The sequence below is a fragment of the Varroa destructor genome, unplaced genomic scaffold, assembly GCF_002443255.2.
Source record: "Varroa destructor unplaced genomic scaffold, Vdes_3.0 BEIS01000003.1, whole genome shotgun sequence".
Classification (NCBI taxonomy): domain Eukaryota; kingdom Metazoa; phylum Arthropoda; class Arachnida; order Mesostigmata; family Varroidae; genus Varroa; species Varroa destructor.
The window spans coordinates 22,804,424-22,948,602 of NW_019211456.1; the positions used below are offsets into that span (position 1 = coordinate 22,804,424).

Genomic DNA, 144,179 nt, shown 5'->3' on the forward strand with positions numbered 1-144,179 from the left:
ACCTACTATAACACTGTCCGTATTATAGTAGCATTTAAACGCCTTCTAGCTAGGCTTAACGCTATTTATTTTCCACAGTAAATTTTCATTAATTTCAATGCTACGCTTATTCGACTGCGTTCAGTCTTCATTGGCCCAAGCTGGCAGTGCTTGCATTCAAATTACAGGATTCCGCTCAAATTATAATCGAACCATCTCTTAATTAGCGTTATCTCTACAGAGTGCCACATCTTAACATCTGCTCGTACCCCCTTTCTGGCTACCCCTCCGACAGTTACTTATATATAAATCTTCATCATGCTTTGACTTGATCCTACCCTAATTCGTGTAAAGGCCAAGTGTCGTCTTATAGTCAGTTTTATTTTTTCCACAATTCCATTTGCCTCAAAGCCTACATTAATGTATGTGATTCTTAGTATTTGTCTTTCTTGAGCAATCTGCAGGATGGGGTAGATGTCTGGTATGACAATTGCCTTCCAAAAGTAAAACCGTCCTGTCTAATCTTGGCTGAACTACCGACCTTTGTTCTTATTCTCCCTTCAAAGGTCTGCATTGCTGTACACTCTCTTGCCTGAAAGTTTCACGCTGTAAATTTTCTTTTGATAAATTTGTTCCGGTGTATGTCTAGCTTCTTTTTTACATCGTGCTGTTGGTTAGTTTAAGCTTTTTTTTTAATGTCCTTACGTATAACTAGCACTCTATTTACGCATATAAGTGCAGGGATTGTGATATTCTGATGATATTAAGATGGTTATATGCCCAGCTGGTATTACAGCGTATGATCCTTGTTAGTGACTTCATCTTATGTTCAAACCTTTCCTTATGATATGTAAGATAGTTCTCATTACTTGATATAATTAAGCGCTGGCTTCATGCATAGGTATATGTCTGATTCTTTGGTGCCGGCTCCATACTCCGAGGAGTCTTCTCGGTATCGCACCCTAGGTGTTAAAAAAGCCAGCGCTTTTTTCTGACAGTATTTCCTTATTTTTCTTTACAGCATTTGGGACAGCTTAATATAACAATAGGTCAAGTTGTAAAATGGCTTGTGTTGCCTGAAGCTTTTGTAACACCCGTAGCGCCCCGGTACAACGCAAAAGACGATTTGATAGAGGGCGAAGAAGGCTCGATAGATCGTGGGTAGTACTTGTTTTTAGACACATTCGAAGCGTTGGCCAGTTGTTTAGACCCAAAATTAGATATACGTTACAAAAAAAGAGAATATATTGACACCAAAGACTCCGCTCCCCCAATTATATCACTGTAGAAAAACATTTGGTCGAAACATTAAAATTTTTACTAATATAGAATTATAAACATTTAAAGGATTATAAGATACCCTTTTACAATCAGGCGCTATCACCTGCTCAACATTTAAGCATCTAATTTTTTTCGTAAACAATCGATTGCTTTTGTAAACAGGAGCCCAATACAACTATTACTGCGAAATTTGATTTATGAATCGAGCTGAACCTCAAATAGATGGCCTAGACCGCCATAAGGGTCTCACGAGAAACCTCTTGCTTAGGAAATAGGTATTTGCCCATATATGTGAACAATTTATAACATTTTGGAGGGAATACATAGAATGGACAGTCGTTTCCGTGTTGACTCGTGTCGTATTCAGCTACCGCATAAACTTTTAGAATAGCCTAAAAATGATGCCTAGAACTGTACTCTTTCGCTTTTTTAACGCAGTCCTTAATGATAGTGCATCAATGATAAACTCGGCACGCCTTTGCGGAGGCGAGTAAGGACGGTGAGGGTGATTATTTTCCGTAATGGTTCGTAGTTAATAAGCGCTGTTCGGTCAAATGTACCCGTTGGTTCGGCCTAACCCAACACCTAATTTTACCACAAGTAGAATCAGCTAGTTCAAATCTGCCGTGTGCGAAAGATGACTATATATTTGTATAAACATATATGGTCATATAGTTTTACGTGACGTCTCTATTTTTGCCTATGTGTACAATTAAACAGATTATGGTCTCGGAATGGAACGAAATTCGCTCGTAGAGGATTATCGACACATTATTACTGTGCTTATATCGTAATTCCACGTACGGTCAGTTCTCTGAGTGGATGCTGTGCGGCTCTTTAGTGCGTTCCGTATGCTAAATATTCTTTCGCCTCAGATCGACGTAACAAGACAGACAGACGAACACTATGCTACCAGCTATAATCCGTCATGAAACCTATCCTTTTGCAATACGGAAGCGCGCCTTTTATTTCCGTCCGTATCGTAGCCACCACGGTCACGGAATGAAGCTCAGCCTGAATAAGCTGACCAGATAACCACGATATGACGACAACGTAGAACAGAAGCAAGTTAGGCAAAGGATACAACAATTTTTACTTGAAGCGTCAAAAGATTAGCCGCAGAACATTATTTAGTGCTTTTGTTGCTTGAAGACGGGCAAGGCACAGAAGCTTTGCGTTGAAAATTGCCATTGCTTGATAAAAAAATATCCTTAACGCAGTGAGTAGAATCATATGATTTTTAGATGTGGTGATGTTAACAAAGTAATTATACTGGGCACGGTCATTCAGAGGATGACCAAGCCAACGTTTCATCAGACACAATGTCAACTATTTACCGCTAGATTCAACAATAAACCCTATCAGTAACTGTGCTCTCTCATCGTCAAGCTTATATTATATAAACCATTTGACGCTTACTACTGTGGTTTACACGTTTGGCATCAATCAGCACCACTCGCCAATCAGTGCTATTACCTTAGCCATAGACTGCAATAGGGGCGTGCTTTCTTGGTCTAGTCGCATAGGGCAATGGATGGTCGATCGTGTCTATCACTTGTTTCCGTAGAGAGAGTCCTGAGGGCAACAATATACAGGGGATACCTAAAACAATCGCAGTAGATCGTTTCCTCGTTGCAATGATACGAGTATACCAAAATACATGTCTGTCTATCTGTTACGACACCCTCGATCCTCATGGGCGCGTGTGTTTGTGTGATATGGGTCACTATGCGCGCGGTGGGTAAATGAATGCGAAGAGGTTCCGGCTGAGTACGGTTAGGATTTTCCTAGTGGACGGCTTCCGCAATAGTTTCTGTTTGACAAAGCCAAACGGCAAGAAAAAGAGGTAGCTAACAGGGGAATTAGGCGCAGCGTTACGAAAACATGTCATTGATCTTTGTATAGTTAGTCAAAAATGAAGAAAGAAAGGCAGGCCAACAGAAAGGAACAAGTAAATATCCTGATTCTGAAATAGGAATTTCGCTATATCAAAATAAACAAGTTGACTACAGAAAATAGAAAGAATAAGAAAGAAGGAGGGAAATCTATTGGAGTAAATTATTGCTGAGTATCTAAAAGAAAAGCAGTACGGTTTCTAATTTTTTGAGGGCAGTGTTAAATGCTTTATTAATAGAAATCACAGGAAATAACAAGCACCCTTACTGAGGATATCAATTTCCTGCCGACAATACCCTAAAGCAGTACTTAAATCAGATTCTATTATTGTGAAGTCTGAAAGCAACACTTAGCGATAAACATAAATTTCCCAATATATCTAATTGCAAGTACTGCTTTTAGGTCTGTAGAGTTCATAGCTATTAGATTCTCTAACTGAGGCTTCATTCAATTTTTGAGAAAAAAAATTACAACAGTTGCTTGTTTGTTTGTTTGTTTGCTGAACTCGAGCGTATACTAATCATCGCAGAAATGCCCATGAACGGCTGAGCGAAAAACGAAAGGCAACCCAAGTGTAGACTAGTGAAGGTTTTCACTTTGGCCCGTTTCAAAAGTCCACATCGAATTTTGCTGCGAGTGTTTCCTCTGACATTGGTTCCGCTATAGATCGTACCTAAAATACTTTTAGCCGCAAGTTCACAGTTAAATTGAATCGTTCGCCAAGTAAATAAAGCATCTATTAGTTGCAACCTTTTTATAGTTCTGCTGTTTATTCTCAAGGATTTTCGTCAACCTTTGTTGTTAATTCGAGACCGTTTTTTGCGGACATATGACATTTATTACTTTCTGATCGTAAACTAACATCGTATTATATCCCTTTTGCCATATAGGTGGGCCGAGATCGAGCTGTGAAACATTTTTTAGTTTTTACACTTTTTTAAAAAAAATAAAAATCTACGTAATAAAAATATGTTCAGAACTTCAAACGGTCCAAATGTTTTAGTTTCGGTCCTGTTCAGGGTTTCCATAGCTGGGCATAACCTCTGCATCTCTGTCAAGGACCGCACAAGCGAAGTCAATTCCCACTGTCTACCGCTGTAATATCGCAGCTTCATTGAGATGACCACTTGCGAAAAGGCCTCCGGAGACGGATTCGAGAACTTCGAAACTGGTTTACGACAACAGATAACGACTTTCCGCTCTAAAGTTTCCAAAAGACTCACGGTAAGATGAACGGCTGCGTATCAACGCTGCGTTCACTGACTCTTCTCAAAATCAAGTGGAGTCAATAAATAATGTATTCCACAAAGAAAAAGTATTACACGAGAACTAACAGGAACAGAAGATCGCTCTGCAATAAGAATAGTTTGAAGATATCATAGTTTATGCTACGTAGGTCGTTTCCCACAACTGTATAAAGTGAATGTTAGCGAATGAGCCTGAATCGTAGCCAAGGTGGCAGTAATCCCTGGTAGACTGCCACAAACTAGTAAAATCATAAAAAAAAAAAAAAAAAAAAACTTAATTCATAATATAAAAATGTGTATTTAAACTCGAATATCTTAAAAGGGGACGCCTATAACTGGTATATTTAGCGCTAAGGGATTTTTAGCATGCGAAAGAATCGTTTTGAGATACTGCCAGTGGGACTGACTTTAGAACATTTTGCTAGTTTCGCACAGAGGTGTTCAGCCGAAATTTTGTGATTACATGAAATCCTTCAGTCGTCAATGTGCATATGTAGGTGACTGTGTTTTGACTACATACATGTAGCCGTAACTACTAACTTGGAAGGACGCCCTCTAACAGGTTGGCAAAGTACCTTGTGTTATCCAATCGCTATAGGGGTCCAACGAAAATGTCTAAACGAGAACATACGCGTTGCGATCCCGTTTCAATACGGCAACGAATTTTATGGAGGGAACGTGACTCGCTTTACGTCGTTTATAACCAGTGTACTACGCGCTTAAAGATTATAGTGCGTAGCATACAAGCTTTAAACACAATTGTATTTGAGGGAACCTTATTTCAGAACGGATCAAATTGTATTGCAAATCTTCACGAAGGGTGTGCGATAAAATTATCATTAACTGTACAATGAATGTAAAATAGATTCACCTACTTCAACATGTAACGTTCAAACGCATTACAACCAGTGCTGAAGGTCATAACAATGCTGCTCTTTCATATTACCGATTTCCTCTATTTTGAAATTCTTGTGACTCATAGGTTGTGGTTCTATTGTTATCTGCGCCAGTCGTTCAAGGTGGGTTGCTAACAATTCCTGTTGGATGGCTGTATTGGGGTACGATCCACTGAATGAGTGGGTTGAACGTCACTCGGATGTCATCTCTCTCATAGATGGCCGTTCATCGGCAATTCAGCTATGACTCGACGGCCTATTATGACTACCAAATGGATAGCTCTCATTCAGTGTGGTCGCCAGGTCAAACCATAGCATTGCTATCCTGATAGCAAACACTGCGCCTATTCGAACAGTTGAAATGGATTTTCATGTCGCCATAGTAACATCCGAATCGATATCTACTGCGAAGGTCAAATCGACAATGATGGGATTTACTCGGGTCTTCTGCTCGTGCTGATTCTGCGACAGGGAACGAGAACGTTGACGATGTCACTATGGCCATGTGATCATGCAATACCGATGGACCTGTCTATCGGATTTTCGACAACGTGGTCGTAATTATTTCATAGTGTAGTAGTGCTTTAGCGGTTCACTACTACCGCTAAGTAAAAACAACCTTATGCACGTAACAATGCATGGATACGAACAACGACGACGTTAAGCGTCCATAAACTAGCAAGGTAATTGAATGCAATTAGCGGCTTATTGATTTTGTATTATATCGTATTTTGCAATTTTTAGTTAAAACTTGTCAACTTTTTAGTTAAGTGGCCGACTATACAAAAAAGAAGTAAGTATAAATTTGTAAAAAAAAAAAAAAAAAACACTGTGTTCGGTCTCGTTGTCCGTATTCAACATTACACGATGGCGTTTAGTTATACGCACCATTACGAAACTAAAATTCTTATAGTAGCCTAAATGAGAGCCTGTGACCTACTGTACTCTACGGAGAAATTTCAAGAACCTAAAGTAATTTAGGAGCATTGAGTCTGAGCTAAGCGGATAGGTGCGCTACCTGTACTGTAACTGTGAGAAACATAGCTCAAATTTGTATATGCGTGTAGACGTTGTCAAAGCCGCGAGCGGTTAACAGCATAGTCCCGTTTGCCGAGCACGATTCGCATTGAAGCGAGGCGACCAGAGCGTTAGGGGCCATTGTCTTACTTTCAACCAATGCTGAGCGGTAGAACTTCGACGGTCCGTGCAGTCTATACCGCATATTGAAAAAATAACGAACCTCTCGGTGACTCTAACGTAACTACAGTGATCACGAGTTACAATACACAGACGTAGGAAATCTTCTTCTTTTCCCTTTTACAATCCATGGCGCGAGCTTCATCGGGATGTTCTCCGTTCCCCTACTGCATTGATTTGTTGCCAAATAGACGTCTCCCGAAGCGTGTCGTCTTCCGTGACACACAACAAATGGAACCGAAATTGGGGCGAAAAATGAAGAAAGAACTTAGAAATGGAGCTTAGACGACGTGTGCTTTGGTTGAAATTGGACTTGATCTCCTTGCCGCAGTTCTGTCGCTTACCATCGCCCATGCTCCTTCGTCCGAACAAACGTTCCGCTTTCTTGTAATGCTCAGATGGAGAGTATGGCTAGCTCATGCCAAAGGTAAAGCAGCATTCGGCAACAAGTTGGTAGGCAAAAAAAGACGTCTGCTATATTCCCCTTCATATACACTCATAGTGGTGCCTCGATTTCCCTTTAGTTTAGCTTCTCTTATTATTTTTCTCCATATCTGCCTATGCTTTTCTCACTCACTCACTTGAATCTAAAACAGCCATGCAAAAATATGTGCGCTGCTCCGATCTATTGCTTTCGAACCCCAGTCGCAGGCAGAGGTAACCCCGTACCGCAGTCTTGAGGAGGCGGACTAGCAATGTGTACGACCGCCTTGGCAGAGACAGCAGCAAATGGAAGAAGGCAAGGATTAGGCTAGTGTGCGACCGCAGCAGCCGTTATAGCATCAATGGCGGTAGCACTACTGAAAGTGAGACGGAGATTCTCTTCGGCGCTAGGCGTGTTTGTGACCTTTTGTGAGGGTCGTCGGTTAGCTTATGAGGCGCCGCGTCATTTTCATCATGCGGCTACTTACAACGGCAGTTCATCGGTTCGGTTCATACCGATGCCAGTATCAGCTCGATATAGTATGCTATCGAGTATAGCAATTCAGCGCCAGAAAACATCGGCTTACGAAACGCTGGACGTTGGACATTTTCGGAGAGGAAGAGAACGATTCTACAGAGCACCAACCGTACCGGTAGCAGTGGCGGCAGCGAAAATTGGTTCAATTTCAGTCACGCAATTCGGTTACGTTTGTTACTATTTTTCGTCCATATCCCCTCATCACCAGCTCTAACCGTAGGCTTCAACGCCGACTGAGCTATGCCCATCTCTGTCGTCTTTGCTTAGCCGTAAGCACTGACCGGATCTCTATATCATCGCTCTGAAGAGACCTTCTCTAAGACTGAGACCTCATATGCTCTTTCTGAGTGACATGAAGACATTTGGACTCTATGGATACTCCTATATACCTTGGCGACAGTGTATGTTTGGACGGACGCGTGTGTACGCCACTTTACGTCAGTCACTCTCTGCGATCCCTGATAGGAAAGTGGGTGGACTTGTGCCGAGCCAATGAGTCCTCTATGTCACCTTTGACGGATCTTCTTCACTCCAGCCGACACCAGTAACCAATAGCCGTCTACCGTTAATGGATCCACCTCTATAGATCTGTTTACCGTATAGATCCGTTACAGATAGATGTGCGTATGTTGTTCCCTAACTGAGAATTCAGTAGAGAAAAGAGATAGGAAACTAACTTTTCTTGATTTAGAATTTTTATTGCCTGTCGACTACACCGTAAATGTCATTTCGTCAGGCGCACATGGATCATCTACGTTATGTTTCACAGTAGTGTTTTCGTCGACCTAACATTTAGAGACGAGTGTGGTAGCAATATAATAAAGCACATGTCTGTGCATTTCTGCAAAGTGTAGTCATCGTGATTGGCACACAACATTTAATTGAATTCGAAATTTCAGACAGTGACGGTGAAAAACATCAATGTTTTATTAAATTAACATATGGACGATTCTCTATGCATCTTTCACAAGCACGAATATTTCGTTCCTAAAATAGGGTCAGAACAGATAAAATAGTGAGAAAAGCAAAAGATCTACTATTTAGTGACTGCGTTGATGAGACTCGTTGAACGGCAAGAATCGTAATGACTTTCTGTGTTATATCGTTTGTTTCTTTATCTCATCACACTATGTGTTGTAATGAAACTACCAGCAAAAGTCTACAGTAGCATTTTACCAGACTATTTCCTTTTAGCGACCTCAAATTCTGACCAAGCACGGGAAATAGAAACAATGTCATAAGTCGAACTACTGTATGGCATGTCAAACTCAAGCTTAAAATAAACGAACGCTATTTGCCTGGGTAGACAACCCAGGCCGGTCAAGCCCCAGAGTTTTTCTGATTTCCAGTTCACCAATTTAAAATTGTCATTTTAAGCTATCTAAATGTACGACATATTTTTCTGCTGATCGGCAAGCCCACCTAAACGACGGAACGAACCCACAAGCACGTACACATCAACTGTATTGACGCCTTCGAGCTTGGCAGCTTTTTGTCTGAAAGGAAAGTTGAACTTTCCCACAACTTGAGGTAGAACGCAAGACTTATTTTTCCACTTCTGCGTGTGTCCTCGGCCCTTGCACGACAACGGAGCAGAATTCGCGCCAGCAGCGAATTCTGCTCCGTTGTCCGTCATAGAGGTCGGCGCCTCCGTTACCACTCACGAAGCAATTGAAATATACGGCAGCCCCCATGAAAAAAGAAGAAGAAAGGCATGAAATAGGGTCATGACCCGCAGATGGTCCTGTATCGGGAGGGAAACGAATCGGATGCTTAACCAGCACCTTTGGTGCTGCTCGAACGAGGCGTAATTGGATTTTTATTGTTGTCAGAGGCTGAACTCCTTGCAGGCGAGGTGTGGTCCGTCTCGTTGAAGGATGAGTACATCCACCACCAGTTTGCCTGGCCTTTTCGAACGGGACCCCTTTACTCTACCAGTCGACGTGCAAGCTTTTTTCTCAATCTCGAGAAAATCCGGGTGACTTGGTTACCAAGTAGGGAAAAAACCCGTGGTAGTTAGTGGAAAGATGACGAGGTGCGGGAATAACGCTGTGGGGTAGAAGAAATCGGCTGACGGTCTGGTGGCCGGGTGGGGTGGAGCTTGGTAGTTACTTAGATGAGCTAGACACGAGATTGGCAGACGAAGTGGTCTTTCCTGGTTGTAGAATGGAAGGAATCCACTGTGAAGGGGGGGGGGGGGGAATTTCAGTGATACCCTCTGCGCAACCAAGAAAATCGTAGCGACAAAGCTAATAATATAAGACTACACTGGTGCCGGTAAGTGAGCAAGCGGACGGCATAAAAAAGTCAGGGACTTAACGAAGGCGAAAGATAGTGGGTGGTGGTAAAACCATGCGATGAAAATTTGTTACCGATAATATTGAAACTCCATTTTTGAGTTTTTTCTCTGACAGTAAAAGACACAGCAATAGTGGAAGTGGCGTAATTGTACAAAAGTGTCGCAATGTGTATTAATTTATTTTATTGATATGCAGGTCAGTTATCTATGACGCATTCAAAAGGTCGACCTCCCTGTTCAATCGACTTAAATTAACACGCGTTTGTTGCAGACGGCAATGTTTAGACTCATAAAGTTTCCACGATTAGGATTCAATCAGCCTTACATTTGTTTTGGTAGGGAAAAAGGCTTATTTATATTGTAATCTTACAAGGGGTAATAGATGCCAAGGGCTGTGTTTACGACGACAGAGACTGTGACCTCGTATGTGAAGTAAGATTTTCGTAGTAATCGAGTAAAGTAATTGCAATTTTTTTCACGTTCGATGACTATTAAGTTGGATGGAAGCAGTCGTCGCTTCGAGATCACTGGATGTACGTCCATATGTAAATGCAGCTCGAAACAACAAGCTAGAAATTCGTTTTCAAATATGCGATTTATTATGGTTTTATCATGTCAGTCCCTCTCTTCTGTATTCAGGCAAACATAACTATCGTAATTTGTTCGCCTATCAGAGCTGGCAAAACTGCGAGCGTTGCCTATTTGTTTTTCCTGAGTAGAACATTTTCCACTCATACGAATGTGTATTTTCCTTTCAAGTGATTTTTTCATGTTTCAAGGTAACTATGGTTACTACCCGGCTTTTGGCTTTTTTTTTTTTTACTACCGGACCTTATGGAGTGCAGCTTTCAAGAATGCTATAGTGGGCTTAAATAAATACGTCACCCATCAGTTATTAACTATTTTTCTAATTAATGTATTAAGCGCGCAGTTACTTTTTGACCCAGTTTCCTATGTACGAATGACATAAACACATCTATTCAGATGTGCAGCTATATTAAAATTTAATATAACATAGCAAGCAGAGTAAAACGATAGAATGCAATGCTTTGTCATTTCGACATATTATATATAAAACTTTAGCTATATTTTGTTATCTATATCTATTGTTATAGCTAGATCTGTTAAAAGTTGTACCTCTGAGACTACATTATATATTTCTCTTGGTTTGGCAAAAAGATGTCGTTCTTCAGGTGCGATAATTTATATAACCTTTCTTTATAGTGAGATCAAAGAAAATATTCAAACAGTATCACGTTTAAAATAGTTAAAATAAAGCCAAGTTTAATCACGATAGTTTCCATGAATCAGTCTTCAACTTTGGAAAAAACAATCGTCTGCAATTAATTTCCTAATACCTTTTTTGCACGTGTTGAAAGATCACTGCCTTGTGAGGAGAGTATCCTCAGTTCCGTTTGACAAGTCTGTCCAGTTGGCTGTAGTTCCCCAGTTTTCGATAGATGGGTCTTGATGCCGCTGCTGTTGATGGTCTTGGGGCTGTAAGCGATTTCGTTACAAACGGATTAATAAAACGTAACTATTTTACATAGGTCTTTTAGTTGTTCGCGACTTTGTGCTAATTTGCACAGATCTCTTTCGATTCATTACCGCTCTTTCGTCCTTACCAGACGAAGAACTCCGGGGTGACGTAACTATTAGACAAAATAAGTTGTTTCCAGGCAGGCTACGCGAGTTGGCATCAATAAAAGTTTCAAGTCGCTGAATTTAGCTTTGTAAACACAAAAATATCTGTAAAAATCGGTGTCTAGTATTCCGTATTGCAGACACGATGGTACATAGTTCCAAAACAAGTTTTAATGAAACATTTTTGGGAAGGGGGTGTTTTGAGTGAGCATCCATCGCATGTACGTATCTACTTTCACCATCTGCGCGCATGGATCAAAGCAATTAGCGGACATGAAGAGCTTAATTAAGAATGTTCTAGGCATTGTCAAACTTCTCGACTACGAAGTTTTAAGGGAATTCCAGATAGTATGTTAATGTTTTAAACGCGCACCGAATAAATTACTATAAACAAAAAACGTATATGCCCTAACAGTCATTTGAGCGTATACTCTAGCTAGGTAGTGTTTTATCAAAATCATTTTATATATGAATCCTTGACAAGGCTTCCCTGGAATAAGGCTTCTGTGTCAAGAAAAACAATACGAAGGATATCCCTCTAAGTGAAAACGGCCTTGACGTTTCTAGACACGACGAAGGTACGGGAGCCGCGCTTGCTGATTCTGTACCTGATTTCGTTGCTGGTTTTGTTCACTCTGCTGCTGACATCTTTGGCTGGAGTATTTTTTGCTTTGCATTACTGCAGTCACGCTGGTCCGAACGAAGTTTTCGAAGTTCTCCACCAAAATGCTAGTTGATGCATCCATCAAGTTCTGCGAACACATGTACGACGCGAATTACGTCTATTTCGAAGAAGTTGCGTTTCTATAATGTTTCAGTGTTCTCGCCAAGGCATAAATGTACCGAAATCACTTGCAAAATCGACAGTAGCCTTTAAAAACGTGTCCGAATATTTTCGAGAGTATATATAGTTAATTAATTGTACGCTATATAGAAAAGTATATTGAGATGAAGTTTTTTTTCATTATTTGCGTACCTGCACCCTTCGAGCACCAATCCAATTAAACAATGTCGTTGCCCCAGAAAATTCAACGACTTGTGGTGGAATTATGCTTGCCACTCGGAAACCTATTAACTCCAGGCTCGTCAGGTTGGCCAACTGCAGGTTCAGAGTTGTATAAATATCAAATTTTTAAAAATGTTGCCTTATATTTAAACATTTATGAATACAAGCACATACATATACATATGTATACTTTAAAGTTTAGTTTTGTACTATGAGAAGGGGCTGTTATCAGATGTAGCTGTTATATGTGGCAAGCAAGTTCCATTTATTAGCACACATTAGTGCCGTAATTATCGGTCCATATCGAGGGTTTTAACATAAACTTTATAACAAAGATGCTGCACTTCGTTCAAGACAAGACTCGAAACAATTTAACTTTGACCTGTACAATGTGGCTGTGTCAAAAAAGAGACTGCGTTAAAAGCAAAGCGTTGTAGTATATACGTGAAATAGGGAATTAAAATTTTTCTTCTTCACTCATTCGAATTAAGTCATTAAGAATCATATTCAAAAAAAGATAATTCAACTTTTAACCATTGCAAAGCTTTTAGGTTCAATTTTTTTTACTATAAACAACAGTTATAGCTAACCCACTGTAGTGTGTAATTCAAGTTTGAGTTGTGGAAAGTGGAGGCGGATGTGTCCGTTAAGCGTCGTGAACCAGCGGTGATATCGGTAACCAGCCCGAACATAAACATCGCTAAGGTTAAGGGCGCCCCGTAAGTGCATAAGGCCATCGGAGTCAACAAGAAGGTCCCAAGGGCCTTCGCGGTGCAGGTTTAATAAATTAATTACTGATACCTGTAACCAGAAGTCGACGGAGTTGTTTGAATCACAAATATGATACTGATTGCCTATTCTACACTAGTAACAATACAACATTATAGATTCTGGGTGATCTATCAAACAAAGTCCCCAAGGTCAACCATTAAGTCCAATGGCAAATGCGAACTTCTATAATGTGTATTCTAGAAAAATCGTCTCTCACAAAAATACCTTCGTAAATTACTATGCATGCGATACAGTATGGTTTATTGTGACGAAGGAGTAAAGAAGCGGGAATGATACCAAGGGAGCGGCTGAGAGAAACCTCCCCTCGCTGAGTATCTAAGCCTACTCACATTGACAAGCTCGATGCTGTCTTGTACATAAAAGCTGTAAGGGTATGATGTGACGTTGAGAGTTTCAACAAGATAGGGAGTGATTTTCAAGTGGGACACGACTGCCTCTACAAACGCGTCCCCAGATTGTGCCTGCACCGAAAATGGGCCGCAACCAAACAGGCAACCGAGTGCTGTGCAAAGCCACAACGACACCTGATAGAAGATGATCAGAGACACAAATACTCTACCTCTGGAATTATCTTAAGACAAATATATAAGTCCAGTGACTCTAGTGTTAATAGGTTTGTACCTAAAAATTAGCGTATTTGTTTTAAAAGACGTACTATAACAACTTTAATTTTAAGAACAATATCACATATGCACACACACATATGCAAAGAGCGATAGACAAAAGAAGATGCCCTTGTACTTACATTGACTAGTGAAAATCGCGTTCTAGCGGGGGAGGGCATTTCTTCCTATTGAAATAGATTGACTTCCAGAAAAGCAAGTGCAGCACTCGTTTGACGTTCCGCAGTCAGTATATCGCTAGCTTCGGCAGATCTAATGTTTATATAGTGTATTGTGTGGCGCGAATTTCAAGATAACAGAAACGAGAACAGGATGCTGTGCAAGGACCGCATCATGAAGCCGTTAACGGTTCTACGAACAGAATTAACCTGAGGTGAAGGTCACACGCAGCTGATCAGCCAAGCGAGACAAACACATCGACAGTATTCCTCTTGTCAAATAGTAGGCATAAAGCGGAAGGCCCGTTTACACGATGGCATCGAACAGAGGTGGCTAACTAAGGTGAAATCCGTATCCTAGATTCATTTGTTAAAAGTTGCCTAGATGGATCAATATCAGGTAAACAGATTAATCGCCTATCGGTTTGGATGAGAATTGGAAGATGTACGTATTCATGCGACAGAGCTTTAAAAAACCTATCTCCGAAAGGTGCCTAAAGGCATTTAAGGCTTTGGGGCTCGCCAATATATAATACCGTAATAACATCTATATATTCTAAAAAATGCAAAACTAACTTAATGTGTAAATCTACTTTCTTCTTCTGCGTGGCCTATCGGTTTTTGCAAATAGGGTCGCATAAATCGAAAATACGAACTTCCCCAAATGTAGCTGTTTCTATCGAACGCTTCCCATTATAAACAATTACGAATAACCGACAGGACCGTCGATAAACAACCTTGTACCTATAAGCCTACATCGATCTGCAACAACTTCTTCGTCGCATTTTGACATGTGCCATAATCGTGTAGTTAGGGAGCCCGCTATAAGAACTCGATCCCCGATTGAGGTATGATTCGTTTAGCGGCCATAACCTCGGTCGGCACCGTTCGACAATACTGAATTAAATTTTCATACGCAATGTCATACGATTGAGGAGCGGCTTTTGATCGTACCGATATTGCTATACATAGTTAACCGTTCCATCTATACTCTTCTCCGTTTGACAGCTGTTGGTTGCGGCACGAAGTGTTTATGCAGAGAAATATCGATTTAACATTCAACTTCGGTTTTGTGCCTAGTTGCTTCGTTTACTCCACCAGATAATGTACCGACCGATATATCAAACCGATACGCTTCGCGTTACTAAACGAAAGCGTCGTCGCGTAATTGTCGATGCCAGTAAGCTTCGTAAGTTGTACTTCTTCTCAAAATATATTTTGAAAGGGTAATAGATGGTATCAAAGTAACACATCTGTTATGTTTCTAGGATAATCTATATGGTTTGTTGATTGGACCTCATCAAATGACGATCCATGGAAAGTTACACAATTAAATATCGCAGTTGACCTTGTTGCTTACAGAAGGTTTGGATTTTTATGTGATTCTTGGAACAGCAGGCGGTATAAGAATTAGAATGTTTGCGTCAGGTAATTTAAATAGCATTTGGTAACGCAGCTTCACAAAACGGAACTGCATATTTGGGGTTTTATATCAGTACAGATAGCAAGCTATAGGAACACTTGGATGAAGCAGATATTTTGCTATTATGAGTATGCTTTAGGGTTGAGAATCAAAGCGTCGCGCTGCCATTCTGCTTGTTCTAAGCAACAACTGCTTCACTTTACTGCTAAGATTTAATATTGAGCGATTTTTAAATGTTCCAATAAGAGGAGTTTTCGAAATCCTTTAGCATGACTCTTTTCCTTTGTCCTACATAGACACCCATTTTTATAGCACGCAGGTTTATGCTGGTCTTTTGTTCGGCTAACAGCTATTGGTAGTCTCTACTCTGAAAAGGAAAAAAGTTGTGTCTGAATGGCAGACTCTAAAAAGGCATAATTGAGCCTAGGTTGGTATTTAGAGGATAAATTGACGATCTATCCTTCATATGAGATGTTTCCTTGCAAAAAAAACGTAAGTTCAATGTAACTGAAGGTGAAGCAAGACTTGTTTCCTCAGCAGTACTTTTAAACGTGGACTCATAGATCTTAGTTCAAATAATGCGAATGGCTATATCGATACTCCTTTAATTTACCTTACAAAATCGATATTAAGTTATGCGTATTATGTTAGAGTAGCTGTTGTATTGCATCATGTGGTTCACCTTGAGATAATAGACATAAATACAATTCTTAGATAGATCCAGCGAAAAGTGTTAAACAAGATGCAGTATTTGTCGTGGTATATTCCTATGGCATGGCTTCTGGCAGCGGCTTAGGTCGGTAGAGTTTTATCCAGTGCTTAACAGCTAACCCAATACGGCACACAGTTTCCCAATAGGGACGTGAACCTCTCTTTTCTTAACTTTCTGTTGTTCGATTTAGCGGCTTCCAAACGAAGACACGTAGCCTAGGGCTTGCACCAGCCTCGCGACCTTGGAAAGAGCTCTTAAATCTCGGTGTCCCTTTTAGCGAAACTAAAGGCCTGTTGAGGTAACGCACGATCAGCCTCCGGAACTACCGCTTTCCTATTTTTTAAGCAGACCTTCGGATCATGAGTGGAATAAGAAGGAATGCTTCATGAACCCTGGCTTAGACCTGATCGTTTCAGAACAGAGAGGCCTAACCGCGGTAAGCCCTTTCTATTTCCGCACATGTGACGTTGAACTCTAAAAAAAGAGCACACACTTGTCATCTCAAACAATAGTGAAACATACGAGTAGCACATGTAATTAGTTCAATTAAGACCGGCTGTACTTTGTTTCTCGTTAAGCTCTGCTACTGAATACCAAACGTTTCTACAATATGTAGTCAGCAACAACAGCCTTCATTTAAAAATATCGTGACAATAAATTTAACAAATCTAACACAATATAATGCTGTATTATACGATTTAGAAAAAATCTCTTTTCATCAAAATCAACCAGACCGCCACACGTTCAACGTTATTATACCGATGGCCTGTTAGCTTGCCTTCCGGGCTGGTCCTTCACCGTCTGCAGATCGTAGGATGATTAAAGCTCCTTGCAAGCAGTACTATTCTTGTCGTCTTAAATCTCTGTAAGGTTTCATCAAATATTATCGCTGAATATTTCGATTATTTATTTGGAACGTCTGAACCATACTAATAGTATTAGCTTACGCACTATTCATACAATTTTTGGTCTCTTTTCAACGTAATGTTGTTGTCCCAGGATCCCTGTCGCGTCGTGTCGCATGGTCGTGCAGCGACGAGATAGCTACGAAACACTACTAAACGCAACCTATGAAACAACGAAGGTTAGTTGTGTGTCATGATAAGCACTGTTTTCATCTTACCCCTGGTCTCTGGCTTTTTCCTCTCTTTACGCTTTCATTTTCTGTATATCTTTCTCTGTATAACTGGCTCAACTGCTTACAGATTCTTACATCGGGTATAGTAGTACCGATAAGAGCGTGTGCCCGCAGTCGTCCTATACCTTCTGCTTTGCTCAGCATAAAGCCAGTTTAGCTTCACTGACTGTAGTCGCCGAGACAGAAGTAGATAGAACATACAGTGAGTCTAGCGCAGCGAGAGAGAAAAATATAAGCGAAAGCTATACGGAACTGGTTATACGCTTTCTGTACAACCTGCCTGCGAGCAACGCTTTGAACTGCGTAGCACAGAACCAGCCTCAGACCTGTATAACCTCACAACAGCGGTCTCATTGGCCCACAAAAAAGGACCGACTCGCTCCCGCTTGAAACTGGCTGACCAGCGTTAAGCACCTATGCTCACTGCTGCACAACTGCCGCAACCTTGTCATTACTCCTTTGTAGACAGGCCCCTCGCAAAAGTCGCAACTAGTTGACCCGTTAAGTCGGTCGCCATGCCTTATCCAAGCCCTGTATAAACTTAAAACAAGAACGACAATAAGAGCAATGATCTGCCCGCTGTTGATGCCGCCACAGCTATTATGATGCGGTGTTGGACTTCTAATATGCCACTTCAGCAAACTCAAACAAGGGCGTTTGTATGTAATACGAGACGGTGATTGCAAAATATTTAGTCCGCCATTTTGTCGCGAACCTACGACAGGCTTGAAAACGAGCAGTATATGCTTCGTAAACGTCTACTAGAGCCCTTTTTTAACTTTCTTAAACTGTTAGTGGGTGGGAAGGAGCAGAGATCGATGACACTGTAATAAATCTAAAGTAATAAGTGAATATAGTAAGCAGATTTGTTATCTTACTGGCGCGTGTATTAAGAGGCGACACGTTACGAGGTCATAATTCCAACCCACGGATGCACTAATCTGCATGCTCCCAACCAGATTTGCAATCGAGTTCCCGACGCTGCCGCCTACTCCATCCCACGCGCATGAAAATGGCGGTCAATGAGTGCCATTTTCATTGGACCGTGGCGGCGGTGCTTGGCGTAATAATGCATAACCGAATACCGGGTGTGGAATTGGCAAATGGGTGTCACGATATGTGATAGTGCGGAAAAATCAATTGAGCCCTAAAAAACTTCTCTTACGTTTTTCTGTTCGTTTAGAAATATAGAGGAAAGTAGTTCCTCGTTACAGTTCGACCCACGATGACTAACTAAAGCCTAGCCTAAAGGAAACGAAGTAAGTTCTTCATCGTGTATCTATCTACAGAAGTGGAAACATCCGGGCAATCTAACAGGGACCTGTATCCTTACGCGCCTATTGTACTAATAAATGAAATACAACAGTAAGTGTTTTTATAAAGAGTTAAGTTATATTTAGTAAGCAAACATAACGTCTTTGAAAAGGTTCGCGTAGTTAGTGGTGAAAGTTCTAATTGTCTCTTCGTAGAAGCCAACCACGCATCGGGGGGGGGGTAATTATAGTAGGAACTTAGTTGATAACGCTTGAGTATTTAGGCATCTTTTTGGGAACACAGGGCGCACTTTAGCGAAGACCTTGAAGATTAGTCTACATGCATGCGGATGATAGTATACTGTAGAAATAAAGGAATAACGAAACGGGCTCTAGCAGCTGTAATTAGGAACGAGCAGCCATGAGAGAACAATGGGGAGTGGAAGGGCTTGATGCAAGAAAGCTATACAAACTAAACACAGCGAAGCCGCTTGAAAGACTTTGCGTCTTGCCGAGAGTTGTGCCGAACGGCTCACTGCTTACGTCGACAAAGGATATTAAAAGTCAGCAATTGAGGCCTGTACTGAAATGCGCCTCCCAAGGGACGGCGATCTAACAGGAGTGTCTAACGGATAAAAACCCTAATTATTCTCGTGATAATATCCGAATAGTTAGCTCGAGCGTCGGAACTAATATATTTTTTTCTTTCACGTACAGAGCTAGTTATTTGGATTGAGTAGAGGTTATTCAGAGAAAGATCAAGGAAAAAAAGTAGCATTCCGTTAGAGATTTTCAAATTTTACAGGATTTGTCGAGTTAAATTAATAGTCGTTTAATAAATATTTTCACTCTAAGAGCCTTCAATATACGCTATAAAGAGAAAATATATATTATAGGAAGACAAATGTCAAATAGAGTAATATAGTAGGTTACGATGCTGTACTTTTTGGTACGATGAGTTAAGTCTGTCCGTCTATGTTGTTTCCTATTGTACTTTGTGCTCGTAAAATGAAGCTGATCGGTATACAGTTGTTAATGTCAATAAGACCTATTCCCTTCAGGTTGCAGGTTGCTAGATGAACGATGTTCCTGCGGCGACTACTATCATCTGTTTTCTATTTCTAATTTCCTTAGTGATGGCCATGCGCTATACTAGTCAACATCGCGTGTGCTTAAACTGCCCTTCGAGGAACTTAAATACAGAAATCGCGGAACATCAAAACCACTGTGCAATTAAACATTCGATTAAGAACCTATTTGGCAGGCGATTTTTTGTCATTTTTCATTATACATGTGCAGAGTACGGCACCAAAGTTATAGAAAACATTAGCGACCCATTTGTCGTAACGGGCATACGTTCATCTATATGAAGTAAGTGTTCTGATGCAATGCATGGGACAAAAAAACATCAGTGCGAAGGCTTGTTTTTAGCAACTAGAACAACTAAGCCAAATGATGACTTTAAGCATTTTGAGCAGAAGTTAACTATTATACAGTATCTTCGCGTCTAACGAAGCCCAATCAAAAACTTCCTTCATTGCCCGAAATTGGCAGTCTAGCTTATTACTAGATATCACATGGCTTTTGAACAAGTTCCATGTGGCAAACCGGGGAAATATTCGATATGTTTTAGGTTTAAAAGGCTCAAAAATTGATCAAAAAAAGTGATTTTTACTACACCAGGATCTCTAAAATAAAAACTAAGAGGAAATTATCAATTTTCAATGCTCCAATGATTAGTTTTTTGAAATTTTTGCGCCTTACAGTTTTCGAATCTTATGAACTGTTTTGAGGCCTCACATTTTTAAAACTTTCAGCTTAAAATTCTATTCCGCTAAAATTTATTTATTACGAATTAAAATTTATTTACGTTAACGAGTTTCTGTTTACCAATATTGCTTGACGAACGATTCTTATTGAAGATTTATTTCGAATAAACGTGATCGCCAGCAACGCCACTTGTGTTTAAATTATTTTCTTTGTGTAAATACACTTTAGTAGTAAACGGAAAAATTCAGTTTCAGTGCCATATTTTTCTAAATAGCTGTATACCTTTTTTTCATTTATGAAGCAATTGTCTGAAAGCCATTTACGTCATCCCAGTGATGTCTAAACACGAACGCTAAACGTAGTTAGTCGAAAGAACTGTTCTGCCTTATTTTGTTTTCCTCGCCAACAGCAGACCGATTTGCTCGATCTATACAGATACGTCAACTTACATCTTTTTCCCGTTTGGCAAGAAACATACGGAGAAAGCTGTGCGTGAGGACCGCTTCACATAAATGTTCCTGTGTGATGATACGAGAAAAACGTTTGAACAATAAAATAGTTTCTATCATGTTGCTAGATTGTTTCATTTTCCAAAAAGTATGAATTAGCTAGACTATGCGAATATGATTTTAGACCAAAAATCAAATACGCGGCATAGTTCTTAATTGCCGGAATAGTTTACCAAACATTTGAAATTATATAGGCCCATAAAGCAGAGAGCAAGCACACATGCACTGATTTCGTTTGATTAAGGCCGCGCTTCACAATATCTATATAAATGATTTTCCAATGTTATCTCGCCCTGTCTATAGATAATTCTACGGTTAAATAGCAATAAATACAACTTTCCTCTGTTTTACTGCAGTTCGTTTTTAAATATCTTCTCTAACGATAAATACCACTCCTTTCTAATTTTTGCCCCACGCTGCTAGACAACGTGTTTTGCATTTGAAAGAAATCCACAACTGCCTGATAAGTCGTTTACCAGTTCATTTACGGCCCTGGGTCGATCAGGCATGTAAAAGGGAATTTACGTACCTAGCTGAGAACGCGTACCATTCAGGACGCTCTGAATCTGCGCGCACCTCTAATTTTTTTTGCCCTTTACCGCACTGCCTAGTCACGCCAACACTGTCTATCATCATTCCCCTTTCTGAAGTTCTGACAGATTCTAAAGTGAAGCAGTCAAACGGATTTTCTGTACCTCCCATCACGTCTAAGTTCTAGTGTGGAATACGTCTGTGGCTGATTTCGTTCATATATACAATTAAATGCATCGCTTTGTCATCCGACAAAACTAGCAGTACCGTTGTATTGGAGAGGACTAAAAACATATGCCAAATTTTTACGATGAACTCTTTTTTCGCAAATATAACCGAACAGTTAAGGCTGTTTAAGCATTGAATCTACCTGTTTGTGGCTACGGACATAGAGTCAGCTTTTAGGAAGATCACCTCTTCAATTCGATACTTTTATGTCGGGTAGCCTAGTTACAAACTAGGCGGGTGGCTGCCAAATGATGTAAGACCTAAGATGCTTTCTGACAGTTCTGTTACAAATAATTTTCAGTACATTTGTGCCGTTTCGATATAGATAATACATGGTAGACAAGGTGATGCGGACGAGGAGGTTGCTGATTGATGCTGGAGTGAGACAAATATGATTTCTCCGTTTTTAAGCTCCGTCTAAATAATAATAGATATGCGAATAAAATTTTCTGCATGCATCGAGGAAAGTTTTAGTCAATGTAATTACAATGTGCCTTGGTCTATCCGCTTACAAGTCGTGTACACAAATGACTCCAAAAAAAAAGTAAACAAAAAAAACGTTCGACAATCGACATTGGTATACGTAAAGCGATTGGAGTCTTTTTCCCAACATAGCACATAAAAAGTTCAGCGGACTTAAATACAGTGCTAATAGCATGCTAAAAATGCCAAGATTTGAGTGTAAAAAAAAAGGTGAAAAGGTCCGGACAACTCGACAATGTACAAAAAGTCAACAAAAAAAAAAACGACCCATTGTAACTTATATCAATAGCTTTATATATAGTCATCAACCATAGCTCGTAATATGTGCATAAAAATTTCGATACTATCAGACATAGACTGTCGATTTTATAAATCTATACTGTCAATGGAGGGTTCGTTAGGCGTGAAGATATCGGAGAATTGCTGATCTTCACTCTTACTCAGAAGACGAAGCCTTCGCATCCAGTATTGCCGTTAGGCATCCCATCGAACACTGAGCAATGTAGTGTGTCTATGCCCTGATTTCAACATAGACCACACCGTGTCCCTAAGATTAGCCAACTACGTGTCCACTAAGCTATCACGGGGACCTATATGAAATAAATAAACTTTCGCTTAGCATTGGGAGAAGTTGATGCTGCATGCTTGTTCAATTTTGTTGTAGCTCGTTTACTCTAACTTCGCTATAATAACCATGAATCTGTCTTCAATTACGGTGTTTTTATATCTCCTTTGCATAACTGACAGTTTGAAGCTTTTAAGACGCTTTTGTAACGATTCACTAAAAGAGAAAAACTAATAATATTGCATCGGCCGCAACAAAATCCCGTGTAGAAAGTACATCGATTTATGTCCAACGTTTTTATTTATGGTACTGGTATGGTATTGGTAGAATTTAACAGACAGAAAGACATAAGTAAATAGTCGGTCGCTCAGTTGGTTACGATGCGTTTGAAGAAGTTAAATTTATGTATGTATTCTATACAGTCGAAGGGTGCCGTAATATCGCGTAAATGAGAAACGTTTTGTAGATGATATCCTTTGCCCAATTAAAGACACGTCACTTTACTTTGCGACAATAGCTTTTACTTAGTTTTCGTTACAAGCCACGTTTAACTTACTGGTGTCCATATTAAGACGTTTAGTTAAAACTTTTGAAAAGAATCCAGCGTGGATGATGAAGCGCGGAATATCAAGCAGTTTTTAAAAAGAATCAAAGGATATGACGTAACTTAAACCAGCAGTCTGTTTTTTCTAGCCAACCGTCAAAGTCATTGTGTCGACCACGTGAAGTTAAAAAAAACCCTAGTGTGCTATTTCGATAAAAATATCTTAATTTTTTAAGTTCCCATGATGCGTGCATAACCGGCATATCACTGAACAATGCGTATTTTTATGTACCTATATGCATCTATACCACCATACGGCCGCATAGGAATAGTATATATGGAGCGCCGATGCATTTGTCTTTCTTATATCTTTTTCTTGCTAAGTTTGCTAGTTTTTTTGACTTCGAAGTGAATTCCTCACTAAACTAAAACTAAAAGGACTAAAAACAATAGCTGGCATTGCGATGCCTAACAAAACGAGTAAGATTTACGTCTTCGATCCTAAATAAAAGCGTTTAAATCTAAAGCTTTAAAAACAATAAGCTGACATGATTTTTATGTACAGTATAGGAAATATCATCAATAACGCTTCCTAGTACTCGTAAATTCAAATGATTCGAGTTAGATATCAAGTATGCATTAGTAATTAGAGGTACTGCATTGCTTTTTTGGGTTACCTGGGTTTTCGTCCCTTATACATGACACAGTGACAAAATGGGCATCTTCTATGTGGCGCTGTTACTTCCTCAACGTCACTACACAACACAGCGATACTCGAAATACACACCTGCTGACCAAACTTCATTTCAACCAATTCTGTTCCACATAATATATACGCATATGCCGAAACATCAATTAACGTTTCGGGCTAAAAACCGGCGATAAGCATCTCGTACCATATTGTGTATTTCCCTAAAATTTTAAGATATTACTGATTGATTTGTTGCTGAGCCTTGAATATGTGGCCTCGTTCGATTTATGAAATACGCCATACATGTGGGTCGCGTGAAGTTTATAATAGATCGACTATGGCTGCCACAGCCAACTCTAGCCACCACTTGCGCAAACAGAGCACGATTTCGATTTTAGAGCAAACGCTTCCGCTTCTTTTTTGTTCAGTGCCTTTTTTCCAACCTTCAGTTACAGTATTACCGGTGGCAGCACGGGGTTTTTTTTAACTGAATTGCTCTATGCGTTTTGACGCTCATATTGATGCCGGCGTTGTCTGGCCTTAGGGACTGGTCGGCCGATATGCTTAACGTCGTTTTTGGCAATAGTACGTGGGGCTTTTCCAAAACCTAACGAGAATTGTGGGGCACATTTGGCTCTCTAGAGGCAGCGCGGCTCCATCGGCAGTCATCTACGCCGCCGAGAATGGTGCAAATCTGTTGACTTCTAGCCAACCACAGGATGAATGCTGATGGTTTACATTTCCTTTTCGGAATGAAGCTGTTTCCTCTTTTTGCTTTAACCAAATACGAACAGGGTAGCTTCAACGAACTCTAACATAGCATTCTGCCTAGCCACTAATATATATATATATATATATATATATATATATATATATTACTCAAAATGAAAACTCTTAATAACTTTTAAACTATGCATCACTAGGAGACGATGTTTGGTAAATATTTATATCATCGAAAATTAAACGAATAAATAAAGAAAAGGAGATAGACCTTCATCGGTTTTCAACAGCTTTTTTATCGGTTTCAACATGAAACTTCAGCGGTCGAAACCCATAGAATCAGCCAAAAAAATTTCAGACGGAAGGGATGTGTTATCGTTATATGAGAGGCTGCTGAGCAAAACGGAGCTAGACAACGTTTCGATCTCTAAACTGATTGTTCTTTAATGATGTTCAATGGGCTTACAATACTACATAGTAAAGGATTCGATGTAAAGATTTACCGAACTTCGTCTGTTAGTGAGGCATGGTTTGAAGGTTATTCAAGGTTTTAGATTTATTAGATAGCTTCGGGTAACCTTATACATGATCATATCACGAGCTTTGTTGCATATGCGCTTACGCACAATAGTCGAGCTTAGCATTTGTGAGAAATAGCTTTGAACACAACTATCATATCTAACATATGAAACTATTTACTGATCTTTCTCGGCATGAGGGTCTGTTGTAAGTCCAATAATTTGTTCCCGTTTAAGGTAATACTTATCAATGACTCAATCCCATCACCTGCTCTCTCACTTCAGAAGGATGCCCCATCGAATGGAACGAGGCGTAAGTTCACTATTGTTACGGTTTATTCGAAATACCCATATAATGGCTTTAGGAGCAAAATTCCTGCTCTAAGCACAGAAGTCGCATTCCAAGAAAGTTTAGTTTAGGCACCGGAATTAGGATACAACACGCCTCTAGAGTTCGCGTTCAACCCCTCCAACATTGCGACAGTCTTGCCTTTGGACTGCTACATCCATTCCCCTGCCTCCTTTTATTCGTTATGTCGACGTTTCCGGAACCACAGCTCTGCTTCGATCCAGTCACCTGATACCGCTGTTTATTGTAGGAACTACGATAGAAAGAAACCATGCCACAGCATGGTGGCGTAGGGGATACAGTCAGACTTGCGGTCTTAAGGACTTTTGACTCTATCACATAATTGAACAATGGGGCGGACTCTTCGCATGGAATGGGCTCAATGCACTACCTTTAGGTTACCTTTGAATACAGTTGCAGAAACGGCGTTCACGGTAGCCGGCATGTACCGGAGCAAGTTTAAAAATTCCTTTCATACTGGCCATGTGCCCAATTATGATAATGTTTTAATGTATAAGAAGGCATGGTATTATGTTTCTTCAGTGACTTCTCTGTACTTTCTTTATTTTTGCTTGTAGCCTATGATAACGTTATGCCCGCAGTTGAACCAGTTGACTACGGACGAACGGACTCGCGCTTGCCCCCAACTCATTCTTCTACGTGCTTAAGACATTCCTAAATAGTCTAGGCGGAAGCCATTATGACGCAATGCTTCTCATCAATGCGTCTCGCCAATCATAGGAGACTCTGTTCTCCTCATTTTGCAAGTGATTTCCATATCTTCTTCCAAGTTACGTTAGCCTCCAGCTCCCGCTCCATATCCACTTAGCCATCAGTTTGACCGAACTCGCATTTAGCTCGCTGCGAAAGCGCCGGCTACCACGTGCGTGGGGTCCTGTGTAGGCAGCCACTACAGAACTAGTGATTTCTACCCTATACGAATGCATGGCGCAGTCACTGGCCAAATGTGTTTTCGGAATCTTTTACCTTTCATCGTTAGCCACCCTCTTTTGACTGACTTCCTTCAAATCTGACTCTCAATTCGAAACTTTGAGGGACTTTAGATAAATATAACGTCTATCCTGCCTAACGCTCTCTAGTAGGAATTGTGTTATAATTGATACGCATAGTCATCACGTGTATGAATACAGAATCGTAATATTATTTGATGTGATTCTGAAAGCTTGAGGGTGTGAGTATCCAAGCTATGGGGACCTAACCAGAACCTTTCTCTAAATAAGTTCCAGTTGAGCCCGTTCAACCTTACTTTCTTACAGGCGATCCTAATCGGTCAATTTTCGATGATATGCTTTAGGTATTCCGCCTTTCAGCTTTACGTCAGTTGTCAAGAGTGCGCTGGTCTATTAAGTTTTCAGCAATAAATACATTGCTTGACCCACGTTATGTTAAGTTCGCGGGGCGTAATGCCGATAACATCGCTATGAAGTGTACCTTTCTGCATCTACGGTTGGGACTGTGACTTTTATTCAGTCCATTCGAAGCACTTTTATTGAGTTTATGGCTGAGCTATTTATAAACAATATGAGCGTTGTTTATTATTTGATTATTTTAACCGAACTTATTGGTCCTAGCTATATGTTTTTGTCGTAAAACAACGCTCGGCGAAGGTCTGCTGATTATACCTCCACAAGCCGTTTTTCTAGACACACTATTTCACCTATACTACGCCATTTGTAAAAAAAGGATGCGAAATTACGCTAACTATTTGCAACTGAATCCTATGATGTTCTGATGTAATAACAATGGTCAAACAAACGAGAGCACAGGAGTATGATAGAAAACATAGATCGCAAATCTCAAGCTCGTAATATAGTAGACTTAGTTTCTGATGGACTTTTTGTCCGTTGGATTTGAACTTGTCTAGTAGCTTAAATTCTGCCTGGCTTCGTGAGAACTATGGGTCAGGATTAAAGAAATTCACACATGAATCAGAGTATTCCGCACTAACCTTAGCTCTACTGTTCAGGATGCGCAGGAATAGCTAGAGTTACTCATTATTAATGCAAATCCTGATTTGATTAGGTAGAATGTTTATGTTGTGTTATTTTGGCATCTAACTCTAATTGTGTTCGCACGTTAGCTAATGGCCGAGGCGACGCTGGATAAACAGAACATCTACTGTGTATTAGCGGCTTTGCATGCTGTCTCCTTGCTTACAGGACGCAATGATCCATATAAACGTACGCGTTCAAGTGAGAAAAACTTAGCGAAGCTAGTACAACCGCTCATTCCATTGCCACGAAAAAGGCTTACTTGTATAAGTTATGTTTTGCATCTTGTCCAGATACCACGCGAAATATCTACACCCTCCTGCGGTACTGCCAAATTGAAGGAGTTCAAATTAAGGACTTCTCTATGGTCGATAATTAATAATGGTAATGATAGTAGCTTATCGATAACGGATCAATCTTCATAATCCATTTCCGTGTTGCTGGTCCGTCCATATGGCTATTTCACCCCTACGCTAATACGACTAATATCAATAAAATGGAAATTAGAAGTCTGGCTTAAAGAAGCGTGTATGCACAGGAATCACCCACGTAAAATTTTAATTTCCTCAAGATTTTATTTTTGAACAACATCCTTTGTCTGATAACTTTCAGGCTCGTAACAAAGCCTTTTAACCCTTTGGTTGGCTTGTCTGCTTCTAACTATAAATAAATGGACAGGTCTTCATACCAGGCCATCGTTACTCGCCCAAAAAATCAATAAGCTCCCAGGACAACACTGGTGCCATGTTACGTTTTGAATCAGTTAGTTATTATTAGTTCTTAATTATGGATCAGAAATGCAGCTTAAAGGCATTTATGCTTTCCGGTGTAGGAGCACACTGCCTGATGCCTCTACACTCCTGGTGTTGAAGTCATTGTATGCAATAATATATTCACTACCCGTTTCTCGATATTGTTATCATACCCAATAAAGTCTGACAAATCATGGTGGGACGGGTAGGCCTCGATCTTTGCCACCAGAATCAATTAATTTAGGCTGAAATTTAATCAATGTGATTTCAATGTGCATGAACGCGAATTGTACGATGGAGAAACTGAACGACAAAGAAATAGTGATCGCTTTGTCGGCCCTGGTTACTTACTTGCAACCGTTGTCTGCCTATATGTTATACAGTATTTGTAATTACTTTATACGTCATACAAGACTCCTTGCTAGGTCGACCTAGTTAACTATACCTTAGGCCTAGAATTTCTACATGAAGATTGTGTGTCCACTATTTGTCCTTTGTCCACTATTGTCTTGTAATGCCCAAAAATATGTTAGAGTTTCATTATATTACAAGTGTTATCATAACTGACGATGTAACTACTCGTGCAGTATGCTGGCATCGAGATACTGCATGCACGAGAAAACCCCTTACTTTTGTTGAAGCGAGGGGAACAAGTTTGTGGGATTTTGCTCGAAACCAAAAACGAGAGGGGAAGCGAGAAAGGGAACGTATGACGAAAGAGATAGAAACGGACCACGAAATTCGATTTTGATTGCTAACGGTAAAGTCCTGTCTCCACAACTCGACTCGTTATGATCACAAAGGATAAGGTGTTCCTCCAGGTTCGCGGGCCCAGGAGGTAGAACCCGCTGGGAACAAAGGGAGAACTGAGGCTAGATATAACGATGTGTTTAATGAGAGCTAATCTTCGATTTCTTTATAATTGCACGCACTTTAAAGAATAATCTAAGTTAGAATTTGTGGGTACTGTCATTAATTCAGACCGTGAAGCTCAGACACCTTGGAGCTGACATTTATTAGCCAGCGACTTGGATGTATATTACATGGTGGGGCATGTAATTTGGATAGTTCTCTTTGCTATAATATAAGCAAAACACTACCTACGATACAAAGTTAGATTCTTTTTTTTGACGTACATGCATTAAGCGATATGACGAAAGCGGTTTCTTTAGGTAAAAAAAAAGTTTTTACTTCGACGTGAATTTTAAATGCAACGGAAGACCATAGAGACCTGCATGACTGATGTTGGGTTTTTTTTAATGTATTCCCAAGTACTATATATTATTTGGTATTCTACTTGTATATATACCTGCCAAAGGCCTAATTAAACGACGATGATAATGTAAATAAGCAAACCATTGTTTATTTTTCTACTGTTCCATGTCCGAATAAGTGTACAGACAACAGACCACGTAAATACGCTAACATAAATGATGGAAAGGGCGAGAATTGAGCTATGAATGTGGAATATTTTAAAGACCTTCTTGTCTTTAATTATAGAAATAGTTTACGAACTCAATTTTCTAGCTGACTTAGTTACTTCTTCTCATTAACCTAACTATTAAACCTTTAGTTAGTACATTATAGCCATTAGTGTCTTAGGCGCAACGCAACGTCTCTCGTTCAAGGTCTCTGAACAGGTGACCCGTTCTCGTCCACGATATTAGAGAACTGAAAACGGTGAGGTTTGAACGGCTCTACCTATGTAATAGACTCAACTAAACGTAAGTAAATGAGCTATGATGTGTAATTGGAATAGTACGCGCCAACAAAAGAGGTACTCTTATTGACTTCAGTTAAGAATTTCATGTTAATTTTTTTCAGTAGCAAACGCCTCCATTTCCGTTTCGGGAAAATCAATAATTGTTTGAGCATAAATGGTAGACAACGTAATAGTTTCTAGCGTTTAATAGGAAGTCAGCCGACAGAAAAAGTAGTAACCCAGATTAGATAAGTTAATCAATATCGAAGCTGACAAATGAACATCTAAATGTTCTATACTTCACTGTAGCTGATATGTTCTCATCGTTGTGGCCATACATTGCATCAGAGCGCAGCAATATCGACTCCCATTGAAGCACGATGGGGCGCTGCTTTCCGTTAACAAACCAGTACATACCGTACCATTATGTTTTTAGCAGTATCTGCTCTGTGTAAATTCTGATGTAGGTCTTTTTTCATATGATTATTTCGTTCGATAGAAACGTTAGCAAAGCCATGTGCTTTCTATTTGGATTTGTCACTTTATAATAATATCTATATAAATTATATTTGCCTTTAAAACATTAATAGGGTGGAGCCTGAAAAGAGGCCTACATGTGTCATGAAATATATACATAGATATCATCATAAATGTGTATACGATGTAAGCCGGAGTCACTTGCCTTCTGGCAATAGCATATTACAGATAAATAGGAAGACGATATCGCATGATAAGGAATTCTTATACGGATGATAACAGAAATAGTTTTCTCTCATCTCTACACGAAGGCCAATTACTGCAGTGCCACTGAAACGAGTTTAACAACAAAGATAAACTATAAACCGGGTGGCTACGGAGTATATCGACGATAAAGAGAGAAAACTAGAGTGTACTAGAGTAAACGCCAAAAACAAAGTATGGTAATAGACAATGGCGTCTGTAAACAAAGACCAAACAGCCATCGGGTCATTAACGATATCTTATCTATTATAGTGACATTGCTTCTCTATTCTAAATTTTTTTCCTCATGCGAATTCTTCCATATTCTGCTTTTTTAGTTTCTATAATAACTACATCAACAGCCACTCTCCGTTTTCGCTACTGTATCCTGCGGTGTTCTTCTTATCTTCATCCAACATAAAACACGATACCAAAAGTTGTGACAAAGTTAAACAAACGATATATATATATATATATATATATATTAAACTGAAGCGAACGCCAGCGTTCAAAATATTGGAAGGCGATGATACATAAGCCGGAGAAGATAAACAGTCGAAAATAACCAAACTTCACCTCTCTCCGACTCCCAGACACCCAAAATGGTTCCGTTTATTGAACTCTTGTTGCCCTGATCCCGCAGGTTTTTCCAGCTCCAATTGCTTTCTTCACTGGATAACGGAAACACACAAGACTAATACAGTGCGACCGCAGCCCTGCTACGATCGCTGTGCCATCGCTCCAGGGTCGAAACAGGCAGGCTCACCACATCGGTTGGCTGCTCCGAACGAACAGCAAATGACGACGCGAATACGTTAGGAATCAGGAACAGAGTTCGGGTGACTGGTGCTGGATATGGGTCAGACATTCGACCAGAGCGAGGCTGAGCGACAAGTTATCCGCAAGGTAGCAGCGGCACAGGCAAAATATATAAATACCCATTCTCGAACTGTACAGAAAGTGAACGAAGCGAATTAGGTCTGAGCAGATAGATACCGGTTAAGAAACCTTAGAAAGAGCAGAAAAACATGAGGCGGGAGAACACCGAAATGATTAGATGGCCTGCGGTTGCCATGCGTCCCGACGAATGTCCCTTGAATGTAGTTTTCCCCCTTTGAAAGGACATCACTTGATATTGAAGACAAGCTGGTCGTCCTTTTAGTGCCAACAATAGCAGACGTTCTACTTAGGATCATAACCTTCTATTTATGTTGCATTCAACAACAACAACGGTACTCCATAAACGAGCTTACTGATAATAACAGAAATAACATAATTGAAGCAAGTCTAGCAAAAGGTTTATTTTTATTATAGTTTATGCAATCCTTGTATAAGACGTACGTACGTGTGAGTGTAATTCGACTACGATGTTGTTATTTGAGTATGCACAACATATGTATGTACTTAATAACAAAATCTAGAACAGTGAACTTCGTGGAATAGGTATATAGAATAGATTTACAATGCACAGATTAGTTACCATTTTCTTTTTTTTAATTTAAGCCCAGCCCAATTAATCATAATTAAAAAACATACAGAAGCATAGGATTGGTGTCTCTTTCCACTCAAGCGTTTTCTCAGTCAAGGACTCAGGCACATATATATATGTTCTTCTGTACAACACAGAAATTTGCTAGACAGGAATAAATAGCATAAAACCGAAAATTTTTGACGGCCAGCAGAGGAAATTCATTGTTAGGCCATTGTGCCCAATTGATTGTAATATTACTTAGATATATGTTTGTCAGTTCATGTGGTGTAAACGGGACAGTAAATCCATTCATATAGCGGTTTACTTCTACGAGATAGAAACTTTTTGCGTATAATATGAATTAGCGCCCGGTACTATGTAATATACAATCTCAATATTTAGATGAATTCAATTACTTTTGAAACTACCAGTGAAACTCAACGAAGGCTTATCTATCTGCGTAAGCTCTAAGGGACAACTTTATGCGCCGCAAAGCTGGGGAAGTTAATCACTGTCCTCGAGTGTACATAACAACATGTTTTGCGGTAGAACTAGAAAGAAATATCTTAACATACGGCTGTATCGCCATGTTTAAGAAATGGCAAGAAATGAACGAGCCTTCAGAGCGAGGTGTATATCGCTGTAAATTCGAATGGAATGGTCGAGTGTGCGAATCTATCTATGTACACTTACCTAGCTACTCCGACGACCAGATACGCAACAACGTAGTGTTGCAGAGGAAATCGCTTTTTCCACTGTGTATTGATGGTAAGTGCGTTGGGGAAGCTCGAGTATACACACTGCGGGTTTCTGGGTAATGGCACTGACCAGTGATATATCCATTGCATTTTAAACAGGAAAGCTCTTCCTTCCCTTTTAGCAGGAGAAGAGGCAAAAGGTCTCAAATCTCGCCGCGCTACGGGTACTGGTGTAAAATACGATTTTACTCTCAATTTAGCATTTGCGACGGACGTACCCGCATATCGAGTCGGTAGAGTCTTTGCTTGTTTGAGCATGACTTCATCCGGCACCACCATGGCAGGGAGCCCATGGAACTCGCTCTCTTTCTGTACGGGCTGAAGAGGCCTCCTCCTGACTGGCTATGACAGGCTTCAACAGTCAGCTCGTTGGTCTCCCATATAAAATATGGCTGAGAACGGGACTCGTATAGTGAGGAAAGGACGGCTTAGTCTGACTCGCCGAAGCAAGCAGTAGTCGCAGTAACGGCGGGGCTGATTTTGGTAGTGCAGTGACAGTAGTAATGTCGTCCAATAGACTGGCCTAGGGATTCCTGCCCTGAGGACAATCGATGCCTCTTTGTACATACGTACCTATACACTTAGCCTGCCTACTACCTGTTTCCACGACCTGCAACGAACTGCCACTGAAGGTTGTCCGCGTGGAAGATCTCGGATGGCCGCGAGGGTGAGTAGTTTCCTGAAGCAATAACATACATTCGTGGGCTCCGTGGCGACGGCAGCGGCGACATCGGCCGACGTCATGAATGTATTTCGCCATGATGCAACAGATCACCAGATCACTTCTAAAAAAAGTGTGTGTGAAATACGAGATATTGCCTGCTTATTGCCGGTCGGAGGCTGTCTCCGACGAACTGGAAGGGGAAGCAGCGGTTTATAGTATGGCAAAAGAAGAAGGACCTTATCATTACATGAATACATATTTCTATTTGCTAAAAAAGATATCGATCAAAAAAGATTATTCTATTTATTTATTTCCTAAAAATACTTACGGCACCGTGAAGTTCAGAGCCACGTACGTATCGGGGACCAGGAAACCTTCAAATGTAGATTTTCGGCTTGCAGCCCATCAGACGATTCCCGTATATCAGTTTTTATTCAGCAAACTCTCATGTACTATCTCCGATCGCATGGGGGGTAAAGCACATAAATAGCAAAAAAGTGGGAAAGTACATCCAAGCAAACGCTACAACTAATTCAGCCCTAAGCAGCGACAAGTCGCTGCGAAAACGGACCGCACGCAAGGTGTCTATCAGACCAACTGCACAGGGGATGCTATTACCTTCGCGAAAAACGTCTATCGCTGCAAAGTTGTAGTCATTTCTCGCTTCGCGCAGCAGGCCAGTTTCAAAGATCATCCTGCCTTCTAGGCCATTTTTCCTCGTTTGGAATTTGTTCATACAAATATAGTCTCTCAACTCAATATTGTTCAGGGGTTCTAAAGAATCAGGTCTTTTAGAAAGCGGCGGCCAATACCTCCGCACTAGCCCAATCGTAGCGGAGTTCTTCTCGTATACGATCAGGACGCGCACCCTGAAAAATAGCGACCATCTCTACACTCTCATGCTACGCCTTATATTTCGAATTAGTTAACGCTATGTATAAACAATGCCCAGCGAATAGCACAGCACTACTGTCTCTCGGATTGACGTAATCCCAGAGAGCTTGGAAGTGCTCCACGTAATGCTACTATACTCTCAAATGTTGTAAGAAGTAACGTCCTTTTCGCTAAAGGCAGATCTACAGTGCTTGGAGGTCCTAGGAAGGCAAGTTCGTATTCAAAGATCAAGGAGGGACAAAACATAGATTAAGCCGCGAGCTCTACCGGATAGGTCCGAATCGGAAAAAAAGATGTGATGAAGGCGACGAAAAAGCTGCCGTATATTGGGAACGTTTTCATTGCAGTACATCTTGCATTTACCGAATCTTTCAAAGACGACTCCCTAAATTGCTCAGCGTGCCCGTGCATGAACCCGTCTTGACCTCTATACGAATCTTTGAAATGGAATAGGAATTCAGTTTAGTCGCATAGCGTTTTAAAACACCATTTTAACAGTTCGTTTGGGAATAGGCTTGTCTACCTGCCTGCTCCACGAAAGTCGTCTTCCATAATTAGCAACATATCAACATAGCGAACATGATTTCATGAATGGAAAAGTACACAGACTCATAAGATAGGAATAAATCGAAGAGGGGTGACGAGAGAGGGCCAACTGAGATAGTTCTATGTTCTATCAAAAAAGAGGTAGAGACTTTTACATCTTTGTAAGCTCAAGTGCTTAACGAACGACTTCATAAGATATTCTAGAAGCTTTAGCTTGCAAAAAAGCAACCTACTTATTTTTCGTGCAGTTCATTTTGCTTCTTCACAGTGCCACATTAGCAACAAGCCTTCCAGACAATCATATCCACATAGGATGTCGATTCAAGGATCTTCGTTTCCTTCGAATTTAAATAGAAAGTCGTTAGGGAGAGCCACATGTCAAACAAGCGGTTGTCATATTTACGTCAAACTCATCAGAATCGAAGTACTATTGACACCACACAGATAGGCTACAAGCTAATATCAACAAGCGAAACTCTGATTGTTCAAAAGCGGCAGGGGGTGCAGAGCATCGACACGATCGTTGCTGAACGTCACTACCAAGCTTGAGCAGGCGCAACGTTGCAAAATGCACGTTGCAAGGTCCTCGTTACCCGCAGCAGAGTTCTTATCACATTTGAGCCTATTACAGCGGTCTGACCCTACAATACTGGCAGGAAGGTAAAGATTTTAAAAAGCACTGTGTACTCCAAAACAAGCTGAGTTTGATCACTTTCTTGTTAAGTCGATAGCAGCATGGTCTAGAACGAGCTGCGTTAAAAGGCTTGTTTTCTTAGTTCCCGCGCGCTTAATTGCAATATGGAATTTAACAGCTTGCTTGAGCGCCGTACTCGTTTAAAAGCTGTAGAACCTGCTAGTCGTTATGGGCTGCTAACTATAAGCAAGAGCTTCCTAAAGGTTCGCGTGTGTCCCATGTAGGCAGAGGTAAGTTTCGTTTCCTGTCTAGCTAAGCCCGAATTATTTACTTCCATGCAAGCACTCCACTAAAGCGTCAAACAGCTGCATGTACCTTAAGAAAATTCAAACGTTAAGAGAGTGATAGCCAGTCCCCGTCTTCGATCAAATTAAGTGCTTGGCACACACAAAAACGTCATCTACTGGACGGGGAAACTGAACAATGTTTCTATCAGAGACTACATGCCTCGATAAATTTATAGGACAGACAAAAGTACGCTCCGAGCCCTGACACTGGTCCGGATGCTGCAAATCTCACTCTGCTTTCGAAATGAGTACTTTTCTTTACCGCCAAACGTATTGTTTCAAATTGTCCTTAAGGTTTGTCTAGATAGTATTGTCTGGGTAGCTCATCTTGTATGCCTCAAATCGGTGTCTACTAAAGTGATAAATATTGTTGAAGCGGAGCTCGGAGAAGATACGTGCTTCACAACATCTCTCAAGGTACAGTAAAGTCCAGATAATAGTGATAGATGAGCGCAGGATGAACGTATGCAGGTACCGTGTTCTTCTAATAACCATGAGAATTTCCGCCAGTTGTGTAGAGCTTATAAAAACTTAGCTCAACTCGCGCATTTCAGACAGATTTTGCATATCACTACAGCCCTTCTAACTAAATAACCTTTATATGAAGTTAGTGAACTATAAGTTCAGATTTGTTGAAGGCAGATCAGTGAAGGATCGTATTTATTAGATAGATGTGGATGTTCAAGGAGTGAGCTTTTCTGCTTCTTGCGGAACACTATGATATGCGCCATCTTCCTTAATCTCTACCGTTTTGCAGCTTTTGTGAGCCAACTTGGATTCAAGCACCATGTTGTAACAGGTCAATCGACGCTTGTGAACACACCGAACTTACCATATGGTGAAAATCGGCGCAGGGAGTTAGTCCTGCGCCAATACGATGCGTGCCAAAGATATTGCCAAGTTTAGCACTACCGCACCTTTAGGAGCGATGACTCGAAATGACGGACAATTGACTTCTGAAATGAACGCGTGGTTAAATCATATGATAACCACGGCCCCATTAAAGGGACGGCATACCCGCTCAGATGGTGATCGTTTAAAATATCTGCTCGGAAGTACAAGAGGAATCCATATCGTATATGACAGTTTGACAGGGAAGATTTAGTCGGCGATACGTTAATTCGGATTTTTTCCAAGAGGTAATATACGCATCAGCTTATCTTGAATCGATCTACTTGAGTAATACAAAACTAAACTTTTTTTAGAGAGTTTCAGAGACCAGTTGTTTTCTACTTGAATAAGATCGGCAAGAATTTAGATGGTGGTTGCAAGATCGAAGCCTGCAGTAGGCCACTGTCGTCCTAAATGAGTAGAATGACCTTAAGCAGTTTTTGTACCACAGATGCATGCAGGCGACATTCCGCCACTGATGTAAACACACACTACTGATAAGGTCTTGGCCAGGGCTAGCTATAGAACGATACAGACAACGAAATATTTGCTCCTTCACCGATTGTAAAATATCATTTTAGACCACTCTCCTGCGTTGTGGTCTATTACCGACTAGAACATTAGTTTAGACAATATTTGCGTTGACTGTATTGTTACAACTGGCAATACCTATAATATATATATAAATACAAGACCTACAATTCGCAATTTTTCGGGACAAGGTTAGTGTGTTGCTGCTATTTAAATAAACGACATTCGAAAGAAACTACCAGGCATCTCAGCAACCTTTGATGCATTACGAGGTCGTTGTAGAAGAGAAAAAAGGATTGTTAAGAGCTGGTGGATTATACAGTCGAATAATTATAACATGCCGGGCTACACCTAAACTTAGACAATTAATTAATCACAGAGGCACCTATCCAGATAATAATTTTTTTCCTAGGAGACAGTTATTGAATGGCACGCATAGAACTGTTGCCAAAGTAAGCGACTTTTTGTGTACACGTCACAGAAAAAGGTTTTCCCAATGCAAGGTCAGTGTATGCCAGTTACTTCAGTGCGACCAACTACCGATAGTTTAGCTTGGGTGACAACGCAACAGTGCGATCACGTATCGATACGTGTACGTATTACCCTACTGTTGTTGCGGCCGGAAGTGCTCCGGAGAGCTGGCGGATCTTTGCAGAGCATTCGATCCTTACCCAGGGAGCATCTCCTGGTCCTGTCCTAGTATACTCAAATGAGGTCTAAGAAGGGAAACAAAAGGCCAAAAGTAAACTGGCAAAAAGCGACTGCATTCTGCAGCTGTTGGCCATTACTAGCCAACACAAGTTGCCTGACATTCGCACAGGATAAGCGATGAAATAGATACTGACGCGCCTGAGTTTTCCTTATGGTGTCGTGGCACTGGTTTTGCTATAGTAGCAGTCAGTCACCGCAAACAGGAACCGAATGATCGTCTGGTACATAACTTTTGCGACATCACTGGAACGAACCCGGAAGCGAGTTTATGTAGACGGAAGGAAGACACCAGGCACTATCAGCCAATCGGTGATGTCGGTGATCGTGTTAGTGGCTGCAATGTTCAGATGACAGTTTTCGCCATCGTCGTCGTCGTCGTCGTCGTCGTCTTCTGTATGACAGGCCCTCGGTTCACAACTGTCGCAAGGCAGAAGGAAGAGATGGGTAAGAATAAGAAGTGGGTGGCAGAGACCGAGCAAAGGACAGCTGCTCGCAATGAAGAACAAGGAACAAGGCGGATGGGGCAAGTGAGTGCAAATTGAGTTACCCACCTACACCAGTCGACGGCAGCAGTACAGCCGCTGATTGTAAGCAGTTGGCCTGGTGTACAGCAGCAGCAGTGATGGCGGCGGTGCTGCGAGTCGTATGGTAGCCGACGGAGCGTCATATCAGTGTCCTAGCGGTGGCCGCCGTAGCACCGACTGCCTCGTCATCATCAGGAAACCTTCTGCCATGCGAACATTTCCTTTCCCCCAACCCGACCGCTGTAACCCCAAAAAACAGTAGGACTCCTTCATATCGTACAGACGCAAACGTCCGTAAGTACGCGCACTTACTAGACGTGCACACAGCAAGCGTCGAACTCAGCACAATGCCAGCGTTAAAAGAAGAGAGGGCCGGTTGTCCGGAAGAAAACGCCGCCATCCGGGAACGGGGATAGAAGGACTTCAGCTTGAAGGAGCAACCTTGTTGGACTGACGACAGAGAGCTTTATAAGAGATCTCGGAAAGAAAGGGAACTACGACGACTGCTTGGCTAGCATGGCCAACAGCCTGCAAATCAGTAGCATGGTACGGGCTAGCGTCACAGACGCCGTTTCAACACTATTAAGGAGAAGGAACATGTGGGAAAAAAGACAAGGATATAGGAAAGGCGTACCGTCAGCCAAGCAGCATCCAGGAGGGAACAGGCAAGGATCGGACAAAGTGGAAATTGCGGTGCAGATTGCAAAGAGAAAGAGAAAGACTGGGCAAAGTGGAGTGAGAGAGAAAAACGGGTTAGGGATGTGACCCAGTTGGCCAGTTCTAGCCTCAAGAGACGTCCAGATGAGGATGGTGAGAGATGAGTGTCACTGCTTTGGTGCGTAGGCGCGTGTGCTTGTGGTAAAGAGGAAGGGGCGACCAGCAGTGCGAGGTAATAAGTTCTACCTCATTTGAGATCTACTTTTTACCGGTCTAACATAGTCTGCCGCGGTTCAGCCCAGCTCAGCTCTTCGAGTAGAGGAAGTCCTGCGGAAAACTGGTGTGAATGAGCAAGTTGAAGGATGTTCTTTCGATATGGCGGACGTGGCAGGGCGTGCGAGCGAAGAGCATACTGAAACAGAGTGGAAAACTGTGGAGTTGAAAAGAGTGAGGTACTAGCCAATTCCCAACAACGAAGGGGACGGATTGAAGCCACAATCAGCTAGGCGGTAAAAAAACAGGGCAAGCAGGGGAACAACAGACATCCAGCAGAGAACGACGATAAAAATGTTGCTGACGGCTCTTACCATCTCTGCTGAAATGGACGCAGACTCCGGCAGCACATTGACACTACAGAGACTCACTAAGTCTCGGAAAAAGCATAACAACTGCGAGCAACATGCTGATTTAGCAAAAAGAAGCAAGGCTACCTTCTCATTTGTATGTAAAGTGAAACAATGAAAAGCAGGCAAGACGATGATCGGCCTATGATACTTTTAGCGTTTGCTAGCGTCCCGTCAATAGCCAGATCTGCGATCGGAAGAATTGATACTCTCATTAGAAAATTATAAAAAAAAAAAGCATACATGAAACGTTTGTTGCATAACACACTACTCACCCTTGTCTGACACCTTCTGTGAGGGATATTTGGCCTTTCCGTTTTACAAATCAGTGACAGAGTACCTCGATGAGACACTGATCAGTCTTGCTTATAGAAGCACATAGCTATTGCACGTTAACGACTAGATGTTATATGTCTACAGTTAGGCGTATGATTTCATGACGCGGCGACACAGTCGAAGCATCTCTCCGAGTGCTTTGCTATGGTAACCATAAACATGCGACCATCGCTGATGATGATGATTACAATGTCATGCGGTTACCGCCATTTCATAGATTTTTTGGAAAAACCTCAGGGTAAGCCCGGTGAGACCCACTCCCGACTAGACCTCCAATAAGTTAAATAATAATAATATACTTACCTCTTTGAATAAGTCTTTGATGCTCTATAAAAGAGGTAGTTTCGAGCACTTTCTCACACTGTAGAAAAACGGTGGAAAAGGTTATAATCTGCGAAGTAATAACTTAAACGTTGCTTCAGTCCGAATTAGAATAGTTGAAACTTACAAGCAATAAATATTGTGGCGGTCTACAAACACATCTGGGCATATCACGTCGATCATGAGGCATATAATAGTAATTGAAGTTAGAATATTTTACTGACAAGAAGATTGCTTTCAATTAATGTTCGCTTGAATTATTAGTAAGCTTTATATAATTTAATATCTAATTATAAGATAAAAGCCTAAAGATTACAAATTTTTAATTCTGTTGAAACTTGTTGTTATTTCGTATCAGTGCCTATCCATAGCAGTCACGTATCTTTCTATATTATGGGGATTGTTTCTAAAGGCGGCAAATACCGTGCGCCACAGGACGATCTACACGTGTGGATCCGCAGGGAAGCTGAGCGTGGGATGACAAATTATGGTAGTCGTAATTTTACAGCATCCATGCCTGACTTGAATAGTCACAATGAGTTCTCTGGGGAGCATCTGTTGCACGTAATAAAATTTCAATTATAACTCTATTCATGGCTACAAAGGATTTATAGCTGGCTGTTGAGTACGCAACGCAATAGGCTACGCTTTAGAGCAGGAGATGCGAAGTACGAAAGTGTGTGATTTTTTCTGCACAGTTCGCGGAAAAGTCGTGGAAATTGCACAGTTTAGGAGCGGCTGGAACAAAGAAGGATGCTACTCTACACTAAGAACGAAAATAAATAACTTTCGTTTCCTGAGTACCTTTAAACAACGCACTATATAGTGATACCACTGTAAAAATATTGCTGATATTTAATATATATTTTAAAGCAAGAAATAGTTTGTATATACGAGTGTATATCTAAATCATTTTTTAAATAGCCGTCGACTGCTATAAGGCAAGGCGTAAGAGGCGCTTAAAACATTTTAAAAAATATGTTAAAGATCTGTTGATGATCATTTTGAAGAAATTACTGAGCTCTATAAATTAGATTACAAAAAAAAACTGGTATAATCATAATCATCTTCAAAGAGGCCCCTCTATATGTATATAGAGTATAGGTCAGTATATGATAAACTTTGAATTCTTGTAATAGTGGTTCTAACCCTTAAAAATTCGTTTAAGGATGAAAATTATTGTCGGACCTTGTCATACATTTAGGGTACACTATTTTAGAAATCCATATGCTTTATTGGATTGGTTTTTGACCATCTTATGTCAGCTCTTAACTAGCATTCATTTTTTTTTTAAGATTTGTTGATCTTTGTGAAAATAGCCTAAGGTCCGGTCAGTCCTGTATAACAATACAAACCTGTACAACCAAACGAAAAACTTAAACTGAATTAATTTTTAATTCGAGTAGAATAAAGGACACTTTGGGATGTCTTTGAGACCTGTATGTGCATCAGAGCAACAGTTAAATAATCGCTCATAAAATCGTACTTACAATTCAGCGATCCACATCCCTATGAAAGAAAATCATCGCTTATTTAGTAACATCATAATTTTGTTTTAGAATATAGGATATAACTGAAGTCGCTCTTGCCCCCTTCCTGCCTTTGATCTCTACAATGCCGTTCGTATACTAAGTTTAGGTCAGCATAAACATTGCATTGCGGCAACCAATGTTGTATAGTACAATACATTCCGTTGACGTGAACGAAGATATTCGTTCACGTCAACGATGCGTTCTTTTCATTTCCTTTCAATGTGCTCCACCCGCTATGCCCCGTTTTTCAACCTTCGGCCAGACGGAGAAGGATAGGCGTGTTACGGGATCGTTATCCTTCGCTCCGAATCCTCTCGTTTTGGAACTGCCGGACTTCAAGAGGTAGCCCTTGTCCCTCAATCCCAGAGTAAACGCGCAAGCCGACTCGCAGCAGCAGTAGCCTGCCAATTCAGCTGGCGTGCCGGAGGACAGAAAGGACAGACGGCAGCGGCCTTGCGTTAACAGCGGTCTTATAAGTGCAACCCCACCGTCAGCGACGACGACACCGCACTTAGGATCCTGTCAGCCAGCAAGCCACCTCAACCTCATACGCATGTGCAATTCCTGCACATCCTCCATAACCCCGAAAGTAATTCCATACTCGTACCTGGCAGGAGGTCTCCTGTTTTAGCCTCGATAGAGTGACCTGCTCAATAACCATCACGAACATCGCCTTCAGCTTTACTACTATCACTGCTACCGATTTTACCGCCGCTATTGCCAGCAGAGATCTACGATCCATGCTTTAACTGCTACCCCGAACAAGCTTTCCCCGTTACTTCGGTTCCTTGTTCTACCATTCGCCTTCATTTGCTGTTCGAACTCTGCCTCTGATTTTGTCGGTCGCTTGGCTCACGGTCGCGGTATATGTACCTTCAAAGCCGGCATTGGCCTCATAGGCGCCTTCAAGCTGCACCTACCGGGTGACATCTACCAGGCCAGCTAGCGCAGAACTAAACGGCATAATTCTTGCAGTTCTTACCGACTCCAAAGCAATTCCTTACTCTTCCCAGTCGCCTGTTTCTCGTTGTACTTTTACCCGTCCGGGAATGGTTGCTGTTGAAATACGTACTGTAGCCCGCTCGACTTCCACCGCCGTTTCTGTTTGAGTATTGGTTTCGAATAAACTCCTCGTCGAATACTACCACTCCTGCCATTGCAGCTCCATCCACCGTAAGTACTCTTCCTCGTCGTTGAATCTTTTTTTCAGATCAGTCCAATGGGGTCGCCCAACCTACCTCTATTCACTTTACGGACATACTACGTACTCGACTACCGACTATAACAGTCGGTTTGCGTAGTCGGTTTGCCGCTTTACGAACTACTGTTAGTGCACGGAGTCGCATGGTGCTCGACTGAGTTTGGCTCTGTACGAGCCATTTGCCTTACGCGCGTACGTATAGGTACCGAGGGCGCATACACACGAAAGCGAAGTATTTGGTGGAGCAAAAGGTGAAAGTCGATTGGCCTGTGTTACGTTGCCATTGCGGAAATCGAATCAGCAGACGGCCAGAAGCGAAGCTGGCGCCAGCCGCCCAAGGTGACCCACTTGCTCCGATGGCGCTATGACACCATTAATAAGTCTAAGCTAAATGTGTTTTAGGAAAAAGTGATATATATAAACAGAACTATCATGCTTCTGATCCAAGCAAATGGTGTAAATGTAATAGATTCAGTCTTAAATTGATGTCATCTCTTCGATGCAATAATAATGATGCATTTTCAGAAAGAGACTTATGAACGCCTGTGTGTGCGCATCAAGACGACTGGCAGCTTTTAATAAGATGGTGGCATGTCGTTTTCGTGTAAATAGTAAAGAGTATAGCAGACACGGGAGATTATTTTGTAATATAACGTACATTTAAACGTATTTTTAATAATGTACTACCAGTGTACCGGTGGGGGGGAGGGGGGTCTATGTAGAGTGTCGAACTAAAACTTTGAATCGCTAAAATTTGTCATTAAGCATTATATTTTATTCACCATTTCGCTGTTGGGTAAGACATGTTAAGCAACCTCAGCTGTTCAAAGACTTATGTGACCTACCACGGATTTAAATAAAAAAAATAAAATTCTACCCGTTCTAACAAAATAACAGATACCAACATATGCGTATGCAAAAACCAACGACGTTTACAAGTATTTCACTCGATTGCTTAAGCAAATCTATCCATGTTTAGGCAATAAACTCGTTGCCAAATTTTGTATGAGGGGTTTAATGTTTATTACACGAGGCACTGGCCAGCGTTCAGGCGAAGAAACCATTAAAAAAGTACTTAGTTCAAATAAAAAAACAAATCATAGTATTTTGTTGCCGAGATATAACATCACGCCGTACTTCTCTTATAAAAAAAAAAAAGAGAATTTTACGGAAATAAAAACATTTTCTATTTTTCGTCACAGAGTAAGCGGTATCCAACCCGAGAATAGACACCGTTTTTTTGTCCACTTTTTCTATAGATTTTTAATAGACATTTAAGTAACTTATCTGTAAAAAATTTATTTTAAAGGGCTTCTTTGATCTCGACAAGTGAGCGCTAGCGATTCTGCCAGTTTTAACTAACCATACTTCTTGTCACCCTTTAACTTAACTGTGAGAATAATTGGGCTTACTAAGGCAGTCCGAACACTTGATCTGCACAATACAGACGACAGCTCTTCCCAAATCCATTAGGAAAGAAGCGCTGAGCGATTCTGAAGCTTTTCCTTGACAGGCAACTACTCTTGGCCAAGCAAGTAAGTTGTATTACCTTTCGTTGTTTAAGAAATATTTCCGCAGAAATCAAAGTACGCAACGTTTCTTTCAGGGTCTGGCTTTGTTCGAATTTCTATGACTAAACGAGCAGACTATCGAGCCATAGATGATTTTGCGAAGAGGCAACTATAGAAGAAGCGACGCTGGAGTTCCTAGTGCACACATCCAGTATCTCTGTAACACAGCGCCAAATGGCGATCTAGGTTCGTTTAATAGGCATATACACTATTGAAACTCGCGGATCCTGGCTGCCTATAGGAAACAATTGTCAGGAGACTCGCTGTAAAGACGGACTTGAGAACTTAAAGAAACTACTTGGATATTGTCTTATCAGATACTTATATTTGGTTAAACCGAACAAAAATACGACACTGATCTATTATTCTAATATCAAAAGGCAATGTCCACGTGCGGGTACGTAACACGATGTATATCTATTTGGTAGGATCATTCCCGACCAAATCACTTGCTTTTTAAATTTGTCCTTTCTTGTATAGTTCTATATGGTTGTATAAGATTTGTTTCACGATTTTCTTCGATGAAAGTCGCAAGTACTACGCAAGTAGTACAAGCTAAGGACGTATATGAATCCTATCTTCTTTTATGTTGTAATTCTCCACAGCTGTTGTCTTTGGCTGTCGGTGAAAGGCGCTGTAGAAACAATCAGTCACCGCACCCAAAGCCTGTCGAATGCTTAGCTTAGCCTAACAGACCTCTTTGGCCTGCTGCGACCCGGTCTTGACAGATTTGAAGAGACTCACCATCATATATATGGGAGTGACCATGTTTGCATAAATGTGCGAAATTAAACCGGTGCTATGTAGAAAATAAAATTGTAAACACCGCGTAAACGAACCGCTCTTTCTAATGAAGCGATGGGGTGACAATGTTCAGTTTAACGCTAAAAGTTCAAATCATTAAAAATTTACAGATTACATTTTAAGAAATGTGTGATCATATAAAAAAAAATATTGCCTCAGTTGAAAGCTTGAGGGCAAGTGCATATAGACAAGCTGCAGATTTTTCTTCAAAATCGATTTTAGTCCGGATAACTGAAAGCAAACATTATTAATCAACTAATTAATTACGAATTTTTCGGTGAAATTCTCGCTTAAAATTTTCCAGTATGACTAGAAATCATTAAGTATTTACCTAAACGCAAAGTACTGTTTTTTTTTTTATTTGCAATAGTTCAAATGCTAATGATATTAACGAAACCCTGAAATAAGGTTTAGTTGTGGAGAGCCAAAGCGTGACTTTTTTTGTTCTCAATACAGTATCTAGACAGAATACGAAAGTAGCTAACTCTTTACCTAAATTGTTTATTAGTAATACAATAAACGCTTAAAATAACGACTACTAGAAATAGTGAAATGAGGTCATTGATGTTCCCGAACGTTTCTAGCTGGCTATCTCAGCGGAAGCGATTTTTAAGTGATAGAAGTTAGGAAAAAATTCAAGAAATTTTGCAGACAACGTTCTTCATTTGTGCTCGTATAAAAACTTCTTGGAAAGGATTGTCGCAATAGTGAAGGAACGAACCTCTCTTGGCTAATCAAATGATCCCCGGCTCTTATGTTTAAATAAGCACACAGTGGATATCGCAATATGATGAGCCACTTGTTATAGCTTAAGTCCTACTATAATTTTCAGTTGGATCTGATCGTGCGAGTACTTTACCTCATTAACAATACGCATGGCTTCTCCTCGTCTTTCGTCGTTTCCGCTAATGGCTAACGGTCTCTTTCATTTGAGCACCTTTAGGTTTGTCTCAGCGTTTCGTTAACACCGGTGGTATTTGAGCGATATTAAAAAGAATGAATGGAGCCTTATGTTCACACAGATACTCCAAGAAAGATCAAGTACAATTGATACACATTCAATTGACAGTCAACAAAAGAAAATTTAAACGAGACGGCAGCTTTTTCTACTATATATTGAAGCAAGACACTTTTTTTAACACCAAAAATTATTTCCCCAAATCATATCTGCCAGGTCACCTTTTTTTAGAAATTCAGTTGGAATGGTAAAGTGTTAGTTACCCATTTGAGGAAAACGTCGTTGACTGAGGCATATCGCCCTGTTGATCTTAAACGTGTTCATAATTTCAGCACACATTCTTAATAGGGCGCCGGCCCTCACTGAAACATTAAGAACTCAGTCAGGCTACATTATATGATGTTTACGGAGTTATGTTACGCTTAAAACATTATGGCTAAGAGACCATTTAATCATGAGATGCGCGCCACAGACATCATGGCTTTGAACTACAAGCTTCGTATCATCAAACGAGAATTATACCTATGGAAACGCTCCAACCACATATCAACGGATGCGGGACAGAACCCTAGGCGGAGTCTGGAACCATAGAGTATGTTTTCGGTAGTTTGCTTAGACAACATGTGAGTTCTCGTATGGCCGTAACATTATTTTCCCTTGTAGAAAAACTAACTTATTTCCGGGGGAGGCTACAGCTTGTATATATATCGTATCGATATATGAGAAAAACAAGGATGTTATACGCTGTGCGTGAGCGCCCGTTATAAACCACGACTATTATTCCACACGTAATTAGTTTTGTGTAAATCTTTATTTTTTGTTGTGATATGATGTATTAATTTACTTAGAAACAAATTAATTGATTTTTTTCTATTCACCATACAAACAGTGTAAAGCGTAGCCATGAAAACAGTTCATAACCGACCCAGATTTTCGCGTAGGGGCCTCACATCATCATTTCGATTATACAAAACGGTTAAAGCATTTGTATAGTGGACATTGGCAGCAGTCCCTAGCCAGCCGACTCCTTCAAACCCGCCTAAAACTCACCACAATAACAACCGTCTTATTAACTAACACTGTAACAACGTACATGCATATAATGAATGGACTGTAAATCATATACCGACCTACGTGCGCTGCGTTCAGTTTATCAATTTGCTGACGGCAGCGGAAGCGTTATTTCGACTGGCCTCGGCGCGACGCGATGGAAACGTAGAATGGGAACAGAGTTAAAAGCTCCTACTTGACAGGCTACTGCGCGTTTCCTTTACACGGTTCCTGTTTGCTAAGCCCCTGTTGCCGGAGCAAGTGGTTCGTATAAGTGACGCGTTTGCAAAACAGTTTGCCGGTTGGGGGCCGGATTAGAGTCGTTGAGGCGTGCATCGCACGAGTCGCTAATGTTGTCCACTGTTTGTTTATGGGTTTCTGTAAAGATACGAAGTTGTGGAACTGGACGTTACAACGCCCCCACCGCTTGATTTGCTAGGGCCTGCTTTTCTGTTTTCTGTAGTTTTCGTTAACCGGTAAAGAATCCATATAGTGCAACATAACGTAATGCGAACGTTGTTCCCTTGTGTGTACATGTAAAATTTCACCTGATATTTCCTTTAGAAAAATAGAAACACAGGCAGAATAAATTCATTTTCTTTGAAGGCATGACAACCAGGCATTTTATTTGTTGCCGTGCAACAATATTCAAGCGGACTGCGTTGACTATTTCTGAGAAATAAATAGAAGAACGTTTGTAAGAGGATCGCTTGCTCGGATTTCTACGTTTGGCGTAGTGTACATGACGTGAGTCAATGTAGTTGATTGCGCTGCGTTGAAAGCTGTGTTTATCTAAGAAAATAATTGAGAGCGTAGCTCCGACATGTCTTTGTTGAACCCTCTGCTCGATATGCCTTACGAACTAATATCTGATCTTCTAGGTAGCTCAAGAACGTATACACGGCGCTTCGAAACACGAATTTAATCGTTGAGAGTGTTTTTCTAATGAAATCACCAAGTTTTGACAAACCAAACATTGTGTATATGTGCCTCTTTCTTGCTTTTAACAGAGAACACTATTCAAGTATGCTGTTGCTTGACGAAAGTTATTTCGATGGAAAATCTAAAAGCGTTAAAGAGATCGTCGATAATATGTATGAACAAAGAATTCTAAGTTCTGATTTGGGTCAGTCGAGAAAAGAAAGGTAGATTCGGGGATACAGAGCGCGCGTTCATCCTGTCTATTTCTTTTGAGAACTGTCACTTGTAGTCCGCGATTTTACAGAAGCTATGTGAGATACAGATTCGTTTAGACTTGTTTAAGCTAGCAGCATACCGAAACGCGATCACGGTTTTAGTGCAAGGTTTGCAGCATATGGAATTTAAAAAATAGATCGTTTTTTTTAACTCGGATGAGGGCGCAGAGCGAGTGCCCGAAAATACAACTTAAGCATAACACTGGCTCCGTATTGACGAAATACAGGGTTTACCATTTCATTGGTAACGACTGGTGCGAGCACGTCCCTTTTCGAGTGACCAGCAGTTTCATATGCAAAACTCTATACGGCTTCCTTTATACGGCTGTCGAGGGCGGTCACGTGACAGGTCACTTCGGCAAAGTCAGCAATTGTCATAAAATACAGTGTCAAAATAGTCTTTCTGGTTACCGTACTGGTTGCCCATCTCATTAGAACCATAGTTTACCTGAAATTCCTTCAAAAATTCTTGCGAATAATTAAAAAAAAATACAATATCTAGCGCTTATGCTCATTACGAGGAGGTAACTGATAAGGTATTCTGCTAATTGTTTTTCCTCAAAGAAGATGAGGGCTCGGATGTATACTATAAAAATTCGTGTAAGCCCACAAATGCACATTATATGGGTTGGGCTTCTAGCTTTTAAGAAGATGGATTCAGAAAAGCTTAATTTAGTTGCGCTCTGTTCTAAGAGCAAGCGACCGAAATACACTCGCTGCAGATGATCAATCACTCTCACAGACCAAAGTCGCTGTTAACTGTGTAGCTGTAGCGTTTTGCGGTCTACGACAACATGCACTGGGGGCATATCTGCTTCTCTGGCATTCGGAAACGTGCATATTCAATTAAATACGTGACATCTTCAAAGATTTGCCATTCGCTGGAATATGTCAGAATCTAATCAAACAGCATTTCCTAAAAACTACTCCACTTTGATACTCGTCAACATCGATCCCTTGCTGTGGTTGACGGCCGCAGCTTCGGGTGCCTGTTATGTCAATATCCGTGTCACCCGAACCAAGGCCCACCTGCTTTTAGTTTCAACAAGCACCAGCTTCTGTAAAAGACAAGCTGTATTATTATATATTCTAAAACGAGATCTTGTTTAAATATTTTGTTGGCCTAAAAGCACGCTTAACTGGCACCCAGCGAATACGAAAAGTCTTATATTTACGCAGCCGTTATTAGATTCTCGACCAGTTTGGAAAGTAGTTTAATAATCCTATTTTAACGTCAAGGAAAGAAGAGGCAATGAACATAGTTTCCCTATTCTTGGACCTGCTACAACCGTTTTTACTCTGTTGAATTTTAGAAGGGGCCCCGGTTTTTTGCACGCTAACATAATCCTTATTGTCAGGCAAACATATCTATTCCTCGTGGCGTTTGAGGCATCATTTTTACACAAACTTCAAATTTTAACTGTGGGGTCCATATAAGCGCTCATGGTTCAATCGGCGAAAAACTTCGTTTGCCGAATTCTTTACTACATCACTATTACCAGAGAGCATGTAGTATGTTCAAGCAATACTGGTAGCTTACATCAATGACCACGGCGTGTATTAGCTTTGAGTTTTTAAACATCCTGCATATGCGAGTATATCGAAAGGGCTGTTTTTTTTTCTTCGAGAGATGAGGTACACGGCCACATGAAGCGATAACCTGCTCTACGTAGAATGAATATGAAAAATGAACGCATCTCTCCCTGGGAAGGTAAGACAAAAAATGACAGAGCTTCCATATTTGTAAAATTACTTAATGAATAGCTACGTTTTAAATTTACTTAAACAACTAATACATAGATTTGGTATAATGTATGTGAATAGTTGGTTTTAATTAATTGTTTTATGAATTTTTCCATTAGGCAGTTATCCATGGACGCGCGTAAGTTAGCTCTCGAGAAAAATTTAAGGTTATAGTATCATAGAAAGGATCAAGTACGATTTAATGAGAAAACAATATAATCTCAAAGTAAACACACGCTTATATACCATAGGTCACGTATAGATCCGGTTAAGGTTTCTTTCGCTTACAGTATTTTGCATGCAGTAGCCTCCCTTGCTGGGAGATATTGATGATACATTGTACATAGAAATTATGAAATACAGAGATGGCTCGAACTTAACTAATAAACGGTGCTTTTATTTTGTTCACGGCAAATTTCCATCCTTCGTCCATACGAACAAGGTTAATAGGTAGGTTGTACAGTAAGTACTTATATAACGCAAATTGAAGTTTGGCGACGTTGAGTAAAACTCAGAGCTGGTAGCGTACTACCGCCAGAGCAAGATCACTTTATTTAATTCCACTTATGGCAGCCCGTTATTATTTGCCAACGCCGATTACCCTAGGGAAGTTACCAATGAGCCTAATCCACCCTATCCTTTGCTAACATACGACCAAGATCTAAATGTTCATTATGTTCTGTGGAAGGCGGAACCGCGCTACGAATTTAAATATTTAGAAGGACGCTACGATCACCAATAATTCTACAGTGAGCCTTAAAAATTTCAGTTCCGAACTTGTATGACTTTTGCTAGCCCATATAAACATGTTCAATACTATTTGATTAACAATCAATCGATCTTGACAAAAAAAAAAACACTTCATATACCTATGCTCCCCAGCATTCGCTCGGGTGCAAACTCGGGTTCAATGCTTAACGCTCCCTAACTAGACCTTGTGGTAGTAATGATACACCGTAGATTGGTCTACTGTCAACCTTATTATAACATCACATATGTCTACTACGTTCATCCAAGACCCAACAAGTGTAAAATTAAACACACATAGCTATAACACGCGTCAAAAGGTAGACAGCGTACCTCATACTATCAGATATTATTTCATTACTCTAAGCTACAATTATCCTGAATATACTACAAATTATATCGCTTCAATGCCCGCGATGAATTACCTACCCAGGACCTGGACGTGACTGTTGGAAATGTTCCTGAAACTTCCAGATTGAACGGGACGATTAGAAGTGCACTGATATTTATCTGGGCTTATAGCCACTATTTTGTGCAATAATGCAGACCCGTTTGACGCTCGATATATCGATAGACTATAGATTTGCACAGGTCTTACTGGCAAACGTTTTTGTGCCCGTTTCCATCTAGCAGATACGTGTGAAAACATTATTGCTACCATTATTTGTGATACTTCTAGAAGTTTGCATCAGCTGGAAAAATGTGCTATGTATACAAGTCACAGGTGGGAAGGATATTTTAATCTATAATGTTTCGAGTAAATTAACAAACTCCGCCCACAGGAGCGAAACCATGGGTAATCACAATCTCGCTTCGAGCGAAGTTCGGCCATCTTTAATTAACGAAGTATTTCATGCGCTCATTACATACTTTCACTATAATTATAATATTTATGTGTATGTAAGGTAAGAGTGATTGATGCCTACTAAAACTAATAACTTTAAGTTTTAAAAAGGACGAATCTGGTACCCATGGTGTTTACTCTATCTACTCTAATGAACTAGTGGTTGACATAGTTCAGCGATTCGATACCTATTGTCTGTCTAATATGAGATTACAAGAAAATAAATAAGCTGACCTTAATCAAAGGCTCTGACCTTGGCATCACATTATTCCCCATAAGAAGATATTGTTTGTCCCCTCAATCAGATGATAGAACCCACAGACAGCGCGTCTTGTTATCCTGTGTCGATATGTTTTGCTTGTACTTCCCCATTATTACTAGTCCTCGCTGAGATTTTAAAGGAGGATATGCCGAACTCTTTTTCAGTCTACGTCTTTTTGTATTTCCCTATGTGCCTTGGTTAATGAAGGTTCGAACAATCGACGAAAAGTGGTGGGTTGGTCAGAAATGGCCACTACAACCAAATTTGCCGGATTTTCAAATTGAACAACTCTTAAAACAGATGTCAATATCAGATGAAATTTGGCTGATGAATACTCGTTTCTTTCAAACTTGAGTTTCTTTCACGAGAAATAAGTTAGGAAAAAAATACCCTTTATTCTCAACAGTCGACGCTCATTTCCTTGCAGGTCACAGTGCTGCAAGAATATAGCGAAAATTGGTAAAGACATTCGGCAAGGAAGCTTACAGTATGCCAATGGTGAATTTTAAAAATTGGATTGGAATACTGAAAACCAGCGAGTAGGTGACAAAATGTGAAGACCCGAAGAACAAGAACGCCGTGCCGCAATTGAGAAGTTTTTTTTACGAGCTTGAAACCTAAGAGCCCTGTCGGCCAGAACTGGTATTTTATGTGTAATGTGTTGCGAAGTTGTAAGCCAAATACTACAAATGCGAAAACAGAGTAAAAAGTGGATCCCCAGTGAATTGACCATGGGGATACGTAAGGTGCGTTCCGCGTACAATTTGCCGACTTTAAGCAACCTGCCTGGAGCACACGGCCGCCACCGACGAGGCACAGTTCAATCTTTGCCACTAGCCCAATAGAGACCAAGCGAGACGACGGTGTCGCGCTGGAAAGAAATCGAGTTCCGTGACAGTGTTGGAGTTGGTCCCGACGTTTAGTTGACGCTGGTACTTGCAATGGACATCAGGGGTGTTTACTACAATGAGATACTCGTCGAGAATGAAACAATAAATACAGTCCGCTGTTTTGAGTCCCTCAAGAGATTCATCGAATGTGAACTAGGCAATCGGAAGCACATAGTCCAGTTGCTTGATGGTTACGCTGGATCTTATCGATATGCCTGGATTACTTTTCGGATTGGCATACCCAATGTTGACTTCAGCCTGCCTGTTTTTCTAATCTAAGTCCGTATGATTACGAAGCTTTTCATCCCTCTACAGGGCAATACAAGAAAAACAGATTCCGAAAAGCTATAGATAGATAAATTACACAGCAGAAATCGAGTGGTAAGTATATGGGTTCCACAAGCTGGGACAAGCATATAAATAATAGAAAAGAATACTTCTAAGAAATATTAAAGCCATTCTAGCCCAACATGTTCAAAAGCTATTCAGTCTTAAGGTCCGCTGGAATCGCTAGCAGCGTAACAACCGATATCATCGTAGTAGTTTTACTACTTTAGAAAATTCTATTCAATGAATGTCGCTATAATCCCCGCTTTCCGGACTCCTTCTTTGCTGTGCTCTTTGAACTCATGACCACTCTGTTATCGTCAGTCGGATATCAAGATAAGTAAGTGAATTTAAAATTCTTCCAAATTAAAGCCATTTATTTCACTTGCACTAGTCCGGATTTTTATTAATTAGTACTACGAGCTGTTTGACGAAAGTGCCATAAGTCTGTAATTTATCAGGGCTACCCTTTCCCTTTAGCCTGCGAACTCGACCTGTCAGCAACTATCTTTTTTCAGGTTAGGCCTTCAAGAGCCTGTCCTTTTTTCTGCCAGGAGTTCTTTTGACATGCCCCGGCTAGCCCCGCATTCTTTGGATGGACAAAGGTAACGTACAAAACGTCTCTGTCTGCAACGGCCTTGTAAAAGCCGGCGTTCCTGCAGGTTAGCCGGACGCGGGTCAATGCCCTACAGCGAACTAACGAGCGCAGGAAGTCATTTTCTTTTCTGTCCGTGTAGGATCTACAGGCACCGAGGAAGCTTTCCCACTTCCGTATAAAGAGTTCATATCTAGTAAAGAAATTTGAAAGAGCTACTGTCTAGCCTAAAAATATGGTTTCCAGCAGGTTTCTCTGCTGCTTTTCTCTCGCACTTTATTGCCTCTATTTCACTTTAAGTGTAACCTCAGTAATATACTAATTGAACGTAAGGAGAGTTTATGCGAGCGATATCTGTTCACACCAAGGTCATCGGCAAACAGGATAAGGCCTACGTGTCACTAATGTTTTCTGTGCACGGTGGAAGTTTGTTGATAAATAATAAAAGTAACAGGAGATAATCCTTTTCCGGAGTTTGCTGAATATCTCTTTCCGTTAAGCCGCCCCGATAATGTTTTGCAAGATGTCTGTGTGCTGTTTTAAAAACGTCAACGGTACACCCTACCTGGCAATGCTTGTGACAACGACCCTTAATTCGAAGTCAACGAATACCGATATGTGTCATCTACTTCATCCAGCAGTATCTTGTAAACCGTTTTTACGGTGAAGCCCGCGCCGCTCTTCTGGTAACCTTTTATGGTATTCTAGATAAGGAGCTAGTCGGAAAAGCCTTTCTTAGCGATGTCTCTCCACTATTTGAGATCTGTTCGTCCCTTTTCCCTCTTGGGTTGACTAAATACCTCGTTGTCTCAAATACGTTTCAGCAGGGTTGTCTGGCTATGTGCAAGTAAGATACATTTTGTCTTCATTCTAGATTCCATCGGGGCTGCATCCTTCATGTACGTAACATTTAGAAACACCTGACTCGGCTCTAAGAACAGTTACGTCCTTGCTTTTTTGCAGGATGTTTACTTTTTTCCGATACGCTCTTCAGCTCCCGTAGCGCAGCGAAGATGAAATAAGTGAGGGCCGATTTGCTTGACGGTGGTAGGCGCCTCTTTTATCGTTCTTATAATACCTCATCCCGATAATATGATTGTGATTGTTGCTTCTGTTTGCTCGGCTATTTCCTGGATGCCGATGCATCTCCTGCAAGCCTGATTTATGCGTTGGTTATTGATGAGGACTCAGTATAGAATTTTTGGTCTTTAAAGGGGAGCGTACTTTCTCGATCTGGTATTCTCTTTGGCTTTCTAGTTTTGGTTTACATAGTCTCCGACCATTTTGGTTACATTCAGTATCTCAAGAGGTTACCTACAAACCTTCCGCACAAAGCCCTGAGTATTTGTATGAAACTGAGTATTGCGGTTAACCATAGGATGTTCTGCATCATATGATTCACGTTGACATTCAGCTCTCGGTTCCGAGCGATCAATGTGTTACTGGCTTGTCTGCATTTCTTATGAAATGCTATTGCGGGTATCAACTGTCAACAGTGGACAGTTTTATCTAGTCGTTTTTACATTGTCTATAAATTTTGATATCTGTTCTTTCTTGAACAGCAAAGAATCATCGTATTCTGTATAGGATTATGTAAATGGGTAGAATGTTGCCTTTAAATAAATTCGCAGCCGTCATAACGTTCAGAAGGATGGCACATCTGTCTTCGAGTCAAATCAATACTCGATTTCTTCTGGATTTAACATGGGCTGGTTCCTTAAGCTAGGAGATCAAGGTGCTTTGGGTCATGAAATCCCTTAATTCTGTACGTGTCGCTTTGAACAATTATTAACATCCAATTCAGTAACCCCTATTTGAACCTGCGTTGGATTGGCCGATAGTACTTTTGTGTAGCAAAATAACTTCTGGTTGTGTGGTTCAAATCCACAAGCAAAAAAATCTTTCAATAAAACGAAACGGTCTGTTATTTGCTTCCGTCGACGGAAAATTGTCCCATTCACCCTAGTCACTTGTGCCCGGTACTGTGTAATGTTAATTGACTATGTAAGTTAACAATCGGCCCAAGCTACTTGGTCGCTTACTGAAACCAATGTTCTTCGTATTTTACGTCGATACTTAAATCGTTAAGCATTACAAGCCATACAGCTGGCTGTCAGTTCGAGCAATGTTACTACTTCTGGATTCCAATTCAGACTGCCACGTGTTTAGGTAGCAAAGATGTTATTTACTGCGTTCAACTTTACGCCAGGTTTAATTCACCAGCTGCATTAATTTATTGAAACGAATAACCAAAATCCGATTCAAATAGTGAATTGTGTACACTAATATGAAATTACATAAGGAAGGAGCCTACTCAGGGCCTCATAAGGACCGTGAAAACAAGGACGGCAGTGTTCATGATAAAGTCTATCGGCGCTCAGATGAGCTCTCAAGAGACATGATAGAGTGCGTCTGCATTGATGTCATCAACTAACAGGTTATAGTACTCAGACTATTAGTGATAATGCCCAGCGCAGGCAGAGAAACCAGTGAGAAAAATATGGGGTGCTAAAAAATAATCTGTGATACGAAGATCCCCTTTGTGATAGTAGTATATATCTGTCTGGGTCGACTGTGAGAGCCAGAGAGATAAAAATTGCTCTAAGCCAAAGGAGAGGAATCGAATAATGTCTGCTGTATGATCTTTAATAGTTGGATTAAGCAGTGGCTTACTTTAAGCGATCACAAAAATTTAAATCTAATCGGCCTTGAGCTCAATTACATCTACATATTCCGATAACGATACGAAAGGTAACTCATAGTTTTGAGTCGCTGGCATACCGGTTCGACGTTGCAAGAGCTCATAACCTGAGTTGAATTTCTATTTACGCTACCCGACCGCTAAATGGAGCTAGGGGGCAGAATCGTTTATGTTGTTTGAAGTTTGGCATATCTTCTAACACAGAGTATGGCCAACACGCATAGTCAGTGTAAGACCTTCGAATACAGCGAAAACATGTTGAGATCTGGAAGACGATCCGACGAAGTACTAAAGATTCATGAAGATGGCGCAAAGGTGAATTGTAGTAAAATCCGAATATACCTGATTCTAAAGCTTCTCCGTGGGTCATCGAATTGCGCAAAGCTTGAATGAGATAGGGCATCGTTCATCGATTGGCAATCATCATCGGCAAGACAAACTATCGCCTCCTGGGCCTTCAGTAATGTTGCTATATTTTCTATCAACTTCCACAAAAAAAAATGGAATTTTTGAAGTTCATTTCCGTTAGGTGTGACAAGCTTCTAGAATGGGTAAGACTCCTCTTGTTGAAAACAAGCAACGAACATTCTCATACAAGAATACGGAGCCCACCAATCAGGATTATATCCATAGCAAATCGCTTGAAGACTGCAAGCAAAATCCACCTACTAGAATGCTATTAGATTTGCCCGACGTGAATTTAAAGCCTAAATCAAAGGTCATAGCTCATGCGCGAATTTCGGTCCTATAAAGCAATGTGAGTTCGCAAAGTGACATGAAATTATGATATGGATACCAATATTAATACCGAATTAATTGCTGTTTGAATAGAGATATCCAATAATACCTGCTTAAGCTTAAACGAAGGAGCTTCGCTTCGGCATAAACTATCGCCATTGCCAAAGCAGGATATAGAGTTGCGGTCTCTTGTGTTGTCCCGTATTCTAATCCTTCAATTAGCAACGATTTCCTGTTACTGTACCTCTACAACGTTGTCGTCCGCTGCATGCAGCATTTACGCGGGAGGCTCGCTTCAGATAGTCAAAAACAGTTGCATCGTAGTAGCACTCCGAAAATGTTATGATGGAATGGTAGCCACCAGCGTAGAAATGTAATATGGCACACATTTCCTGCATTTTACATGGACGTCAGAAGCACCAGTCTAATGGGCAATTTAGCATTCATAAGCGGTTGCAGAAGCTTCATTATGCAGGAAGCTCAATCATAACCGGATGCGTTTCTTACGCATAATTTCTTACCTCGTATGTATAACTGAGTAACAAAAATAGTTTTGAAACTATCACATCCTGAGTCTTGTTGTATAACTATCAATGCGATCATGTTTAAAAAATTCATTCTAGAACTTGCTTTGACCTTGGTTGTTACGTTACGTTTAGATTCTTCTCCAACTTTATTACCCTTGCCAAAAACGGCCATTGATTCCTTTTTCGGTATGAAAAACGCCGGGGATCATCCACTAAGCTCAACATCCCACTTAGCACCTCGATCGATTTGCCCACCATATGGAAGCATTGGTTGACCTGCGGTATTTGCGACCCTTTTTTTTCAGGTAATTTTAGATAAATTACCGCATTCCTATCACATTCGTAGCTATATCATTATGACATTCTTTCTAGAGAAGTCACGACTAGTGGCACTGAAACCCAGAACTGAAAGTCATTACCGAGATTACTCCACCTGATTGTTGAACTGAAAGCATTATGCTTAACCCTTCTGCCGTAGCGTTCTAGGTTACATCTGGCCGGCCTTAGCCTGCGCATAAGCTAATGCTTGCCAAACCACACGGATCACGTTATGATGTCTTTGAAAACTTGAGTAGTAAGGTGATACTATGGAACAGATTGCGTTGGCCTGTAAGCTGCAGTAAAAAGTGAAGTTCATCGCAGTCTACTCGTTACTGATTAACAACATTGAACAACAGAGCGCTGCGGTCCAACCAACTGAGCACTTTCATTCACTTGGCGTAAAAATGTACGATGCAAGTAAAATTGCTCGTTCGTAACTTAACAAAGTTACCTCAACAACTGAAACTATTCGAAAGCTCGAAACTCCCACCGTTGATGTCTGTACTTGATTATCGCCAACCAATCAAGCCAACTCTTCATTTTAAAAAACATTAATGATCAACAAAGAATGTCCTCACACAATTACAATACTATGAAATATTTTTTTTAGTTTTTTTGTAAATGTATTTTTAAGCATTGAAAAACGTTAATGGAGCAAGCCTAGATTTATGCAGGTGGATTGTATTAAGCGTGCCATTATTCTTATTCATATTAATGAAAGTACGTACTCTATCATTGAACGCAGCAGGCTTCACATAAAAATGCTGCTATCGCGCTCGGTGCGTATAGCTTCGCTGGGGCTTAGAGGCTTGCACTAACTATTCTGAAGTATTGGAAAATAATCTTTTACATTATATATTTACGTTCTTAGTATATTGCATATAAGATCCGTCACCTAGCATGTCTTGAGTATCAATTTTAGCATAATCGACTTCCTAGAAAAATCGTGTTTAGTATTGGTTCCACGTACGAATTTTTCGGCATCCCGTCAAGTGTATTGACGTGTTTTTTCGAAGTAGACGTGCCGTATCTACAAACAATATAGCTACAAATGAACGATTGCAAATTGTCGCATAAAGCCAGCTTTCTTTGCAATGGAATAATACAAAACCAGAGGTTCACGCCTAAATTATTTCATTAATGTATTTGTCAAATTTTAAAACACGACTTTTAATAAACACCAGTGAATTGCCTATAAGTGTTGAGGAGCATTTTAAGGTATATTCAAGGTCGAGTATGGCTTATTTGCATACTGTCTAGAATGCTGAACTTGAAAATAATTTTTTTAAAGTCAACAGTAAATATGCAGAATAAGTAAGTAACAGTTCTCGCAGAATCTTTGTGGCACTCCTGACGGGCGATTGCTCAGCAAATTGAACTTGCCAGTTACGGTTATCTTGATATTCCATTTATTGAGGTAACTGCAGATTCAGGCCAATATTTTTTTTATTAATTTAAAGTTTCTACTTCAACCTCGAAATAGAACAGTGGCAGACTCTGTCGAACGTCTTTGAGAAATTGAAGCAGATGGAGTCAGATATTCAGATACGATATTTAATCATCGAACTAGCTATACAAGAATAGGCTTGCCTTTCATGGAGCCATGCTGGATTCCGTCTGATAGACCCGTTTTAAGAGCGTATTATACAATGTGATAAATCACAAGCTCCTTGACCCCACGATTTAGAGTTTTTCTTATGCACTGGCAGGGTAAATATATTATCGAAATGGTAAAAAGCGATCCGGTTTTTACAGCTACGTAACAGTACGAGTCGAAAAAGCTCGGAGTTTTCTCGCTGTTTATAAATTATTTGGAGAGCACAGCTGTGAGTGAGGCTGCATTTGAAGGCAAATGTTCTTATCTTACGTTCAGTTTGTACAAACGTAATGCAGAGCGAAAAACAGCCAGGCTCAGTATATTCTAGCTCGTATGAGCTAGTTTCGCTTGTGTTATTAGTGACCGAAGCACTAGAGCGGAAAACCTTTCAAAAAATCTCAGACCTCTGACTCGTATGCTCCGTTATGACTTGTCCATTTCCCCTTAACCTTCTCTAACCTTATGTGCCCGTTCATCCGCACACGTAAGAAACTTCTTAGGGTTCGGAAATTAGAGTGCTAATTTTGCACGAATTCTTAATCAACAATACATAACTAACGCTTTGTTTGTAAAACCGCGTTTGAAACTTGGAAGGTCGGTTATTCATTATTGGCCTGTTGAATTTGTCGGAAATTTCTGGAGTTTGAAAGCGCCTCCATGATTGTCCAACAATACAAAGTGTAGCGAAGTAAATAATGCATACATCGACAGTACATTGCACCTAAATAAATCCTAGCAGAATCGAAAGAACGAGTGCCGACTGGCTGAAAACAAACGCACACACGATACTATTTTAGAAGTGAACATGGCCAAGTGTGTTAGGGGTTCAGAGCTGATGAGGAAGGGGAGCTAAACGATTAACGACAGCTGGATTCGATACCAGACCAAGGTCAATGGACGGCCAATAAACGCTTTGCTATCAGAGGCTCGGGTAGTGCTCGGCCGGTCGTGCCAGGCCCGACAGCAACTTGGTACGATTTCAGTGCATTTTTCTGTTAGCGTTTTTTTTTGTTAGTCTGAATTCTTGCACCTCTTGAGTTTCTGTCATGGTTCCGTACGTTATAGTTACTATTTAGGCTACAGTTGACGATCATGAGCTGTGTAAGGCGATTAGGCCTATCATATCACTACGATGTTAACGTAATGTAATAAACAGCAGTTGACAAGAACCTAGTCTGAGGGTAGGACAATATAGAATTCTATTTGGCGCAACGTTCAACGGTGCTACCTGACGTAAAGTCCTTGATTTAGACAATGCTTAATCGAACCTAAAAAGTTGACCACATAGAGCTACAACAAGGCCTCTAAGGTGAATAAACCTGGGTCTAGTAATAGCCAAGAATCGTGAAATCAGCTCAGAAGAAAGTAAACACATATACAATCGATATAACATTAAATGATTTTATCCCGCAGCTTTTATTTGGTGTATGTTGCGAAAAGTGGTACCGGATTGCAACCGCAAATTGGAAGAGACTCTATTAAGACAACATTAGCAGAATGCCAAGGTCTAATCAGAAGCGTCAGTAAACCAGAAGACAGATCGTCTGAACTTTTTTTCCTTTTGTACGACTAAAGAGAGGTAATTCGCAACTTAGGTGATCGTCCTTGCAGAATAGTTCCATTCGAACAGATGCAAGATTGTCATGAGCTGCGTCAAAAAGGACGCTAGTATAGATGCCATTTAAAAATCCGTGTTGACCATAGAATGGCCAAACGCTTCGCGTCAAATTAGACAATACTTTTAGAGGAATTGCACATCTGCGACGGTGTGCTTAGCTTAAGATCGCAGCCTAGGCTCAAATGGCTCGCGTCCCGAGAACGCGATTTAGGGCGTGTACCAATGTGTATAATACATATATTTACAATTTTTTCTATCCACATCGATGGATGGCTAAACCGAGTGTTCAATTGCCGTTCGTATCGATTCATTTATAATAGCGCCGCGATTTCATATCGTTGTGATCGCACGTCAGTTTGTACATAAGGCCGCACAAGGCCCGTTGCCTGCGCGCTGTCACGCCAACAGAGATTTTCATCGGATGACCACACGATCTAATCGAGTAAATTCGTAGCTATCCAAACGTGTATATACGCAAAGAAGTGGAGGCGTAAGAAGCGTCCGTAAACAGTGGAACACGTATAATAATAACTTTGTTCACCGTACACAGTCGTATTCAGCGTTTGGAACATTAGTTTGCTATCTGCCATTAAGTGCGGAGAGCTGCATCCAGCATCAACGATCAGCAGCGAAATGGAGAAAGAAAAAAGGGTTACTGAACTTACGCAAATAAGTAGCTATCATGAAATATATAAGCGTTAGAGCTACGATACAAGTTTTTTAGCCAAGCTAATTGTTGCTTGCGGCTTTCTTTACCTAATTCATACATACATAAGTCCAATGGTTACTTCAATATTAACGTAATTGTACTTTATATATTGACGCTTACTGATACTTCAAGCTATCATCTTCTTTGCCGCTCGCGGTGAGGTGCGAAATTATTACCGTTCATTCGAAAGAGCAACGCGTCTTCATGACGGAATAGAGGTCTATAGTTTTATGATAATAATACGATAGTATGTAATTGCTTTTTAGAATAAAAAGGTTCGTGTGTAATTTCGTCGTCCAACACATTGGTGTTTTGCTCCTTGTATACCGCCAGCGTTTTCCAATTCGAATACCATTTACTAAACTCATACTTCCTGTTCTATAACCCGGCCTCGCTCCTGATCCTAGCGCTGCTTTAATTCCAGGCCATGATTCCATGTAGGTATGAATAGAATTAATAAAAAGGTAAGTCACTCTATCTATCCACTTTCAAAAGCCACGCTACGGCGCACACGTACGGCCAATGTTTATTACTAATTTTATACAAGGTATTAGGAAAAAGTATTGAAAAACTCATTGGTCGAAATTTTCCATGTATCATTTTTTAGCGTGGCGTTTTATTATCAGTTTAGGTTAGTAAAAACACGTCCCCCTAGTAGCACTTGCTGACAAACCATATCGGTGGATTTCAGCAGTATTTGAGTCTGCTGCTATAGAGCCAAAATGTGCTTAATGTACATTAATGGAAGGAACGACGACGACGCCAGAGAACCAATGGAGGATGGACTTACAGCGGCCAACTACGCGGCTAGATAAACCGTGCGCTGGACGTACAATAGAGTGCCCATTACGAGGCGAAACACACCATAAAATAGTTTTCTTTTTACTGGAACGGCAACTTTTTTCTGCTCTCTTTGTAGCCATTAGAGCTAGTGCCTAGACGCTTACAGAATATCCTTTATAAATACGATAATACAAATATGAGTAAAAGTTTGCCGATCTCTGCCAATCTTTTTAATCTTGCGTGGCATGGTTCTAGACGTATATAAACAATACGTAGTGAGCGCTAAATGAAAATGAAGTTATACATTTAGATTAGAATAATCAGACAAGCAAGTATAAATGAGAATTAGCACAAATATCCGAAACCCAGCTGTGCCAATCATATGAAAACAATTTAAAGATTTCTTTTTCCACTATTTCTTATAGTTTGTACGCTTAACTAAGCATTGGGAAATGATCAGTTGTTATGTGTCTAATGTATAATCGTTCTTTGACAGTATCAGGACAAAAGTTTATCCTACTAGGACACTATATCTGTATAATGTTTTGACCTTTACAACGGATATTGCCGTTACAGACAGTTGGCTTCTTTCACCACGGAGCGAAATGTGTCTATGTTCAGTTTCGCTCCTAAACTGTTTCATACGACCCTAAGCTTAGCAGACAAATATCTTGCTTGCCCACCATGACGAGAACACTATTAAATCTCTCTGGCGCAACCTCGCAGGCAGTACTGTTATACTAAACAGAACTTTTACTATAACCTCAGAGGAAAGCTTGTGGGTTTTAGATACGTTTTCTAACCATTCTCTACTATGGTGAGGTAATGGAACAATAAATTGCGTGGAAACCAAAAAGGGTTTACTATATAAATAACAACGGCATTTTGCATAGCTTTGCTTTGAAGCCTGCTATAAAAAATTTCTTAACTATTCCACCTCAAATGTTGGCAAAGGGGGCGGAAGCGGGGCAAAATCGCACGGACTTGCACAGTCGACCTGCACAACCAAGTTAGCACCTACTGCGCTGGACAAAACCAATACATTTCAACTTACTATAATTCTAATCAGCATCACTTATTTTAAAAAGACACAATGTAAGTCTATTCGACAGAGTGCAGGCGATCGTAAACTTCCAAGACTGAATGTCCTGCAACGATGCTGGGTCTAAATCTCATTTAGAAGAGTATGTACTGTTGAACCCGAGACGCCTCTATGAAACGATTAATAGATTCCTGATGTTTGACGTGTTATTTAACAAGTTCTTCAACAAGAGTTGACAACATGCTCAATCTAAATGCTCGCTTATATCCTCCTATAGTTTTCTATACCGTGATTTGCATAAGCAGAAACATGCCCTTGTTCAAGCAACATTCTGTGACTAGCAATGATTATAGCAAATTACTTACAATAAACAATATATAAAAACATACTATATCCATACATTATCGGCGTATATATGACACAGATGAGTCTTGACACGCGATACATATCGTTACATCCAGAGAAATGTTTCGCGATGGCATTTAGGCAAGGCTAATAAAGGGCAATCTATGCAAGTAGCTAGTTTATAGTGTCCCTTGATATCTAGGCTATACATTTGGCACTATGCTAAACGCTGTAACGGTTCAGCGAGCGCACGTTGAGTGATATCGAAGGCCACGACAATTCCGTCAACGAGCCTAGCCAGCGAGCTTGTCACAGAAGAGCCATTGCCAACGCTCAATAATCTTGACGCTTCTAGCACCTAACTATCAGGAAGGCCTAATGGGCTTAATAGGTTAACCCTTAAGATTTGTCCAGCTGGACCCTTAAAACAAATCGCACCACTGTCTGCGACCAAGCTGCACGCATTTGGTAGGCAACGCTATGTTTCGGTCTGGCTCGAGAGCAGAGGCAATAAAGATTGCATAACTTTATTTCTGATTGGCTCTTGGCGCTGAATAGTACTAGTGTGAAATGCGGTTATCACGATATCTGCTAACACGCGTCTATACGAAAATCTGCATTTTTTATTAGTCTGCTTACTTGTATCAAATCATATTCACGTCGTAGAGAGCTTATCAAGACGAGAAGGAATTGGATTGCTTGGCTATTAGGTCTAATGTAGACTAAAATAACCAAACGAAGCGAAACAGCGTGCAAAATATGACCATAGTTAAGGGTCCATCTTCCCTATTGGATATCTATCCTTAGTCCGCCCATATTGACGAGTGAAAATGCTTTCGTACAATTCAGTGAGCAGTTATGTATACGAAGATCTCCTACGCAGAAATCAGGTTCATCTCTAATGTATTGCAATCTGTGTGGCATGCACCCTAAGGCGGATCTATCTGAGCATGTTGATTTGAGAGCTGGGGAATTGAGTAAATGACGGTATCACATACTAACCCACATCGATAAGTTAGCTAAGTCTACTGTGCGTACTGTGATATGGGAAATGTTGCTATTTGAAGCAGAAGTTGAAGAGCAGTAGTGAAATCTTCCAGGCCCATATCACTGCCTATGCCCTTCTTTTCCTTATTTAGCATAATTTTCAACCGATCTGGCGAAGCCTGAGCATTCAAATAGATGTGGACCCGCTTGCAGGAGTTCTCCGGCGTATCTTCATCTTGACAACATTGCCATTTATTACTGAAGTGCTCGTACTTGCGCGTAAACTCCTGCACATTATCACGCGCCGCTTATCATCGCACTAAATTGATATATCTTAAAGAAAGGACATTTCGAGTAAACTACATCCTGTGAGCACGATAAACTTATGCCTTTGCACGATCTGATTAGCAAACGGGTATAATCTCACCTGAAACGTCCGAATCAGATCCGATAATTCTACAATATATGGTCGAGTGAATTGCAATTACGCATTAACTGTCACGTATAAGTAAAATGTTCAAGTTTTTCCAATTGAATTTAACTCAACGCAAGATCATCTAAAAGGATCACGGATAGAGTAAATTTACGTTACAAATAGGTTTCCGTTAGTTTGCCTATTTTTGTTTGGACTAGATCTTGCTGCATTTTATCGTGCATCCCGGCAGGTTGTATCCCGGCAGGGAGCGGAATAGGGGATCGAAGCCAACGGAGTGAACGACCCAAGTCATGGCTCATTTATTAAATCCCCCAAGCCAGCCAGTATGTTAGTCAGCTAACCCGAGGTAAGTGGGGCATCTCAGAGATGTTCTCTGCTACCGTTACCGGTTTCTATATGACAAAGAGGAAAGCCAGCAGTGGGGAGCGCTCAAGCGTGGCCTGATGCCAGGCCCCATTTCTCCCTCGTTCTTTCCCTATAGAGCGGGTATGCAAAGGAATAAGGGTAAATTACATATGTACGCGCAGTGAATAGTGATCATCATATATGCTGATGATATGCCACAGAGAAGATATAAACATATCAAGTTTGACAACGTTTGAGTTTAGGAGAAAGCCGTAAACGCTGTGGCCACATTCCTGGTATGCATGCTATTACCTGTCTCACAGATTCATTGGCGTAACCTGTGTGCGCTTATTCAACAATCCAATAAGCGAGCTAAGGGAAATGCCGTTTGAGGATGAGTTTCAATCCCATGTAAGAACCTATATGGTCACCTAAATATGATCTACTTCTTAAACCGTAGATTCATTTTTCCGGATTCCCCTTTTGGATATCTGTAAGCGAGAAATTTTCAAACATTCATCCTGTAGTCAGCCGTAAATGCTAAAACGAAGGTTTTTTTTTTATTGAAATCAGCTATATTCGAAATAAATCTGCAAATAAGCAGTGCCGCTAGCCAAAAAAAATTATTTGTTTATAACAAATAGTAATTATATAAACAAAAGGGAATAACAATAACGGTAATAATAATTATGCTTTCATAAGCGAATTCGGCGGACTTTGAAATTCTCTAATTAGTAGGCTTAGAATAATAATGTGTAGTATATGTTAGAGGTACCCTCCGTTTTTACACGCTTTTTGCAAGGCTCTGCCAGTTTGTAGACCACCATATAGCTGCCATTGGCGTTCCATATGTAATTTTTTCTGTCTACGCCTTTTCGAAGTAAATCGGCAATAGGAAATACTTATCCACACGAATTGCCTGTTTTAGGGCTGAAAAGCTTTATGATCACACAGACTTAAGTTGAAAGAACGAGCGGGTTGAAGCCAATGTTGGACTTCCCTTTGTTCAACCCAAAAACTTGTTTAAACACGGCGATAAGTTCTGGCATTGCCGTTGCCACCAAGTACATAGACTTCGGTTGCCATGTCAGCAGTCTATGAGTCTTTTCAGGAACCGGACACAGCCAGCTGCATTCATTGTGCCATGTTCGGCAAGTATTTCATAGTAATGGATATTCATGATGTGCATTGCAAGTGCTATCGTCATCCTACGTCTAAACCCACTTGAAACTACCACCGCACTCGATTTCCCTCTGTCGCGACGCTATGGTCCCTTTCCGGCTAACGGTAAGTATTGAGCTGTGCCCCCTCTGTGGTAATCGTATGCTCTGGATGGGTTTCTTGTTGATTAAAGCTCCGCAAATCACACGTGGAATATACCACACGTATCCCAAACTGGCCTGGAGTCAGTTTTCCGGATACTCATTTTTTATTTAGCTTTTTTCCAGTTTCCAATGATTGAGTTATCTGTAACACGTTACATATGAAATGCCAACTTTGTCCTACAAAGCCTTTACAGCTCGTGTTTGTCAAAAGTCATTTTTAAAGTCCGCCGCAGACAATATCAGCATTAGCAATAAAAGTAACGACAATATATGCAAATAATAAAAGTAAGTCTATAGTCGGAAGTGAGCAGTCTAATAGCTAAGAGAAGTACTATAGTTACGAAAAAAGCTAGACTTTTGTAAGGTGGAACACCGATTTACTTTATACCAGCCCCAATAACATGTTTTCATTTCCTTTTTTTTATAGCCAGACTTACTTTAACCTACTGTCTATGCATAGTGTTTGGTCAGTGACAAACATTAGTGCGTAGTCTATCATTCTTACGTATTCACAAAGTATAACTATCGCAAGCTAACTACGATCGATGGAAAAGTCTACAGTTATTTTTTTTCCTGCCGGACGTGAGAGCAAATCCTTATTTGTTCCCTTATATAAGCACAACTGTCGTATAGTACATGTCGTTGGTGAAACTTGAGCCAACAGTTCTCTGGCTTTTTGATAGGTAAATGCTGATACACATCAGCAAGCTGTCCCATATGGCCTATTTGTTCCGGTAGATTTCGTACGGTGCTTTTAGCACTAGTCGTTATGTGTTCAGTTTTCGTCCGCTGTTCGCTCTACAGCTAACGCAAAACCATGACGTGCCTTTATGATATAAAATGTGTTCCGTCAGGAACCGTGTGCAATTCGTCACAATCATTTCCTGCAAACTCGTTGTTATCACCAGTATATAGCTAATTGAAACAGCACCTGTGACAATTTGTATTTTGTGGCTTCTTTGCACCATAGCTTCCGGCTATGGAGTCTCTTGACATAAGTACAAAAGCCAAAACATGCGTTTTGCGTTGTGCGTATGACATGCCGTTGTACAAAGCTGAAAGGCCTGAATGATCTATGTTTTGGTGTAAATTTCTACATACTGACAGCTCACCTTCACTAATCTGTTTTTGCACGAATAAAACGTCTCTGCAAAGTCCAGGCTTTTCTGCCCGCTCTTGCATTTGGTTCTGTTCTTGACGCTTTTATTCACTAACCTGTTTTTTTGCTAGGCCTCGTTCGAGACGACTCGAAATAATTCCCGTATCGTCGTTTCTTTATAGGGCACAGTATCCTGGCCTTTCTAATGGATAGATTTTAATAAATCTCGGAGATTATTCTCAAGAAACATTTAAGTATCCCTCATTCTCAACGTCGTGCAAGCTCTAAACGGTGGGGACGACGGTAGCAGAAGTCGTTTACTTCATGATTCGGTTTAGCTATCGTGTGGAGGTCACACAAATGTACCACAAATAGAATAATCGCAGCGAAGCGAAGTCTGTGGCGTACTCACGAGAAATTCAAAATTTTCGATTTATTACCACATTTGCAGGTAGTAGAAATAATTATCTGTGAATACGATTCGTTCAAACATTCAAACCTGTAGTTTAGAGACACTTCTGTATTCAATGGAAAGTAGATACAACTAACTCGGCAGGGTTGTTTACCACTTTTTTTTAAATTTAAACAATGGAAAATAGTTTTCATAAAACACATACTAAATTAATGACATCTATTACGGCCATTTTCTAGATTATCAATCTGTATATGTATCTAAACCTAGCCTCCTTTGCTTGCCTACACCCTATCACTTTAGCGTGTCTCGCACTAAAGACTGCTGACGCACACTCTTCGTTTAAAACCGAATCGTGTATTCCTGCGCTAGACGGGCCATACTCGCCATTGCAACGCTCCTTGATCCTGGCAATTCCGTATTATCTGCCCGTACACAACGTTAAGCGCACACATAGCAGGTCTCTCAAAAGTTTTATGACGGCCGTTGACTGACGCTGTTACCGTTGCTATTTTGGAGGTTGTCGTTTTTGTCAGCTTACTCTGCCCCCAGCCTCCTCTCTGTCTACTTCATCCACTCCGCGGCGCGCACACACCCTCAAACGTCTTACAATATTCCCTTGTGCCATCTGTTTACGTGTACCGCAAGCCATGCATCGTGGAGCAATGTTACGGCTCGATCGCATTCTTCGTTTCGTTTTCCTGTTTCCTGCAATAATTGTCTTTCCTGAGCAACCCACTAGACTGCGCTGAGGGGCTACGGCGAGCTGCGTTCTTCGGCCCAGGCACTCGACGGATCAACCTGGGCGAAAGTTACTCCTCACAGCCATTGCGCACGAATGAAGTCGTTTTTTGTCCGGGTCCTATTTACTGCCATCCTTAACAGCAAAATTAATACTTTGAGTACCATCATAATTTCTGGCGTACGCTCTCGCAACGCTTTATGAAGCAGTTGACCCATTTTGCCAAAAAGCTGACCAACATTGCCAGATTTTAGTTTTTTGTTACGATTGCTCCTTTAACCTATTGAACTGTTGGTTGGGCTAGACGTTGTTGTGTCAACTATAAAGGACAGATACTTTAGCAGATTTGGAAGATCGCGGGTCAATTCTGATATCGCTAATTTTATGTTATGGTTCAAGTAAGTCTCAGCTTCGCCTATACGAAATGCTACTAAATCGCAAGCAATATTCATGTTGTTTTTTTTTTTTTGTTAGAGGTCTAACGCTCGAGGGTGGTTGTATATAGTTATGTATTTTATCTTATTATTATTATTATTACTACTGTATTGTGTGTTACTGCATAGAAGTTCGAAAGAAGAAGTTTTGTGAGTTCGTCAACAAAGTAGAGTTGGGAAAGGAGTACCTATTAAAACTTCGAGTGGAAAAATCTGTTTAAGAAGGGTCCTAACTCCTTGTATTTCATCACGTTTTCCTTTCTTTGTTTAACACCCAAACTACATCGAAGAGAAAAGCCATATGTAAGCAAATTCTATTATTTATATCATAAACTATTGTATTGTAAACGATGTATACGCTTTCCTGGCCTACTTTCTGCGAAATAAGGCACTCCAATTCAATTCAGTTAACAAAACCTTTGTATCCAAAAACCATGAACGCATATGACACACGAAAAGAGACACATTCGCAGAAGCTTAAGAAAATCACCATATTTCCGACTGTTCTAGCGTAGCGAACCAAATATCGTCCCATATTTCCCCGTAGCATTCAAAGGAATTGTTTCATCCGTCATATTTTCCAGCCCAAGCGGCATGTAGGGGCTCAACGGTATACACGCAGCCATTCGGGAGCCATTCGAATCGAATGGAGTTTGCCGGCTGTTTCGCGGTTTACGAGCCCCCCAAGGTAATGACTTCTTCCGCCTAATTAGTTTATATAATAACTGCTACTGCTACGTATTTATATGTACATTCTCTTGTAGGATGGTGCAGGTATGATAGAAGAAAATATTGAACTTCAGTAATTTATATGCATGTACATATAGGGCTCGCTAAATATACTATGGTCGTTTTATGATGGAACTGTGACGCGATGTAACCCCAGATGAGGGTTACTTCCTAAAATCAAACCACATTAATTGCCGTCAGTGTAAATACGAATTCGCGCATATGATCTCGAAAGCAACTTAGCAAACCATTACGACATTTTCTAGGCTAGTATTGTTCTAGTCATTTACGAGACAAGAGTTATTGTGCCACTGGAGATAAGGCGAAAGGTAGATGAACTTTTCTTCACTACGGTCTGTTCATTTACAGTGGAGAACGACTCCTTTTGCTCCAGCCAGGTCGTTTTCTTACGCTATTTGGCTTTTGGGTCGCTTTCCAGTGTGCTTGGGTTCGCCGGTCTGCGTAATCGTAGGTCGACACATTTTCAGCCTTACATTGTTTGTTGCATATTGGTGATGTGCTTAATATAGCCACTTTGCAAGGTAGCTACGCGATGCATATTCGTCCTCGGTGAATTCTACACGCCCGCTCCGCGTTGTCGTCACTGGCCTCTTGTTCAGTGTACCGCATATAAAATGGCCTGTTTCTTTTTTTAGCTGCTTTGCGCGTCTCCATTAGGATAGCCCGCGTAGTCCAATGAGTAAACGAAAGAGAACGACGTGTCTAGTAGCGAATGCATGGCAAGCGTGGGCACACTTACTGCAAAGAATTGCAGCTGTCTTGGATAGGCTATTTAACTAACTTAGAAATAAAGTTTGCGTACAATATTCACTTGAGATTGAATGCTCTGGAACGCTTGAGCGTGCTATGACGTTGCCTCTGTAGAGCAACGAATTACAAAGGTATGATGAAAGTATTAAATAGCAAAGTCCTATCAGCTTTTTTGTACGCCTATTGATCTATTTAATTAGTACATAGCACATTAAAAACGGTTCAACTCGTCTCAACACTAGACGTCTTGCTTAATTCCTTATTGCAGAAACACTTCTTCAGAGAACGGTGCTATTTGTCAACTAGACTATGACCTCTTTTCGTTGCTACTTGTTCCTCGCTGATCCGTTCTATACGATATATATATTCTATACTATCGATATTTCTAACTAATATAAATGCGGTTCAGATCAGTGCGGTCTATTCAGTCGTTTGTTTAGCGGCGATAAGTTCATTCGAGCGATCCCCTGATGGCTGGCAAAATTGTAAATAATTGTATTAAAACTCTGAGTAAAAAAAAAAAAACATTTGACTTCCATAGCTGGTTAGATATTTCTGGCTCACTGGTGTCCTGCTTTGTCGTATTATGCCTAATGCTGTTTTGTAGTTGTACGTAAATGTGTCGGCATGAACTTTGCGATGTGTAGCAAATGAGCCTTTCGTAATGAACGTTTCGGCTCGACCTAATAATATAAATGAGTACATTTGTCCTTTCGAAGCAGAGAAGGACAAAGCGAGCGGGAAAGAAGTAGATGCAACTAATGGATTTGTGGTGGTAGCGATTAATATCGGCTCTATTGCAGCGAGTAAATTTGACTCAATTCGAAACAGAAATGCTCCGCCATAACCGGCACTTGGGCTTCCTGAGCAAAAAACGCAGATAAATTAGTCGAAAGTCAAAGTGTAACCTACAGAGCACCTTGCAGCAAATTAGTAATGATATAGATTGGATTTTACATGGAAAAATCTACGTTGTTAGAAAACAGCGGTCGACTACTTGACAATATCATATTTATATTTGTCGAAATACAGAAGGTTTCATGCTTGCAATAAGAAGGTACCAGCATAAAACGTACGCAGATTTCACTTTCAAGTTTGCCCCGAAGAAGTTTGAGGTATAGCTCAGAATTTAAAATTTAATTTTCGTGAAAACTCATATGGCGCCTTGACAACTGAGTCTGATATGTACCAAGCCGATCCCTCAATCAGTCAATCCGAAGGTTAAACAGTCTTTTCTGTTCAAGTCGAGGCCAATACATCTTCATGTTTATGAAGTATTTAGAAGGTTTCCTCTTTTTATAAATTAAGCGACCCTTGTTCCATAGCCCTTACCGTTTCGTCACTATTTAGTGGGGTATTAAACTTACTAGCTAAACTAGATTCCACTCGAAATTTCGTTTACTGGATGCAACACGGTAAGCAGACCTAGTACCAACAAGACTATATATAAATCAAGAATATTAGGATTTCGCTTCAAATAATCTCCATTAAAGCTATATGCGATTGTCGCTCTGATGTCATCCATAGGTCACCTTGGTCGAAAGTAGAATTCGCATAGAGCCCCGGCCAACCAGCGTGGCTCTCTACGAACATTGGTTCTCCCGGTCTCCTATAATTGGAAGTGGCTTCTTTTACTTACCCCCATCATGTACGTTCTTCTATTGCCACTGAGTTTGGGCTTTCTAATGGAAAACACGAACTGTGCCGCTTCTCTGTTGTCTGTCTGTAATAAACGGGCTTCTTTCCCATTCTTACGCGCAACTCTAAAGAAGCTCTCCCCTGTTGATGTTTTGTTGGACCTTTAACAGAGCGGTTGTTGCAGGACGTGATTGTGCAATTGCAGCACGGCACAATAATCCTGAGAAGCTTCTAGGTCCGTATGCTGATATACAACAACTTCTTCGTTCGTCGTAAAAGGCCATAGCGGACCTTTGTTAGACGGTGATTTACTACATCTTTTTTTTTTTCGATGTTGTCTTCTACAAAGAAGCAATGGCTTGCTTTTAGTTATTTCTGCCTTTGGTGTGTGTTTCGGAAGACAAAAACACATCAGCTTACTGACTAGTTACCTGTAAATGAAAACATGTTGGAAAAGCAAGAATGTATGACTTTCCAAAGGATCGAATTAGATATCAGACACTATCGAAGATTATAAAAACCTTCACAGGGTGGATTATTCCTATTCTACTCGTCTTGCAGGCACCAAATAACTTTAGAGTGAATAAGTTAAAGATGTACATTTCGTATATAGAAAAGGATTGAAATGGATACACTGTTGCGTCTTGTATGGTATATATAAACTTTATTCGTTCTTTTCATTCGCGACCACTAAACAATGACCACTTCGGAAGTTTCGCTCTGTACAGTGGGTATTACAGATTATAAAATATAGAGTTGTGCTAGTGCGCTACCCATTTTCTAGATGATCCATTCTATTGTTGCTGTTTGTATTAATTGCGTACTTATCATTGTACTGTTTTATCATGAAGATCCTCCGTTCAAGAGAGGTGGTCTGAATCTTCCATAGCACCGACGCACAATTTTGCTTGCCATTCTTTAATCTGTGCATACGAATAATGGTAAAGAATCCTCTTTGTTCACGTGAATTTACTATACCAATATATGATGTTGCTTTTATTTATTCTACAAATGTTACTGGCCGACAAACGTTTTACCTCACCGAGGCATAGAACTCGATATATTGAATTGTTTTAATATCGGAAAAAAATTAGTGTTTTATAGTGTTCAGTGAAAGCTCTCCATCTCATACACAGGTTGCTGTTTTCAACTTTATATTTGCTATGTAAATTCCTATACGTAGCCATTTTTTGAAAGTTCGTATATTTTTAGGTATTTTTTAAAGGTTTATACCTCAGAAACTATAGTTGGGCTAATTCCAAGAAAGTGGTTATTAATGAATTGCTTCAACGCTCACCCGATCACGCCTCTCTTCAAGATGTTTTTAAGAATACTAGAAATTTTTCATTGAATAAATTACTTTAATAATTCAATTAATTTCGTCAAGTAAAAAAAAAATCATTTGCTCAGTGAAGGTACTATTATAACATGCGTGCCATTGCCCGTAGAGATCATTTTTAGTTAGTTAAAATAGCTAACCGCAAGTATTTTAATAGGCGTCGTTTCCGTGGTAATAGGTAATGCACGTGTTTATTTACATAGTACTATATTTCTATGTATGTGTGTTTAAATATTCACCCTAACCCTCGTTGTTTCCAACACGCGGCTGTTGTTCCAGACAACGAAAATGATTTTCAAGAGGTCGTACACCTATCCGCCACACGTACCCAAAGTGCTTTAAGCATAACTGGCCAGATGCACTCGGTTTCCTGGTCGTTAAATTTGCTATTTTGTATTATTTTATTATATAAGCATTGCTCTCCACGACTAGAAGCACGTAAACTCGTCAAGATCGGAGCTTTATATATATTATGTACAATGGATACATTATAAACATTCCAATCTTTTGAGATCCGGAATAGTATACACGTAGTGTAGTTACAGTATGTATCACAATTAACTGGAACGCCGTACAGCGTAGCGGGGTTTCTCTCGCAAGCTATTCTAATAATCAACACGTCTGTTACAAGGTCAGCTTATGCACGTAGGGGGATCAATTTGATAGAAATTAACAAGGTTTTGAAATAGCACGACGAATTTCGGCAGTGTCTTACGCTGGCGAGAAACTACTGAAGAAACATAGACTATGGAGGAGGTCGGCCCTTCCCCTGGGATGCTATCTGTTTATCAAACGCATTTGGTAAATTCTTGAAGGCAAGCTAGAATCTAAGTTACGTAAGATGCATACAAACATAGACATCAGGAACAAAGTAAAGATGCTTAGATTCATATATAACCGATATGCGTATATTGCCAATCAGGTGGGCCAAATAGCGATATTGCTCATTAATCGGATAATAGCCAAAACATAAATTCTAATTGCTGATCAAGCGTTTCTCCCTCAAAACTCTTTATTCACCCTGATTCCTTCGTACGTTCAGGAAGTCTGAAGATCGGCCTATTCAGCCGTACTTTAAACGTGCGTTATATTTCTAGATGGTGCGTTTACGTGAACTCCTGTTGGGGTAACTATGGCCGGAGAGTTGTACGGCGGATAAATGCTGTTAGTCACGCCTACGGGAAGATGCTGCAAACTGCCATTCATCTGATTAGATGTGGCGGAATTAGTTGCTAAAGACGCGCGGCCTCGGAGAGGATCCATTAAGTTACAGAGGGCGTGGCTAGTCGAATGAACGGTCTCGTCGAGGTGTCCTGATTGTAGAGTTAGAACTGAGGGCTGTTCATTGCGTTGTTTGGCCCCCTGCACTTTGTCGTAGTGCTCGAGCAATATATCAGCAGGCCAATGGTTGACTGGTGAGAGACCTGCCTGTTGTTGAGATGTCATAGGATTCATTAAAGCTGGGACACCATTTGAATTACTGACTGCAAAAGAGTGATCAATGCCTACTGTTGTGTTGTTGAAGTCCATGCTTGGGCTGAGCGGCAAACTTCGTGACCCAGATGTCATTGGACTAATATCTTCTTTCACTATGGATGAAGGCGTTAAGAGAGGACTCATGTTATTTCCTTCTGAGTTCTTCGGTATCGTTCCAGTGTTGTATGTGTCAATGTTCACACCGTTACTTTTATCGTCTTTCGTGGCCTTTTTCACCTTGTCCAAAAGTGGATCTCGTCGTCGGCGAGCAAAAACAACCATAATGACGCAGATTCCAAGGACAAGTACGATGAGTGGCACCGTAACTATTAGCGCGAATTGATTTGGGAGGAAACGAGTTCCGTCCCGCTGGCCAAACAGTCCCTGGTCAGATGCAAAGGCAAAACCGCCCTTGGCATCACCATAGCCTCTAGAGCCACCATGATCTTGAGAACCACCAAGACCCCAAATTGAGGGTATGGTAACCGCTGCAGGTGGCATTGCTGAAATCATAGCAACATTCGACACAGCTGAGGTTACTCCATACGTGTTGTTTACTTTCAGAGCAAAGTACTGCGGCAGCAGGATATCATTAGGCAGCTCGAAATAGACTTGTTCGAGGGTGCCCGCCTCTTTTGGCAACAAAAGGCCGTCGTCGAACTCCCAGTAATCGATCTCATGACCGCTCTCAGCGAAGTGTGCTATCGCTTCGTCATGACTGTCGAATCGTTTCAGAATATAGGAAGCTGCCCGTCCATGATCTCGTACGTTGCCAGATGCAGTCCATCGCAGCGAGATTCTTCCAGATCCTCCAGGATTGGACTGAAGGTAAGCGACGTGCAGGTCAGCAACACGAGCGGGCATCGTCCATGAAGCCGAATAAGTTTTGTCATCTTGCTGGTTACCAAGTGCCACACTCGTTACGAAAAACGACCCGAAGTCAACGCGACGAGAGAACCTTCGAGTCGCATTCTGAGCGGTCCGCATCACCATACTGCCGCAGCATGCCGTATGAGGAATGACGTCATCTAAAAGTAGTAATAGTAGACCATCATAAATATATCAAGAAGGTGACTTTATAACATGTTCTTTAATTAATTTTATCGTAAGAATTTTTTGTGCAAAACAACACAACTTGCCCTTGAACGCAGCTTTGCGAACGCTAGATTCAAATATCGCAAGAATCATTTTTATCTTGCTATTCTTGCGAAATGTGTGTTTTAAACCTGGATGTTTGGAGCAGATTTTTCTGTCAAAGGTGATTTTTTTAGCTTGACAGATCTATTTATTATTATTAGAAGTGATATCAGCTGCTTACCTCGGAGAAGAGACAGCAGACCTTATCGAAAATAGAAAATATCAATAAGAGGAAAATTTCCGACCTATAAGTAGCAAAGCTTTATTAAGGCGTTCTAAACCCGGAACCAGGTCGTCCAAGATTGTTGTTAACTAATATCAATTTAGTGCGATTAATTCGTACCTGGTACAGCTGTGCTTCTTAGGACAGTAGCACTTCCTTCACTTTTGGCTTCAACGATCAGGCGATGTCGACCGACTTTCGTGATACCTTCAATGTATCTGGAATAGATTCCATCATCCTTGGTGATATCGGGATCTCCGGCTCCATTATCTTTAAGCTCAACCCGTACTTCTGTTTCGGTTTCGTCCGACACTGGGGTAATTCTGGCCACTACTGTTACATCCACAACGGGTCGGCTTCCTTTGCTAACTTTCGCATAGACGACAAGGCCTTTATCCCAAAGGGTGACCTGTGCACATTATCAATGTACTTATTTTTGTTTTTAAAAGCGTTTGAAAAAATCCAAAAAAAAACAATCCACTATAACATATTTTCTATTTAAGCGATGCATGTATTATTTTTCCGGCAGTTTTTAGTCATTTAAGTATAACTATGTTATACTAACATGTTGATGTTTTTTTTTTGCTAATCATTATTTATTTTTATTGATTTCTCCAACAGAGCAGTGAACGAAAGATAGTAGAAGAAGTCATTAGCAGCGTTTTACTTACGTTGTAGCTTCGTTGTGAAATCCAGACATCGACAATGATGGGCTCATTGTTTTCGTCCGTGGTAGGCTTCGCGGCGGCACTCACTATGATGGGCTGTCTTGTATCCCGGCGGGTTTTGGCCTCGAGTCGCCAACGTCCAACGGCGGGTTCGGGGATCTTAAACTCATAGTACCAAAACTGTGCGTTGGTCGAAACGAACTTATAATCTTTAGGACTGTAGACTTTCTTTCCGTTGGCCGCGTGACCTGCTGGAGCGTACAAAACGATGTCCTTCGGAGACACGGTCCAGGGTCTATCTGATCCGTAATCGTGACCAATCAAACGAACCCGCAGTTCGGCATTGAGAGTGGGATCAATATCGAACTGAAATACCATCTCATTCTGCTCTTTTCCGTAAAACTCTGCCTGTCCAACGCAACTAAAGCTATCGTAATGCGCTGCCGAGGTATCTAAATATGTAAACGCATAAAGCGCGTCGTAAAGTTCCTGCAACGCACTGACGGTAACCGTGTCGTCTATAGGTGTATTGTTTACAGTCTTAATCCGTCCATTTGTTCTAGACACAAATTCGTCGAGTATATTGTTCACAGGCTGTGCGACACTTAAAGTAGACTTGGGCTTTGTTACTGCAGTCGTCATAACGTCAGTCTGAGAAGCAGGGGCAACTGCAAGGGCAGTAGCAGTGGTAGGGGTTTGGCGGTTAGCGTCTGGATCCCTAGACGTTGAGGCGAAGCTCCGTGATGGGAAAATAATCGCATCTACTCGCACTCCCTGGGCATTGTAGCTGTGTCGTAGAAGGCTGCTGAAATTTTCGCTGCAATGGCCATCTCCAATGACCAGAACACGTTTGGTGAAAGTGTTGTGAGCAACACGTTCAGTGATTTCCGATGTATCGTTGAGGGCCATGAGAGCTATGCGCAATCCGTCTTCAAGAGTTGAATTCACATGATTTCCATTTTCCACCTCTGCATTAAGCAGGAGCAACGCGTCAACCGCGTTGCGAACACCTTCATCGCTTGCGGCAGCTCTCCGTAAGGCGATTTCACTTGCGACAGCGCCGTACGTCACTAGAGCGATCTGCATATCGCCTGGAGCCTCACTGCGTAAAAACTGATTCAGTGCTCGAAGGATGTAATTGCGACGGTTCTGACCGGCAGCGAAGGAACGAGAGAAAAAGAGATTAAAATGTGCACGTTTGGCACAAATCTCTGATAGTCAAAAAACGTTACAGGGCTTATAATTTAAAATGAGATGAATAACTAGCTCCCGTGGGATTTCTCTAAAAATGTAGACACTGAGAAGCTCACTGTAAAATCTACATTTTATTAGATATGTTATTTTAGCTCATTTTTTGAATAAACACCATTTAAGTTAATAGTTTAGTTGATAATTGATATAGCTGACTAATCTCTTTAAAAATGGGCACAATCTAGTATGTAGAACCCATAGGTGTCGCCCCGGGTTACGTTGTTTACTAAAATTGTATAGACAACGCGTTTTGCTCAGTGTAATTTAAGTACACCAAAACGACGTAAAATAGTATAGCCCACTTACGTGTTGCATTGTCAACTCGGTTATTTGAACAACAAAAGCGACTACTTGAGCCTGTTCCTGGACAAACACGAACCGCGTACGACCCAGGAGTCCGCTAAAATAAAATTACATAAAACTAAAGTTTCATTTAAGACGAAATACGTAGCAATTTTGATCTTTTCATACATACGCTAGAACCAGCGTTAGTAATATGAGTTATCTACTTTACTACAAAATCTTAAATTACTTGTATGTCCTGCCGAAGAAGTCAAGATGTTGCTCAACGATATCGTTAGTGGATCGTCCCTCACACATAACATTTTGTTTTGTCGGCAGTGCATGATCATGGGGTCGTGGGCCTCCACAAAAATGAGTGGCCGACGGTAGACCGCTCATGATCGACGCTTCGACAATATCCCGTTCAGCAGAAAATACCGGAATACAGTCTGGATCTAAAGGCAGGCCATTCGTCAAATTGATCGTAGCATTGCATGACATTCCCTTGCCGTTCCTGTAATAACAAATATATGAGTCAGTGTGGTAGCGTGCACAACTGAAAGAGTGTCCAGGGTCACAATTTTTGTTGCGAATATAAATGTGTACCTTCATCTTACTAACAATGACGGTCCATTGCATGTAAACAGCAGGAAAGTTACTATATAATTTCATCGTGGGATTATACGGCCTCTAGAACAATAAGAGTAAAAATGATATTAATAGTAATGATTATTATTATTATGACCTGGTAACCACATTCAAAAGAAAGAAAATCTCGAAGCAGAAAATATCGATCAACTCACACATTTCCTGCTTCTTTTACATTCTCACGTGCACATACATACATGGAAACACGTACACAAACACTTGCACACAAAACACATACGAGTGTAGCAATGCACATCCTTCTTTCTGCTGTATCCGCTAAAATAGTGTAGTAAGGGAAGGGAAGAGAAAAAAGAGTTAAAGGGAGAATGGAAAAAACGAAAGTGAAAAAAACGGCCAAGAGTTAGTTCCTTGCTTCACCCTCCCTTCCTCTGCGCCTTAGCCGTCTTCTACCCCATCGAGTCGCAAAAGTCCCCCGGGCCTTGTTGTGTAGTAAGTGATAGTGCACGCCCGGAGGGCTCTACGTGAGCGCCATGCTGATAAGTATAATAACGGCTTAGGCGAGATAAGAAGCAGCAAGTGCTTCTGCAACGGCCGCAGCGGCGGTGCCGGCAGCATCAACGACGGTGTTCGGCTCCAACGCCATCAAGTGGAACAATACCTCTATCTCCGCCCTTCATCGTCGGTGTTGGTTCCTTTTTTTCTTTTTTTTTTTTGCACTCACCATTCCGAGCCACCACTGGTCTCAGAGCAAAAGCGGACCAAGATCCTAGACCTAGCCAGACACAGATATATACACATACACGCAGAGGCTATGCCAAGCGAGAGAGAAAAACAGTGTCGGAGCTAGAGGGTAACCAGGCAGGGGATCGCTTTTGCGCGCGAACGAAAGGAACTCAACGCCGCGCAGAAAACATCCGCAGGCTCTAGTCCTGCAGAAGAAGAGGCCCAATACAAAGGCAAGGGCACGCAGCGGACAGTCTAGACTAGCTGAGGAGCGAGCAAAAGAAAAGCGAAGCCGAAGCGTCGCCGACGCACCGGTGCACAGTCAAGGGAACGCAAACGTTTCTTCGAAGAAAATAGAAGACGAAGAACGAAAGCAAATAATAGCTAGATAAAGTCCCTTGGGGGTCGCCTGCGAAATATAAACACTCGATAGCTATTCTCTCTAGTTTTCACCCGATGCCTATTCCTTCTCTCTGTCTTGTATGAAAGGAGACTATTGCCGCGGCGAGGCTGCTACTATTACAACTACGACTGTCAGGGGCTAACAAGGCGGTGGGACCTAGCCGGCCAAGTTCTGGGGCTTTGTCAGTTCCGAGCTGACAGGACTTGCTGGGTTACAGAGCAGTGCTAGTGGTTGGACTAGAGGAAAGCGGGGAAGTAGCAGTTGTAGGAAGCGGACTTCGAAAAGGTCGGATGGACAGTGAGCAGTGGTAGGGCTACGGTTGAAAAGCTGTAATAATGGGTTAAGCCACAGTTGAAGTTTGAGCCGTTGACTTGACGTCGACCCAGCCACAAGATCCGGCTGGAGACCGAAGCCGTTTGCTTGTCCCTCATCCGAATTCAACCGAAAACAAGAACGGGTTGGCTTTGGAAAAACGAGTTGCGAAAAGAAGAAGGTTCAAGGTTGCAATGGAAGAGCAGGACCACTTTTGTTGTTTTCTCTCTTCTGTTTTACTGTTGCCTTCTAAATCTTTTGTTCCTGTCTCCCACTCTGTAGACGCTCGGTCCACGTCGTATTTCCAGGATAGCACTGTATATATATGTGCATAGTTGGATCCAAGAATCGTTCCCCGAACGCTCGTTGCGTCCATCCCGCCCGTGCTTCCCTTTGCCGAAACCCGCAGGCATACTCTCCTGTGACTCGTTGTGTCATCTAATGCCATTTTCTACTCATTTTGTCTGCTTCTGATTCGTCCTTGCCCTCCCGCAGTTTTTATTTTTTTCGATAATTTACTCCTTCCTTATTTTCGTTGTCTTCTATCTGTGGTTGTCACTTCTTGCTACCGCCGTCATAGTTGTAGTTCTCTCCGCACTTCTCTCATTTCAGTATTTTGTGCCTTGCGCTGTCGCTCGCCGGCTAAAAAGTTACGGACGCGCTTTTGCATCCCCTAAAAAGCTTTGACGGAGCACAGTATTAGCGCTAGCTGTTGCGGTGCCTGATATTATTACCACTGAACCGAGTCTTTCACGTTTCTTTTCACGTCGTTTGTCCTAAAAACGATGAGCACTATAAGAACAGGAGGCTTCTCTCCTCTGAAATTATCGCTAATGTACCTAAACCGCAATTAGCTTAGGGTTTATGTTACAATTAGGTCCGCTATGCAGCCTAACTAACGAAATCAATTTTAATTGGAATTTAGTCGGTGGTCCTAGGTGAATCTGGTTTCGCGGAAGTAGGCAGTCTTTAATCGATCGAAGGTGCAAAATAAGTACCAAAAAAGGACAAGGAGAAAAGGCAGGAGGAATGCAAGAAATAATGGGAGGAGTTGGTAATGGAGTAATTGATAAATTATGGTCGATTTGGACAGGTTTAGTGTGTGTGCGTATGTGTCTTTTTCAAATACAGATGGATATACTGGCGCGGGCTATGCTTTAATAACGAACTAATATCGAATTATTAGATACAAGCTTTGCTAACTGCCCAGACACCGTTGCTAGTCGTTCTGGCTGCTTATAGTTGAAATGAAGGTTTTTTGAGTTCCATGTTTAGCGCTGCTTACACTCTATTTCTAGCTGACAAAATCAAATGAGGCACATACTCAATAGCTGTCTCCTTTTATGCCAAATAAAATGAAAGGGTAGGTCTATCCTTTTATTGCTAGGTACATATGCTTAAATAATGTTTTCGATCAACGCTTCTATTGTAGATTTTGACATGTACGAAGTAGGCCGCAGGCAGACAAACGGCCAAAATACTTGAGCCTGGCGAAACACTAGTCAAATTATAGAACCTAGATTTAAATAGTTTGTTTAACTAAGTGATTGTTTTTAAGCACGCCTGTATAATCCTTGTTTATTTATTATAGTTGGCCGTAGAGAAGACGTTCGTATAAACATATGAAAGGGATTAATATTCGGGAAACGTTATTAGTTATAAACACAAAAAGCTTAGAACGCAGCCTATCTGTGTTGAGCCAATTACTTACATCTTCTTCTATTATATATACAAAAGGCTGTGCTTGGTATGATATGATCGCCTCCGTTAACTGTTTCCCACCTTCTCAATTTGTGGCTATTATTTACACTGAATAAGCGACACGCGGCTTCCGTTGGCATCACCCTTTTTCATCCCTATCCATTTCTACTAAATAGCCCACGTTCTCGTGCCTTCCATCCCTCGACGATCATACTACTGTGCTTCCGTTCCAAGAAGATATCATTAACCGTGGGAGTTGAAGACTTGCGTCTCACGCATCCACCCTCTTGTTACTTTTGTTGTTGCTGCTCGAACTCTGACGCCTAATATAATAGATAATATCGCTTTCTAGAAACTATGTTTCTTCGTACACGATTCAGAGTAGCAGACAGAACACATCCCTATGTTTCGAATTTTGATTCTGGTGTCACCGGTCGGTCGAATACATCTATCGTGTACGAAACCTACGCCACCTACCCGATATCGTTCTCTTTAATATAATGGGTAGATAAACAAACCAAAAGAGATTGACTGACATTAACAGTCGGGCATCTTGATTCGATATGAATGAGGCCAGAAGGCCCGTCTCAATGATCAGTTGTGCAAGGAGAAAGCCATCATTAATTTTTGTGAGAAATAGAGACACAGTACGATTCGTTAATATATGTATATATATATATATATATATGTACATATGAAAGAGTTCTCACGAGTAATCATTGTCGCACTCCTTTCGTCATGGTTTTAACTGGAAATACCAGAGTTATATTATGTTATTATATCAAATCGGTGGGTCAAGCAAACGGTAATTGAATCATCTGCTCGAAATGTATCAATCTAAACGATTTCAAAATGTATTTATTTACGGACAGCTTATGCCGAAATAATTAATTAACGACAAAGTTATCAGCACAAACAGATTTGCGGCGAAAAATAAGAAAGGTCTTAATAGCAGTTACATAAGGATCGCAATGTCGGCCCGATCGGAGACTAAAAGCGTTATTAACAACGTCATTGTAAACTATTTCTGGCGGCCCCATTAACATAAATTTTTCTATCACGAATCAAACTCCTTAGATCTTAAAAAACAGTTTTCCTTTAGCTGTTTGTTTGCACTGGCTGATGTCCTTTAGGTTCATGAAATGCCACATATATGTACTAGCCTTTTTACATAGTTTTCATTTTGTAAAATAACGAATTCTTTTGTAAATTTTCGAATAATCGGCGTATGTACTAGTACTGCGTACAATAGGAAACATGTAAATGGACGCTGAGGCACATTTGAGGTGAAAGATCCAGCTTCGCTGAGCTTATACCGCACTATGACAACAAAGGGTTGGGAGGCCAGGTAGGCATCGCATTAATCTAGACTTTGCAGATCTAGATCCGGTACACTCGCCTCTTAAGTGAGATTGCACGGACGACAGAGACACCAGATTTCTTCAAAAACAGTTGACAAACTTCTATTTTTGCGTCGCTTCTTAGGATCGTTTCGATGCACTATATACAAAATACATAGATGTTGGAAATCTTTCAGCTGTGAATTGTACAAATGGCACCAGCCTGTCCAGCTATTTCATTTACTTAAATTCGCTGCATTAAATAATATTGTGCTTATTATTTTATCATGTAGTTAAACAAAATTAGCTATCTCTCATACCATATTATGCTAATGGGCCGATTCGCGTTGATAAGCAAATTAATAAATCATAGTAATTAAAAAAAATTGTAGCTGAAGAAGAAGGTCCTTTAAATGGGCACTAAGATCTACGGCGTGGGTCGGAAAGTCTACAGATTGTAAACGAACGAATAATTTCCATTTATTCTAAGAAACTTATTTTAGAATAAAAAAAAAGTCGTATCTATCGAGACCAAGAGTTGAATCAAGCCGTCGTACCACTTTTAATTTCAGGCTATCACATTGTATTTTAAAGATATTTCGGTCTATTTCAGTGTCTGTTTAAAAGCAGTTTACGGAACGATAAAACCAAAATTGACCTATCTTGTCTCCATCGATCGGTCAGACAATGTACATACCTATATAATACTGTACTTAAGAAATCATCTCATTTAGAACAGCTTTTCAGACTTGTGACTTTACAAGAGGAATCGTTTAGCTCATAATCGAACATGGGATAAGTTTAGTGCAAGCAATTATCATTTGTAAATAGAACAGTTTACGGGTATGACGAGTGCTGACAGCCACTGGGTCTCTTTTTTATTTGTTCCACTTTAAACCTGTTAGTAAAAAAAAACTCTGTCAAACACTGACCTAACCCACTTGTTGGGTATGCTGTAAGAGCTTTGGATAGCATCACCGTAAACGACAGTCGCATAGCACCACTCAGTAGGGTAGCCAGCACCCTACATAAAGCATTGTACCGCTAAAAGTTGTAATAGTTAGTTCCGATTGCTGGTTTGCAGCATATTTGTTCAATGGCACATGCGATTCCACGATCAACTTAAGTCCAAATGAATAGCATAGCTCGAACTCATAGCACTAAACAGTCATATTTGTGTACTTTGCATTTCAGCTCTAGATTACACCTATATATATCGAATGTATAACATAAACGGTCTTAAATTTAGCGGGTAACGTCTTTGCCTGCTAGGCTTGGTGGTCTAAATTCGAACTTGGGCATAGACAGACTTCGTTTCGTGCTGGGAGCCAGCCGGACGTAAAACTCGAAGCATAAACGTTATGTCAGGTCACGTGCTTAGCTTATTAAATTTTTGTATGCCAATAATAAATAACTTGGGACATCTGTGTCAGTACTGACAGTACATGAAGCGAATGTCCTGGACACGGCTCATCATTACTATATCCGAAAGAAGTTTGTAAAATTATATAATTGGCCTTTGTCGGTGCTGGCACGATTTTAAGGCTCAGTTGTATTAAAAACGAAAAAGGAGCTAGAAAAGAAAACAGAAAAGGCTCTTCAAGATAGAAAATGGCATAAGCCGATAGGCCTATAGAAAATATCTAGTCTAACATATGCCAAATTTCAAAGGTCTGTAAACAAACAAAGCTCTCTCATGTACAATCATATGCAATCTGCAGACGCACACTTCACTGCTTGACAAAAAGGAAAGAAAGCGACGCGCCTTTTCGAACATCTGCTTGTTGGTAGAAAAAAGTGTTGACACATCCATGAGCGCTTTTGTTGACTAATGAACACATTTCATCGAGGGATATTTTTAACTCGATCGAGGCGGCTATTTCTGAAATGCGGCCGACCATAGGGAGTACCCCAAGTAGATAGCTTACAGCGTAAGATAGTTTCCTTATGGCAGCTATACCTTGATTCGAGCCGCGAGGAGCTGAAAGTACGCGACGAGGCGTGAAACTTTAGGCAACAAAGAGCGGCGGAAATGCATGAGCTGATCGATCAAAACGATGAATGTTGCGCTTCCTCGCGAAGCTCGACAAGAAACTGTGGCTAGGAAAAGGCGTCGTCGCATTTCGCGTAAACATCGAACCATATTCGTGGATATTGTTGTTCTGTACCACAGAATAAAGATAGCATTGGGTAATTGGAGAATAATAGATAATGCTTAAAACAAAGTATAATCTAAATGGAAAGCACCGTGCTTTTTTATAGCCGAATGCCATCCCATTTTATTTTTTTTACATTTACTTATTTTTTGTTAGGTGTTATGCAGTTGTTAGAAGAAAATTTCAATCGCCATAACATATATTTCACTCTCCTTTTCATATATGGCATATCTCTTGTTTATTTCAAGTGTAGCCTAAAAAAAATTCAATATAAATAAAGTGTATTATACCGGATACTTGCTGTATAACATCGTACGTTAGAAGATCCGAAGCCCAATCGGTTGGAAGCCCAAAAAAAAGTATTGGCAGATTTCAGTTTACTATGCGTTCATCTAAAACGTAATTGTTATAACTAAAATCACCTGACAACCGACAGGATTAGGTTACAGCACTTGCGTTTTTATAGTGGCCAAAAAACAGAACAAAAAACATTTTTGACACACACTTGACGTTTGTCTATCTAGGCTTACGTCAATGAACAGGTTGAACCTAGCTTTGTGGTGATACGGATCAAGTAACTCTATCTTACTTGCTTTTTCAATATAGAAATAGAAAAAAAAAAAGACGTAAAATGGCCGCGAAAAAAGCGTAAAACAATCTTGCAAAGTGCTGTACTACAACACTTTGCAACACATTGATAATTGTCAAGAAATGGCTGCCTTGATCTTTCGAAAGCACAGTTTCGTCCGTAAGGCCGAGCAAAACTACTCACTTAACCTATCGTCTATAAATAAGGCGTACTGATATGCATAAACATATACGATCTGATTCGTATCGTTCGCAAATGAATAAGCCTTCAGTCGTCACAATGGCATGCATCGTCGTTGTTATTATTACCTTTATAAGGCAAGCATGCGTTGCGTGCACGGATGCACGCGTGCATACGTATTCGTATCCGTATTTTAATCATCCTAAACATATGGCACGCATTTTATGACAATGTGCTGCTATTAGCTATATGTTAAAGTTGAGCATGTGCAAGCAAACATCAGCCGTCGATAGAGATGGTCCTGGTTTTTGATTAGCTTGCTTTACACAATGTGTAACAGTGCAACTGCTTGTTAGGCGACCTTCATATATTATGTACGGAACAACAATTTGCTTTATTATTAAGCGTACTGCGGCGTGCCACCTACGACGCATGATTGTACAAACAGTAGAGGCCTGTTTGGCCACAAGCAATATAATATCTGAGCGGAAAAATGCCACCACAGCATTCCTATGCGTTTTATAATGGAATATTTTACTTTTGTCGGTCACGTTTGTTAGGCTCCACCTTGTACCGACGTTATTTTAAGAGACACCGCAATGGCGTGTTCTCTTTTTAGTCGACGCAGATAAACAATAGACAGGTAAGCAATGTGTCACAAGTCGACATATTGCATCTGAATTCGTAGCTGAAAACGGAAAGTGCCTGTATCGGGAACTGCTGTGACCAGGCCTTGACTCGTTGCTTGCTTGGCCTCGGCTATCACGAAACAAGTCTACCCATCTATATATAGTGGCTTAATAACATCACGAGTCTTTGAGCTCTACCATATACAACTCGCCCGATTAACATCCATTACTATTTATCATCGTTGCAGAAATATAGGTGCCTCTATACCTTTATTCACTTCAAAATAGCCGTAAAAATGTGATCGGTCTGTTTGATTTTGTTCTTGCGTGACACCGTGGTTAACGCGCAGGCCAATCACTATTGCGGCTATCGAGGATCAGCGATTGACCGCAAGTAATCGCGCTTAGCTCAGGCAGACGACCAATTCAATGATATCAACCTTAAGATAGGTTGATACCTATCATTGAATTGGTTGCTTGGGAAAAATTTGCAATCACAAAGATGGTTGTTGCTTCACACGATCATGAGCAAAGCTCACAGGTTCTAGTGCGCTATTTCGAGAACGATCGTGACTTGATCGCCTGGAACACGTTATCCGGTGAGGCACCGCTATCGTGTACGGTTTGCCCGACTGTATAGTGCTATACTATATTATCGATTACTAACCGGATGCCATTGCAGGTAAACCCAAGACTTGTTTTTGTCAATTAATCCAAGCGGACGACTGATTTTTACTTCAGCTCAATTAGAAATATTACAGTGCTAGGAAAGGTGAATCTTTAATATGAAATATGCCTAAGGACCAAGGAGAGACATTCTCAACTGTTCCGTTGCTTCCGTAACTTCATCTGCGATATAGAGTTTGCATCGATGCTAATCTCTTGGCCGCTTGACAGCGACAATTTCTATTGCTGCCTGAAAATAGTTTAGTATCGTGCACTGCTAATTAACTTGCCCAGATTACTATCCCACTAATGGATATCCTCTTGGCATCCTTTCACATCACCCTTATGATACGGTGGCATGTGATTTATTTTCTTATAAGTCATTTATTATTATGACATTACAATACTATTGCGGTTTCTACAAACCTGAACTGTGGCTTTACTGGCCGGTCGGTGCACACGTTGACTTCGACATCTTTGGGATCCTGGCTTCCGGGACGGAGCACATACAGGGGGTAAACAGGATCCCGTGGGAATCCATGTTCCTTGAACACTCCGTAGCGATATGCTGCCCACTCCCGCAGGAACACGTGATCTGCAGTGTTAATGTTTTCATAGTAACAGCAAGAGTCGTTGTAAAAATAGCAGTTTGCTTAATATTAAACCGTCAGAAAGAGGAACGGAGAGCGGTGAAGAACATGACTTCAACCATAGGACTTTGATTGATTCCAAGCTAATCTATAAAAGGGGCTATATTAGAGAGGGTTTACAGATCATGGTGAGCCAGGATCGACCCAAAGAAAGATAACAAATATGGAATGATCACCCATACGTATACTAGGCACGGCGTAATTATCAACATCATATTTAGATAATACTTACAAGGTTTGCCGTACTTGTCGTGACGATCGGGAGCATAGTCACTGCTGGCCGCGTATCCACGCAGGAAGGTGTCAGGAATAACGAGGTGCCTGCCCTGCACGCCACAACCTCCGTACTGAATGGCGAAGGGGTTCTCTCCGAAAACGGAGTCCTCACCGCGTTCAATAAGAATGTCGGCTTGATCCCATTGTTGCCAACTGGGTGCTTCCACTCGGGGAAGCGGCTGACGAGCCCAAGCGCCCTTGGAGGACCAAGACCGAGGAATCATGACCGTCACCTCACCGAGAAACACTCCTCGAACACGGAAAAGTTCGGATGAGGCATTCCTAAGTATCGCCTGAAAATCAGCGAGGCATATATTTATGTTGTAACGAATGGTTCGTGTAAATGGTTCTCTGCATGGCTCTTAATGTATCAGTAGTAACACTTAACCAGACTTAATGTTCTCAATGTGACATTGACAAATCAGTTATATCATCTAGAACGACTTGAAAGTGGCATGTCTAGAATGTTATATATGATTTAGTAATGACAAAACAACATATTAATGACAATTTTAGATGACCTGTTGAATCGACAAGGTCTAACTGTTCTTGGTCTTCTTCTAACTCAACCTTGTCAAAACCGTAAGGTGAACAGTTCAATGACAACTGTCAAAAGTAGTCATAGATTTTCCTACATGTTATTTTTAGCTATACCCTCTATTCCTGAATAAGAGACAGATAAGAATAGAGCGCGCATCGCACATCTGCACGCCTATGTGCATTATCATATCGTATTATATCTTGTAGAACTCATTGTGGCTTTACTCTTTAAAGTAAACATACTGTTTATGGCTTGCCTATAATACGCCAAAGTGGTGATGGCTAAAAGGTTTGCTTGTTAGACAACGCATCCGATCAAATCGGAAATATAGTAAGCTTCTTTGCGTTCTTCCAGCAGCGCCTTCGGTATCTAAAGCCCTATGCAGTCGATCTGTGACGTCTTGCTTGCGCACCAACAGGCCTTTCTTTTACTATAGTCTACCAAACTTTTTCCAGACTTCTTTTGCCAAATCACGATTATATATATATATGTATATGTATATATATATATATATATATATATACATATATATAAGAAAAATAAAGACTTATGTTATGAAAATCTGCTGTTATCTTCTTATATATTCGGTGTAATTTATATTTGAACATATGCATTGGTAAACATACTGACTAGGAGTAGCATCCGGAGAAGGCTCTTTAATAAATCTGCTATCGTCACCTCTATATACAACCCCTGGCTTGGCGTGATTCTACACGGCTACAACAGTAGTATAGATGTATACCACAGATTAGAGTAAAGCGAAGATGGACGGCCCCCTATACAGCAACATGCACACAAAAACCTATTCACCATGCATAAACACTGGACAAACATCTAGAAACAAACTGACTGCCTGTTCATTCCTGTTCTTGCTGCCTTTCTCACGAACGATCGCGTCCTTTGCTGATTTCGAAATTCTGTCAAGGAAAATACCTCTGCCTGGTTTCAGATGGCACCAACATTACTACCGCTGCCATCAGGCTCTATCGTTCTGTCCCTTGTATTTTCGTCTTCCATTCTATCCTATCATGGCTCGTTGTATCCTGCCTTTTCTTGACACATGTCACTCACTTTATGGCCTGCTGGCTGCAGGACAAATAAATAACTCACTTATGCTTCTCAAATTTCCCAGCCTAACGACACAGCTAATGCACAACACAACTGGGTACAGTTGGTCATGCACAGTTGGGGCAAACGATAGTAGTCAAGATGGGACTGGGACCCGACACAATGCTTCGAGAGTATAACTGAAAAGAAATGGGCAAACGGATGCTCATTCGTATACTACAGGTGGATATATGCAGTCAATTTCAATGATTAATATATTTTGCATACGATATTTTCTGACAGCAGGTCGAAATAGATTAGATGACGAATAAAACAACCGAACAAATATCTCAGTATTTGGGCACATATCTCTTGTTGTCAAGTTCGACCCAGTTGGCAAGATTATGGTCTCATAGTATTTTGCTCCAAAATGTCAGCTATTAGTCATGAGGGCAATCTGTGATTAATTCTGCCTGCTACGCTATATGGCTCTAATCATTTTGACTATAACCATCTAAGAATGTATAAAGTAACATGTACATACATATACATATGTACCTGTATGAAGTAGGTAGTTTAAAATTAGCCTGAAATAAGTTTTCACTAAAATTACACCAGATAGATCAAATGAGGGTCGGACAAAAAATCAATTTTTTTTTCAAATCAAAAATGATTTTTGTAGTTCTTATAAAATAAAAATTATGAAGTTCAACAGGTTTTTTACGTGTAAGACGACTACGGTTGCCTAAAGCTTCGGCCCAAACAAATCATGGCTTTTCCACACTGGCAAAAGAGATTTTTTTTTTATCTGTTAGTGTTCGCTCCCAGACTATGGACGGCAAAATAGTGAACGCTCTGAATGGCCCACGGATTCAATTGAACGCCATCTGCGTTCAATAAAAGGACCAAAAGTTTTGTAGATAGACCATGCTACTGCGACATGGACGACAAGAGGCAGTTTTTCTCCCTGTCTTTCAAATCTCCTGCCACATAAGTGGTTGATACGACAGAGTCATTCCTTTCAAAGGCTCAACGACCACCGAAAAATACAGCCAAGGTCGCCGTCTTTCACTTAGCATCTCTGGAGATCGAACGTAGAAAGGCAAAGCGCACTCAGAGGAATCTACGAGAAGATCTTACGATCGCTGCCGTCGACCCTAATCATCATGCCATGTCCGCAGTCTAATGTGAATATCACATTTAGCCTCGATATAGACCTGCTTTCGTTACGAACATTAGCCACAACTGGTATATGGCATTATGAGGAAGATCCGCTGATCGTAATACATAGCGTGGCCTAGAAGTACGTTCGTATCAAAGGATTTGCTAGGCAAATCAGAAGTCTATCTATGCTAGGTTCCAGAAAAATGTAAGCTATAGGTAGATAGTTTTGGTTGCATCTATTGCAATGTGCCCCAATTTTCCATATATAAAAGCGTTGTGAAGTCACCTCTAACTCACCAACTTACTTAATCGAAACGTAGCACCATCAGTAACGTAAAGTTACGTTGATGTGGTTTAGCTCCAAGACAGACGGGATAACCGAAAGTTATGCGTCACCAGCGATTCTCTATACTTGAAAAACAAAAAGTAGTCGACGAAATACGAAAGAGTGTCGTACAAAAAGGGGGCAGGGATCACGCGTTTTGCTCTGCGTTGTATGAATATACAATGTGTAGAGTAGCTCTAGTCTTCCTAACCCTTCAAACCATAGCGGGTTCATCAGCTGTAGCATTGGTCGTTGTGCCAGACAGAATCATCAGTAAGATGAAAGTTAACCAGCGATTGATTACACAGTATCGAACATTCGTTGTTTAGCGTTCTGTTGAAAAACGGTTGTCTGCAGCCGATGAAAGAAAATCAATTTGCAGCCATACACGTCAAGGCTGGACAGAACGTGTGCTTGCTGACGTTGAATCCAAATTTATGTATTCCCTTCTCTTCACAGGTCAACGGATGGATTGTTGGGAAAAATATATCCGAGCTTTACCGTTCGTCGAGGTGCTTCTTTATTCTATACGCAAGAAACAGTCACTACTCGGTAAATTAGGTCAGTGTTTGCAGTATGCAAATGATGATAATATCTCGTTTCGTCCACATAGAATTTATGCTGTTCAGAGTAACAGATTCTATCGTTCATTTGGTGTTAGCAGCTATTTTTGAAACAGGCTTCTAGTGAAGATCTCTATTTGATCTTTCACTATATTGTTTCAGTAAACATTGGAAAATGTATATAATTTAAGCTAATTATTTTAATCTACACCAACACGTGTTGCTTTTACCGAAATTGATCCAATTACTATGATTTGAACACGAAATCGAAAGACAGATCTTTTTCGTGTTGAGCTTTTCAACAGATCCAAATGAAATAGTTGAAGCAAAATTGTTGAGACTTCACGTACGCCCTACAAAAAAATATGATGATGATGATGATTTTCGTAAGAATAAATATATACGAAATGGAATTGGCTTAATAATGGGACATTTTGTAACTTTATAATAACTTGACACACGGTATCGTACTTTTACTTAGAGCATCTTTCACTAAGTGCATCACGGCCTAATAGAATAGAATAGAATAGAATATACAAGAGATCATTTAACGTAATCGCGTTTTTCAACTTCTTCTTTAATAAGTGTTAAGGTATAATTGATTACACACAGGGCATTTCCGCTGCAGACGTGAGATGTGCGGAAAAAGCGTGATGTTTTTCCGATTTTCTTTTCAATTTCTTCTATTTTTTTCGAACGAAACGCTAAACGAAATCGCTAACAAAGATGTAGCATCATTTTTGTCACTTGCTAGATTGGAAAGAACTTATTAGTATTCGGTAGTTAAGTAAATACGTTTCGGCATTTACAGCTCCCTTTATTAGGAATGGCAAAACGAAGAGGTGGCGGCAGCAGCAGTCGAAAGTTGTCGGCTATATGTAGTATCAGTTCAAGGGAAAACACAGAATATTGGTGTTGCAAACGATCAACAACTGACATCGTCCCTCTAACGGAGCTAATACGATATTACATCGAGGGGTAGCTAACTAAGAAGTCGCGATATTCGGTCCTTAAGATGCCCTACAAAATCAACTTGTAGACGATAAATTTAATTATGTTTTTACGGACCCAAAATAATCATCGATTTTTGTATTTCGAAAAAACGAATGATGATAACGATGGAAAAACATGTTTGTAGGCAAATCCTAGGCGATACTAATCAGTGAAACAACTGGCAAGAATCTTTTCATTGAAAAAAATATTCTATAGGAAACGTCGGATTATTTAGCTTCGCGTACATATCTATCTACATTAAGGAATGTTATTAGAATTTACTCTCTAACAACTATGCTAATGGCCACCGTTTTTAGGTACAAGTTATTAACTTTGGTGCACTCTATCGATGCTTCGGGACTCTAAAGAAAACTCGCGGCCGAGTTATATACAGAAAGTCATTGCTGATACCGGGTGCAGGTGTTAGCTTATAGACACATACAATATCGAAACTGGCACCTTTTCTTATACTTTGTTTCTAAGATTTTATATAAATAGAAACAGACATTTCAACGAAATTTTACGCAGGTGCTATTCCATGTAAGCATGTTTGTTCAATATAAATCACAATTTACCGCAAATATAGTTTCAATTCGCGACATAAAGCGCCCGCGAGTCCTTTTCAAAATGCTTCTTCTTTAATTCGCAAGTTATTTTTGGATTGTAAGCGTGTGCCAAGCGATATTGGTGGGCATAGCCACATCGTAATGTACTGCATAGAAAAAAAAAATCCAGTAAACCTCAATTTTGGGCTGATAGCAGGTCGAAGATTGTAAAAATGTGCGGCTTAAACCGGCTAAAAAGGTGCAAAAAGGCACAAACAGCCTTAAATAAACTAAGCGTTGGGCTTTATGTCTTCGCTATCAAAAATAGTTTTTAGAGCAATTCTGATGAATTTTTAAGCCATTTCTAAAACCAATTGAAGCTCTTTCGGCTTGCCTCATGGCGAGCTTCATCTGATTTTTTCAAGGTCGTACGAAAACAGGCAATGACGTAGACTGTTGATTTTAGGCAAAAGTTATTTATCTTGGTGGGGATTTCTTCAGCGCGACGAGATTGGATAATGGGTTATTTTCACTAAAACTGCGAAACGAAAAACTCATCTTTTTTTTTTTTTTACCATGACACGTTTGTTACTTGGTTCTAAAAAGGGCAGGCTTTCTTCCATTACGAAGAATGATAAATGACCGCATGCCCGTTACAACGGAGAGCGCGCCAAAAATTTAACCCAAATTAAGGGCCTATACTATAGACTGTATGTGCATATATAGAAGCTTGAATCAGATATTAGAATTTTTCCTAGACGAGCGGTACTTCGTTGCTCTCCATTGATGAAGGTCATTCGAAAAATTCTGTTTGGAAGCAGCGATTACATTTTTGTATCACATAAATATATACAGTGGTTTTGTCTTCTGCCTGTAAAATGATGCAGGTAATTTGTTATCTCTTCTGAAGGGGAGATGATAAAACTGCCTATCGGCTTGGCTTGTCCCAAAGTAGAATTGCCGTCCTGGTTTTTCGTTGGTGCAGGGACGCACGAAAATAGTGAGAAAATATACGGTGTTATGAAAACCGCACTTATCAACAGCAGTGGTGTGATGCTTTGGGTTACTATGAGAGTCCAGCTAGGCCTAAGCCGTCATTTTCTCCGTGGGCGAAAAATACTCACCTGGTCTGGGTGAAATGCCAGATCATACAGTATACAAACACGTTTTTGTCGAAACCAAAAAGGCAAATGCGTTTAGTACGAGAGGATTAAATTAGGATCTGCGTTACTTTGCGATATTCTAAGGTACAGTACGGTAAAAAGCTACGCTTGAAGGTGTTATGGGCGAAATACACGTTAATAAGGGGAAAAACAGGATGAACTCGCACGAGAATATGGTGAATGATAAAATCTGTTTAGGATTAAAAAATGCAAGAAAAAAAGATGTGACCTTGCACTTATTGAACGATTGACCAACGGATTCATTTGCAGCAAAACGTTGTCAAAACACCGCACTACGTGGACAGCTCTATGACTTGAATTTACTAGGCCCAGCGAATGCCTGGATGCATAGACGACTGAAGGGTTTTCATGAAAGGTGACCCAAATACGATAATCAAAAACGAAAAATCGATACTAATTTATATTTCTATTACTCGTTAACCACGCCTTATCATCGTCCAGTTATACACTTACAGTATCATCTATAACCAAATTCTTCTCATTTATGCATTTCTCAAAGCCACGCGACCATTACGCGTTTGCTTTATCGAGTACGGAGACTCTATAGCAAGGGGCAGCTGTATTACATGAGCTTGAATGGCTGGCAAAGTCCCCATTTCGCTTAACGGTTTTTGTACACGGCACAAGCTGACACTGTCGTAGCAAACATATCGGCTGCCCACAACACACATCATCCATAATCATTACGATCATATATAATTTGTATGCAAGCATAATAATAGGAGAAAATATTAAGGACGGAGTTATTCCTATGAGAAATGTAGCCTTGAAATTGACACATGTGTGGACGTCACTCAAGAGTTATGTAACGCTCAGCTAACGACGCGTTAGCGGAGCTATTGGGACGAGGGAAAGGTAAAAGACGAAGGGAGGAGAAAACAGTTAAGGCTAGGAGACCCGACGGGCCCATAATCATCTGCTCGCTGGTACGATGCTTCGCTAATTTTACATTATTACAATATATCTTGGATCGTCCTGGAGCCGAGGGCACGGTAGAGGGAGATAACAAGATGGCGTGCAAGCAAAAGCAGTTGAATCGGATTAAAGATTACTTCGAGAGGAGGGCACAGAGTAGTAAAAGGATAACATGTTACATAGGACCTTTTTTTTTTTTAATACAAAATGAATACGCCCATAATTTACTACGTGATTTATTAATCACAATTAATTGTATCTATTGAATACCTGGTGGAGCAAGAAAAGAGCTCAAGAGCTAGAAAAGAGAACCGTATCTTTGATTGACTTGAAGCCTATTAAAAGGACATGATAATAACGACAGTACTTTGTTTTATTTCGAATCAGTAGTCTGATGATAGTTTCTAATGACAATTATGCGCAAATATGAACGTACCTTGTGTATTGGAAAAAAACTAGAAATCTTACCAAAGCTTTATTTCATAAAGAGATAAACTGAGGCTTTCAGGGCTTCTTCTTTGTCTTGTGTTTCTCCCTTCGAACTCCTAAGAAGTTCTTGTTTACTTACGAACAACGAAATGACGTATGTGGTTGCTACTCGGGCTATGTAGGGTACTGAAGAATGAAAATAAGATAACGCTAAATTCCATATAAGCGTTACTGAAGATCGCCTTACTAGATGTGCAAAAGAAACGGCTCGATTTATTCTAACTTACCCAGATAACCATATTACATCTAACTGGTGTTATTAGTTGAGTTAACTAAGAGATGAACTGATTCACAGAACACACAAGCCTTACGTACGTTGCACCATCACACGTATATGACAGCCCACCATAATGTGACTGCTTGTTCACGAGAAACGTATCTAGAAGTAACCACACATAATAAAAATGCTAAAAACTAACGGGCCACGGAGATACGTACGTCTTTACTTCAATATGTGTACCGCTGTTTAAGTCAAACGTCTGACTTTTTGCTTCAGATAAAAATCAACGTGGTAATTTTCCCGGTCCGAGCTAGCTGCCCTTCTCCTTACAGTAACTGTTACCTATTGAGACTTCTAGTGGTACCTGTGATTTGTTTTTTTTTTTTAAATTACCTATGCTTTGTAGTATGGATGACCAGCCAAAAAATTGTGGGTGGCTACTTCGATTTCGCGTTGGTACATTCCTATATGATAATCCGCCAGTATTATTGTCATTTCACGTCATCTGCCTTCGTAGCAAATTTTTTCAGGCGACGCATAGCAAGAAAAGCAGGCCTTTGACTGTTATTACCAGCAGCAGAAGTACTTTGTTCCACCAGTATGTTTTCGGTAGTATGCTTCTCGTGGCTACATCCAATGGATCGGTGGTGGCTCTAGCTCTACAACCTCACCTGAAATCGCCACCGCTTCGGTGACGTTGAGACGCTCAGCGGCTGAAGTTGATCAACGTATTATCGATGCACAGGTCCAAAGTGTTCGTTTTGTGCCATACAATTCACTACAAAAAAGGCGACATTACCTACAAAACATTCAACGTGCTATAGTATAATATATTTATACATATCGCCTTTTTGCAGTACTTCGATGACAAGGTAGAAACCCTGTCTCCGAGAAGTCGACCGATCAATGATATTCAGAAGCACCCATAATAAGCGAGTCGCCGATGGCGGCCTGAGCACCGAGGTCTTTGCTGAAGCAGATTAGCGATTCTAGCTGTGACGAGTAACGGCAGCGGTAGCAGGCACGAGCTAAGATATGGCCTAAGCGTGTGGAGAATTTTTGCAGTTGAATGAAGCCGGTTGTTCGTATCTTGCAGAATTTCGTTCGTCTTCGTTAAATCACACTACCCTTATACATCATGTAGTAACCATTATCGAAGATCATAATCATATAAGTAGTCACAGACGTGCATGAGCATGCATGCGTATACATTTTCTTGCGTCATCAATACTGTACCTGTTTCGTATCTATTAAGGAGCAAGTATATCGTGCATACGTGATGGTAAGTTGTAATTTGCGTCAGTTAATGATTGGTCCTGATAAGTCAAGTATATATGCGTGTCGTTAACTGTTTAATGCTTAGCAAATTGATGCATGGCTAAAGATTTTCGCCAACTTCGAACTATACAGATTTTTGTAACGTCGTGCTTTATCTACCTTTTAATAAATAGCCTATTGTTGTCACAATAGAGCAGGGTGACTTCTCAGAGCCGATTTAAATCTGTACGACTAAAAACAGAGACGATCTAGACCCGCGCACGCAGGGTAAAACTGTAGTTGACCATTCTGTGTCATGGAAAATCAGTTAATGCTAACTAATGATGAAGCTGTCTGTTTCTTTTCATCCTGCAATCCACCAATCTTCGTTAACACTCGAAAGGTCATGCCCAACGATCTAATACGTTTCCATACCGTAAGACACAATCCCTGCTGTTAAAAGAAGGCTACCTACAGAACATATTTTACTGTGCTTACGGGAAAAAGTTCAGTGATGAAACTTCTCTCGTAACAGAATACTAGCTTGGTGTAACATACAAATTGAAGCTTCACTGTGTCCTAAAAAAGTAATGGAAGGAGTGTCTGTGCTCGAAAAGTGGGTAATGAATAGGGTAGATGAATAGGTTGTAGCATCGATAGTGTAGGTTGTAGTTAGGTGACCTCCCTAGTAATATTCTGTGGTTCTACCATGACACAATAATATTGCTTTTAAACTAAAAGGACAACAGGGCCCATTATACAGTAGCTGTTAAGAAATAACCTACCGCTATATTTTTGCATTTATGGCGACTGCGCCATATTGCAAAACCTGGACTATCCGGTCAGCGGAAAAGTCATTTTGACGAAATCTACGTTTCAAACGGTACCGCTGCAGCTGTTACTGAGTGCGTTTTTCTTGTTTAGGAAAACTACGGCGAACGAAACGAACATTTGCTATATCAAAAAAAAAAAAAAAATTAGAGAGACGCAGCGAATTCCCTAAGCGCTCACGTGACTAATATAATGAAAAAACTACTGAAAAGAAAATTTTATTCGGCAAGTAGGCAATGACTTGCAGATGCAACAATTGTTATTTTTTTACTAGCTCCTTAAGTTTTATTTATAAACTGCTAGGGTGTGCTTTTAGATAAACAGAACAATGGCTTTTCTCTGTAAACACTGGAAATTACTCTGCCAGTTAAGTACAATATGCTATGGTATAGTGGAAAATTGAAAAGTATCATTTTAAACTTACGTCCCTGGCATCTTTTCAAAAATCTCTTTGCTCGTTTTACTTCGCATGGGGCGCTTCAGCTTCAACGTTAGGCATATGACTTTGATAAAAAAAAATCAAGCTCTACTTGGGGCTTCTCAGCCAGTTTCATCCTAGTCGTATGACCAGTACTTTTTATTATTACCACTTTGCAATAAATAGCACCATTTTCAGTATAACACCAAATACTAAATCGTTACTACTCTTCCTTTCGGTTTAATATCTTTACTAATTATCTTCTATCGTTGACTGCCCTTCAAAGGTGTTTCTAATTTTATTTGTCAATAAAACAACAAAGGCAGAAATCGTGATCTTTTTTTAATAGCAGTCACAATAAGCTGTCAGTATCATAGCGAAATATTTTTGCCCGACATTGCTGAACGAAGCTACTCCTATTTTGTTCAATAAAATGCATGGATTGAAACCGCAGTGTCTCTGTTTTTCTTGTAATCGGTGGTCTTGTATCCCTTGTTCATGCCATCCTAAAATCAGCCATTGTAAAAGTTGGCTCTACCTTTTCATATGCAGATGCCGCGTGATTCCGTAAGTGTTCCGGTGGAATTGGTTTTTTTCATAATCTTTGTCCGGCCACTGGCCTGTGTGGGGTTCGACGGCTAACAATTGGGGACAACAGTCGCCACTGTCGCAACAGCAGCGCCAACGACGGCGATACCGAAAGCGATAGAACTACGAGCGGTAGCAATTTGATCCTTCAAATTCAAATCTCGCAGTTGCCTAGTCATGATTATCGTGGACGTTGTTTCCACCGCCAGAGTCGTCACTAGCCCATGCCTTGGCGCTGGCTGCGGCGGTCGTGTCACTTGCGTGACACTGGACGTTCACAGTAGACATCATTTACAACGTCATGGACGAGCGAGTCCACGGATTGCGATTGATATTCGATGTAACATAGCACAATAGGACAACAGTTTGATAGAACGGAACTGCATGGACATGGTTAAGAGTGGCAGAGGCTCAAAGGGAGCAGGAGAGCGGGAATTGGCGAAGATGTGGGTGACAACGACCAACTCGCTGGCATAACCGTATCAGGCATTGAATATGACCCACGGTGCAGCCGCAGCAGCACGGTACAAGAGAAAGGAGACAGAGAGAGACTGAAGAAGTCACTGTTATACCCTACAAGCAGACAGAGAGATTTTGCCGCTAGACAAAATAGTAAACGAATATTGTCCGAGATCGCGAAATCACGTTCGCGTGATCCTTTGCTTGACCAGTAAACTGTAGTGTATTAGGTTTCTATACCAGGTGCAGGCATAGCCCGTCGTACTTCCTTCAGGACAACTGTAATTTTAGATAGTGTACGTGATGGTGAGGTATTGCGACACACCGAGGATTAAAGCCGCAGGAATACGGAGAACTACAATATATCGTTGACAGGCTCCACACATGCCATGACTAGTATGATACTCTTGATGCTGCGTCAAACTGTAGTGAGCGTCTTCCTTAGAAGCATACGTCGATATTTCCCTATATCCTTTTTAAGTCAAGAATCAAACTCTATCGGTTGTCGGTGTCCGTAGTGTATCTAAAGGTATAACCTCGAGACATATACGGGCGTATGGGAATTCACGGCCTCTAGCTAGGAGAGAAAGCCAAATCCCTGCCGTGGGCGTCCCTGTTCAGCTCATGCTCGATTTAGCTTTTTTTTTTTTAAGTGCATTCTGCTAGCAATATTATTTTTTAAAAAGTAACACTGCTAGCAGAATTTTAAAGCTTTGGGTTCTGAGTTCCTGCAACGCCGTAATCGAAGAGTAAATGGCGTGAAGTTACAGATTGGGGTTATACAAAGTTCGATCGCAAGAAAAAATTCGACCGTTTCTCTTCCAACTCCTGTTTTATACCTGCGGTAACCGAAGCCGGAACTGACAGAGCGGAATGCTGAATGACCCTAACACATTCAGAGAGTAACCCTGATGGATCAATGGAACAGTCAAAGTAGGCATAACGTCTGTACGAGAGATGGTTCCTGACCCGCGCAAATACATGTATTTTCTGGACACCGTCCGAGCACATCAGAATTTTCACCTAGCAGTAATAGAATGCCAAAATCAAATGTGAAATTCGCTGCCTGCCATAACGATGCACATCGTTGACAAAAAGCTTTGGCTCAAACACCGATAACCGACAAGACTATAATCTGTCTTAATCGATATTAGATGTTTGTTTCTCATTACGCAGTAGCTTTTTAATGACAAAACACTACCTTAGTTGATAAAAGCTCGTCAACAAGATGCCTCTGCGCGGTAAGCTTTACATTTAACATTCTGCCTTACGAAGTTATATAGAACTGTTGATGAGGAATAACACTGAAAAGAGGTATGGCGACATGTCGAGAATAAAGGAACGTGAATCTGCTTCTCTGGAAAGGTCTACGCGTCCCTTTTCAAATTTGCCCTGGACGTTCCATAGACTACACTAGGATGCCGTTCCTTGGAAAAGCTGTTTAATCAACAATTTAGCCAAGTTGTTATGCTATAGAGGGGACGTCTATTGTTTTCATGCGTCAACATCAAAAAAGCGCACCACTCACAGTTATACGCGATTTTGGCCATCACTATAGCATAGGCAGCATGATATAGGTACATGACCTATTCTCGAATGACGTTCTTGACTGGCCATACAATTATGCCATCTGATCGTCGCTGCTGACTCAGCCGACGCTTTTTAGGTGAGTAAATCATGCGTTGACCTTGCTGAGTTGTCGTTATGAACTATATAGCTAGCGGAAACCAACTGAGGTGGCCGCCCCATAAAATTTAGCAGTGCAACAAGCCTATCAACCTTTTCGTGCTTGTTTATATCATTGGTAAGGATACTACACTACGTCTGCAGAAAATCGGAGAGTTTCATAAAATATCAACCACAGGGACTCGGAGCACACATATATATATATATATATCTTACAAGTGACTATGGAGCATATATATGTATATTACATTTTTACTTACTTAATATTACACTTGATAAATTCTGTTTAATAAATTAGTTGCCACGTCTGCCTACGACACCTCAGGTATGCCGATCTTATAGATTTTACATTTTTTTTTACAATTTGTACTTCCAAACGCGTAAACGACCACGTACACAGATAATAAGCAAGAAATGAAATAAGCCTCTTTCAGGGTTCATTAAATGGCATTCTGTAGTTTTGCTGTTAGACTTACTTCCCATCGTAAAATGCGTTACCCTAATGCCCTTAGAAAAAGCAGCGAATTCCTTATATTAGGATCAAGGTGCAGTTGGAAAGGACATCAACGTCAGAGACAGGGCAAACACGGGCGAAAGCTGGCCCATATATTGGCCAATCTGCGTGCCTGAAAAGCGGTAAAATCTCGAAGGGGCACTTAAAGCCCGTTTCCTACCACCCCTCTGCGAACAATGTAACCGAAAATTACTGCACTCGTTTTATATACAACTAGATCGCGTTCCCCAGCCGCTTCTCCTTGTGCGCATTTCTTTCGAAGATTTTCATGTTTCTGATTAACCTTTACTTCAAAAATCGATTCGTCAGGATAGAGGGAAGCAAGGCTATTGATGGAGATTTCGGTGTATCAGAATTGCAGTATGAAGAAAATTTTAAGAGCATGCACAATGCATCTGCCAGTTAAGGATGGTTTATGCGTCTTCTGTAAGGCGTGCGCCTGAAGGCTGAACTGGGCTTTAATTTACGTACTTTCCAGGGCTTCGAGGATGAATAGTGGCAGTCATAAATGAGATAAACATCTCCGTCTAGGACAAGTTTCATGAGATACGAAGCAGTTTTATAGCACGATATAGGCTATAATTTCAACGAATAGATTTAACTTTTGCTTCGTAAGGCCTGGATTAAATGTGCGCCCGTGTTATACTCTATAAGGCAGAATGTATCTAAGATAACTTAAGTGTTACGGTGATTTGGTAAACGAACAAATAGATGGCTGTACGTTGAAGAAACATTGTCAAAAGAAAGAGTTTGATGAATGCTCAGTTGACGCGCTATTTAAAATGTACAAATTACCCTCTTGGAACGTTGTGTGACGCATCGAAATACTAGGCCTATTTTTCCGATGTCGTATCCTTGTTTCGAATATTTTGTTACATGAGTTCGTTTGTCATTTTACAAGCCATACATTGGGTTGTTACCCACGAACGTTGCATGTGAATCCAAAAACCTTGTAATTGCACAAGAAATAGTATTTACTAGCTTTCCAGAAGCTGCGAATGTAGTGAGGACTTGGGGTTTTTCAAAAAAAATAAGCAATAGTACACGAGGCTCAGGATTTCTGTTTCCTAAAAATCTACGACATCGGGTTACATTGTGCTGCCTGGAAACTTCTGATTTAATCAATGCGATTTGAATTTAGCGGTCCTGTTGTTGTCTTTTCCATTCTTTAGGACTTTTAAAAATTTGATTGCTTTCTTTTCTTTTTTTTTTTTATTAATTAAGAGTTACACGTTCTAATGTATCGACACGCTATAATTATCATGCTAGAATAACTAAGAGTCAATTGTAAAATAGAATTAAAATACGCATTGAATGTCTAGTTACGTTTATTAATAGATAAAAAAAAAAAACATTAGGTTTTTTTCGAAAAATTAGAAGCAAATGTTGCGAAATAAAGGGGCGATTGTTAAAAAAAGATGACAAAAAAAACTTAAAATTGCTCTGTTATTGAAATGCGACTTCTGTAACGTCTCTTTTTAAAGTAATTGCTAATGTATACCTTTAAATAGGGTTGTCATACATCGTAGATATGTTTAGTTCTTGTTTGCTTTTGGCACAATAGACCCACCTCGAGGTTCGGTATGATGGTTTTCCCGTGATGTTGTTTGATCTTCGGTGAAATAGTTACCACAATGCCTCGGTAGGCCTTGTCCCTGGGATCGATATGTACTCTCGAGGCACTTGTTCCTGCCCCAAGTAATAAAAGCGCAGCTATCAAGCATAAAACCCACAGAATAAATCGTCCCATCATGGGCCAAATGATGAAGTGTTCGCCTGTGAACAACAGTGTTTCTGAGTTGATTAAAACTGCGACTCCCGATTAAGTTTGTTGGCGACAATCCAATATTGCATTGGCTTTTGAGGAGTGTGTCACTTGTTAGTCCGATGAGCACACAGATAGCATACGATTGCCTAAATTGCTGGATAGATCACTTAACACTCCGAAGATCCTCTAGGACACTCGGTGTTTCTATGATGAGCGCACTTTAGGGTATTCTTTCTCATGAAACATGTGGTCCTATTAGATAGTATTCAGTTGGGTATATGAACTTTCATACACTTGCGATTCACCGAAGCCAGTCGAAATCTAATCACGATCGCGTCCTACGAAGTTCATTATCGGGGTGGACGAGTTTTGATAAGTTCACTGCTGTGCTCAGGAGACGAAGCTGCTTTTTATGCTTAGACTAATCTACACGAGATTCTTCAAGATTAGTGATCGTCAAGAGATTGTTGAACTACGTTTTAATTAAATGCGAAATACGTCAAGTTGAAATGCTAAGCGTTGCTTTTTTTTAGACTATTTTCGGTTTACGATAAATCCCAGCTTAGAGCAGCTTTTTTCGATGGGACAAATTTGTTTTGCTTAAAAAAAAAGACGAAGAAAAGGCTTGTGAATGCATGCATGATGTTTCTTAAGCCGACCGTAACAGCGCAGTTATCCATGCGGTTTCAGAGGCTACCAGTGGCAATCTGTTGATTAGAAGATACCCGGTAGTCGGGAGGCTCAGGGTGGAGAGGATGTAGTTTGTTGGGGAGAGGGCAGTCCGGGGGAGGGCTTGTCAAGCAGAATGGGTAATGGGAAAATTGCTTGTTAGTTCGACGAGTTCTTCGTTCGGGTGTGGGATTCTGCTATTACCGCAGATGTTGCGCATAACATGCCCTATTCCTCATACAATATGATCGAAAATCTGGGTCTGTTTGTATTATACGTCGTCGTTGTTGTCGTCGTCGTCGTCGTCGTCGTCGTCGTCGTCGCTTTCACGTATGGCCTAACCTAAAACGATTAAGGGCAGACAAATAAACTTTGAGCAAAATCCTTTTGATGGGAAGGCGGCGAGAACCTGACTTCTCATTAGTAGTCTTAAACAATGCCGTATGCGCGTAATGCTCTTACGGATATAATTGATAGTTTCTACGGATATCTTTACGCTGTTGTTTCTAGTAAACGTCGCTATTTTCTATAGGTTGCTTGCAAGCCAACTTTTTACCGGTTTAACAAAATAATATATCGTCTATTGGCCTGAGGATCATATAAACTTTTTAAAGACTTGAGCAACGAAAAGGATCGGCGCACAGAAATAGCAGTCCACTTGCATGGACTTAAATGCATCGGATCTGCTATAATTAGTAGGCACGATTAATAGCACAGTTTAACATGATTACGTTAATGTTCTCCGCCATTTTTGTAGATACGACTCACAATGAGGCGCTAAATCATAAGAACTACTACTTTTTGTATGTATTTGTACGTCTCATGGAGGCTACGTTTGATGCTATAGTGTCTGGATTTAAATACACTTTTTAGAAAATTTCAAATAATTAAAGTGATTTGTTGTAAGAGCTTTTTTATTGCCTCTTTTATTTGACTTTTTTTTTTTAATGTTATTTCTTCATTATTGCTTATATTATATTTTAGTTTTTATTATCCTAGTTTAGCATTTGATAAGACTTTCCACTGCTACTATTTCGATTTGGTGTTCTTCATTTCCACTTCTTAAACGACCCTCGCTAAGCAGTTGGTCATACACGAGGGATATTTGCCGCCGACAGTGCAACCTGGGTCTGTGGAGTAAGGTTGAACATGAGAGTACGACAACTTCACCCCGTACAAGCTTCTATAAACTAACTAACTAACTAACTAACTATCTATAAATTTAAATGGTAAACTTCCCAGGGAAAAAAAACATTGCGAAAATATGTATATATATATATATATATATATATATATATATATATATATATAAGAGATTTGCCCATTGCTCCCAAATTTAGTTAGCAGTTCTAGAAAAATTGATGCTTGTTATAATTATTATTATTATTATTATTAAACTGCAGTTTAACTTTACAATTGCTCGTTCCGTAAAACAGCACAATATTTACTAAGTAATTCTTATTATTGTATCTATTATTACGAAGTATGAGTAACCTGCTTAATACAATTCCTTTGAAAAAGATTAGACGTTCTTGTCGGTAAGCTATGTGAAGGGACGGATAGAAATCGTGGGGTCTCTTGTGCCACTACGCTAGGCAAGAAATTGGCACCGGTAGACCAAATGTGAAAGACTCGTGCAGAAACTATTTCTGCTTTTTGACAAAAATTATAGCCACTAAATCGGCGCTACCCGCGCGACCACAGCAACTGAGAAGGTGCCTAGGTTAAGTAAGCACAGGTACAAACTCGGTTATAGACAAGTCTCCATGACCGTCAGTTTGTTATTAACGATGTTATTACAAAGCTTTACGGATCACGGTCTGTGTACCATAGCTGCGGGTAAGAACTCAGTCACCATTGTCATTGTCAATGTAAGCCCTATTACAGTCACCTTACTTCTACCGTATGTGTAGCGGAATATGTTGTTTCGAGCCAGTGCCATCATTTCATCAGAAAATTGTGCCTTGGATACTTGTTTTTTTACGTTAATACGTTATTATTTTCTATTTAATACGTCATATTAATGTAAGTTTGCGTTACCATATTGACGGGTTTGCCTAGCTACGGTGTATTCTCTTTTAAGTTGATGCATGCTGGTATTGTAGGTTTCGTCTCAGATTCTCATAACGGTTGATTTATGGTGAACGTATGTTTAAGTTCAAAAAAGCGCCTATTAGGTTACTTACGAAACGTACATAAAATGCATCTCGTCTGGTCAAAGGCTGGTAGTAGGGCTATCAAAAGCCGAATGTTCATACATCTATTTATGTGTCGTGTCCATGTCTGTCTGTGTATATAAAGGGCATATAAGAAGTGTGTGTCTGAAACAAGGCTAAGATTTAGAAACGAACGTAGATGCTCGACAAGTTCTAGCGCCAGTTCGGGCTGTAGCGGAAGATTTCTCAAGATTAAATTTAATCTTGGTCTGTTTAGCAGCCGCAAGAAGCGGGTAACAAAAAGGAAAGAAGCGAGATTTAAGTATAAAATGGAGAAGACGAACAAAACTAGACTGGGCACCTGGGTTGGAGTTCATCTAAACGGGGCTGAGCATTTATTCATGTTCTGGTAACCCCTTTTGAATGCAATCAGATAACGTGAAAAAAATGCGAAAGATGACTTGGTCAAGCGATCACTGCGACATCAGTTTTTATGTATGACCCATTTTTGAAAAACCACTCATCAGGAAAACAGCCATCCTAGCGGAAATACTAATTGAACAGTAAGACAAACGTACAGCCATTTAAGAGAAGAACTTGTCAGGTGATAGTGATTCACTATACATCTTGATCTTCGCTGGTAATACAGACGCTCCGTCGAACTGACACTAACGACTTTTCAGAGATTAAAGGGTAGAAAAAGAGAGAGGACATTGTTTAAAAATCGCATCGCATTGAATGGAAAGGCAATGATGAAAGGTGCTATTGAATTAGACAGAAGTGAGCCTTTAGACGCTCTTCCAGATATATATATATATATACATATATAGTGAAGTTCAAGCTCGTACGTACAGGGAAAACTGTTCATTCCTTTAAAACAGGAGATGTCATAGCAGGATTATCATACGATTAACCTATGGCGACAGCGCTATGCACAAAAGCCGCTTTGAGGCTTTGTATGCTATCACGTGTACGCACGCACGCACGCACGCACGCACGCCTTCCAAATCCTGGCTTCCTCTAGGAGTTTCATATGCTATTTGCCCTGTATGACTACATGATATTAAATAACAACATGTCAAAGCTACCCCGCGGAGCAGTGTGGTTTCGCATCAATTTCTAGTCACCGCTACTTTATTCGGATTGAATCACTAATTGGTAAACGAATGCTTTTCGTGTCGCTTTGGGCCTGTACGAGATGAGACTGTTCATATTACTAGAGACTTGTTTATCATCGATAGTGTTCTACTTTAGGTTAAGTGATCTATCACTTTGATAGCTAGAAGCTATGTTGTTCTGCACAGAACGAAGCGAAACAGCTTCCAGCCAATGGAAATTGTTGTTGAAAGACAGCCTGCTTTATGCGGTCCATTTCAACAAGCGTTTGCTTTCAAGCCAGTACAAGATAACGACCGGCGCGGATGCTAGGACTGTGGCTACGATCATGCTATATCGTTATTGCCACTGTCAAATTGAAGGATGAGGTCATTAAGGGCTGCTTTAGATAAGTAATGAACACTTGGAATTGAAATAATTTTTATAGATCTGAATAGGCTTTGTTAGTATTTTTTTTTCACCAATAATTACCTCTCCCTAGTACTAATGCAGCTGATTTGTACAGCTGATAAACAGGATAACTAGCTCACAAAAGCAATAAGCCGACGTTTCTAGTCAAACAGATACAAACAGTTAGGGCAAGTGCAATAACTGCAATACTATCTAGCGTCCGTGTAAATCCAAAGCTAATCCCAGACACAAACTCTCTCTGGATTTGCGCAAGGTACCTGCTTCCAGTACGTGGGCTTGCAACGAACCACGGAAACGATGTATTTCGAAAAATTATCACACAACTACACCATGTTTATCAAGGCATGCAAACCGAATATCAATAGACCAGTCGTTTACTGGTGTATATAAAGGCGTTCCACTTCAAACACCGTCCGATCACCAGCGAACAAATTCCTATGTTTGTTACGTAAATTAATTATATAAGAATAAAGCTAGTAACATAGCACAGCATCTATAGAAAGCCTATAAAAATAGAACTTTTTAGCGATGATAAATTACTCGAGGGTGTCACATTGTATTTTCTGCGTTATCACTTAGCTTGCGAACATCCATCCTTGGAATCAAGATAAACAAACTCTATTCAGTTTCAGCGATATGCGATATGGATCATCTATTAGGAATCAATTTTGAGACGCCCGATACTATTCGGCTAGATACATTACGTCTATATGACTATTACAAACCTCCTGTGGGATTACCTCGATTACGGTAACGCCCATTTGTTTATAACAAATGGCAACACTGCGACCTCTATACATTGAGATTTGAATAAGACGAATCCGTTCGATATTGCTGATATTCGATGGTTAGTATAGTCTATGGCACTGACGCAGGCCATTAGGACAATACTGGAGTCGATTTATACGAAACGTTTTGCATAGATTAAACTGTATTAAGCGGACAAGTGTATATCACGTAACTTTGAAATTTTGGATTCAGCTACCGTGTAGAACCTCATATCTATAGGCCATATCCTGTTACAACTAGCAGTAGACATGCTTGGAATATCTATACAGATGATCCATAAATAGGCAACTTTCTCGATTGGCGAGTGTGTGATGTATGTTTCAACGAGCAATTACTATTATGAAAAGTCAAGCCTAAAACCGACGATCTTCGTATTTACGTTGTACCGTCTCATACTGGTTGACGTCGATTGAACATTCTATTACTTGATCCCCCAGCCACTGGTTGTCTGCATTTGATGCACAGAACATGGATACGATCGATGTTCCCCTGTCTGCATAATGTGTCACGACCAAATCGTTTTGCGGACGGAAGAGGAACGGTGGCACATTTGAGCGAGACCACTGGCGTACAAAGGGACGCTTCACAGACTCTTCTGGCCTCGGGCGTCAGTTATCCGATAATGGTTGGACTTGGCCGAAAACCAAGCGGAGTAGTAAAATAGAAACCAAGGCAGATCAAAGTGAATGGATAGGAGGACGCTTGTGGAAACTTTTATTTATCTAAAGCCAGAGCAGGGAGAATTTACCATGCTATCAACTAGAAAGAAGGATATCAACATGTTTAGAAGAGCAATATAAAACAGCTATGCTCGCTTTCCGCATTTAATGCTTGAGGGAATTCAGCTGGCGTGGATGGCAGGTAAAGTAGAAAAGTTAGAGGGGTGCCTCGTTCCACTAACCTTCCTTTTACTCCAGACTTCGGTTTGCTCAAAGCTCAAATAACTTGTTCTCTACGACCAGAGAGACGAAGAGCTGACCAAGAGAGTTATGCAATAGAATAAACCTGATTGGACTCGCCAGTTAGCTGAATTGGTAAGGTGGAATGGTATACGAAAAGTAATCGACGGTGTTGATCTTCGTTTGGTACTCGACGCGTTTAAAGATCGTTCGAAAGTTATTCTGTTCACGCTGTATATTTAGCGTAATGTTACACATGGGTAATTCGGCCATTTCTAATACCCCTAAACTCTCCAGGGGTGAAGCTCGAATTCGACGGTATGCTCCTTTTGTGAACATGCACACAAAGCGGAACGTTCACAAAAGCAGCTACTAGGCGTGCAACAAGAAAATCATTCAATATCATATCCTGACCGCGCCTACTATTCATAACACTATTACTATCTGTTTGGTGGGCACTTGTTAAGTACTGCCTGGGGGTGGTAGAGCACGCCATAGATGTCAATGTGGTTTACGTGTGCATCACACAGTGTTGCCTATTTTGGAGAACCTAAACTCTTCACTGTATAAAATCTAGCAAAAAATATAAATTGCCGCTATGGATGATTCTTAAGAAAAAGAATAATGCCAAAGAAGAGAACCAGTTTGTCAAAAAAAATCAGTACGGTTCTATATGTTATAAAACAATTGCTTTGAAGCGATTCTTGCAAAGCTCATCTTGGCTACATGGCTGAATATCTTTTCAGAGCCTTAATGCTTAATTGACAATTACGAATAGATACAAAGAGGACTTTTTAGCAATAGAGCTTCGTGTATAAGAGAGACTACACGTTTAGACTTAAAGAGACAGAAATCTTTTTAACTTGAAACTTAAATTATTCATAACTGGAAAGCACGTCAACGTAAGCAGAAGACATCCCCTCGGTAAAGACCACCGTCTAATACTGAGTAGATCTGGCGACTTGTTATTCAACGTATAATAGAAGCTTATCATATTTGGCTCGCATCTGACATTCTAAGCCAAGATAAAAACTTAGAATTGCCGGACATCTACAAACCCCTTTCCGTACGATCACGGCGACTGAATTTCAAAATGGGCACACCTACCCGTATCTATTGCAATCGTATTTCAAAATAGTGAACTTTTACTATCGTCAGACCCTTTATTAATCCTCCTTAATCAAGAGACATTGAAAACACATAGAATCTAGGTGTTTGTTGAGTTTTGAACGAATCGCACGCTGTCATACGATGCGTACAACGATGTACTCAAAAACTCTATTTTCCGTTTTTGGCAAGGTTAGTTTTAAGTTGATCATGTGCTCGATTTTTTTCTATAAATAACTTGTCATAGTTTTTTTCCTTTACTCTACCACGTTACTTCATTGCAAGTTTTGTTATCCTTTGTATTACTGCATTTAAACAATTGTAATATGGGGAACATTATTTATATCTAGGTGTGCCCATTACTAGATGGTAATTTGTCGGCATTATTCGGGAGCTAGATGCTACAATTCGGTAAAGAACTGTGTTGTCGATTTTTGTTAAGAACGAATACAGAAATTCTCTGTTTTGCAATACTGTTAAGTTTGATTCCTTAAGTTGTCAATTGCGCTTTTGAATCACTATTTTTAGAGAATGTCTCTCGTATGCATCTCTCGGAAGTACTACTTCCTCTTTCTTTTGTTTCCTTTAAATTCTTTCTTTCATCTTCTAAATTAAAGTTCTGATGAATCAAATTTGCAACTATGAGGGATTGTGTATTTATTTCATTAAGCATTTATGTCTGAACCGGATTTCGTAAGAAGGCTGGTTAAGGCTGCGCAATAGCCATGGCATGCTGACGCCGCAGAGGGCTTCGCGAATCGTTTAGGACCCACCTGTGGCTGCCAATAGGAAAGGTTTCTTGGCTAGAGCTTACAGCTTGTCACAACCCGTTTCGAAAGAAACAAAGCAAAATCGTGTTGAGACTTTCAATTTTGGTACTTGTCACTCCCTGCTGCTGATTGACAATATTTGAGGCGTCCGATTTACGGCTGCTAGGCTACCTTCCATCAAATCTGATATTAAATTTCGAACGAATCTATTAAAGCTTAATAAGACGGCATTCTTGTTTTTGAATGAAGTGGTTTCGGAGCTGTTTAGGCGTGAACATTTCTCTGGACTTGAATGAAAAGACTTATACTGAAACTCTACATTAACAGAAAAAAAAACAATAAAATGGATTCGACAGTATCTAAATATACGGTGAGGAAAGATCTTTTTGTCTGCTTGCAAGGGAAGAGCTTAAGATTCGATATGCATAGTATTTGTCGTCGACCGACAGGCATGAAAAGGTTCAGAATGCTACTGCAAGTTTATATGGTTTTAGAGAACTCGAACGACTATATGCTTGATTCAACAGAGTTCCTTCAACGATTTCAATGGGTAACCAGTCTAATCTGAGGCTAACTGAAGAAGCGGTGGTTCATGAATATAAATCATTTTTTTTTTATAAAAAAAATGAACGAAAGAAAAAACAATATGCTAAATTAGATCGTATGACGTGATCGGTTCTCCCAAATTTCTCTCAGTGCAATAGAATGCAACACGTCACGTAATTTAGTTATAGCAAACAAGGGACACACTTTAGCTTATCTATTCTACACGGTTCATTTGCTATGGAATCATTGACCTCCGAAGTAAATTTTCACTCATCTCTTTGCTAGCCGTTATGCCCAAGAGTAAAGATTCATAGCTATAGGGCGTGGTGCTAATGTTGTCGTCGAAGGATGCCTTTGACGAGAAGTTCTTTCGAAGAACAAAAATCAGCATGAAGACATGACAACGTAACTACTATACCGTCGGATGACAGTCGTATTGCGCATGACGATAATCGTTACCACAATGACAGCTCCAACGACAATCCAGTAAATCCAAGAAGCAGATGAAGCACGACGTAACAAGCAGAAGTAGAAGAGACAACGGATGGGGTGACGCATTCTTTACCTGGTATAATAGTATTTCCGTAGAATTTAAGACACCCAACGCAAAGCTCAGTAGCTCTTTGGTAGATTTTCTCTAGACATGCTTAGCCATCATTCTACAAGCGTGTGTAGAACCGCAGATCGACGTGCGCGTCTTTGATTATTGACGATTTGCTCGGCGGGAGAAACATCGTTGGTTGACGAGCTCACACGGAATGAATAGCGGCAGTATCTTATTAACAGGTGACCATAGATACATCATAAACGTGTCAAGAAGCACGAGCACATATTTTTTAGCCAACGTACTTACGTGTTGGTCATCAAAATGGTCGATATATGTATTGGTTAGAGCTCGCAAATTGAAGTGGAACACATTCACCACCCTTTACACGTCTGCCTTATTAAAACCTAAGTCTACCAAGTGAACACTAGAAACCGTTTAGATTCGGTATAATACCTCAATCAGTTCCAGCGAGCGAATGGGGAAACGTTATAGTTTCTGCTGGACCTTTAACATGTCAGTAAACAAATATGGCAGCTATGAAACGCGCTACAGCGGTTGTGGGCTTTGCCATTTCCACGACTGGAATATCGTTTAACTCGGGTAATCTTTTGCGTTTCCTTTGAATATTTACACACTTGAACTTGAATCAAACATCGCTCAAACTAGGCGGTGAACTATGACTCAAGTAAGTGATAGATATTACGAAACTGGATGGTGTCTACTGAGATATCATCTGATGCGTCATCGTCTCATACGCAATAAGTATTCATAGCATGGTTAGTAATCGATGATATTAAATTCAGTAACGAAATTACTTCTTTAAGGGTAAACAATGAGTATTTGTTGGTTTTTGTAACTGAAGTTCTCGAAATGAACGTCTTCAGTGTGACGCTGTCGATCGTATAGTATCGGTGCGGTAATAGCCAGCGTATTGGGCCACTCGATCGCTCAATCACTGCCTATCTACGCAGTCCGTCCCGGCGAACATCAGAGGGTCACAAAGTACCGAGACGTATATGGCAGTGCCTTAGCATATTCTCATAACGAAGATACTCTAGCTCGTAAAGGATTGAGCCTCGGAAAGGGCTCGCCTTGTTCTCCAAGCGTTGCCACAAGCAAACGGCTATGTACCTTGTTATGGACACGAATGGGGTCAAATAAATATGCCAGTATCAAGATAGTGAAAGTAAATACGTAGCCGTGCTAATAGCTGCGGAGCCAAGGTTTAGTTCGAAGCGGGCCAGTACGTCAAAGCGCGATTAAATTTGCCTTATCACGAGCACTCATTGTAGATGTATCAACAAAGCAAAGATATTTATGCGTATTTATACTTATATTTGAGAAAGCGAGATGAAATTATTACCTATTGGATTCACCAACAAGTGGGTTCTTATTCGATACACCAAAATGCGCCCATTCAGAGTCGCAACGTTGCTAGGAGGGGGCGTTAGGAGGGGGCTGGGGCGCTGCGAAGACAAATGATTTCGTTGATTCTATCAACGAGCCGGGCAAAGCGATCATGCGTCTTCTAGTCAGAGTCATTTCAATAAAACAATTAAATTTGCTTCGTGCCAGCCTTCTGTTATTCTTACTTGAAAGCATGCTAGTATTTCGCCATGGTAGAAAATAGCTAGTGTCGATGCACTTGCAGAAGGCTCGTTTTCATCACTTTATCGAATGCTGCTACCTTTAGACGCTCAGATATAGCAAAGTTTGCTCACCTCGACTCTTTTCTTTCGGGCTAGCAATATATGTTTCGGGGATTCGAAGCCCCGAAACGGCGGTTGAGAATTGCTAAATAGCTACATTTTGTCCTATTCGCGCTAGTTCCTTTAAGGTCGCACTAACTATGAACGGTTGGCGAAACGGAAACCACCGTATTCTATTCGATTTTACTGTGCTCTCGGCATCATAGATAAGAACTTTGGTAAGTTGCAGGACTTCTGCTGGAGAACACTTATCCAGCATGTAAGCGGCGCTAGCTTAGAACGAATTGAAATGAATTCTCCTAGGCAGCCGAGGGAATAATCACTGCTGTCAATAGTTGTAGACTGAGACCAATGGTCGCCTAGAAATCCTATTAAAGCTATCTAGTTTTACCATTGTGCGCCCCTACATCGAAGTGGTTTTCCAAGACAGTAACCACCAACCAGGGATCAACATGGAGTTCGAAGACGGCAACGACGGTCTCCTGATATAGAAACTGGGTTAGAAAATAAGCAGTTCAGTGTCAGTTTCACCGTGCCGGCCGTAAACACCGAAGCCAAACGCCTACATTGCTCTAAGGCTTTCGCAAATTACTGGAGTGGTTAATTTTGAATGCTCGACTGCTAAATGGGAGCGACTATGAGTTTCGTTTGTATATCGCGTTTACCTATCACTGAACTACATGGTTGTCGCAGTGGCTTGGCCGGCTAAGGCTGTGGCCGTAAAGAGCCAGGGCTCGGTAGTTCAAGTCGTGGTGGCGACGTATATGGTTGTACAAAGAAGCGTCAGTAAAGTACAAATTGCATATATCGTTCGTGCGTTACGCTTTGCATTCTATATGCTGAAACCATTTGCACAGTGGTCCTTTGAGAAGCTGAGTCGTTCGATTGGCGACCTGTTGTCCACCTCAGTCAACAGCAGTCGCTGAAGTGATCAGAAGTTGACATTTTGATCAAAAACATCCCCTTTTTATTCTAGTCAAAATCGTGCTATACATTACTCGTTGCTATCATTCGTTCCCGTCCGTCCTGACCGAATAGAATACCGAATAATGCCGCTTTGGTCGGCTTCAGCGTCTGCCATTTACGCGTCGCTTGTCCTGACAAACAAACCCTTTCGCAGCTTTCCATGACGAGCGGCTACTGCTGTTGTCGATTTTTGCGTCGTCAAAACTGAGCGTTTGTTCCGATGTTTCTTTTACTTTAGTTTCATTGCGTAAAGGAGATATTATAGTGTGCATTTACTCACCCAGTCGCACATGTCCGCCGCATCATTGCCCATGTCGCTGACGCTGAAGACGCTTCGATTTTGCATTTAAGTCGGAAGCTTAACTGCTAGCTTGCGGACGTACGTGGCCGGTACGTGGCATTAGCTTGCATGCCGTGCTAAACAAAGGTGGACATGGACAGAAATCTAGTTGAAGGAAACGTATCCGAGAAATAGAAGATGGCTGGAACATTCTACTAGTTCATAGTACTAGTGTATCTGGTATCGTGAAAACCAAATTTGATCATTTTAACATTGTGGTATTTGTTCGCAATTGATTTGTAAGGATCCAGACACATCGGACGCGCATACTAAGACCTATTGAGAATCGTCTTTTGAGTATCGGCCTTTATTGGGGAACAAAATTAATAGTATAGTTCCAACGTTCAATGCAAGTAAAAGTGATCATCACGTGCAATCATAACCGGAAGGGTGATTTGTATAGTAAAGCTGGAATCGAAGAAATCAGTTCAATATAGTTATAACTCGTATGCTATGTACAAAAAAAATGAAGATGTGTTAAAGCGTTTCGTTATCAAAAGCTTCTGAAGAAGCTCAAGTCTAATCACTTGGGTTAATGATTTTCTGAATTAACGAACTGTCAAAGAATCGATTCGATCGCTTCCACCCCTTGGCTATGTTCACCGTATCACTGCGTAGGTACCTCGCCATTCTAATTTCTATCCTTACATTCACCTATTTGATCAATAGGGCTTACAGAACATTTCTATATATTACGTAGGGTCAACTGTTTATTCGAGCGATTTCCATAGTGAAAATTTTACTTAGTTTATTCATATTAATTCATACATTAATGCGATGCGACATCGTTACACGGAAGGCCCAAATGGTTGGTTTAATCCAGTAGATAACATAAGCCGCGTGGCAACAAGCGGCAGATGGCCAACATTAAAAAACTCGGGTTGTTACCAGACCGATATTTAGGAAAGGTAAGCAAGGTTACGTTTCACATCAACGCTTCAGCATTCACAAAACAATTCTCGTCCAACGCTAAAGTAACATTTTCGTATAGCTAAGTGCCGATAAATCTGCATTCCTTTTCTATGTAAGAAAAATTAATCTTTCAAAATACCAGCCAGCTATTGGACGTGTTGCAGTGTACTTACCTTTAAAGCGCAAAACGTCCCATTCTTTGGTAGTTCTTCACCCTATCTTCAAGCATTACTCAGAAGCGAGATTAACGAAGTTCATGTCTTAATGTGTGTTCTGAAAGCAGAAATCTATCTCACTCTCGATGCTTGACCATCGTTCACATTTGGGTCATTGTACATTTGCAGTGTCACCAGACGATAGTGGTCTGACACCTGTCGATTCGGATGCATCCCCAATGATACATAGCATAGTTTAACGTACGTCAATGTAACGGCGTTGTCGTCTCCTCAATGCCCCACACACCTAAAGTCTCCGACAGCGTTAAACAATAGGAGGCGTAAATCAGCTTAGTTTCGCGTTACACATTCGCAGTAAAACGTCAGATTCAATGGTAAAAGTAATGTTCGTCTATGTGTTTGGTAGAAAAATTTGGCAGTCTGCGTTTGGGGAGTAGCTGAGTCAACGCGATGGCGATCCTATACGCCTAACATGTGCCGCATCTAGCAAATAGTGAAGCGTCTTGAAAACAGAGTAATTTTACATAAAAACAACATCGGATATGGGCAACTTTACCTGACCAACCACGGTATGGGCGTCACAAACATCGTTACTCTACGCACAACCCTGAGGAACTACAAAGGTCGATTATACTGATTAACTGCCATTATCAAGAAGTGCCTATGCTATAGCTTGCGCATGCTTCTTTGCAGATCAACGCGAGCTGACCGTAGCTTTCTGACGCTTCAACGTGCCAGATGTCTAAGGCATAGGCAACGTGTCTTTTGTCGCACTAAGCTTTGCAGTGACCGAAGAGCCTGATAAATCATTCAAATGCCAAATAGTAGAAGGTTATAGAGGCTGGTTTGCTACGATTGTATCTTGGTTACACGTTGACGCCGATCGGGGCTTCAATGTTTCACTATCTAATTTCTAGATCGGTACTCGACTGGGTGTTGGTGTTCAATTTCGCTCTTGTCTATCGTATAATTCGGCATGCGTTATAATCATGAAGTGACTTCGACAATCGATATACTACGAAGCAGCAGGGCTGCTTCATGCTATAACGGCCCTAGCCAGCTTCGCTGTTGAATACACATAGGTCCGAGCGAAGCCATCATAAAAAAAAAATAATTGTAAATCGCCTTCAAGGCGTAATAATAATAAAAATGCATTTGTTTGGCTCGCGCAGTGAATGGAGATGGCTGGTAACTTATCATACAATGTAATCAGGTTTTTGTGCGGTGCATTGCATTGCATTGCAAGCTAAATTGTCTCTGGTCCAGCTATTAATACTTCATTAAGATTTCATTTACAGCCGATCAGTACTACTTCGTTCAAGACTTGCCCGTATCAGAGATATGTTACGTAAACATATAGCGTCTCACAATCATTACGAATAGATTTCAGTTTGCAGGACTCCTAAGATTTATGACCGGTGACATCACCAGATCGCATTTCCGCTGTCACTAAAGTTACTAGTCTTGGCGTAACTTTTTTAGAAAATTAGTTTTACAAACTCGGTATTTTTCAAAGTTCGATAAATTCGATCTGCTATCTGAACCGAAGCTCCTATTTGTTTGAAGGACACAGAAAGTTTTTACTCAGGTCTTTGCTTACAGCCGAAACTGGCTCCTCGAATCGTTTTTAGTAGTCGTTGAATGACTCTACAGAGCTGAGGTACCGTGGATTTATAGTAATTGGAGAAGTCTTTAATATCTACTAACACAATACACAGTTACGTGTACTTGTTCTACGCCGAGACAGCTTTCTACAAGGCGTAAACTTGATAGAAATTAATTTATCATGAGAGTAAGAGCGTACTTGATAATTTATTAATCTAATGCTTGAAAAAACGCTTGCTGAATTGATGCTTCTGCCTGAACCTCCTCTGTGAAAACTTTGCTCAACCGAGGTCTCTATTTCATGCAAATGCATTGCAGGAAGATTAGAACCGCTTGCTATAGCGCTGGCGGAAAGCTCGAAGCGTCGTATCATGAGTGCAGCATCGACGCTTGCAATAAGCTGGTCCACTTTTAGTTTAATATTTTTTCGCCGTTTAAGAAGATATTTTATTTTCTTTATTTGATAATAAACACAACCGATATAGGAAGTAAATTAATGCTAGCTTGAGCGTAGCGTTATTTGACCTTTGGCTACGAACTGGATATACTTAACAAACATCGATCGCGTTTCGTTGACGTTTGGCTTACAATGGCGTACATCTCGCTCTTCGTGATACACTTCCATGGTATTGGCCTTTGCTCTTTTCACCAACTGAGACAGCAGAACAGCTGTAGTATTTTTTTTTTTTGAGTAGATTCTCACCTTCCCTTTACCATAAAAATGAGCAGTGTATATTGTGTCACGCTATAACATAACAAACATTTAGGTCTTGCCCGAGAATATCTTGTCCATAACTTATTTAGAGATAAATTGTATAGCATATCTATTAACATCGGAAGCACGCTCCATTGAAGCTCGTGGTACCCTATTCATCACTGTAGTAGGGAACTTCGCTGTCGGAAGTTGTTGAATAGTTACGCTGACGGAACCACAAACCTGAATCGATGCGGATACAAGCATATAGTAGCAAATGCCAGTGCTTTCTTAAGGTTTCAATTCTGTGAAAAGCAGTTGTAGCAATTATTCAAAGGTAATGTCTCGATAAATTTTGAAAAAATGAAAACATAACGCAAGCAACGCGTATACTCAAACTTGGCCAATGTCATGACGGTACAGATGAAAGATACGTTTATCTAGAATAATACATCTATATTTTATCGAGATGCTTACGTGGTGCAAATGACCAGGGGCATTAGGACATTTACGAAATGCTTTTTTGTGTAAAATGCTTGTTGCGGTGCATTTGTTAGGAAGTCATTTAAGTTTCATCATTGATCTACTACATGTCTAAATGAAAATCATAGCTGAAAAGTTTCAGTTTATTTCCTATATGTCTTTCAACAAAGCTACGTTAACGCCATGCACGTGAGGGGCATCCTTCTGAAGATAAGATCTGCCGTGTCATCTGACTTGCATCGAAAGTAAAGTCAACATTTATTATTTTTTTTTATGTTATTTTCATATTGAGCTTTGGCACCATGCTGTCGGTGTGCTTAGTGCTGACATTGATTGATATTGGCAGATACGGATCTATATGGGTAAACCAATTTGCTCGAGAGTTCCGGAGCTGTAATGTGTCATGCACCGCTGATTCGACTAGTCTATATTGTCTTCTTTGAGCACTGTATAATTACGACATTTATGCCATCGGAGGACTGGCTACGATTGTGTTGCCGTTTGCCAGTTTTGGCCTGCTTCCTTTCGCTTGGTAACGGAGGTGCCCATTTTTACGTATGTCATTGTTAGTAGGAATAGCGTGATTTCTTATCCAGATTTCACTTGAAAAACGGATTTTCTAACCATACGCCTGTTAAAGTTGTCGGCTTATCCATTAAGCTCTGTGCAGCAATACATTTTTAGTAGCGATTCGAGGTTTTTTTGCTTAAGATGTCTAGGACGACGTTACCCAAAAAAGTGGGAACCATGCCTGACAGTAGATGTGCGAAGTATTCTGAAAGGATAACTAAAGACGTTTAATAAAAAAAATAAGAATGACAATGATGACTAGAGGCTAGTTTGGTTCTAGAAGCAGAATCCTTAGAGCGATGTGCGGCTACCAATGGAACCGACGTATTTATGGGATGTCTGTGAGGATATGAAACATGTTTTGCTTTCGGATGACGCAGATGATCCTTTGTGCAGCAATAACAAAAAAGCGTGATCAAAAAGCACTTTTGTCTAGAGAGGCTCATGGCGAGAAGATGAAGTCGTTTCCGCTAATTTATTTTTTATTGTGTTACTTTTTCGCATACGCTCGAAGGGTTTCCGTACAAAAAAGGCTCAAGTCCAGTTTTTATTTATTATGAGTAGTATATAATTTTTGAATACTTATGCTTCCCCCGACAATCTGACAATGCGTATTGCAAGCTTCAAAATATAGCCACTCCGAATATCACATAAAGCGAATAATGAATCTAGACAACCTTTAAAAGCCCTCCGTTCAAAAAGGCCAACGTCCATTTTAACACGTAGCTGTAATTTCAGAAATTATATAGAGAATTTTGCCAAATTCAGCCCAAAAATGTAACACAGGCATACTGTAAATGTTCTAGTGCAAGTACTTTTCTAATAGGAAAATTGGATTTTTCGAGTTTAGCCATATTGGACTCAAGTCCTTTTCTATGAAAGCACTTTATATGCTTTTTGAAATGGTTTGTAGGACATCGATATATTGTATTATGGACGTGTGGAACGTGCCGAGGAACTGCTGACGTTGACTTATTTACCCTACTATGAATTTTAGAACCAACCATGACAAAAAAAATTCAGAATACACAGTCTCGTCACCTCGCCAGAGACTATCTAGATTGACGTAAGCGTGCACGTGTAAATCATCAGGTGGTAGAGGTGTGTGTATTCAAAGCTAACTTAATAACCAATGTCATTATGGGATGCAAAACGATGCGCGAAACGAAGTTCCTTTATGTTCGCAAGTGTTAACGTGTTGATGACACCTTTAATATACTTTGCGTTGAAGAACAGTGCAGGCTGCGTTCATTAAGTAGAACGGCCTACCCTGGACACGCTCGCCATCTAGCTGTACCTAAAAAGCTGTTTTGTGGACGAATTTATGTAATATGACGTACTATATTTTGGAGACTGTGATGTAATATTGCTACGCTAAACTTTCGACATTTTCACTGCAACAGTAGGTCCTAGGACTGAGCACTTACCGATTGTCCAAGGCTTTGCAAGTGCAATTATTGCCTCTGGGTGATGCCCTGAAAATCACGGGCGCTGTGTGAATTTAGAAATGAGTCATTTGCATTTGAACTGTTTGAACATTCTCCCCATACTCGTCACCCAAGCGAACCTGTCCCTATGACATCTAGAGGCACCTGACGGATAGGCTTCTTCTATAGTCATGGTCACTTTAAGCTATTAAGTACAACGGTCAGTACGTATAGATTTAACTGAATATGTCCTGGCCTAGATTTACAGTGAAAACGCATATGAAAGCTTTCTGTACAACCATACAGACGTGCTAAGCAATCAACAAGGTTAGCAGCCTTTCATTAAACATATCAACTTTTTCTACACTCAAATAAAAATCAGCTTGGATTATGACATCTTATTTCTACCATTTACGCCAGACAAGGTATTATTCCATCGCATAGAGTGCCTATGATCGCTAAAAGAAAGGAAAGCCTTTGATTCTTCGTTCATACTATATCTCACACAGTCATCTAAACATGTAGACTATTATTTGCCCTATTATCCGCAATTAACTTTCATGATTATCCAACTACTGCTGGATGTGCTGTGCTAATCCCACCAGGACGTTTTGGCCTGACAAGAAAGCTCTAGGTGCATTGGTTTTGATTATTCAGAGTGTTCTTGGGAGGATTCTTCGCGTTCTCAACCGGCTGGTTGCCGGGATGTTCACGTGTGCCTATGCTAGTGTGTATGTGTGTCCGTATCGCATGGTAATGGTTCCGCCCGGAGCATCAAGATGTCTGGGTAACCTGTCCCTCTATCTCGTAGCTCTTCTTCCTTTTTCGGGCATAGAGGGAGCAGGAACCTTCTCGCTCCCGTCTGAGTTACTCTATTCCCTCTTTCGCGTTTGATGACTACTAGAAAGGGAAGAAGGGAGCAGTAGACTTATGATGAGCATCTCGATCCTGTGTCCACTCGCTCGATGGCTAAAGGCCCCGGCTTGCGCGAATGTTTCTACCGTCTTGTCTGCGCACGGATACAAGAAATGGAGAGGACGGGCGATAGGGAGGGAGCGCATGGAGCTTCATTCCCTCCATCCTACCGCTCATGGACGGTGCGGTGAAGTGGTTGATACGACAAGACTATACGAATTCTATGAGCTATAGGTATGTAGGGTAGGTATTGGTCCTTCCTTTTACTCTGCTATAGAACTACCGGAACATTTGGATAGCGATGGAAAAAGGGAGGCGAGTAGTAGGAGCTTTGCGGGATACTGGGGAATATGGCCATGTTTCTCTCTTGCGCTCGGAAGCGGGCGTACTGTTGCCGAATACGATGTGAAGCCAAACCCTCTTCATCTCAACATCGTTCACTTTCTTGTTGGGTCGCTTCAAGCAGAAAAGTCTGCAGTGGGCCAGCGGTGTCAGCGATGAGATAGACGGACGTTGCCGCCAACTGACTAAGGGTAAGCGAGTAACGGGGACGCGTGTGCTGGCGGCTCAAGTATGCTACTGCCACTGTTGTTGTAGCTATGCTCAGGCGTCCTCGTTGTATTACGCTGGAGCAAAGCGCAAGACCAACGACGAGTCACCGACGGGTAGGTCCTGTCCCACACTTCGGCATTGTGCTGTCCCGAGAAGCCTGAAGGGTGTCCGACTCTGCGTAAATCCCCTCGGGCTATTATGTAATATCGGACACCACAGAAGCGCTACTCGGCGCTACGCCCCCCAGTAGCCATCCCTTTAGGTCTCACTCTGGTCCAATAGGATCTGTAGTGTGTACGAGCAGTGCAAACCGCCAACCAGCCCCTATCGTCTTTTACTAAAAAGGGAGCGAGCACTCGGACCCATGCGCGGATACTCAACGAAAAGCAACTCTGCAACACTCTTTCCTTTAGCCCTATTCCTCGATTCGTTTCTCTTTCTTCTAAGTTACGCTTCTTTCCTTTCGTCCAAGTTACTTCGTTCTTTTTCTATCCATTCGTACCGAAGTTCGCTCCGAGTCGCTCTGCCAGTTGAGGCGGCATCGATGGCAGCAGCCGCCGAGACTGTAGCAACAGGACTATGATCGTTCTTTTCACTGTTGCTTCTCTCGCTTCTAACGGCACTGTTCGCGGTAGATGGCGTGGACCAAGTTTTTTTGGATGATGAATCATGAAAGGAGAGACAACGGGGAACGATTGGAGTGTGTAGATGTGTAGAGATTCGCACCGGTAAATACTTCCTGCAATCTAGCACAATGTGAGAGGATCATTCGTACTATAGGCGCAAGAGTGAGGATGCCCTAGGCTGCCAGATGGACAAGGCAAACTGAACATGTGCTACAGTAACGACTTGTAAAAAAAAACGTTGTTTATAAGGAATGATATCGCCGCCGAGAATCTTTTGTAGTTTTCCTTGTAGTTCTTATTGGCCTTTTTATAGAAGCAAAGAAACGCCCCGTCTGAATGCACGCCGAATGCATCGATCTGTATACGTACCACTAGGAAGTATTACTGTGTGACATGAAAAATGAAGTAAGGGATGCAAAAATGCTATGTGACGAAGTTCGAAGAATACAAAATCGCTGGCAGGCGAAAAAACGGCCGCTCGCTACAAGGACGGATAACTGAAAGCGGGCGAAAATTGCCTGAAGGTACCCAAAAATAATGAAGTAGCTAAAAACACATCCAGGGAGGTTCGCCTTTTTACCTCAGCTGAATGGTGCGCATTAAAGCAATATGGGGTGGTAAATCGGAAAACACAGGAGATCGAAGGATGTCTAGAAGGTGTAAAAATGCAAATCTGATAGGGTGTTTCGTTAATACAGCACGAAAAAAATCAGGATCATCCCAATAAAGTCTTTTGGCTAAATTAACGAATCTGAAGGTCTTTGGCAGAATTAGAAGTGACATCCTCATATATTTTCTGGTATTCTGTAAGTTGACCGTTAATGAAACTCGATAGTTGAGAAAAACCCTGTTCTACGGCGAGTTATCTTACGTCGTCCAAGTAGAATGATGTCCGAACGGGATAAAGCAGCTTAGCTGTTTAAAAAAAATATTAACAAAGATATAAACGTGCTGTTTAGAGAGTTTGTAACACTTATCGCCTGAGCGAAAATAATTAGGACGAGATGTTCGCATAAACTCAAGCTTAATACGGCACACGAAAAAAAAATGATATGCACCTATTACTGTTCCGTCGCGCTCGTAGAGATAACAAAAAATAACTTTCCCAAATACTAGAGCTTGTCCCTGGCTAGCGGTATTACAGAAGCTTTTCTTCGTATTATTATGGTTTTTTTTCTACAGAATTCTGCTCACATATTAGGTTAATTTAATATTTGTTGGACCCCAAGGCTGGCTTTGTTGTTTCTCTGGACATTGCACAAGGAAGGACTCTTAAGAACAAGACTAATTGAATAACGAAAAAAAAATCAGAAAATCAACTATTACTGCAATTTATTGGTAAAGACATTCGGATCTTAACCTATGGAATATATAATACCCAACTATTTACTTCGGAAAGTGTGTAATTGCATTGCAAAAGGCCTTCAAATATAAAAATACATCAATATCTGATCATGTTATTTAAAAATCGCTATCATAACGTCGGAGGAGAGCTTTATGGGAAATAAAAACATTTCAAGTAGATAACTCTCGATACATAAACCTGTTGCTCTAAGGCCAAAGCTTTCAGTTTAAGATATCGCCTTACGTGACGTACTTACGGTGAACAAGAGAATCTGTTCGAGACGTTTTTATATTGTGTTATTCGAAGCAAGCCATCTGTTTTGGAATTAATTAAATAGTTAGATTTACCGTAAAATAATTAAACAGTTTTACGCCAAAGAAGATTTTTACATATTTTTAGAAATGGCAAGTATAGTGTAATGTGCTATATATAATAAGTTATACTTCGATAAACATCGTGGTTGTTTCGAAATTGTTGCCGATAATTTCGAAAGACTACATGCATTTTGACCACCCTTGAAAGGGTCCTCATCCTTCCGGTGATACGACGAATAATGTTTCCCACGGCAACGCCTCGAACGTTGCGAAAAGTAACGTAAGGACACGTTCGCTATCATGCGTATACATTCTACTACAACAAGCAAAACAGGCGTTTGACAGAACAAAGTTCTTTTCAACATTAATATTTTCGAATCTGCCTTCCGTTTTGCCAATCTCATGGCGCCTATATAGCATAGAGGCTGGCCATTGCAGTTACTGTTCGACCCAAGTCAAGATATGACGTGATTGATGTCACTGGGTACTGTTGCCAGTGTTTGAAATCGATAGCGCTCGACAACTCTGCAGACCGAATGTTCATCGCGGTCGCGCTTACCTCGGAACAAATTTTAAGGACAACTAACTGTGAATCAAACGTGCTACTACCCTAGATGTACGCGCTGGTAGTCTTTCGTCCGTGCCCACCAATATTTATTTACTTCCTCATGCGTATCTTTGATATATGTGCATATTGTGTCTAGCTAGGCATATTGGACCTGTCTCGCTACACCAACCTACAACTCCAAACGCCGAATGGTACGAGCTCTCGCGAATCACACACAAGCAGACCTTTTTTTATTCATGGGCTGGGCATTTCTTCGTCCTGCTGGTACAGGTTTGCGTTTCAAGGCCTTCACTGCTGTTACCATCGTCTTGTGTTGTTCTAGCGGATCAGGGATCGTTCCGGAGGCTATCATGTGTTCGTCCTTGATAGGAGGATACCAGGGTAAGACAGACACCAGCGATACACATTGCTATAGCATGCGTGAATAGTCGACAGCACATCTTGTTTTACCCACATAACATTTCTGTTTCCTATCATAACTATATTTATATATAAAACAACACTGGCGAGCACAGTTCGGTATATGCCAACCTTTTTAGCCAATTCTAATCCTTAAGCATTCTGTTTGCATAAATTGATATCGCTGATTACTCTCACCATACTATCAGAACATCACATCCTCATTCTAATCGCTCAGCCGTGTGAGGATTTTCTCGATTAGCTTTTTGTGACCTAATGTTACTGCACGTGCGACTGATATCATTTTAGCTCTGATTTTGATTCTGAACAAAAGGAACCTGAAGCTAAAGAAAACAATATAAACACTGAATAGAGGCAGCAAATAAAAGTCAGTGGCAAAACATTTCTCCTGTCAGACGACCTCGAAGCTTCGTGGAGATACGTCATGCAATTTTGGTAATGTGATAGCTGCATGTGAGCGATAAGCAGTTTAAAACAGTTAATAATTGATAGATAAATCCTACTAGGGCTAAAAGAAGCGGTTAATAAGTAAATTGAAAAGTTTGAAACCTAATGATCTTAATTTTTGGGTTTAAATAGACTTTACTTAAGGGGAAAACATCTCACACAGTAGAGCCATTGCTTGAACTTTATGCAGTGACTTAATCGGACGGCAGGTCACAATGGCTCTTAAAATTAAACGACAATTTATGTGCAAAATTGACATTTATGTACTAAGAAACTCTTGCAAGAAAAACACACAAATATATATTTTGTTAGTACTTTGATTAATGCTCAGCCGTATTTTTATCATACAACATGCTTTAAGAAAGCGAAAAACCAAGCAAACATAAACAACCAACAGACATTATATATATGGATATCACTCTCAAACATGACGTGAAACGATTCATACCTGCAACAGCTGTCTCGTATTTTGACCTAAAAAGAGCGCTAAGTATCTCCCATTATTAGGACTTGGCCTAATGCTGTGCTTTTTATCTAATAGACATAGTACGCATCCGTGGTTCAGCGCATGAACGACAAGCCGCTGTGATCCATGGTGGACACATGATTAAAATGGACAAGAGCCTATAATGCGCTTATTTTTCTCCTCTTCCGCTTCTAGTGGCACCTTAGTGCTACCGGTAAGCTTTCTTTAGCTTGTTTTAAACGACGTTTTATTTTTGCACGGTGACCAACAGACGTTTCTGAATCGTTTGACGGTATTTCCTAAAATACTAGAAAGTGCAAATAGAATACAAAGTAACGCAAAGAGAGTAATCTTTTAATGATATTCATGCTGGAAAGGTAACTTCATGCAGTGTCTCTGCAAATTCTTCCACATTTCCCTTATTCGTTGCGATGAGCTCTTTACCTATAACGGTCGTACGTTGTACAATTGTATATGATGCCTCCGCCCACACTGAATTGTCAGCTGTAAAAAAGGACTAGTACCCACGGTTTGAAACAAGTATCGCTCTTGCATCCGACATACCAAGCTACTTCAGAACTGTAGTTTATCAAGTTAATAGTGTCGATAGAAAGTGTTTCTTCTACTTCGATTCCTACGTGTATGATTACCGTTTAGGGTAACTTGCTTGTCGGACCACTACCAACAAGGGTTAACATGAATTTTTGCCTTCACAGCACTGTATAATAAACGTGTAACAATCTACATCTTTATATTACAATTTATTATATTTACATTATATCTATATATGGTGTGAATCTATATAGATATTCCGCGGTGTTAAATATCTGTTGCCAACAAAGTTGCCAACCGGTGTCAGTTTCTCTTAAGAAACACCGTCGGATGACCCCATAAAGCCAGTCGCATATTTGCAAAAATGATGGTGTCATATGTGTTTAGCGGTATACGAAAGAAGTGCTCTACTTTACGCTTAGAAGACTTTGTGAAATTGCCAATGCAAGCATTACGAACCTCGATTGATTACTTTCAACAGTATAATCAAAGACGGAAGGTTTTTTTACCGTTCAAGGAACTTTCTGAGCGGTACTGTTAACAACGCTTTGAGTTTTGTAGAAACGATGTTCTAGCTGGGTGAAAAATTTTCTATTACATGATTGATTTGCTTCTTTTAACCTAGCGCTTACTTAAATTGATGCCAAATACATTGACCGGAAGGTAGTTCTCGGAAGCTGAAACTGTTATGAATGGACCTTTGATTATTTGGACTAAATACGGGATACCTTGCCCCATCCTATCGAGTAGCGGAGACAGGTTTTTCTCTCCTACGAGAACTGCACGGGCATCCCTTATTCCGTAAGTGATTTGGTCTCGCTTTAAGCAGCGTCGATACTAACAACGTGAGTTGTTTCACTTGTCTACAGAATGTCCCGTTTCCGACATTTTGCATTCGACGCAGCCCAGGCGAAAAAAAGTCTCGAGGAAATTAAAACCTTAAGTATAATAAATAAATAAAAAAAAGGTGATGCCTTCACTGCGTGTGTAACCATAAGGTCTAAGCCATGCGAAAGGAAAAAGGCTTGTGTTCCTCAAACGACATGCTGGGTACTCGGGCCCGGGGTCAAGGCCAAGGAGACCTCGACTTCCACCGCACATGGTGCGGTGGAAGTCGAGGTAGTGCTTTTGTTATTTCTGGCCGATTGTTATCTTGTTGTTTGAAATGTAAGGCCTCGAACTATACTACACGTAATCAAGCTATACATACAGCATTTATGCAATGCAGGAAGTGCGGCCTATCAAGGACAAGTGCACAAATAAGGCAGCAATAATGAAAAGTGGTTCAAAAGCTGGCCAAAAATTAGTATAATTTCCACAATCGAACTGAAAGACGAAACAAATTTACTTCCAGAGCCGCAACTAAAGAAAAGCACCCTATTCCAAGAACTGTTACTCAGCTGACTGTCGAAGATGAAGGAGCATCTCGCGGTTCAACCAGCGCTGAAGATTATACTATATACATTTAGCATACGACGCTGATGCTTCTAATGCTCCTCGCTATATCAGAACGCATCAATAAGCGTATCATCGAATGATTTCTTCACATTTCGCATACGAGTAGAGTCTTATATTTATCATTCGCCGTCCCAGTGGCTACTATATGATATGGGGATATGCGAGTGGTCGAAGCACATTATCATGAATATATAGACTTCCGTTTCATTTGGCTCTCTTCCCCAACCAACTACCACCCACTCCCCCTTGAGGTCCCAAGGGACAAATTTACCTCCTCTATCAGCGACCTTCGTTGCCTCTGTTCGCTTTAGCAAGTCGAGTAATAGAGGAGAAATCTCCGAGGTTTGGTGGGGTGTGATGCACCGTGACGCGCGGAGTCTAGAAAATAAAAGCGCCGACAGTCGACAGCCTGATGCCTGGGCAACTAGCTCCGGTCTCAGACCGCACTGGACTGCCAGCTATTGCCAGTAGTTGTTTTTCGGACTACTTTTTTGTTTCGGGGGGAGTCGCACTGGGAATTGAATGAACAAACGCAGCTGACGCTTTTCTTTGCTGTGGTTCTGCCAGATGAGTTTGAGCTCGAAATGTCCGGCAGAACTGGCAGCATGACAACGAAATGAGGAAGAAGTACTCGGTGCTTATCGATCATAGTTTGCTGCTAGAGTTCCCAGATAGGGTCTAAAAATGGTTGAAATGCGACTCACCTAGTGCTGCTGCCATCATGAAGTTACTCGCCACTGCCGACCGCTGATTGCTTTGAAATGCGGTGAAGAAGAAAATTGATGAAAAGCCAACTTCGCCTCGGCAAGGATCAAATAACGTTGTACGTGGTAATAGAAGAGGCGAAGAAGAGGAGGAGCATAGACATTGTGAAGTCTATCAATAATTGTTACGCATTTTTGTGCGATAAGATGGTGGTGAGGTTGGAAATAAGTGGACGGGATATGTTGTTGCAACTTTTCTAATGGGGGGCGCGATCGTTCAAACACCGAGTAAGTCCTAATACTTGATTACGTTGGAAGTATCCGCGTCTTTCCCAAAGGAATCCGGTTTGTCTCAAGGATAGTGTACTGAGACGAGCTTGATACAGCCTTACGAACAGCTTCTAAACGGTAGTTTATTAGCTACAAAAAAAAGCCTCCTATTATCGTAGTCTCTAATATTTGTACTTACGTATAGTACATTAATGATAGATCGTCCCACAAGGGTTATAACTGAAAAGAATATGCATCGGTGCAATATACAATTTACGTTCGCGAAAGGTTCAAGCGCAATATATAAGCGGCCATTCTTTAGATGGATGATTAATGAAAATGCATGGTTGGGTTGTTCTTTACACGATGTCTTTTCAAATAAACATCACCTCTTAGATAGTTCAACTGAATTTCGTATATAACGATCATTTTTTCAATGGAAACCTATTATTTATTCACTTTTAACCTATTTTACAACTACTGAAGTGAATTTTCACTTGTGAATTCTCAACCTCTATTTTACTGAGCTTTTTTTTCCACATGTTGCTTCGCATTTTGTAGAGAAACATACGAGGGTGCGCACTCTGTCCCACGCGCTGAGCACAAATTAACCATGAGAAGAAAAAGCCGCATTCTTAGCTTCGCTACGTGTCATTACAAAAAGGGCATCATATATGATATATACCCTTCAAAGAAAAATCGCTGGAGCTAAAGTGTCGATTAACCAAAACACAAAAGACGCATAAAGGAAGAATAGCAACGAAGTGTTTCGCTTGACTACCAATTCTCTCTGTGAAGAGGCGGAAGCCGGTTACATGAAACAATCTAGGAGTACCCAATCTCACCTACATCGTTTGTATCGGACCGACTTCGAGGGGGTAAATTAGGCAATGGAAGATCTGTACTCTAGTGTGTATTGTCAATTCGATATCGATTGGCGGAAAAAAATACAGCGGGTAAACTTAGTTAAGTCCAGCTATCAATTTATATTACTTTGGCTACTCCGTCTATATATATATCTGTATACATGTGTTGTATTGTCGTTGTACATTTTTCTCGTAGACTAGTGACTGTTGTTAAAATGCCTCAGTTATGAATACTAACTAGTGGAAAGATAAACGAAACCCTCTAGTTAATACAATGATGTTAAATCTTGCGGAAAAGCTCCTCCGAGACGGAGCTGACTTGACAAGCAAAACAAATCGTCCAACCGCAGAGCGGTGAATGAGAACTTTCGCCATTACAACTAAATAAAGTTGTTTTTGGGTTGCTCTCTGGTGAGTGGAACTTGCTAAGTGTCTAGTCCCTAACCCCTTTGATACTAAATCCACTGATTTGAACTTCGGAACTTTGTTCAAATATATACGACACAGTGGAATGATTGTGATGGAGTTCTTCTAATCTGAATTAAATTATATTGGAGCTGATAAAACTTGTTAGATATTCTTACTACAGTATCTGGAAAACCAAAATCTAGTTAGCAGAAGCGAGGTTTTTCAAAACACTCTGATATGATTTTACTACCCCCAAGAAACTGAGGAAAGCATCCATATTTCGGTTTATTTTTCAACCCGAAGAAATAGTCACAAGTGGCAGTGTGCCTGCCCGTGTGCCAAACGACAAAATGCAATTTTTTTGTTCTTTTAATGTATGTAGTATATCGTATTATTACAATACGAATGTATAACATGTGTAGATTAGTTCAGTAGAAATAGATAAGGCATATAGCTCTTGAACTTCGTATCATTTTAGTTAACGTTGTTTATTGCTACAGAAGAACATAGTAAAATAGCTTCATGAAGTGACTGTAATCGATGACTTAGGGCAAATCTAAGCAAGCAATGCCGCACTCATTAATCCCGGTCTTAACGATCACCAAGATCAGTCCAACTGATCTCCAGAAAACATATCCCTAGCTATGCTTCCGCTCCTCTAGATACGTTTGCCTACCCGATTTATTTCAGCACAGTTGTAGATACTCTTGAGGAAGAATGCATGAGTTCGATCGAACTGAGGATTAGGGTTCTTTTACAAGTCATTCGAGACGGAAAGCATCAGCGGGTCGCTCAAGTTCTTCGTTGTCGGAATGCCAACGTTGGCGATGGAGATGGCGGCTTTTCTTTTACCTCTTGAAATTGGTAAAAAAGACATTCCTTACAGCTTTCTTCTTGTGTTTGAAAACCTAATATTTTTCTCTGAATAACGCAACTATGTGTGGATCAATTCCCACAAAGGTCTTTGCCTTTACTCATGGAAACTTCACTGATATTCATGGAAAGCCGTGATCGTTTGTCTGCGAATAGAAGCACACAATTAGTTGCCTTTCGAACTTCCGTTCTCTTGCAGTCACTTCCCTGGTTAAAAAAGAGATTTATTATTACATTATTTTATCAGGCACATTATTTTATACATTTCTAATTTAAAATAGTTTTAACTTTAGGTGGACGAAGTTATTTTTCTAAAGCTTTGTTGTACATTAACGTAAATAACTGAAAAATATCTATAGATTTTAAAAGCATTTATCCCTTCTCTATCGCGTGTCTTCTAGTGTCAAATATTACGCCTCCTAGATTGAGTAACAATTTAGTTGCCTATATAGGAATTCATAGTCTAGTGTCTTATGGCCCGTAATTAGCTATCGTTCATACGCTTAGCGGTCGCTTGAGACAAGGCTAATGTAGCTCAGCGTTTCTGAGATAAAACTCGTCTCTCTTGTATCTATCCATAGATGAGGAGAAAAAACAGCGCATTTAACATACAAGCAACGAAACAGTGGATTTGTCATCGTATTTGGTTAATTCTGAGCACGTGTTTGGCTTCATTCTACTGATAGAAATATGCGACTGGATGTTCGACAACCGTATCCTAAATCTCGATTTAGGAGAAGTTCCTGTACAATCTCATCCTTCTATCGAATGCGTACACACTTAATGGTGTTACATTAATGCAGAAAGACGCCTGAGTAGATGAAAATGGAGGCGAAAAGTCACGTTAATGAGAAAAAACAATGACGCTTACAAGGCATTGTATGCCCTTTGTAGAAGCTTGTGTAGTATAGAAAAAGAGGTTTACAAACAGAGATGAACATCCGTCGACAACTAGCTTTACCTATAACCAAATTTAGTAGTACCTACAACCAAATTTTCTTCAAAGTAGAAGTTATTTTTTTTTACTAAACCTTGAGATAGTTTTGTTTGACACTTTCCTCTAGTCTTACGGTGTAAACGAGTCCTGAAAGCCACCTTTTAGGTATAACATTTTAGGCGCCCCCACTAGAAAATTTCGGGTTGTGCTTAATTTATCTCTCTAACAAACCTATGAAACCGTATGGTAAGTACATGCCACGCAACCATTTGTCGATGTTGAACCAATAATGGGTACGTGTCCATGGTTACCATGGCAATGCATTCAAAGGGGTGCATATTAGCCATTTCAAGCAAATCGTCTCTTAACAGCATGTAACATTTTTTTTACATGTTTTTAAATGACGTAAATCCTAGAACGAAATGCTATCGCGCTTTCCCTACACACATCTTTTCCGAAAAGGCCAAAAAGAAAAGATGCATAGACTGTTGTCACTAAGCTGATATGTTTTTACCCTAGATAAAATATATAGATCTGCAAATCTACTTGCAGCATTGGCTCATCGGAAAAAATGTATCTGTTTAGGCTTATTAGCTGAAAATTACAGACATTATTCAGTGTAATTTGATTGTGATGTTTAGGTGAGGTATGTGTATAAAGGGGGCGGTGAACATACAGTTGACGTTAACAGCTACGGATAGTGAAGTCGACGTCTACGCTTATGAACGTATATTATTCTGCATATAAGAAATGCTGTGTCCATAACGTGTTTGATGTCCGAAACGACTCTTCTGCGGTTGTGAGTACATACTATGATGTAGGAGAAGTTAAAGCAGCACAAATAAATGTATGTAGCACATAATTCAATAAATAAATGTGTATGGTCGTACGCGTTATGAGAGATCTCGGTTATAATAAAGTAAAATAATATACCCTATCTGCGGTTGTATTACCTGTGTCTAAAAACATTTCTTATATAACAAATTAGAAGATATATACTTAATCGATGGTAAAAAAAATTATCTTTACAGCCGGGAGTGAGTTGCCAGCCTCGATCCACATATCCGCTATATATCAGAGGCGAAGTTCACAGTAGAGCTGGTTGACCTTAATTTAACTACTTAACTTTGGCTTTAACTAAACCGTTTTGCATGAAAAGGTTGTGGCTACTTTTTGATGCACCCTGTGGGGGTGACTAGGCGCTAACGAACCTAGTTGTTGGTCTTTGTCGACGATGCCGATCTTTGCGTACTGAATATAACAGCTGTCTGAAGGAGGTTGATTTGAAGTCCAATTTTTTCAGCAAAAAGTCTAGTAGTACTCTACACCGACGAATTATTTATGTAACTCTTAGCTGACTGCTGACCGGTATGATCGTGTGTGGGTTTACTCCTTGGTCTATGTGCCTCTTTAAGAAATCACACCAAGCCTCCCTAGGCTTGCTAGGTACCTATTGAACTGTCTTTGTTTTGTGCACCCCAAGAAATAGAAAATGCCCGGTATTTGCAGAGGCTTATGAGCAAACGAGTGTATTGCGATTTGCGTCCTGTTGATCAAGCGCGATCAGTTTACGGACACGTACTGGAACCGGCTAGACCTAATGCGACGAGATGGCGGGATTCACGTCAACCCAGGCGCGATATCGACAAGCAATGCAGAGTTTAAACGCGCGAAATGCAATGAGTATGGATCCAGCTGGCGAATGGCGTTATAGGGTATGCTCAGCGCCAACATAAGAGGTAAGACCATGTAGGTGCTGAAGAGTGAATCAATGGGTCCCGTGATGCTCCTGTGGGAAGGGAAAATGTCAAGCTCAAAAACGAAACAGAATCCTGTGGCACAAGTGGTAATGGCTGACCGCGCGAGACGCCTTCGAAAGACTCTCGGGCGGCCCGACCCACGATCTCTGCCACGAAGAATAGCGCTAGTGGGCAAGGCGATGGCATTGTCGACTTCTCAACCCATTGCTGAACAACATTCCTTTTAGGAAAGCGTTAGTGAAAACTTACGCGGCGCCGAAAAAGGACATTATCGGTATCGTATGAGAAGGGAAGAATTATATTAACAGTACGGAAAATGACTCGCGGCGTTTGCCTAGGCTATTTATCATGAATGTATGGAATTCGAGAATTACAGATATATCAAGAGTGTGAAAAGTTTTCTGAAAAATTAATGATCTTGCGACTCGAACCAACAGCACATGTGCTCTCTGTGCCCTTCTCCAATCAAAATTGCAAAGCAGCAAATAATATTATTGCGAAAAAAGCAGGTCAAGAAAATACGTTTTTCCGTCTTCACAGGACCCAGTCGTCGAAAGTGAAGCGATCAAAAATGTTGCCTATAACGTTAAAAGTATAAAGCCATTTTTAGGCACAAAATCCAGACAACCGAGAAAGGCAAAAGCCAGAAGATATCCATCCAAAGGCCATCTATAAATACAACACAATGGGGCTTGTATAACACACCCAGCCACCCCAACAGGACTCGCAGAGTCGAATGTTCCAACAGCCAGGTTAGCTTTAAAAAACAGTCCCATCCATCGAAACGGTCAAGGATCTTGTGAAATAGGTTTTTGCAGCATTGATGATTGAAGGGCCGATTCGAGTAGGCGACACTTCAAATTATCACAGCCGTTCGCGACTACAGTCACGAAACTTGCAGCAAGACCGGACCTTAAGGAGATATTACACAGTGCCCTCTTGGTAGTCGAGATTCTCAGGCCGAAAAAGGCTTTAACCTTCTGGTAGATTCCTACAGTTATAAGAAAGGCGACTTCACGCCATGTCTAGTAGAGGATAGCGTCTTTGCTTTACGTGGCCAACGACTAAGTTTCATAGTAGCCAGCTGATTCGGAATCAACGTACGTAGTGGTAAAGAAATTTATCAGTGAACTGGAAGCTCTATCTCCTTATTCTGCCTCTTTTCTGGTCAATGTAGGCGACCGCAACGCCTACCTCGATCTGCCCCACCATGGCCCCTCAAGGCATGCTCTTGAACTTTGGTTTTTAAGTAGCCAATCTTAGCTCCACCCCAACTTCCCTAGGACATGCAGGACATTTTGCTACACACATAACTTAGAATAAAGTGTCAAGGTAAAAATTCTCAGTTAAAAGTGCAAGCATTCGCGCTCACATACCAGCAACTATATACCTAACTGCTCAAATCAAATGCTAAGCTATGTCGAAACGCGTAGATGTAGACAAACTCTTCAGGCACACGCGAAGTTTTCCCTGTACCTGACGTGGTGATTGCCGAAACTTTCTCCAGTCTACAATCAACCTTTCGTCAACGGTAGTAAATTCTATGATTCAACAATAGTTGCAGCCTACACCTACGGTGGCTAAGGTGGGTGCTTGCACGAATGTGCTTAACCTTTTCACTGCGATTCTATAGAGGAATAGGATAACGATCGACGACGAAGTGGCCAAACTTTTGCAACTTACACAGGTGACTGGTTGGCTTAGGCCACCGAAGCTTTTATTTTTTATTTTGCTTAAGAGCTTTTCTGATTAATTGGAAATCAATCAGCCATCTCATTTGTAGACGACTCTATGACGTGTGTGTCAAACAGATTTTAAGTGCAAGCTCTAGCCTGGTGTGGCGGCCACGGATTTGGGCCCGGCCATAAATTTGATAAAGACAGAGGCGATGACTTTAAGTAGGGGAGGTTGAACAGCGGTTACTTGTGTAAGTAGACTATGGACTCGATGAACCAGTTCCGTGCTAAGGTTGCTTTTCTCCGCGAATGGCATAAGTTGGACTGCATAAAACACAAAGGCAGTGTTGGCCGCATGGGCGTGGAAGTCGTCTCATAGCCTGTCCCTTGCAACCATTGTCAGCTGGTTTGATCTCAAAGTAGTTCTAATCGTAGCGTACGGGATACGTGTCATTTGGGAAGACCTTACAATGGGGCACCTTAAACAACTAGATCGCGTCAATGCCTTCTTCCTCAAAAGAGCACTGGGATGACTTATAACGACCCGAAATCGCCTTGCATATCTCCTATGCGATTCATTGCTGTTGACCGAGCACCTGCGTCATCGCTTCAAACTTTCAGTAACGGAAGTCTTGAAGGCAAATTTTGGGACTTAAGGGCAGAAACTGATGCGAATTGCTTTGCTCCGGGTGCGATAAGGAACAACTGATGGAAAGGTACGAAACGACCAGTAACGTACGTTGTCAATTGCTTTGCCGTGTATGGGTTCAAGCATAGACTTGTAGGAAACCAGGTTTCCATAAGCCGTACGATGCATATCGGTGTTCCAGACGCGGGGGAAATTATGTTAAATATCATGCTACCTATTGCTCCTGCTACTATCTTCAGGACACCTGGCAGATCTCTTAAATTTAAGTTCAACAAGATTCGTATAACCCATCTTAGGCAAAGTGATGTTCAACTTACTCTTTTGTTATTGCGGTGTTATGCTGCTGACCTGCGTCTCTCAAGTTTTTGACTACTACGAACAAAGGTGAATAAATGAAATTTGGTTAATTGAGTAGGTTTTGAAAGCCCACACTTATTACTTGGTTATTCTCGAGAGCATTTCTACTAAAAAATAGGATACTTCTCTGTAGTTTACTGTTAGTAATCCAATCTAACACAGCTTACAGGATTCTACAATGTCCAACTAACATTTAGCTACATTATTTTCCAGTGAGCTAAAATCTAAGTATTTCAAGTTATTTTTATGAATAAACATGCACCTAATTTAATACGGAGTTCGTAAAGCGGTTATTAGATAAGAATGTACTGTTTAACAGGATTCATCTTATTTTGGCGTCAGTTTTTCTTATCTCTTTGATCGCTAAGTAAGTTCGAAGTAAGATACGCGTGTCCGGCAAGCAAGATATAGTGAATATGCCAAACCAGAATGTGATTTTGGATATCATGTCTAACGACCCGACTAAAAAAACAGTCCTTTAAAGAAAAAAAAGTGTAACTTTTGAGTAAAACTATTTTTGCCAAGTGATTTCGAGCGAGTTCCAGAACAGGCCTTCCGTTTAGGCATATTAAAAAACTTATGGTTATCTGTACGCTTGGCAGAGATAGTATTGCTAATGGTGTTATACTATGTATATATTGTTCTGTTCGAAATTCTCGAAAGCAACAAAGATATGACTGTTCGAAGTAGCGAGATGCGGCTTCCTGCCAAGTAGTGCCACTGTCTTCTCTCTGCGGCCAGTAGACGCTTGCAAGAAGCCACTTGCTGATCTGATAAAAGGTGCTCGACACAGCTGCGAATTGATGAAGAGTAGCAAAAATGCCACTTCGCGTACGGCTGCCTGAAACAAGGCTTTCCTTGGCCAACGAAGAGGATACCCTTTACTGGTCGATTTAAAACTCTCAGCGACCCTCGTAGCCACGTTCCATCACCACGACCAGTAGACAAGCATGGCAAATAACGTGCTCTCACTTTCAATCTGTCCAGTTATAGGATGTCAATCTCGGTGTGATTAAGTCAACAGTTGGCCGATGAAATGCAATATTATCTTAAACCCAGTTCAGGGCCTAATGATAATCTTAGACTGTAGAATAGATCAGATTTAAGGAGGAATTCGAATTAAGGAGGAAACATTGTAATACTTATAACTTAAAGAGAATTCAAATATCCAATCCCACTTTGGTTAACATTAGCAATTTTTAGTAGAACTACCCTACATAAGAAATTGCCTGATACTGTTGGTGTAACAAGACAGACAAGCACTTTCCGCCCAAAAATACGTTATAACCATATATTAGTTGCAAATAGGCGACGTGATCTTTTCATGTCTGTTGTGCCAACACTGGAGTACTGGCACGGTACGTTCTTGCAAAAGCTAGATCATATCTAGCGGTAATGTTTTCCAAGATAGCCAACAGTTAGCAGCTAGTGAACGTAGAAGGATATTCTTAACAACGATTGAACCTGCCACTTTAACTTAGCTTAAGAGGCTTGACTCTTTCAATAGCAGCTTTAATCAATCCATACGTGACAGCAGTTTATGGATATAGGTGTATGAAAGCTCGTTATTGCTACAAGAACAAAGCAGCGACAGCTACTTTGAGATGGACCCTAACAGGGTGCGACAAGTAACGCTTGTTTCCCGTCACCGTATCAACTCCTCGCCCTGCTCTTACCGTCTCCAACTCTGGCGGTTTAGATAGTACGCTGCTGCCCCTACGGCAGCTACAATGTACGCAGCACCTCTCCCACGTCACCGTTGTTCTTGTCGATTCAAGCTAACAAGTTATGGTCCGTTGAACGAAGCGCTTACTTGCCTTCTAGTTCGTCCTTTTCTTCTTGTTCCGTTGCATTCCGTAGTATGGCATGGATATCTTAGCATAGTCCACGCGTAGTCTTGCTTCGAGTGTCTGCCACATATCAGAATCCAACAAAGGGGACTGCGGCCTTGTACCAGGTACCGCCACGTAAAGGTACACCGCACACATACAACCTCCTAACATAAGCTCTGTAAGAGGCCACTATATCCCCACCCCACTGGAGCCAGCATCCGCCTTTTCCAGACGCTTCCTCACAATTCCGTACGGCCTACCCTCAATACGTTGCCCGTTCGCCTTTCGTCAGCCAACAACAGGGAGCACATCATATCCGACTACACATGTTCCATAGCACTTAGTGTTGTTGTAGCCGTAGCGGCGACGGTTACTGCTGTCGCCACTAGTGTTTTTAGCGTTGTCGTTGTTATTGAACGACGTTCTTCTACGAAAATAGGCAATCGGCCGAAGAGATGTAGCTGGGCGAGAGTGGGAGTTGCACAGATCGTTGTTGATTTCGACACCAGTACGAGTGGCATCAACGCTAAATACAACAGCATAAAAGGCGTGTAGTTCTTGTTCCTATAAACGTTCGCTGTATACACACCCTCAGCAAAGACAATAACAGTACCTGCTATAACAATAGAAACGACAACTAAGTCTGCCAGCCAGCTGCTGACTTAGCGACGAGAGGCCACACCTATACTCTCTGCAGCAATCCTCCAGCCCAAATCAAGGAGAAGAAATGGGATACAGGTGGCACGTAGCGCCGTATTGGGTATGCCCATAAATGTACACAGGTACCCATACTGAAGAGGGGAGCGTCTCATAGCACGAGCGACTGAACCTGTTATTTCCTTTTATGCTTGTTGATGCCGGAAGAATTAGACCGCGAATACTCGATTTACGCGACAGAATAAAAGTACCCACGATAAATCTGCGAAATATACCCGTCTGCCCCTGTGTATGTATGTATATAACTGCATCTATGTGCGTGTGAGCTTAATACTGAGAAACACGTAGGAGGAAGCAACGAAATTTAGGAGTATTTTTTTTCCTACGGAACTCCTACGAAAGTAGGAATGTACTATGAAAACGTGCTCACTCGTCAGGTCTAAGGGACGTTCGCATTAGAGATTTTGTCAGTACGTTAACGAATAGGAATAAGTGCTGAAATTATATGGGCACGGTCATCACCTGACTAGGAAATGTACAGTTAGCCATAAACAACACCATACCCACTTTGATTCTGAGGTAAGGTCACAAGGGACGGGCCAAAGAGCTACGTTCAGTGTGGCACTCGGAAATCATGGGTCTACGTAATGGTCGAAAGGTCATCATAGCGACTCTCTGAGAAAGTGATCTTGAGATTGGTAAAAAGGTTTAGGCTGGCAAAGTTGAAAGCACTCAGGCGAGGAAAGTGCATGTAGTAAGATGCCTTGGTTCAGTGACATTTTGAACGGTCTCCCGAGAGAGACTTATCTGGATAAGATCAGTAGCATCATTTTAGTGATACGAAGTCTCTAGGGTCAATCCAATAGTGCTTCATTCATTATGCTATGATTTTATTAGAATCAGCATTATTGTTATTACGAGCAGATACATTTAACGCGTATTAATACACATGCATCATTGATAATAGCGATCCTTGATTTGTTGAACGATGTTGTTTTATGGTTTGCAACAAAAGGTTAGCGCTGGCGCTCTGACATACGCACCTAACGCTAATAGATTTTGCACTATGATACGAGTCTCTTTTGCATGAAAGAACGTTTAGAAATAGAGTTTAATAGTGTAAAATTTCGATAGTCCACTTTCGGCTACGAGGAACGGCAAGCAACTGTACACGTCTAGAGGGCCCAATGTGAACAACCCAAACCCAAACGTAACCCCAATCACCCCAACTGGTCGCGCTCTGGCATCCTACATGTAATGTCGGCCTGCTCCAGCTATACATGAAACTGTGGATAGATATCATGGAATTATCACGCTGCTCCTGTACGTTTGCGCTGTTTGACATGGTCACCCCCTACTGGCTCTTGGGCAGTTTCTCGTAAATCGATTTCCAGCAAATCGGCGTAGGGCGAATACATGGAGGCCAAATACTAAGCACTCACTTATATGAAGATATGAGGTACATAAGCAAATAATGAATAGCAACTTTGCCATTAGTTAACAATGCTGGATGCTAGGTGACTAGTGATGGGAGATGAGAAATGGCAGCTGCTGTTGTGTTACACGTTTGCTGTATGGGGCTCTTTTTCTCTTACCTAGCAAATATCGACCTGTATGTACCGTCTTGGGTATTAGGGCGTAGCGCACAGAAAATGTTACAAAGGCGAATATGTGTATGTGTACATAGACACTACGTAAAAGCGATTTATACCTACATATTAATATGCGAGAAGTGTATGTGACCATTATGCGATACCAAATAAAATTCGGTGTACTTCAGTGTCTCATTCGCTTAACAACTCTACACTTATAGATAATATTTACGATTATATCTATGTGTGCCAATAACTCTAATCATATCTCACACAGTCGACTAGCAATTCAGACTTACTTAGTTTTCATATTCTATTGATGCGAGAACATTCTTGTCTATTCCATCCATCTAAACCCGTTCCATGGTGAACTAGACGGTAGACGTTTCAGTTACTCCTC

General features: G+C 40.7%; 2 protein-coding genes across 5 annotated transcripts; both read right to left on the reverse strand.

Annotated features, from left to right (window-relative positions):
* Positions 1-10,182: 10,182 nt before the first annotated feature.
* On the reverse strand, positions 10,183-14,039 carry LOC111247499 (uncharacterized). Of its 2 annotated transcripts, XM_022798468.2 has the most exons (6): positions 13,944-14,039; positions 13,528-13,722; positions 13,001-13,207; positions 12,377-12,499; positions 12,009-12,152; positions 10,183-11,253 (listed from the first exon to the last, which is right to left on the reverse strand). In XM_022798468.2, exons 1-6 carry the CDS (start codon positions 13,980-13,982, stop codon positions 11,137-11,139), a joined length of 825 nt encoding a protein of 274 aa, XP_022654203.1. In that variant the 5' UTR covers positions 13,983-14,039; the 3' UTR covers positions 10,183-11,136. The 2 variants fall into 2 exon arrangements, with proteins under 2 accessions (XP_022654203.1, XP_022654204.1); XM_022798469.2 differs by lacking the exon at positions 13,528-13,722 and having other exon boundaries at positions 13,944-14,034.
* A 60,129-nt stretch (positions 14,040-74,168) lies between these two features.
* LOC111247856 (calcium-activated chloride channel regulator 1-like) lies at positions 74,169-119,401 on the reverse strand. Of its 3 annotated transcripts, XM_086983613.1 has the most exons (11): positions 119,313-119,401; positions 118,754-119,042; positions 117,609-117,745; positions 105,446-106,654; positions 90,093-90,429; positions 89,637-89,805; positions 80,153-80,416; positions 79,927-80,020; positions 78,373-79,518; positions 77,822-78,110; positions 74,169-77,369 (listed from the first exon to the last, which is right to left on the reverse strand). In XM_086983613.1, exons 4-11 carry the CDS (start codon positions 105,626-105,628, stop codon positions 75,940-75,942), a joined length of 3,912 nt encoding a protein of 1,303 aa, XP_086839739.1. In that variant the 5' UTR covers positions 105,629-106,654; positions 117,609-117,745; positions 118,754-119,042; positions 119,313-119,401; the 3' UTR covers positions 74,169-75,939. The 3 variants fall into 3 exon arrangements, with proteins under 3 accessions (XP_086839739.1, XP_022655062.1, XP_022655064.1); XM_022799327.2 differs by lacking the exons at positions 117,609-117,745; positions 118,754-119,042; positions 119,313-119,401 and adding an exon at positions 114,960-115,103; XM_022799329.2 differs by lacking the exons at positions 89,637-89,805; positions 90,093-90,429; positions 105,446-106,654; ... (1 more) ...; positions 118,754-119,042; positions 119,313-119,401 and adding an exon at positions 85,923-86,731.
* Positions 119,402-144,179: the final 24,778 nt, after the last annotated feature.

Excerpts from the sequence above, each read along its gene's own strand:
- LOC111247499 (XM_022798468.2), bottom strand. The coding sequence starts at position 13,982 with ATGCCCTCCCCCGCTAGAACGCGATTTTCACTAGTCAAT. Across the intron at positions 12,153-12,376 it reads TTGGTGCTCGAAGGGTGCAG|AACTTGATGGATGCATCAAC; the intron begins GTACGCAAATAA and ends ATGTGTTCGCAG. Across the intron at positions 11,254-12,008 it reads AAAACCAGCAACGAAATCAG|CCCCAAGACCATCAACAGCA; the intron begins GTACAGAATCAG and ends AATCGCTTACAG.
- LOC111247856 (XM_086983613.1), bottom strand. The coding sequence starts at position 105,628 with ATGATGGGACGATTTATTCTGTGGGTTTTATGCTTGATAGCTGCGCTT. Across the intron at positions 90,430-105,445 it reads CCATCATACCGAACCTCGAG|GCGATACTTAGGAATGCCTC; the intron begins GTGGGTCTATTG and ends GCTGATTTTCAG. Across the intron at positions 80,417-89,636 it reads CCAGTAAAGCCACAGTTCAG|GAACGGCAAGGGAATGTCAT; the intron begins GTTTGTAGAAAC and ends TTGTTATTACAG.